This window comes from Bufo gargarizans, chromosome 1 (assembly GCF_014858855.1).
Source record: "Bufo gargarizans isolate SCDJY-AF-19 chromosome 1, ASM1485885v1, whole genome shotgun sequence".
Taxonomy (NCBI): Eukaryota; Metazoa; Chordata; class Amphibia; order Anura; family Bufonidae; genus Bufo; species Bufo gargarizans.
In genome coordinates, this window is record NC_058080.1 from 286,436,381 (window position 1) to 286,580,559 (window position 144,179).

General features: G+C 44.0%; 1 protein-coding gene across 1 annotated transcript; it reads left to right on the forward strand.

The window, feature by feature from the left end:
- Window positions 1-29,018: 29,018 nt before the first annotated feature.
- On the forward strand, window positions 29,019-94,817 carry MRPL1 (mitochondrial ribosomal protein L1). Its single transcript, XM_044304444.1, has 9 exons — window positions 29,019-29,103; window positions 33,358-33,481; window positions 53,065-53,344; window positions 55,059-55,142; window positions 67,204-67,275; window positions 70,987-71,098; window positions 75,344-75,444; window positions 92,256-92,337; window positions 94,485-94,817. The coding sequence occupies exons 1-9, from the start codon at window positions 29,073-29,075 to the stop codon at window positions 94,589-94,591; spliced, it is 993 nt and encodes a 330-aa protein (XP_044160379.1). The 5' UTR covers window positions 29,019-29,072; the 3' UTR covers window positions 94,592-94,817.
- Window positions 94,818-144,179: the final 49,362 nt, after the last annotated feature.

The window sequence follows — 144,179 nt, forward strand, 5'->3', positions numbered from 1 at the left end:
TGACCCCAACTGGCAATAATGCCGATTATGGTCATTAAAGTCTTTAGATGCTGTGATCAAGTGTGATCACGGCATCTAAAGGGTGAAAGTAAAAAAAACGGCATCCTCTGTGGCCAAAGAAGATGCCGGTAATTCAATTCAAAGTCAATTCGCTCATCCCTAGTTGTAATCGTACTGACTCAGAGAATAAAAGCATGGGTCAGTTTTGCCACAAACAGGACGCCCTAGGGACAAAACCCATAAAACGGTGGAGAAATTGAATATTTTTTCCAATTCCACCTAATTTGGAAAAAAAAAATCCTGCTTCCCACTACATTGTATGCCATATAAAATGGTGGCATTAGAAATTGCAACATGTCCCGCTAAAAATAAGCCCTCATCTGGTTTTGTGGACTGAAAAATAAAAAAGTTATGGCTCAAAAAAATAAAAACGCAAAAATGAAAAAAGGGGTTGTCTGGGTTCAGAGATGGATCTGGAAATATCCCCTTCACTCATTCAGCATGAATGAGTGGAGCATCAGAGCATTTATTACCCTGATGCTCCCGTTGCCCTGTACTGCATCGCCCAGGTCAAGGGCTTTTTCTTTACCTCCAGTGACATACCGGGTCTCAGCATGGGTAAGCTATCAGTGAGCCCAGTGACATCAGGTTAGGGCAGTGCTATAGAACGCCCATTAATGCCTGTGACGTCACTGGGATCACTACTAGGCAGAAGTCTCCACCTAGCAGTGTGACAATGTAAATAAGACAGCCCTTGCCCTGCGCGATAAATGCTCTAATACTGATTGAGCGAAGAAGGGGTTATGTGCGGGTTGAACTCTGAACCCAGATAACCTTCTTAACAGTCAATGAATTTATTCATAGATTTCCTGACAGACTTACAGAGGAACAAACACAACAGAGTTCTAAGAAAGAGTGTTCAAGAATTGTTATTTTATGGGGAATATACATATTTAACTAATAAAGAAAGGCTCCAGATGGCGACCAAAATAGTCGCCAATGCGACTTAGAATTTTTTTAGTCTTGTCGCCATTTGCGACTAGACCCGCCGCCGCAGCTCTGCAGTTGAATACAGCGACGGGGCACAGGAGCTGATAGTTCTCTTCCCCGCCGACGATGTTATTCTCAGCAGCGCAGTGGAGGAGTCTCTCCCTCCCCACTGTGCTGCTGTCACCGCCAATAAGAGGAGATACGGGAGGAGGAGGGGAGGGGCTGTGGTCACTGCGCCACCAATGAAGATAACTGACTTGTTAATACAAATACAGGAGGCGGGTGCCGGAATCAAATAGCCGGCACCCGACCTCTATGACAGGGAGCTGCGATCAGCGGCATTTAATCCCTCAGGTACCGCATCTGAAGGGTTAACTGCAGCGGATCGCAGCTCCCTGTCATATAGGTAGGGTGCCAGCTATTTGATTCCAGCACCCGCCTTCTGTATTTGTATTAACAGGTCAGTTATCATCTTTGGTGGCGCAGTGCGCCGCCCCCCCAACATCCCAGTATAATAAACATTGGTGACGCAGTGTGCCCCCCCAACACCCCAGTATAATAAACATTGGTGGCGCAGTGCCAATGAGGGTTAAAAATAAAATAAAAAATTAACTCACCTCCTCCAATTGATCGCATAGCTGCCGGTCTCCTGTTCTTTCTTCAGGACCTGTCAAAGGACCTGTGGGGACGTCACTGAGCTCATCACATGGTCCATTACCATGGTGATGGATCATGTGATGTACCATGTGATGAGCACAGTGATGTCACCACAGGTCCTTTGACAGGTCCTGAAGAAAGAACAGGAGACCGGCGGCTACGCGATCAATTGGAGGAGGTGAGTTCATATTTTTTTTTACCCTCAATTGACCTTCTACTAAGCATTCTGTATTAAAGAATGCTATTATTTTCCCTTATAACCATGTTATAAGGAAAAATAACAGTGAATAGACTTTCATCCTAGCAACCATGCGTAAAAATCGCACCGCATCCGCACTTACTTGCGGATGCTTGCGATTTTCACGCAGCCCCATTAATTTCCGTGACAGAAATAAATAAATAAATAAAAACCATGCGATTCGCCATTTTTTAGTCACCTTGTCACCCCAAAAAATAGGATAGGACTGTTCTATTATGGGCCGAACATTTCATAAAACGCGAAATGCATGCAGCTTTTTTTGGTGTTTTTTTTGGGGGGTTTTTGCGTGGGATTGAGTATTGCAATACTTCTTTATGGTGACGAAAGCGAATCAAAATTTTGGCTCCTAAATTTTTCAGTTCAGGAGCCAATGGCTACTAGGTATTTTTTTAGTCTGAAGCACTGTAAAGGCAAAGAGACTAGTAATTAGTGTAAAAGACACTAAGTTAAAATGTCATTTTTCTCTTTATATTCACTTGCATTCCCTCACTATGTGCCTCGTGAAAGAGTCCTCTCCTTTATATTACAGACGCTTAGGGGACCCCTCTATACATTAGCATGCAGTGGACAGCCTGGAGTGTAGGATAAAAATGACAGATTTGGACTGAGTTTTTATGCTATTTACTGATTTCTGTAGCTTAGGGGAGTTTCTTTGCAGATGCAGAGGCTGTCGGATTAGGAAAAATTTGGGCACAGGCAGGGGTTGGCCAGGCAGGGGTTGGCATAAGATAACCAAAAAATCTATAATCACCGGCTGCTCCACTGCTGCCATTCCAGTCCTCCCTGACAGTCTTTGTAGACAGGGCTGCAGTGCTGACATAACGAAAATATGTGACCTCCGCAGCCAATCACTGGCCTCACACATCACTGCCTGGGACCTGCAGGAAGATTTCTCTTCCAAAGGGTATTGGTGAATCCATCTACTGAGAATTGTCACCTGCACAAAAATGATGTTTTCAAGAATCATCAGAATAAATGCCACAAGACATATAGATTAATCAAAAACCCCTTTAAAGGGGACCTGTCATCAACTTTATGCAGCCCATACTAACGGCAGAATAAAGTAGACAGGTGAGTTGATTTCAGTGGTCTGTCAGTTAAAAGTTAAAGGGCTTCTGTCACCCCCCAAAAGTCATATTTGTTTTTTAGGCTAATTAAAATCCTTAATTATATAGTGCTCTTACCCTTTTCCGTTGGCGAGTTTCTTTAAAAACTGCACTTTTATAATATGTAAATTACCTCTCTACCAGCAAGTAGGGCGGTTACTTGCTGGTAGCCGCCGCATCCTCCTTTAAAAAAAAACACCCCCTCCTCCTGCTGATTGACAGGGCCAGCGAGTGCTCTCCTCCTCCGGCTGGCCCTGTCTGCAATTCAAATCCCACGCCTGCACCTCATTCGGCGCAGGCACTCTGAGAGAAGGACGCTTGCTTCCTCAGCACTCCCTCAGTGCGCCTGCGCCGATGACGTCACCTCTAAACCCGAAAGAGAAGACGTTCGGGTTTAGGTTAGGTGTTGTGTAATTTTTATTATTTTCCCTTATACATGGTTATAAGGGAAAATAATAGCATTCTTAATACAGAATTCTAAGTAAATTAGGCTACTTTCACACTTGCGCTAGGTGCGGATCCGTCTGGTATCTGCAAAGACAGATCCGCACCTATAAATGCAAACGATATCCGTTCAGTGCGGATCCGTCTGCATAACATCTTTTTCAGATCTGAGTTTTCACGATCGTGAAAACTCAGATCCGACAGTATATTCTAACACGAGGCGTTCCCATGGTGATGGGTACGCTTCAAGTTAGAATATACTAAGAACTGTGTACATAACTGCCCCCTGCTGCCTGGCACCACCCGATCTCTTACAGGGGGCTGTGATCCGCACAATTAACCCCTCAGGTGCCGCACCTGAGGGGTTAATTGTGCGGATCTCAGCCCCCTGATCGGGTGCTCCCCCCCCCCTCCTTCCCTAGTATTAAAAGCATTGGTGGCCAGTACGGCCCCCCTCCCTCCCCAGTATTAAAAGCATTGGTGGCCAGTGCAGGCCCCCTCCCTCCCCAGTATTAAAGCATTGGTGGCCGGCCGGCGCTCCTCCTACTGGTAAGTGACAGGTCTGTGCGATGCGCCGCACAGACCTGTCACTTACCAGTAGGAGGAGCGCTGGCCGCCAACCAGACAGCGCAGGTAAGTATAAGCTAATTAACCATGGCAGCCAGGACTGCAGTAGCGTCCTGGCTGCCATGGTAACCGATTGGAGCAGCAGCGATTAAACTTGGACTCCGATCGTAAATGCCGCTCCGCTGCCACCAATGATGGGGGGAGGGGGGTTGTTAGCCTGTGGCCACTGCCACCAATGTTTTTAATACTGGGGAGGGAGGGGCCGCACTGGCCACCAATGCTTTTAATACTGGGGAGGGAGGGGGGGAGGCTGCACTGGCCACCAATGCTTTTAGTACTGGGGAGGGAGGGGGGGACACACTGGCCACCAATGCTTTTAATACAGGGGGCCCCTGCTGCGGCACCGGAGGGGTTAATTGTGCAGATCACAGCCCCCTGTAAGGGATCGGGTGGTGCCAGGCAGCAGGGGGCAGTTATGTACACAGTTCTTAGTATATTCTAACTTGAAGCGTCCCCATCACTATGGGAACGCCTCTGTGTTAGAATATACTGTCGGATCTGAGTTTTCACGATATAACTCAAATCTGATGGTATATTCTAACATAGAGGTGTTCCCATGGTGATGGGGATGCTTCAAGTTAAAATATACCATCGGATTGGAGAAAACTCCGATCCGATGGTATATTAATAGGGACTCCTGACTTTACATTGAAAGTCAATGGGGGACGGATCCGTTTGCAATTGCACCATATTGTGTCAACGTCAAACGGATCCGTCCCCATTGACTTGCATTGTAAGTCAGGACGGATCTGTTTGGCTCCGCACAGCAGCGTTTTGGTGTCCGCCTCCAGAGTGCAATGGAGGCGGAACGGAGTCAAACTGATGCATTCTGAACCCTCAAACGGATCTCACAAGCGGAACCCCAAACCCAAGTGTGAAAGTAGCCTTAGGGATGGAGGGGTTAAAAATAATAATAATAATAATAATGAAACTCACCTCATCCACTTGTTCGCAAAGCCCGGCTCGTCTTCATTCTTCTCCTTTGAGGACCTGGGAGGAAAAGGACCTTTGGTGATGTCACTGCGCTCATCATATGGTCCATCACCATGGTGATGGACCATGTGATGAGCGCAGAGCCATACATGGCTATCACATGGCCATCACCATGGTGACAGACCATGTAATGAGTGCAGTGACGTAACCAAAGGTCCTTTTCCTCCCAGGTCCTCAAAGAGGAAGACGAGCCGGGCTTCGCGAACAAGTGGATGAGGTGAGTTAAAAAAAAAAATTTAACCCCTCCATCCCTAATTTACTTAGCATTCTGTATTAAGAATGCTATTATTTTCCCCGATAACCATGTTATAAGGGAAAATAATAAATATCAGGTCCCCATCCCGATCGTCACCTAGCAACCATGTGTGAAAATCGGCCTGCATTCCTTGAAAAACGCACAATATAGAGCATGCTGAGATTTTCACGCAACGCCCAAGTGATGCGTGAAAATCACCGCTCATGTGCACAGCCCCATAGAAATGAATGGGTCCGGATTCAGTGAGGGTTCACCTCACGCATTGCACCCGCACTAAAAACTCACCCGTGTGAAAGGGGCCTAATGAAGAGGGCAGACTCACTGCTACCAATTATTTACATAACCTGGAAACTGACTTCACAGTCGGTGAAGAAACTGAAGCGAGGTTGGATATCACAAGACAATGATGCAAAGCAACCCTTCAGCTACTTCAAGAAAGAACAGATAAAATTTTTGGAATGACCTTTGCATATATTATATGTGAATATTATTCTAAATCTGTGAAGATTTCAAACAAAGCCAGAAGTTGTCTGGAGTAAAGAAAAAAAGGAGGATTTGAGTGATGCCAGGGGGGTGTTACAGTAAATTCACAAGAGACGTGAACAGTATTCTGTATCTGTGAGTATGTTTCAATCAAAGACAGCAGATTACATTTTCTGAAGTAAAAAAAAAATTAGGAGGTTTTAAGTTATGGCAATGTGGTGTGTGGAGAATTGACAAGAGGTGGCTTTTCTGAGATTTTACCTTTATATATGCACAGGTAAAATATGCAGTAGATTACATCCACATGATGGGATTTTCTGAGCAGAAAAATGACCAAATCGGCAGCATATGCATTTTGTTGCAGAAATGTTGTCACGATCGTTGTTTGCTTCCGTGTCCGTTCCGCCGATTTTAGCGTTTCAGGTACGGACCCATTAATTTTTATGGGGAGCCGTTGAAAATGCAGCTAGTGCACCATTTGCCATCCGCGTCCGTGGTTCCAGTCCGTCAAAAAAAAATAACCTGTCCTATTATTTCCGCGGAAAACGGTTCGCGGACCCATTCAAGTCAATGGGACTGCTAAAAAACGCGGAGGAACACAGATTGTCATCAACGTCCGCGCGTCCATTTTATTTCTATCATTTGCATAACAAACCTGTCTTAGATTTTTTTTTTTTACATCCCTTTATGTCTGGTGGTCCTTCAAAATTAAAGGAAACAAAAACGGATCACGAAACAACGGAACCCCATTTTGCGGAACGGAACACAACAGCCGTCGTGTGCATGAGGCCTAAATAAAATCTGTATAGTGGATTTGCAGAGTTAGGGTTCGTTCACACGAACGTGTGCTGGCCGTTGCCGTATTGCGGATCCGCAATACACGGGCACAGTTCCGTGTGCATTCCGCATCATGGATGCGGACCCATTCACTTCAATGGGGCCTGCGCTGCGTGAAAAACGCACAATATAGAACATGCTGAGATTTTCACGCAATGCACAAGTAATGCGTGAAAATCACCGCTCATGTGCACAGCCCCATGCAAATCCGGAGATGCGGAACGGAAGCACGGAACGGAACACTACGGCTCCGTTCCGTGCCTCCGCACCGCAAAAAGATAGAACATGATCTATGTTTTTGTGGAACGGAGGGATCGCGGACCCATTCAAGTAAATGGGTCCACAATCCCCATGCGGCTGCCCCACGGACGGTGCCCGTGTATTGCAATTTGCGTTCCACAGCAGGGGAACGGGCTTCACACATTCGTGTGAACGAGCCCTTACTCTATGTATTGATTGGCAGGATGTTCAAACTTAAATAAGTATTTGATACACTGGTGATTTTTCAAGTTTTCCCACAAAGAATGGAGAGGTCTGTAATTTTTATGGTAGGTACATTTCAACTGTGATCCAAAATTCCAAAAAATCACATTGTATGATTTTTATATAATGAATTAGCATTTTATTGCATGAAATAAGTATTTGATCACCTACCAACCAGCAAGAATTCTAGCTCTCACAGACCTGTTAGGTTTTCCCTCCTACTCTGCACTCATTACCTGTATTAATTGCCCCTATTTGAACTCGTTACCTGTATAAAGGACACCTGTCCACACACTCAATCAATCACACTCCAGCCTCTCCACCATGGCCAAGACCAAAGAGCTGTCTAATTGTAGACCTGCACAAGGCTGGGATGGGCTACGGGCCGATAGGCAAGCAGCCTGGTGAGAAGGCAACAACTGTTGGCCCGATTATTAGAAAATGGAAGAAACACAAGATGACTGTGAATCTTCCTCAGTCTGGGGCTCCATGAAAGATCTCGCCTTGTGGGGTAAGGATGATTCTGAGAGAGGTCAGGAATCAGCCCACAACTACATGGGAGGACCTGGTCAATGACCTGCAGAGAGCTGGGACCACAGTCTCAAAGATTACCATTAGTAACACACTACGCCATCATGGATTAAAATCCTGCAGGGCACGCAAGGTCCCCCTGCTTAGTGACCAGCCTGTTTTAGCCTTATTGATCGTGCACGATTTCTCATTGTCACATTTCAAGAGCTATAACTTTTTCATTTTTCCGTCTGGCGTATAAGGGCTTGTTTTTTAGAGGGCAAGTTGTAGTTTTTAATGGCACCATTTTGGAGTACACATAACATTACTGATTAACTTTTATTAACACTTTCTGGGGGGGTGGTAAAAAAAAACTGCAATACTTTTTTTGCCAGGTACTGAGTTTTTATGTTATAGACTTTGCGACGTTTATATTTTAGTATAAATAACATCATTTCATTAGGCCCCTGGCTGCCATACTCAGACATGGGCACCCTGCAATCCCGTTTGTGGCGGTGCTTATGCCTGAGAGAGGGAGCCCCCTCCCCCTAAACCACTTAGATGCCGCAGTTGCTTATGGCATTGGCATCTAAGTGGTTAAATAGCCCGTGCAGCACTTCGACTAGGCTACCACAAAGACGGCAGCCGAGCCTAAGGCCCGTTAGTAACTAATTAAGATGTGGATCATAGTGCTTATTATGTAAGACACCAAGAATTTTGTAGCCAGCTGTCAACGTCACTCATCCACACCAAAATGCATCCTCTGGTCCCTCCCTCAACCATTATAGGGCTTTTCCAGATCTAACACACTAATGGCCTATACTTTAAAGGGGTTTTGCCATGATGAATGTAAAAAAAATTAAATCAGACATTGTATAGTACATGACAATCTCTTTCTAACAAGGCTAGTGTAGCGGAGTAATAGTATAATCCACGGTGTCTCCGCTGGTTGTCCTATCCAGCATACAAGAACTGTCCGACACACAGTCTGGGAGTCAACAACCTTTTATTGAAATGTAAACGTTTATATACAAGTCCCCATGCAAGGGGTTTCCATAATTGCTTTCCAGGGTTTTCTCCATGCACAGGGTTTCCATAATGGTATTCCAGGAGTTTCCCCATGCAAGGGGTTTCCATAATTGCCTTCCAGGGTTTTCACCATGCATGGAGTTTCCATAATGGCATTCCAGGGTTTTTCACCTGGTGGACTCTGTGGAAAATTTAACCTGCCATGCCATTCCCTCATTGTTCATTACTTGTAAGACAAAAGTAATCAGGGTCCCGTCGAGCCCTCGTCTGGCTATTCAGCAGAAACACAATGGCTACAATGTTAGGCTACTTTCACACTTGCGTTCGGGGCTCCGCTTGTGAGTTCCATTTAAAGGCTCTCACAAGCGGCCCCGAACGGATCCGTACAGCCCCAATGCATTCTGAGTGGATAAGGATCCGCTCAGAATGCATCAGTATGGCACCGTTTGGCCTCCGTTCCGCTCAGCAGGCGGACACCCGAATGCAGCTTGCAGCGTTTTGGTGTCCGCCTGGCCGTGCAGAGCCAAACGGATCCGTCCAGACTTACAATGTAAGTCAATGGGGACGGATGCGTCTGTCCTGGCGCCGCTTTGACACGGATCCGTTAGAAACCGTTCACGTCTCTGCGCATGCCCAGTAACTTCCTGTCCCTCCCCCTCATCGTCGGCCATTTTGGATTATCGACTTGGTGAGACTGGTAAGTATATGAAGTTTTGTCTGTTTGTCTATCTTTCTTTTTTTACTATCTATCTCTCTATTTCTAGGGTGGGGGGGGGGCTGCTGGCACTTGGGAAGGGGTGTGTGTGTCTGGAACAGTGGGGGCCGCTGGCACTGGTGGTGGGGGCTGCTGGCATTGGGGGGGCTGCTGGCACTGCGGGGGGGGGGGGGGTGGCTGGAACTGGGGGGGGTCTGCTGGCACTGCGATGATGTTTGTGGCTGGAACTGTGCGGTGCTTCTGGCACTGCGGGGGGGGGGGGTGTGGCTGAAACTGTGGTTGTTGCTGGCACTGCGGTGGTGTTTGTGGCTGGAACTGTGCGGTGCTTCTGGCACTGCAGGGGTGTTTGTGGCTGGAACTGTGCGGTGCTTCTGGCACTGCAGGGGGTTTTGTGGCTGGAACTGTGGGGTCTGCTGGCACTGCGGGTGTTTGTGGCTGGAACTGTGGGGTCTGCTGGCACTGCGGGGGTGTGTGTGGCTAAAACTGTGGTTGCTGCTGGCACTGCGGGGGTGTTTGAGGCTGGAACTTTGCGGTGCTTCTGGCACTGCAGGGGTTTTTGTGGCTGGAACTGTGGGGTCTGCTTCATTGGGGGGGCTGAGGGCACTGTGGGAAGGTTGTTTGGAACTGGGGGCCTGATGTCATTGTGGGGGGCTGCTGGCACTATGCGGGCTGTTGTCTCTGGGGGTGTTTATGGCACTTGGGCGGGGATTACGGCTTCTGTCGGATTAATTTTTTTATTCATTTTATTATTAGGGTCGTTCCCAAAAATTTTAAAAAAAATATCAAATTTAACCGCCTCCGGACCACCTAACGCAGATCCGCGGTCCGGAGGCGGCAGCGCTGCGCACAATCACGCATTGGTGCGTCATCTCGCGAGACGTGAGATGACGCGCTTAGCCGGCCCGCGCATGCGCAATGCGGGCCGGCATTTCGTCAAGGGGGGTCGCGTCATCAGCTTGCCAGCCAATGATCGCGGCTGGCAAGCTGATGATTTTTAAAAAAAACAATCAGAAGCCATATAGCAGATCATATTAGTAAATATGATCTGTTATATGGCTGCCCTGCTCGGCTTCACAGTGAGTACACCAAACACCACACACTAGCCCCAGATCACCCCCTGCACCCCAATTAACTCTTTGATCACCCCTGTCAATCACTAGTGAAAGGAAAAAAGTGATCAGTGTAAACTGTCACTTTTTTTTTTCACTGGTATTGACCGTTAGGTTTTAGGATAGTTTAGGCCCCTTGGTTAGGTAGTTTAGGGATCAGTTAGCGCCCAGCCAACCGCAGTCCCTTATTCGCTGATTAGCGTATCGCTAATCAGCATTTGTACTTTTATAGTATCTGGAAGTGATCAAAACTGATCACAGTCAGATCTATAATAGTATTAGTGTCACTTTAGTTCGCCCTCCACCCAAAACGCAGTGTTTGCCCGATCAGGCCTGATCGGTCGCCCACACGTGCGTTCACCCACGCCCGCCCCACCGCAGTGACAAAAAAATTTATTTTATTTTTATCACTGCACATTCACTTTACACGCGCTGCGGCGATAAAAAAAAATCAGTTTTGATATTTTTTTATCAACCGCAGCAGCCTCCGGTACTTCGCTAGCCTCCCATTTGTAAGACAGGCTTGCTTTTTTTCTTGGGTAGTCTCAGGGAATACCCCTAAATTTAGTTGCCCAAATGTCAAACAGAGGGTATTCTTCTGAAGAGGCCTACAGGCTTCTGACCCAGTCGGATGAGGAATGGGAACCCTCATCTGACGAATCTAGCGGGTCAGAATATGAACCTGTAGAAAGCAGTGGCACTCTGACCCAAAGTTCGGACGAGGAGGCTGAGGTCCCTGATAGCACCAGGCGTACCCGGCCCCGTGTCGCTAGACCACAGGTTGCACAGGATCCGCTTCAAGGGCAGCAGAGTGGGGCTGGCGCTGTCAGATTACGTGGTGAGGCATACACCAGCAGCGCAGCCCTCCCTGGACCTAGTACCAGCACTGCCGTAGAACATGGTGAAGTGGCGAGCACCAGAAGGGCAGTTGAAGCTGGTACGGTGGCACGAGCAGTAGTTACCCCGTCGCAGCCACCGCAAAGACGGGCCCGTAGACCCCCTAGAATCCCTGAGGTGCTGGCAAACCCTGATTGGCAGTCCCCAACTTCAGCCGCACCTGTAGTTCCCCCTTTCACCGCCCAGTCTGGAGTTCGGGTTGAGACAGCTCAGATCGGTTCGGCCCTGGGATTTTTTGAGCTGTTCTTGACTGCGGAGCTCTTGGACTTAGTCGTGGCCGAAACAAATCGGTATGCCACACAATTTATAACTGCCAACCCGGGAAGCTTTTATGCCCAGCCTTTCCGGTGGAAACCAGTCCAAGTTTCCGAAATTAAAACTTTTCTGGGCCTTCTGCTCAACATGGGTCTAACCAAAAAGCATGAATTGCGGTCATATTGGTCCACGAACCCAATTCATCACATGCCCATGTTCTCTGCTGCTATGTTCAGGGCACGTTTTGAGGCCATCCTGCGTTTCCTGCACTTTAGTGACAATAGCACCTCCCGTCCCAGAGGCCACCCAGCTTTTGACCGGCTCCACAAAATTCAGCCCCTCATAGACCATTTCAACCAGAAATTTGCAGATTTGTATACCCCAGAGCAAAACATCTGCGTAGACGAGTCCCTAATACATTTTACCGGGCGCCTTGGCTTCAAACAATACATCCCAAGCAAGCGCGCCCGGTATGGGGTCAAATTGTATAAGCTCTGTGAAAGGGCCACAGGCTATACCCACGAATCTTGTGTCTATGAGGGAGAAGATCAGACCCTGGAGCCGGTCAGGTTGCCCTGACTACCTGGGGAGCAGTGGGAAGACAGTCTGGGACTTGGTGTCACCCTTATTCGGCAAGGGGTACCATCTTTATGTGGACAATTTCTACACAAGTGTGGCCCTCTTTAGGCATTTGTTTCTAGAACAGATTGGCGTCTGTGGCACCGCGCGAACTAGTCGCGCGGGCTTCCCCCAACGGCTCGTTACCACCAGTCTTGCAAGGGGGGGGGAGAGGGCTGCATTGTGTAACGAAGAACTGCTCGCGGTGAAATGGAGAGACAAGCGTGGCGTTTACATGCTCTCCTCCATTCACGCAGACACGACAATACAAATTGAGCGAGCAACCCGTGTCATTGAAAAGCCCCTCTCAGTCCACGACTATAACCTTCACATGGGAGGGGTGGACTTCAATGACCAGATGTTGTCTCCGTATTTAGTTTCCCAACGCACCAGACGCTGGTATAAGAAGGTGTCTGTATATTTGATTCAATTGGCTCTGTATAATAGTTTTGTTCTCTACAGTAAGGCTGGGAGAACAAGATCCTTCCTCAAATTTCAGGAAGAGCTCATCGAGAACCTCCTGTACCCAGGAGGTTCCGTGGCCCCATCCACCAGTGTAGTTAGCCGTCTACACGAGCGACATTTCCCCAATGTCGTTCCTGGTACCTCAACCCAACCGTCACCCCGAAAAAGATGTTGTGTCTGTAGCAGGAGTGGAATAAGGCGTGACACACGCTATTTCTGTCCTGACTGTCCTGACCACCCTGTCCTATGCTTAGGGGAGTGTTTCCGGAAGTACCACACACAGTTACACCTAGCATAGGTATCACATCTCACCAGGACAGGCACACAGGGCTATTAGGGCCCATTCACACAGAGCTGCTGCAAACGTCTCCTTTCACCTGGGACAAAGTGCATAATGCACTTAGCCACATCTTTGGGTGATTTGCGCTTTGCACATTGACCCATGGGGAAGGAGAGGTTTGTTCTATAAAGGTAAAAAAAAAAACACCAGTAAGCAAAAAGGGATTAATGTTCAGTTCAAAAAGTTAAAGTTTATATGTTCTGTTCCAAAGTTAATAAAATGATTGCGTTGCGGCCTGTTTTTTTTTTTTTTTTTGGACCAACCGATCGACTAGCTGCAGCACTGATGTGCATTCTGACAGAAGCATTGCGCTGCTGTCAGATTACACGCAAGTCGGTGTATGCAGCGCTGCAAGACGAGATTTCTCCTCTGCAGTAAAAGATACGTTTGCCAAGGCATATTAGCTGAGGAGGAGGCGGTGTTCCTATGCTTTGGCAAACACTTTGTATATAAAAAAAAAATCCCGGCAATGATTTATTCATCCACATCGATTGATGTGAATGCAGAAATCTGGTTTGCCAGGGCATACGAGCTAAGTGGGTATGGATGTTGGGCGGAGCTCCTATGTCCTGGCAGACACCTTTCCCCTCCTTTTTTTTTTTTGGCAGATTTTTTCATCCACATTGATCGATGCGAATGAAGAAATCTGTGCCGTTCATTTTTTTTTTTTCTTTCAGCCCAGAGGCTGAACGGAAAAAAAAATCTCATTACCTGTATGCTCAATATAAGGAGACTAGCAGAAACTCCTAATGCTGGCCATACATGTAATGATTGCAGAGACCCTCAAATGCCAGGGCAGTACAAACACCCCACAACTGACCCCATTTTAGAAAGAAGACACCCCAAGGTATTCGCTGAGGGGCATATTTAGTCCATGAAAGATTTAAATTTTTGTCCCAAGTTAGCGGAAAGTGAGACTTTGTGAGAAAAAATAAATAAATATCAATTTCCGCTAACTTATGCCCTCAATTTTTTTTCGATGAACTCGCCAGGCCCCTCATTGAATACCTTGGGGTGTCTTCTTTCCAAAGTGGGGTCACATGTGGGGTATTTATACTGCCCTGGCTTTTTAGGGGCCCTAAAGCGTGAGAAGAAGTCTGGGATCCAAATGTCTAAAAATGCCCTCCTAAAAGGAATTTGGGCACCTTTGCGCATCTAGGCTGCAAAAAAGTGTCACACATGTGGTATCGCCGTACGCAGGAGAAGTTGGGGAATGTGTTTTGGGGTGTCATTTTACATATACCCATGCTGGGTGAGATAAATATCTTGGTCAAATGCCAACTTTGTATAAAAAAATGGGAAAAGTTGTCTTTTGCCAAGATATTTCTCTCACCCAGCATGGGTATATGTAAAATGACACCCCAAAACACATTCCCCAACTTCTCCTGAGTACGGCGATACCAGATGTGTGACACTTTATTGCAGCCTAGGTGGGCAAAGGGGCACACATTCCAAAGAGCACCTTTCGGATTTCGCAGGCCATTTTTTACACATTTTGATTGCAAACTACTTCTCACACATATGGGCCCCTAAATTGCCAGGGCAGTATAACTACCCCACAAGTGACCCCATTTTGGAAAGAAGACACCCCAAGGTATTCCGTGAGGGGCATGGCGAGTTCCTAGAATTTTTTGTCGCAAGTTAGTGGAATATGAGACTTTGTAAGGAAAAAAAAATAAAAATTAAAAAATCATCATTTTCCGCTAACTTGTGACAAAAAAGGTTCTATGAACTCACTATGCCCATCAGTGAATACCTTAGGGTGTCTACTTTCCGAAATGGGGTCATTTGTGGGGGTTTTCTACTGTCTGGGCATTGTAGAACCTCAGGAAACATGACAGGTGCTCAGAAAGTCAGAGCTGCTTCAAAAAGCGGAAATTCACATTTTTGTACCATAGTTTGTAAATGCTATAACTTTTACCCAAACCATTTTTTTTTGTTGCCCAAACATTTTTTTTTATCAGACATGTAGAACAATAAATTTAGCGAAAAATTTATATATGGATGTCGTTTTTTTTGCAAAATTTTACAGCTGAAAGTGAAAAATGTCATTTTTTTGCAAAAAAATCGTTAAATTTTGATTAATAACAAAAAAGTATAAATGTCAGCAGCAATGAAATACCACCAAATGAAAGCTCTATTAGTGGGAAGAAAAGGAGGTAAAATTCATTTGGGTGGTAAGTTGCATGACCGAGCAATAAACTGTGAAAGTAGTGTAGTGCAGAAGTGTAAAAAGTGGCCTGGTCATTAAGGGGGTTTCAGCTAGCGGGGTTGAAGTGGTTAAAGAAACATCTGCGGTGGGCAATCACAGATCTATATTTTAGAAAGCAAGTATTAAAAAAAAAAAAAAGTGCTCTACAAGTTCCTTTAACGTAATCTGCATTTTGTCTGGTATTCTGTTGCATACAGATGTCATCAAAGAAGACATCCGCCATAGACTGGAAAAACCCAACCAGAAGGCGACGTCGTATCCAGTGGTCGGTAAGTATAAAATCAACACTTGGAGTTTGTACTGTTTGATTCGTTGCATTAATCAGTATGTGCTCTTATTATAGATTTCTTCTTCATCAGCGGAGAGCTCTCCGGAAGTGGCCGGCGCTGCCGGGGCCAGCTCACCAGCATCGCCATCGTCCAGGGGAGGTGGACCAAGCCCGGACCGGGGCTGTCAAGAAGTAAGTATATATATATATATATATATATATTATATAATCTCTTTATTTTTTTATTTAAGTACAGTCTTCAAAAAAATTTTTTTGTTGTTTTAGCAATCTGCACCTAGAGCCGCCAGCGAGGATCCCCCAGTCGCCTACAGAGTCCGTGGGAATGAGCGTGGCGGTCGTAGACGTGTAAGTCTTGAATTAAGTAGTTTTAATTTGCATTTTGTATTAGGATTTACATTAAATTTTGTATTTCCTTTTTTTCAGGGTTCCGTAGGCTCCACAAGGGAAGATGAGGAGTTCGGGGTTCCGACCATCGATAACCTGCTCCTCATCCAACTGGTAGAGGCGCGTCCAGCATTATGGGACCACTCCGACCGCCACCACGCTGATCATAGTCGTACTCAGCGGCTCTGGAGGGACATCTGTGCTGAAATTTTCGAGACCTGGGGGGATCTAAATGCGGCAGCTCAGGAGAAATATGGTAAGTAAAACAATATGTATCTTAATACATTAAAATATTGTTATTTTCCTTTCATCATGCTGATTTTAGTTTTTATAGTTTTTTTCTATAGTCAAACTGGTTACAACGCGTTGGCGATCTATCCGGGACCGCTTCAGGAGGTATTATAACAAGGAGGGTCAGGCCCCGAGTGGCTCCGGAGGAACCTCAGGGACCACCTACATCCATACGACGGTCCTGGGGTTCCTACGAAAGGCGATGGCACCAAGAAGGTAAATATTTTTAACAACTGTTAAAAAAATTAATTGTAAAGGGGCTGTCTGAGACAGGGTAGTGTTTGGCTCCGCTGTTTTGGCCAGCCCCCTACAGTCAGAGGGACAACTGTTCTCTCCATCTGAGTGTAAGGGGCTGTCTGAGACAGCGGAGCGTTTGGCTCCCCTGTTTTGGCCAGCCCCCCACAGTCAGATGGACAACTGTTCTCTCCGTCTGAGACAGGGTAGCGTTTGGCTCCGCTGTTTTGGCCAGCCCCCTACAGTCAGAGGGACAACTGTTCTCTCCATCTGAGTGTAAGGGGCTGTCTGAGACAGCGGAGCGGTTGGCTCTCCTGTTTTGGCCAGCCCCCTATGGTATATGGTAGACATAGCATAGAACATGGATGTTTTAATTAAAAAACTATTCCTAACTTTCCTTATTTTTTTCCTACAGAAGTGCCAGCAGCACTCGGGAGCCTGACCAACCTCCTGAGGTGGAACCGGAACAGATCGCCAGCGCCAGCCCTCCTGTCCCTCATGTATCGGCTCAGGATAATCCGGGTCCCCTACCGGGTCCCTCCGCTCAACAGAGGCTCTTAGGTTTTCGTCAAAATTTGAGAGCCCTAGTGAGTGGGCAGAGATCCGATAGGCCAAATTGAGCTGATTATGCGAACCTTGTAGAGGTAGTTTTTGCCCAACATCAGATGGAGTTTGGTGCTGACTTGATTCGCAGCTCGGAGGGGGCGGAGTCGGCGTTTCAACGCAGCCCAAACTACCATTATGGGCTAAGCCTAATCAGTTTGATGGACTCAATGACGCCCGAGCAGTTGCATGAGTTTAAGATCATGCTAGAGAACGGGTCATGGGAAATCATGCACCATCCCCAACCCCCCCCCCCCCCCCATCCCACACCAGTGGACAGTACCGCCAACCTTTCCCTTCCCAGCCCCCCGAGCATGTGTTTCCTTCTGCTTCTTTTTCTTCTCCTGCCCCGTATTTTCCTCCTACTTCTTTTCAAACTCCCTCCACCTCTACACATGCTCGGGTCTCCTCCTCCTCAGACCCTTCCTTTCTCCACACCCCGCAATTACGCCCTGCATCCTTTCCTGTGGCCCGTAGTTTCACCTCAGTGGATCGCCAGGACAGGGGGGCTACCATTGCCAGCCCTAGACCATCAACCCCACGACAGTCCACCTCCCCTCACCATTATGAACAATTGTAAATAAAATTTATGTTTATATTTATTTTCTGTATTAAAAAAAATAAAAAAAATAAAATAAAAAAAAATATATATATATATATATATATATATATACTTTACTGCACTGTGTCTGTGTTTTTATTATCCTGTACAGGGAACCTTGGCACTATAGCTGTGTTTAAATTAAAACTACCCTAGTCTCACTACTGTGCGTTTATTATAACACCTGTGGTAGTTTTTATATCAAAACAGCATTAGTGCCAATGTCGTAAGATCCATTAAAACATGACCATCAATAATGAGCTATCTTTTGGCTCTTTATTGATCGTAGACCCTGTGATTGGCACATGAACAGCAAATGCTTGTTCATTGTTCAATCTTGTGCCCTTTCATATGAGCCCTTGTGGGAGTCACAGTCCATCAGCATCATCAGGAATTCATTAATAAATTGTGATTTTAACGTTTAATGATTTCCCGATGACGCTAATATAACTAGTGTGATTACCACAAGGGACACGCAAGGGACATACAGTTTTTAAAGGGGTATTCACATAGACAATGGGGAGATTTCACTTGAATATGCCCCCATTGTCTGATAGGTGTGGGTAACATTGATAGGACCCGCACCTATATCGCGAACGGAGCGGGGAGCACTGTTGCTGGAGGACAAGAAATTTCCCATGGTATGTCCACCACCAAGTGCTAATCCCTGCCTCTCCCATAGATCTGGATGTAGTGGCATTGATCGTGCGCACGAGAGTACACAGCATCATAGTGTACAATGATTCTGTGCAAGTTGAGCTGCCCGCGGGGATATAGTCTTGCACTAAGAGATCATATGAGTGTGGGACAATAGCCCAGTTTGCGGCACAACATGGTCAGCATCATGATGCTCTGTACTCCCGTACGCACGATCAATGACAATTAGGGAAATATGGCCCGCTAACGAACACTATACATTAAGTGCATGTAGTCATGTACAAGAGTCCGAAAGGTGTGGTCCATTATCAAAGTCGGACCAGCTATGAATTTCAACAAGATAGCCCTGAAGAAATATAGGAGCATTACAACCCTATGGATCTGAATACATGAAGATGGAACCTAGAAATGCTTTTCATTCCAAAACGGATCCGCTAAACGGATGACAAAACGGAAACCAAACGTGACAAACGGATCCGTCTGAATGGCTTCCGTTTGGCTCCGTTTAGTCAGTTTATTGACGGATCCGTTTGAAAGGCAAGTGTGAAAGTAGCCTTAATGGGGTTATCCCCCAGCTGAGGGGGGATGTGTGGCATACACATCTGTTTGTGAAACTAGCACAGGAATGCCCTCAGTCTTGTACAGTGTAAAATTGACGCATGAACCCAGTCTTTGATATACTGAAGTGGCTAGGTTTGCCACAGCTAGAACCAGCCCTGTACCTCACATGGATCCAAAGATCTCATTCATTGCTTCAATTGTTCTGCTGGATTTATTTCAGGCTGGCAGCTCAGGGTGTGTCCTTTCTCAGATGGCATTTCCTTTCTGCTGCAGGTCTTTTCCTCTAACTGCCACAGCTTCTAACAGAAGATATGGCTGGTGTCAGTTAAAGATTTATAGAGTAACAAAACTTTTAATTACGTTTTTTTTAAAATGTCCCTAATAATAATTTTATGTATGATTTTGCATTTTTACTAGAGATAGTCCCCCTTTAAGCGCAGACACAGGCAGGAGACCGCTCAGCTCAGCTAATCCTGGCATATCACATGGTTACAGGGTACCCTGTGCTATGCCAGCATTTAGTAAACCTTGGGGGGCACAGGCAGGAGCTGCAATGTGTGCTCCTGCCCGTACTCCGTTCTCAGCAGCCCCATTCACAAAGTGTACAGTCGGTACTCCATACACCACTGAGCAGTCAGCGGAGTGGAGAATAGTGAATTTTAAGCGCACAGGGAAAACTGGGCTTTAGGGGGGATATCTCTAGTAAAAATGCAAAATCCATAAATAAAATACACTACAACAATTATTATTAGGGCATTTGGAACATTTAAAAAAAAAACTTCATTAAAAGTTTAGTTACTCTTTAAATTGAAGGCGAGCGACTACTTCAGTGAGGTGGACAAGAAATAAGAAAAAGAAGAAACATTACATGCAATTACAAAAGTATTCAGATCCAGGTGCTGGTTTCAAAAAATGTAGAGTGTTTTTTATGGCACAACTCTTTAAAAAGGGTTATCCTGGAAAACATAATGATGACTTATCTTCAGGATAGGTCATTTTAGGTTATCCTATCAGTGGGGATCCAAGTCCCGGCATCTCCGCCAATCAGCTGTTTCAGGGAGCTGCTGCGCTCCCCGGAGCTCTGGTTAAAGATGCAGGCTCCCGGCAGCTTTCCAAGGACAGCGCCGTACATCATATAGCCCATTAACTTAAATCGGACTGAGACGCTACTAGGCTATGTGACCTATATACAGTGATATCCTGAGGATAGGTCATCAATATTAAAAAACCCCTTTAATTAAAAAAACAACTTACAAACAGGTAGGAAACTGTGTAAAAAAAAGAAATAAAAACACCTTTTAAAAGTCCCACTGTTCCAGAGCTGTGGCTCCCTAAGCTGCAGGGTCAGACTGGCCATAGACCCTACAGGGAAATTTCCCCGTGGGCCAATGCCCAGGCGGCCTAGGCCTCCTTACAACCGCTAGCCAGGAATCTAATGATCTGTTTCTCTCAGCGTTAATTAATGTAGGAGCATCAGGTACATCAGCTGCAGATCCCCCCCTGAATTCAAGGGTATTGCCGTCCTCCAGATGGCAGTATTTTGTGCTGCACTACCGTATTTCAGGCCCCGCCTACTATCAATTTGGACTCTCCTACAACATGGGGCCACTTTTAGGTTCTTTACCAGGGCCACTTTAAGTTCCCAGATCACCCCAGCTAACCTGTCCATGGTCTCATTACTGCTACAGCCAATTACTGGTCTCATTGGTAATGTGTGCATGAATGGAACATGACTACATTGCTCCAGTGCACCTCTTATTAAATCTGGGATACGAAACACCAGTCTTAACCTCTTATGGACCGGGCTCATTTTCACCTTAAGGACCAGGCCATTTTTTGCAAATCTGACCAGTGTTACTTTATGTGTGAATAACGTTAAAAAGCTTTTACTTATCCAGGCCATTCTGAGATTGTTTTTTTGTCACATATTGTACTTCACGAGTGGTAAAATGGAGTCAACAAAATTAAAAATGAATTGGAAAAATTTGCTAATTTCCAAATATCTATTTCTCTACTTCTATAGTACATAGTAATACCTACAAAAATAGTTATTAATTTACATTTCCCATATGTCTACTTCATGTTTGGATCATTTTGTGAATGCCATTTTATTTTTTGGGGACGTTAGAAGGCTTAGAAGTTTAGAAGCAAATCTTGAAAATTTTCAGAAAATTTCTAAAACCCACTTTTTCAGGACCAGTTCAGGTCTGAAGTCACTTTGTGAGGCTTACATAATAGAAACCACCCAAAATTACCCCATTTTACAAACTACACCCCTCAAGGTATTCAATACTGATTTTACAAACTTTGTTAACCCTTTAGGTGTTCCACAAGAATTAATGGAAAATAGAGATAAAATGTAAAAATTTAACTTGTTTGCCAGATTTTCCATTTGAATCCATTTTTTCCAGTTACAAAGCAAGGGTTAACAGCCAAACCAAACTCAATATTTATGGCCCTGATTCTGTCGTTTACAGAAACACCCCATATGTGGTCGTAAAATTCTGTACGGGCACACGGCAGGGCGCAGAAGGAAAGGAATGCCATACGGTTTTTGGAAGGCAAATTTTGCTGGACTGGTTTTTTGACACCATGTCCCATTAGAAACTCCAAAAAAGTGACCCCATTTTGGAAACTACGGGATAGGGTGGCAGTTTTGTTGTTACTATTTTAGGGTACATATGATTTTTGGTTGCTCTATATTACACTTTTTGTGAGGCAAGGTAACAAGAAATAGCTGTTTTGGCACCATTTTAATTTTTTGTTATTTGCAACATTCATCTGACAGGTTAGATCATGTGGTATTTTTATAGAGCAGGTTGTCATGGACGTGACAATATCAAATATGACTTTTTTGTTGTTGTTTGTTTCAGTTTTACATAACAAAGCATTTAAAAAAAAAAGATTCTTTAGTGTCTCCACATTCTGAAAGCCATAGTTTTATTTTTTGGGCGACTGTCTTGTACAGGGGCTCATTTTTTTTCGGGATGAGATGACGGTTTGATTGCCACTATTTTGGGGTGCGTATGACTTTTTGATCGCTTGCTATTACACTTTTTGTGATGTAAGGTGAGAATTTTTTTTTTTTTTTTTTTTTTTTACGGTATTCACCTGAGGGGTTAGGTCATGTGATAGTTTTATAGAGCAGGCTATTACGGACGTGGCGATACCTAATATGTGTAGTGCATTTTATTTTTAATCAGTGATGAATGTGTTATTATTTTTTTTTACCCAGACCCACTTAGTTCTTGAAGATCCAGTGGGTCTGATGTCTGTATAATACAGTACAGTACCCTATATAGTGTACTGTACTGTATTTTCACTTTACACTTAGTTTGATCAGACTTCTGCCTTTAGCCTTACCATGGGAAGCCTGTGAAGGCGTCCGGTTGCCATGGTAACCATCACCCGCTGCCACACCCTCTGTGGTCCGTCAAGAATCAGGGGCTGAAACGGCACAGCAGCCCCCGATGGGAGAGATCTCCCTCCCTGTTAACTCCTTCCATACAGCGGTCCCTACGGACTGCGGCATGGAAGGGGTTAAACAGCTGACATCTGTGACCTTGGATGTCAGCCTTTTCAAGCAGAGTGTCAGCAATGTGCTGACATTCTGCAAACCGCTTGGCCATCCTGAGAGAGGGGGCGGGCGGATGATCGCACACCTGCCTGCCCCCCCAGCACCTCTCCCCCCGCACAGTCCGCCGGCAGATAACAATGAGGGATGCAGGGGAAGGGGGTTAAAAAATTAGAAGAGGTCATTTTGAAGTTTATGATCAGAAACTTCTGATAGCGAATTGAATCGCGGTTTGCTGCGATCGCCGATATGGGGGCGGGGTAACAGGACCTCCTCGGCATTGTCCCAGGGTGCCTGCTGATTGATTTCAGCAGGCACCCAGTTCCGATCACCGCCTCCCGCACGGCGGTGATCGGAAATACACATAACGTACCGGTACGTCATGTGTCCTTAAGTACCAGGACATCATAACGTACCGGTACATCATGTGTCCCCAAGAGGTTAATAAAGCCCCACCTTGAAATCCAGCCCAAGCCCTTTTTTTCTCTCTGGAGTTTTATATGTTCTGTAGTAAACTTTATTAATCTAATTTGCCCGTTTTCATAATAAACAATCATAAGGGCATCTTCACACGCGGCAGATTTTTATCACACGGCAGATTTTATGATTATGGGTTTGCTTTGATGGCAGGCACATGGATTTCTGCCAGGCACATTCAGGGGAATGAAACCGATTTTCAGTCATGGAAAATTTCTGTGAAAGAATCTGCCACATGCGAGTGCACCCAAAGGCTAATTTCACACGAGAGAGTTTTCTGTCCAGATGCACTCTGTTTTGAGAATGGACAGCATCCGGACTAAATCCAGACCTATTCATTACATTTGGTATATGCATATTAGGAATGGGTGATTTTGCCAAAAAACAACATAATAATCTTAATCATTTTCAATTTAAGGACAATTTCTCAATTATTTTAATTTAGTTTTTTTCTGTGACTGATAATAACAGACGGTAATCATGAGCTTAAAACTTGGGAACACCTTTGTGTGAAGGATTAGTCAATAAAGCTACAGTTCTACGACCAATGTGCCTATAGAGTCTAGTGCAAGAAATAGAACTACAGATGAGGTCTCCCCCAGATGAGGGAAAGGTCAGACCTCTCTAGGCCTCGCAGCTTCTACCACACATCTGGTCACTCTGCCCATAATGTGCAAACCTCAGAGAAGTGACGGGACCTCCCATACCTCAGCAGCGGGCAGACCTCATTTTTTGGGCCTTTCCGGGCACTGAAGGAGGCTTGGAGTACATGGAAGCTAATTACCTCTCCTCGTCGGTCTCCTGCTTCTTGCCCATGGTGACTCTGTCAGTGTAGCTCTATCCTGGCTCTAAGCACCTTACTGCATATGGTACCCACAAAATGCTAGGACCTTCTTCTGAGCATGTGCAAGACCTTACTCCCCAGCGGCCCCTCATTGGTAACTCTCTGCAGACGCCAATAGTGAAAGATGTTGGATCCCCGATAATGATATTAATTTTAAAGTAAACTGATTATTTTTAATTATTACAATATATTAGAAAAAAAATCAGTATGATTTAAAAAAAAACTGTATTGTTGACCACTAAAAGTGTGAATCCATTGCCCAGCATTGTCTTTCACCGATTATTTCAGGAAAACGAGCATTATGTTCTAAAGTGTCTGATTTTCACACAGCCCTCTCTCCATAGAAATAGTGATGTCGCAGAGAAGGAGGCGGACTGGGAGGCGCAAGTAGAGGTAGCGGGATCAAGTGAAGAGGCTGGCTTGGGCTCCTTGAACCATTGTTGGAACCCCAGTGAGCCTTAGCATACTGAAGAAAGACCATTTACTGGCATTAGGAAAGATGGATAACCCTGACAAAGGTATAGTTTTAATGACGGGAGACAAAGCTACATTACATTGCATTGGTTAAGTATAGTACTGTTCTATTAGCGGTTGGCTGTTCTGTTCTGCAAAATGCACACGGCTTGTATCCGTGTTTTGCAGACACGCAATTTGCGTGAGCCCTTAACCCCTTAAGGACTTATGACGTACTGGTACAGCATGTGTATTTCTGATCACCGGTGGACGGTGATCGGAACCCGGTGCCTGCTCAAATCATTGAGCAGGCACCTTGGCTAAATGCGCGGGGGGTCCCGTGACCCCCCCCCCCCCGTGTCGGCGATCGCCGCAAACCGCAGGTCAATTTAGACCTGCGGTTTGCGGATTTACCTGTGGTTTGCGGTGGCGTGTGGCAGTGCCATCGGGTCCCCATGCGGCTGTAGGGGGGACCCGATGAGATGGAAGGCAGCGCGATGCCTAAGGCGCTGACTTCCGGTGACAAGCCTGTAAGATCTAGCCCCCTGAATCTCACAGGCCGGAAGCTGTATGAGTAATTAGTCCCAAAGTGGGACAAAAAAATAAAGTGAAAAAAAGTTGAAAAAATAAAGTTTTCCCCCAAAAAATTTTAAGTTTCAAGTAAAAATAAACAAAAACGTAATTTTCCCAAATAAAGTTAAAAAAAATTGGTAAAAAATAGGGGGGGAAAAAAAGTATACATATCAGGTATCGCCGTGTCCGTATCGACCGGCTCTATAAACATATCACATGACCTAACCCCTCAGATGAACACCGTAAAAAATAAAAACTGTGCTAAATTTAAAGTTTCAAGTAAAAATAAACAAAAACGTAATTTTCCCAAATAAAGTTAAAAAAAAATTGGTAAAAAATAGGGGGGGAAAAAAAGTATACATATCAGGTATCGCCGTGTCCGTATCGACCGGCTCTATAAACATATCACATGACCTAACCCCTCAGATGAACACGGTAAAAAATAAAAACTGTGCTAAATAAAGCATTTTTTTGTCAACTTACATCACAAAAAGTACAACAGCAAGCGATCAAAAAGGCGTTTGCCCACCAAAATAGTACCAATCTAACCGTCACCTCATCCCACAAAAAATGAGCCCCTACCTGAGACAATCGCCCAAAAAATAAAAAAAAACATAGCTCAGAATATGGAGACACTAAAACATTTTTTTTTTTGTTTTAAAAAAGCTGTTATTGTGTAAAACTTACATAAATAAAAAAAAGTATACATATTTGGTATCGCCGCGTTCGTATCGACCAGGCTCTATAATAATATCACATGAGCTAACCCCTCAGATGAACACTGTAAAAAATAAAAACTGTGCTAAATAAACAATTTTTTGTCACCTTACATCACAAAAAGTGTATTAGCAAGCGATCAAAAAGTCACACGCACCCCAAAATAGTGCCAATAAAACCGTCATCTCATCCCGCAAAAATCATACCCTACCCAAGGTAATCGCCCAAAAACTGAAAAAATTATGGCTCTCAGACTATGGAAACACTTAAACATGATTTTTTTTTTGCTTCAAAAAAGAAATCATTGTGTAAAACTTACATAAATTAAAAAAAAGTATACATATTAGGTATCGCCGCTTCCGTGACAACCTAGTCTATAAAAATATCACATGATCTAACCTGTCAGATGAATGTTGTAAATAACAAAAAATAAAAACGGTGCCAAAACAGCTATTTCTTGTTATCTTGCCTCACAAAAAGTGTAATATAGAGCAACCAAAAATCATTTGTACCCTAAACTAGTACCAACAATACTGCCACCCTATCCCGTAGTTTATAAAATGGGGCCACTTTTTTTGGAGTTTCTACTCTAGGGGTGCATCAGGGGGGCTTCAAATGGGACATGGTGTCAAAAGACCAGTCCAGCAAAATCTGCCTTCCAAAAACCGTATGGCATTCCTTTCATTCTGCGCCCTGCCGTGTGCCCGTACAGCGGTTTACGACCACATATGGGGTGTTTCTGTAAACTACAGAATCAGGGCCATAAATATTGAGTTTGGTTTGGCTGTTAACCCTTGCTTTGTAACTGGAAAAAAATGATTAAAATGGAAAATCTGCCAAAAAAGTGAAATTTTGAAATTGTATCTCTATTTTCCATTAATTCTTGTGGAACACCTAAAGGGTTAACAAAGTTTGTAAAATCAGTTTTGAATACCTTGAGGGGTGAAGTTTATAGAATGGGGTAATTTTTGGGTGGTTTCTAATATGTAAGCCTCGCAAAGTTACTTCAGACCTGAACTGGTCCCTAAAAATTGGGTTTTTGAAAATTTCGGAAAAATGTCAAGATTTGCTTCTAAACTTCTAAGGGTACTTTCATACTAGCGGTTTTCTTTTCCGGCATAGAGTTCCATCACAGGGGCTCTATACCGGAAAAGAACTGATCAGGCATATCCCCATGCATTCTGAATGGAGAGTAATCTGTTCAGGATGTATCAGGATGTCTTCAGTTCAGTCATTTTGACTGATCAGGCAAAAGAGAAAACCGTAGCATGCTACGGTTTTATCTCCGGCGAAAAGAACCTGAAGACTTGCCTGAATGCTGTATCCGGCATTTTTCCCCATAAGAATGTATTAGTGCCGGATCCGGCATTCAAAATACCGGAATGGCGGATCCGTCCTCCGGATAAAAAAATAAATACCGGATCCGTTTTGCCCGATTACACCGGAAAAACAGATCCGGTATTGCAATGCATTTTTCTGACTGATCAGGTATTTTGCAGACTGATCAGGATCCTGATCAGTCTGAAAAATGCCTGATCAGTCAGAAAAATGACATGCGTTTGCATACAGGTTGCCTGATCAGGCAGGCAGTTCAGGCAATGGAACTGCCTGCCGGAATCCTCTGCCGCAAGTGTGAAAGTGCCCTAAGCCTTGTAAGGGTACTTTCACACTTGCGTTTTTCTTTTCCGGCATAGAGTTCCGTCACAGGGGCTCTATACCGGAAAATAACTGATCAGGCATATCCCCATGCATTCTGAATGGAGAGTAATCCGTTCAGTTTGCATCAGGATGTCTTCAGTTCAGTCGTTTTGACTGATCAGGCAAAAGAGAAAACCGTAGCATGCTACGGTTTTATCTCCGGCGAAAAAAACTGAAGACTTGCCTGAATGCCGGATCCGGCATTTTTTTCCATAGGAATGTATTAGTGCCGGATCCGGCATTCAAAATACCGGAATGCCGGATCCGTCCTTCCGGTCTGCGCATGCGCAGACCTTTAAAAATGAAAAAAAAAAAAAAAAACGGATCCGTTTTGCCTGATGACACCGGAAAAACGGATCCGGTATTGCAATGCATTTTTCTGACTGATCAGGCATTTTTCTGACTGATCAGGATCCTGATCAGTCAGAAAAATGCCTGATCAGTCAGAAAAAATGACATCCGTTTGCATACAGTTTGCCTGATCAGGCAGTCAGTTCAGGCAACGGAACTGCCTGCCGGAATCAAGCAACGCAAGTGTGAAAGTACCCTAACATCCACAAAAAATATCCTTGTAACATCCCCAAAAAATAAAATATCATTCCCAAAATGATCCAAACATGAAGTAGACATATGGGGAATGTAAAGTAATAACTATTTTTGGAGGTATTACTATGTATTATAGAAGTAGAGAAATTGAAACTTAGAAATTTGGTAATTTTTATACATTTTTGGTAAATTTGGTATTTTGTTTAGAAAATAAAAATTATTTTTTTTACTTCATTTTACCAGTGTCATGAAGTACAATATGTGACGAAAAAAGAATCTCAGAATGGCCTGGATAAGTCAAAGCGTTTTAAAGTTATCAGCACTTAAAGTGACACTGGTCAGATTTGTAAAAAATGGCCAAGTCCATAAGGTGAAATAATGCGGTGTCCCTAAGGGGTTAATGGGGACTCACATACTGACTGGTGGGAGTGCCAGGAGTCAGACCCTTATTGATGACCTATCCTCATTGGCATCCTGTGAGTGTGTCATGAGCAGGGGTGTAGCTAAAGGCTCATGGGCCCTGGTCCAAGGGTTCATCTTGGGCCCCTCCTTCCCTCAGTGTTTTGTGGCTAGGGAAGCACATAGCCTTCATGCTGCCTGCGTCAAAAAATTGAAACAGTAGACCACCCCCCCCCCCCCCAACCCAACCCAAATTCTTGACCTAACCCCCTCCCTCCAGAGCTATAACTTGACCAGCATTCACTTTCTGCTGGTGTCTTCTTATGTGGCACAAGCCCCCTCAGGCTCCTGGGCCCGGTAGCGACTGCTACCTCTGCACCCCCTATAGCTACGCCCATGGTCATGAGGGCTCTGATGGGTTGACAGGGGGAACCCACCCACACTTAGAGGTTAAAGGGCTGGGATCGGCGTCATCTCTAAAATATGCTGGATTACAGGGAGGTCGTAACCATGGAAACAGTGTATAATGTGATGGAAAAATGAATCCAGCCAGCAAAGGAAGCTAAATTGATGCTATTTGCTGAAGTGACACCGTCCATGATATATAGCAAGTGTAGTGTCCTTGTGCTGTGGTAAATGTAAAGTGTGAGCATAAGCCTGTCCCTGAGGAGCAGCTTTATATAATGAGGGAACCTGGCTCATGTGAATTCTATGGTAGTGGAAGTTTGCTGCAGCCACTGGTAGTAGCGCACGGCACCAGCGCCTCAGCCTCGTGTGCTGCACGCAGGGCCGAGCAGTGACAGACAGCCGACCGTGGCCCTCCTCTTCCCCTCCACTGGCAGGCACTCCTCCCTTTCCTCCAGCGCGCACGCCTCCTGTGTAGGTCATGGCGGCCCCCGTGTGCTGCCTGCGTACAGGTCAGTGTCTTTCATGTGCTGCAGGGCTGTATGACAGCATGGTGTAGATGATGTCCCTCCTGGCAGAGCTGTGGCCCCGTGCATTAGAGTGGTTGGCGCGAATGTGTCCTTGCTTCATGACAGGAGTCTGTCAGAAGGGTTGTCCAGGTTTTCTTTCAAATAAAGTTGATTGAAACGAACACTGCATGTAGCTGTTTCTATGAGCCCAGCACTGATCCTGTTCTCTGGGGGGCTGCAGTTAGTGGGTCCATTCTAAAGAGAACTGACAATTGAGCATATTAAAAGGGTGGTCTGAGGTTTTTTATAGTCTGTCTGATTCCTGCCCTTTTGTGGGGTACTGACCAAACTCCCTTCACACAACAGGGCACACAAGGCGGCTGGATTTTTAAAAATGTATTTTAAAGCCTGTCAGACCTAATAGGTATGTTCACAAGATGTCCTGTGAGAAGCTGGACTGGTACAAGCGGTAGAAGAAGAAAGGCAAAACAAGAACATATGATTTGACCTTAAAGGGGTTGTCCGCTTTTGCTATATTGATGACCTCTCCTCAGGATAGGTCATCAGTAGGGATGAGCGTACAAGGTTCAGGTTATCTAAGAATTCCGTTGTGGATTCTGCTATGGTCCGTGGTAGCAGACTCCATAACAGAATTCTTAGATAACCCGAACCTTGTACGCTGAACTGGAAACGCAAAGTTCATGGGTCCAAGCCTCGAAACCCCTACAGATCAGCAGTTTAAAAAAAAAAAAAAAGCAGCTCTTGTACAAGCGCTGTGCTCTCTTCACTGTTTACATGCTCGCGACATTGCAGCAGCGAACAGTGTAATTACATCTCAGCCGTCCCATTCACTTGGTACAGCGCCAGCCGAATCACTTGAATAGGAGAGAGCCGTCTCATTGAGGTGAATGGGGACGGCGGAGTGGTAATTACACTGCTCCCTGCAGCTCTGTCAACTGCGAGCAGGTAAACAGAGGAGAGGAGCGCTGCCTTGTCTTCAAACAGCTGATTGGGGGCCCCGCTGATATTGATGACCTTTCCTGAGGACAGGTCTTCGATATAAAAAAATCCTCTACCCGTTTTGCCTTTGAACCGTCAGAGCCCATTGTATCCTCCTGTGTACTCTCTATTGTAGTTCTGAAAAATGAAAGGTGAAATCGCATTGGTTGCTATGGGCAACTAAGCCAGTTTCCTTTTTTACCACTTTTGATAAATCTCCCCCATGCTACAGGCAGAGTAGCACTTTGTAGCATCTGTCCACTCTTGGTAAAGCCTCATGCAGACGTCTGAGATACCGGATCGGCATCCTGCTTAGTGCAGGAGCACACGGCGTCATTGGTTGCTGTGACGCTTTGCGCTTTGTGCCGCCGCTGCTGTACAGTAATACTCTTATAGATCATACGAGTGTATTACTGTACTGCGGTGGTGGCACAAAGCGCATGGTCTCAGAGCAACCAGTTGTGGAATTGTCTGCAAAAAAAACCCACGAAAAACCACCATAAAAGTGTGAAAAAAAAAAAAAAACTCCAGATAGCAAAAAAACACCAGAGCCAAATCCATCTGGGTAAGAACCCTTAGGCCCCTTTCACACGGGCGACTTTTCCGTGCGGGTGCGATCCGTGCGGCGAACGTATGGCACCCGCACTAAATCCTGACCCATTCATTTCTATGGGGCTGTGCACATGAGCGATGTTTTTAACGCATCACTTGTACGTTCAGTGCAAATCGCAGCATGCTCTATAATGTCCGATTTTGACGTGACGCAGGCCCCATAGAAGTGAATGGGGTGTGTGAAAATCGGATGGCATCCGCAAGCAAGTACGGATGCCATGCGATTTGCACGCACGGTTGCTAGGAGACCATCGGGATGGAGACCCGATCATTATTATTTTCCCTTATAACATGGTTATAAGGGAAAATAATAGCATTCTGAATACAGAATGCATAGTAAACCAGCGCTAGAGGGGTTAAAATAAAATAAAAAATAATTTAACTCACCTTAGTCCACTTGTTCGCGAAGCTGGCATCTCCTTGTGTCTCCGCTGCTGATGAACAGGACCTGGGATGAGCTGCTCCATTAAATAGAGCTTAAGGACCTTCGATGACGTCACTCCGGTCATCACATGATCTTTTACCATGGTGAATCACCATGGTAAAAGATCATGTGACGTACCATGTGATGACCGGAGTGACGTCATCGAAGGTCCTTAACCGGTATTTAATGGAGCAGCTCATCCCAGGTCCTGTTCATCAGCAGCGGAGACGCCAGCTTCGCGAGCAAGTGGACTAAGGTGAGTTAAATTATTTTTATTTTATTTTAACCCCTCTAGCGCTGGTTTACTATGCATTCTGTATTCAGAATGCTATTATTTTCCCTTATAACCATGTTATAAGGGAAAATAATACAATTTTCAGAACATCAATCCCAAGCCCGAACTTCTATGAAGAAGTTCGGGTTTGGGTACCAAACATGCGCGATTTTTCTCACGCGAGTGCAACGCATGACAATGTTTTGCACTTGCGCAGAAAAAATCGCGCATTTTCCCGCAACGCACCCGGCTCTTAGCCGGGCCAAAAAAATGACGCCCGTGTGAAAGAGGCCTTAGGGTACAGCCACATGGTCAGGTGTCCTGTGCTGTTTTGAAAGCTAAAATCAGGAGTGGATCATAAACTAAGAGAAAGTATAGAAAGGATAGATGACGTTTCCCTCCTTTTTTTTAATTTTTTTTATTCACTCCTGCTTTTGGCTTCCAAAACTGCATCAGGAAACCAGACCATGTGGCCGTACCCTTAGGCCTCATGCACACGGCCGTTGTTGTGGTCCACATCGGCTCGGGTGCGGACCCATTCACTTCACATGGGGTGCTGTCCGCATCCGTTGCTCTGTTCCGTGGCCCCGCAAAAAAAAATATAGCATGTCCTATTCTTGTCTGTTTTGCGGACAAGAATAGGCATTTCTACAGTGGGCCACCTGTTCCGTTCCGCAAATTGCAGAAGGCACACGGGCGGCTTCTTCAAAAAACGGAATGGTTGTGTGCATCCGTGTCCGTTGTTCCGTTTTCCGTGATTTTCTGCGGACCCATTGACTTTCAATGGGTCCGTTGAAAACTCTGAAAATGCACCGTTTGTCATCTGCGTCCGTGATCCGTGTTTCCTGTCCGTCAAAAAAAATATGACCTGTCCTATTTTTTTGACGGACAACGGTTCGCGGACCCATTCAAGTCAATGGGTCCGTGAAAAAACACGGAGGCACACAAGATTGTCATCCGCGTCCGTGATCCGTGTCTGTTTTTTTCCTATCATTTTCAAGGCAAACTTTATTTATTTTTATTTATTTTTTTCACTTTTCTGGTCTGGTGATCCTCCAAAAATCAAGGACGAGACACGGAAGAAAAAACGGACACGGATCACAGAACAACGGAACCCTGTTTTGCGGACCAGTGAAAAAATACTGTCGTGTGCATGAGGCCTTAGTCTGACTTTGAAAAGTGCTTCACCCACATTTGTAACATAACTAGTGTTGAGCGAACTTGTGTTTTAAGTTAGGCGTTTAAAGTTCGGGTTATCGAACTATCCCGTTATGGATTCCGCTACCACGGACCATAACAGAATTTAGAAACCATAACGGGATACTTTCATGCCCAAACCCGAACTTTAGACGCCCGAACTTAAAACATAAGTTCGCTCAACACTAAACATAACCGCATGGCTGCTTCACCTGTGCTCCTCTGCTTTTGTAGCTTGGGATAAGACCACTTTCACATGGTCAGCATGCCGCATTGGTATTTGTAAGTAAGCCAAACCCAGGAGTGGATCCTAAATCCGGAAGAACTGTGAATATAACGGTTAACCCACTGCACCTTGTTCCATTCCTGGTTTTGGCTTACAAATAGTGACCATAATCCTTCCTGGAGTAATGTCACTTGTCTATTAAATGAGCGATGTAAACAGCGACACTATAATGATGCAGGCGACCACACAGAAAAAACAAAATACAATTTGGTAGAAAACTTTGGTAAAAAAGTGTGCAGATTTGCAGTGGTTGTCGCAAGGTGAGATCCACATGTAACGTGCAGGTCTTGTGGAGCCTCCTCTGCAGTGAGTTTATGGGAACATGACCTTGGTGTTTCTAGAAATACACAAATCCATACTTTCTTCCCTTTGGGAATGAATCGTACAAAGACTGAAATGTCCGCGAATCTCTAACATGGATTTCGTGTCACGAATAATGTTTTTTCTCAAATTGTTGTGTTACAGTTTTTCATGGCTGTCATAGGCACGTGTTCAAGCAGGCGGGTTTTATTACTCCGTCCCTCACCATCGCAAACAGAAGCTGGTTTGCCGTAAGATCCTACGCTGCCCAATCCGCTGCAATTAAAAAGTACGTTTTTACTCTTCATGGTTATCATGTGTGATGATTCTGGGAAATGTAAAAGGTTGACGCTGGGTTCACACCTGAGCGTTTTACAGCGCGTTCCTACGCGCTGTAAAACGCTCAACAAAGAGAAACCAATGATTCCCTATGGGAATGGTTCACACCTGGGCGTTTTACAGCGCGTACGATCGCGCTGTAAAACGCCGATGCTCAAACAAGTACAGGAGCTTTTTTTGGCGCGTTTGACGCGCGTTTGGGCCATAGACTCTTTGGACAACACTGCTGTCAATCACCCAAACGCGCGTCAAACGCGCGTTCACTATTTAAAAAAACGCGCGACAAAAACGCGCATAGAAACGCGCGTTTGAGAAACGCCTAGGTGTGAACCCAGCATAAGGGTGCTTTCACACTTGCGGCAGGACGGATCCGACAGGCTGTTCACCCTGTCGGATCAGTCCTTCCGCTATTTCACCATGCCGCCGGACCGGTGCTCCGCTTGACTATAATGGGGGCGGAGCTCCGGCGCAGCACGGCAGTGCACGACGAAAGGCCGTTGGACTAAAAGTCGGCATGTCCGACTTTTTAGTCCGGTGGCCTCTCACTGCGAACTGCCGTACTGTGCCGGAGCTCCGTCCCCGTCCCCATTATAGTCAATGGGGACGGAGCGGCGGCACGGCGAAATAGCGGAATGTCGGATCCGTCCTGCCGCAAGTGTGAAAGTAGCCTACGGTTTTATTTCCGGCCAATAAAAGACTTGCCTGAATGCCGGAATTTTTCCATAGGAATGTATTAGTGCCGGATTAGAATGTATTAGATCCGGCATGCAAAATACCAGAATGCCGGATCTGTCCTTCCAGTCTGCGCGTGCGTAGACCGAAAAAAAGGTGAAAAAAATAAAGTTTTTCAGGATAACATCGGAAGGAGACGGATCCGGCATTTTCAGTGCATTTGTAAGACAGATCAGTCTTACAAATGCCATCAGTTGGCATAAGTTTTGACGGATCTGGCAGGCAGTTCCGGCGACGGAACTGCTTACCGGATCACTCTGCTGCAAGTGTGAAATTGCCTTCTTGCAGCTTACCCAGCACAGCACTGTACATTGTATACTGGCTGTGGTATCACACTCAGCCCTATTCACTTCTATGGGGCTGAGCTGTGCCTAGGCTGTGACCGATGAACGTGTCGTAACTGGCCTAGGAAAAGCTATGAGAAGGCCATGGCGCTACTGCCTTCTTACACAGCTGACCCCACCCGATCAGATACTGATGACCTATCCAGAGCATAGGTGAGGGTAAGGGGGTGTTGTACTTGTGGTCTAATTGCTGTATCGCTGTCTAACTTGAGACATCAATAAAAATGGTTTGATTAAAAGGAAGTCTTGAAAAACACATTTAAAGGGGTTGTCCAGCCTTGGAGCATAGAACCCATATTGTCCTAATGTTTGACCCATAAAAAAAAAACAAAAAAACACTCATCTATCTGCAATCATGCGTTGCCTGTATAACCAGGAAGCGACTTGGTACCGTGACCTCTGCAGCCAGTCACAGGTTTCAGTGGTCACATCTGCTTGAAAAGTACATCACTGCTGCGATGTATCATTCAAGTAGATGTGACCACTGAGGTCTGTAATTGGCCGCAGTGGTCACAGGATCAAGGCACTTCCTGGTCCTGCAGGGACTGGAAGTGCTCAGGAATAGGGCACAGTGAGACCGCGGACCGATGATAGTGTTTTGTTTTTAGGGGGCACATGTTAGGACCATAGTGGTTGTCAGCTGTAGGCCAGACAACCCCTTTAGGACAAATGTTCACCTCAGACATCTTCTGATCTCTTCTTATCATTTCACATGTATTTACTGTGAGAAAATCTAATATAGAAGTATACAGGTCCTTCTAAAAAAAATTTGCATATTGTGATAAAGTTCATTATTTTCTGTAATATACTGATAAACATTAGACTTTCATATATTTTAGATTCATTACACACAACTGAAGTAGTTCAAGCCTTTTATTGTTTTAATATTGATGATTTTGGCATACAGCTCATGAAAACACAAAATTCCTATCTAAAAAAAATTAGCATATCATGAAAAGGTTCTCTAAACGAGCTATTAACCTAATCATCTGAATCAACTAATTAACTCTAAACACCTGCAAAAGATTCCTGAGGCTTTTAAAAACTCCCAGCCTGGTTCATTACGCAAAACCGCAATCATGGGTAAGACTGCCGACCTGACTGCTGTCCAGAAGGCCATCATTGTCACCCTCAAGCAAGAGGGTAAGACACAGAAAGAAATTTCTGAAGGAATAGGCTGTTCCCAGAGTGCTGTATCAAGGCACCTCAGTGGGAAGTCTGTGGAAAGGAAAAAGTGTGGCAGAAAACGCTGCACAACGAGAAGAGGTGACCGGACCCTGAGGAAGATTGTGGAGAAGGACCGATTCCAGACCTTGGAGGACCTGCGGAAGCAGTGGACTGAGTCTGGAGTAGAAACATCCAGAGCCACGTGTACAGGCGTGTGCAGGAAATGGGCTACAGGTGCCGCATTCCCCAGGGCAAGCCACTTTTGAACCAGAAACAGCGGCAGAAGCGCCTGACCTGGGCTACAGAGAAGCAGCACTGGACTGTTGCTCAGTGGTCCAAAGTGCTTTTTTCGGATGAAAGCAAATTTTGCATGTCATTCGGAAATCAAGGTGCCAGAGTCTGGAGGAAGACTAGGCAGAGGGAAATGCCAAAATGCCTGAAGTCCAGTGTCAAGTACCCACAGTCAGTGATGGTCTGGGGTGCCATGTCAGCTGCTGGTGTTGGTCCTACTGTGTTTTATCAAGGGCAGGGTCAATGCAGCTAGCTATCAGGAGATTTTGGAGCACTTCATGCTTCCATCTGCTGAAAAGCTTTATGGAGATGAAGATTTCATTTTTCAGCACGACCTGGCACCTGCTCACAGTGCCAAAACCACTGGTAAATGGTTTACTGACCATGGTATTACTGTGCTCAATTGGCCTGCCAACTCTCCTGACCTGAACCCCATAGAGAATCTGTGGGATATTGGGAAGAGAAAGTTGAGAGACACAAGACCCAACACTCTGGATGAGCTTAAGGCCGCTATCGAAGCATCCTGGGCCTCCATAACACCTCAGCAGTGCCACAGGCTGATTGCCTCCATGCCACGCCGCATTGAAGCAGTCATTTCTGCAAAAGGATTCCTGACCAAGTATTGAGTGCATAACTGAACATAATTATTTGAAGGTTGACTTTTTTTGTATTAAAAACACTTTTCTTTTATTGGTCGGATGAAATATGCTAATTTTTTTTAGATAGGAATTTGGGGTTTTCATGAGCTGTATGCCAAAATCATCAATATTAAAACAATAAAAGGCTTGAACTACTTCAGTTGTGTGTAATGAATCTAAAATATATGAAAGTCTAATGTTTATCAGTACATTACAGAAAATAATGAACTTTATCACAATATGCTAATTTTTTTAGAAGGACCTGTATGTGCCAGTGTCAGCAGTAGTGAAGTGGACAGAGGGCATCCACATCCAGGTTATCTTGAAACTGCTATTGTCTAATTAGAAACAGAGGGCATTTAGTCATTCCTAATAGATGCTATTGGTCTTCATAGTGTTAATAGATGGCGTTGTCATTCTTAATAGATGCTATTGGTCTTGATAGTTACAGTGTAATCCAACTATAAAAACAATGTGTAATCTGCATACAGAGTGTTATTAACCACTTCAACCCCGCTAGCTAAAATCCCCTTAATGACCAGGCCACTTTTTACACTTCTGCACTACACTACTTTCACCGTTTATCGCTCGGTCATGCAACTTACCACCCACATGAATTTTACCTCCTTTTCTTCTCACTAATAGAGCTTTCATTTGGTGGTATTTCATTGCTGCTGACATTTTTACTTTTTTTGTTAGTAATCGAAATGTAACGATTTTTTTGCAAAAAAATGACTTTTCACTTACAGCTGTAAAATTTTGCAAAAAAACGACATCCATATATAAATTTTTCGCTAAATTTATTGTTCTGCATGTCTTTGATAAAAAAAAAAATGTTTGGGCAAAAAAAAAAAAATGGTTTGGGTAAAAGTTATAGCGTTTACAAACTATGGTACAAAAATGTGAATTTCCGCTTTCTGAAGCAGCTCTGACTTTCTGAGCACCTGTCATGTTTCCTGAGGTTCTACAATGCCCAGACAGTAGAAACCCCCCACAAATGACCCCATTTCGGAAAGTAGACACCCTAAGGTATTCGCTGATGGGCATAGTGAGTTCATAGAACTTTTTATTTTTTGTCACAAGTTAGCGGAAAATGATGATTTTTTTATTTATTTTTTTCCTTACAAAGTCTCATATTCCACTAACTTGCGACAAAAAAAATAAATTCTAGGAACTCGCCGTGCCCCTCACGGAATACCTTGGGGTGTCTTCTTTCCAAAATGGGGTCACTTGTGGCGTAGTTATACTGCCCTGGCAATTTAGGGGCCCAAATGTGTGAGAAGTACTTTGCAATCAAAATGTGTAAAAAATGGCCTGCGAAATTCGAAAGGTGCACTTTGGAATATGTGCCCTTTTGCCCACCTTGGCTGCAAAAAAGTGTCACACATCTGGTATCGCCGTACTCAGGAGAAGTTGGGGAATGTGTTTTGGGGTGTCATTTTACATATACCCATGCTGGGTGAGAGAAATATCTCTGCAAAAGACAACTTTTCCCATTTTTTTTTTTTTTTATACAAAGTTGGCATTTGACCAAGATATTTATCTCACCCAGCATGGGTATATGTAAAATGACACCCCAAAACACATTCCCCAGCTTCTCCTGAGTACGGCGATACCACATGTGTGACACTTTTTTGCAGCCTAGATGCGCAAAGGTGCCCAAATTCCTTTTAGGAGGGCATTTTTAGACATTTGGATCCCAGACTTCTTCTCACGCTTTAGGGCCCCTAAAAAGCCAGGGCAGTATAAATACCCCACATGTGACCCCACTTTGGAAAGAAGACACCCCAAGGTATTCAATGAGGGGCCTGGCAAGTTCATAGAAATTTATTTTTTTGGCATAAGTTAGCGGAAATTGATTTATTTTTTTTGTTTTTTCTCACAAAGTCTCACTTTCCGCTAACTTAGGACAAAAATTTAAATCTTTCATGGACTCAATATGCCCCTCAGCGAATACCTTGGGGTGTCTTCTTTCCAAAATGGGGTCAGTTGTGGGGTGTTTGTACTGCCCTGGCATTTGAGGGTCTCCGCAATCATTACATGTATGGCCAGCATTAGGAGTTTCTGCTATACTCCTTATATTGAGCATACAGGTAATGAGATTTTTTTCCGTTCAGCCTCTGGGCTGAAAAAAAAAAATGAACAGCACAAATTTCTTCATTCGCATCAATCAATGTGGATGGAAAAATCTCTGCCAAAAAAAAAAAAAAGGAGGGGAAAGGCGTCTGCCAGGACATAGGAGCTCTGCCCAACATCCATACCCACTTAGCTCGTATGCCCTGGCAAACCAGATTTCTCCATTCACATCAATCGATGTGGATGAATAAATCATTGGCAGGTTTTTTTTTTTTTTTTTTTTTTTTTTTAATATATACTAAGTGTTTGCCAAAGCATAGGAACGCCGCCTCCTCCTCAGCTTGTATGCCTTGGCAAACGTATCTTTTGCTGCAGAGTAGAAATCGCGTCTTGCAGTGCTGCATACACCGACTTGCGTGTAATCTGACAGCAGCGCAATGCTTCTGTCAGAATGCACATCAGTGCTGCAGCTAGTCGATCGGTTGGTCCACCTGGAAGGTAAAAAAAAAAAAAAAAAACAGGCCGAAACGCAATAATTATTAACTTTCGAACAGAATATAAACTTTAACTTTTTGAACTAAACATTAACCTTTTTTCTTACTGGTGTTTTTTTTTTTTTTTTTTACCTTTTTATAGAACAAACCTCTCCTTCCCCATGGGTCAATGTGCAAAGCGCAAATCGCCCAAAGATGTGGCGAAGTGCGTTATGCACTTTGTCCCAGGTGAAAGGAGACGTTTGCAGCAGCTGTGAGTGAATGGGCCCTAATAGCCCTGTGTGCCTGTCCTGGTGAGATGTGATCCCTATGCTAGGTGTACCTGTGTGTGTGGTACTTCCGGAAACACTCTCCAAAGCATAGGGCAGGGTGGTCAGGACAGAAATAGCGGGTGTCACGCCTTCTTCCACTCCTGCTACAGACACGACATCTTTTTCGGGGTGACGGTTGGGTTGAGGTACCAGGAACGACATTGGGGAAATGTCGCTCGTGTAGATGGCTAACTACACTGGTGGATGGGGCCACGGAACCTCCTGGGTACAGGAGGTTCTCGATGATCTCTTCCTGAAATTTGAGGAAGGATCCAGTTCTCCCAGCCTTACTGTAGAGAACAAAACTATTATACAGAGCCAATTGAATTAAATATACAGACACCTTCTTATACCAGTGTCTGGTTCTGCGGGAAACTAAATACGGAGACAACATCTGGTCATTGAAGTCCACCCCTCCCATGTGAAGGTTATAGTCGTGGACTGAGAGGGGCTTTTCAATGACACGGGTTGCTCGCTCAATTTCTATTGTCGTGTCTGCGTGAATGAAGGAGAGCATGTAAACGTCACGCTTGTCTCTCCATTTCACCGCGAGCAGTTCTTCGTTACACAATGCGGCCCTCTGCCCCCTTGCAAGACGGGTGGTAACGAGCCGTTGGGGGAAGCCCGCGCGACTAGTTCGTGCGGTGCCACAGGCGCCAATCCGTTCTAGAAACAAATGCCTAAAGAGGGCCACACTTGTGTAGAAATTGTCCACATAAAGATGGTACCCCTTGCCGAATAAGGGTGACACCAAGTCCCAGACTGTCTTCCCACTGCTCCCCAGGTAGTCAGGGCAACCGACCGGCTCCAGGGTCTGATCTTTTCCCTCATAGATCCGAAATTTGTGGGTATAGCCTGTGGCCCTTTCACAGAGCTTATACAATTTGACCCCATACCGGGTGCGCTTGCTTGGGATGTATTGTTTGAAGCCAAGGCGCCCGGTAAAATGTATCAGGGACTCGTCTACGCAGATGTTTTGCTCTGGGGTATACAAATCTGCAAATTTGAGCTTGAAATGGTCTAAGGGGCCGAATTTTGTGGAGCCGGTCAAAAGCAGGGTGGCCTCTGGGACGGGAGGCGGTGTTGTCGCTAAAGTGCAGGAAACGCAGGATGGCCTCAAATCGTGCCCTGGACATAGCAGCAGCGAACATGGGCATGTGATGAATTGGGTTCGTGGACCAATATGACCGCAATTCATGCTTTTTAGTTAGACCCATGTTGAGGAGAAGGCCCAGAAAAGTTTTAATTTCGGAAACTTGGACTGGTTTCCACCGGAAAGGCTGGGCATAATAGCTTCCCGGGTTGGCGGTTATAAATTGTGTGGCATACCTGTTTGTTTCGGCCACGACTATGTCTAAGAGCTCCGCAGTCAAGAACAGCTCAAAAAATCCCAGGGCCGAACCGATCTGAGCTGTCTCAACCCGAACTCCAGACTGGGCAGTGAAAGGGGGAACTACAGGTGCGGCTGAAGTTGGGGACTGCCAATCAGGGTTTGCCAGCACCTCTGGGATTCTAGGGGCTCTACGGGCCGGTCTTTGCGGTGGCTGCGACGGGGTCACTACTGCACGTGCCACCGTACCAGCTTCAACTGCCCTTCTGGTGCTCGCCACTTCACCAGGTTGTACGGCAGTGCTGGTACTAGGTCCAGGGAGGGCTGCGCTGCTGGTGTATGCCTCACCACGTAATCCGACAGCGCCAGCCCCACTCTGCTGCTCTTGAAGCGGATCCTGCGCAACCTGTGGTTTAGTGACACGGGCCCGGGTACGCCTGGTGCTATCAGGGACCTCAGCCTCCTCGTCCGAACTTTGGGTCAGAGAGCCACTGCTTTCTACACAGTGGCGTACATACAGGGGTCGCAGGGGCGTACATACAGGGGTCGCACTTGCGACCGGGCCCGGCACTCTAGGGGGCCCGACCGCCTGTGGACCCGCCCTGCAGTAGTACTGTGCCTGTATAACCCGGGCGGCCAGCCCGGGGCCCGCCCCCCAGTGTTGAGTTTCCTTGCTGCCAGCCCTACCCTCCCTTGAGTCTCCTCCCCCTGAGCAGTGGTTACCTACCATATAAGCAGACGGGGCCCGAAGTGGAGGAGAGCCCCCGCCCCCTAATTGCTCCTATTTATCTTTCTAAAGCTAAAGGACCTTTGATGATGTCATCAGAGGTCCTGTAAGGGAACTGCACAGTGTAAAGTGTAGTTCCCAGGTTAGAACAGTGCATCTGCCAGGACCTGTGATGACATCATATTCAACATCACAGGTCCTGCAGAATCTAGCAAAGGAACTGCACAAAAAATGATGTAGTTCCTAGGTTTCAAAGGTATATCTGCCAGGACCTTTGATGACATCATCCCAGGTCCTTCAACCCCTAACAGCAAGTATTAGAAGTTCACAATCAGCTCTGCGTTAATTCATACAGACTGGACTGGAGTGGTAAGAGGAGGTCCTCCACTTTTCATCATTTACCCCCCCCCCCCCCCCCCCTCCATGCCCTGTTTTTACTCATTGCTCACTCATATATAATACTTCAGACAGTTACAGTGACCACTACCTCATGTACCTCACACACACAGTGACCATAATGTATAACTGACCACATATATCTGTAAACACTGCATCTACAGTATTATACCTTATATGTCTCACATCAATACACTGCTCTGTGTGTGTATGTATGTATATATATATATATATATACACACACACTGCATATATTACATGCAATATGTACAGATATATAGTATATACCGCAGTGCACTGATATGTGAGGTACAAGGTATAATAGATGCTGTGTGTACAGATATATAGTAGTATATACAGCAGTGTACTGATATGTGAGGTACGAGGTGTCAATACACTGCTGTATTTACTATATACCTGTACACACTGCATCTATTATACCTCACATATTACACTACTGTATATACTGTATACACTGCATATATTATACCCCGTACCTCACATATCAGTACACTGCTGTATATACTATATACCTGTACACACTGCATATATTATACCCTGTACCTCACATATCAGAACACTAGGGAATATACAATATACCTGTACACACTGCATATATTATACTGCGTACCTCATATAACTGTACACTGCTGTATATAATATACATCTGTACACACTGCATCTATTATACCTCTTTTGTGTGCCAGGGCTGTTTTGTAATCCCAATCCGGCCCTGATGGCATCAATTATAAAACGCAGCAGCAAGAATAGTTCATGGAACAATGGGAGGGGCTATTAAAGGGGAATGGGGGCCCAATTTAGATTCCTGCTATGGGGCCCAGTGATTTTTATGTACGCTCCTGCCCCTGAGTCTCCTCCCTGGCCGGCAGTGCGGCGTGCCGGACATGACGTTGAGATGCAGGGACAGGGAGAAGGCGCCGGAAAAGAAAGGGAGAGGGAGAGCGCTGCGCAAAGAAGCCGGTCCGGCTTTCAGAGTGAGTGAGGTCTGATGGGGGCTGAGAGTTGGGCAATGTATGTAAAGTTATAACTGGTGACTTGTGCTATGAAGTAATGTTTTTTTTTCTGTTGTCTTGGGGTGCAGCTCTTTTGTGTAGGCACTTCTATTGAGCTTCTAGTATATGCTTGGATGTAGCAGAGCTGGTTTTGTCATGCATTTCTTTTGCCTTCATATGGTAAAATACTTCATTGGCCTATCAATGGCTTTATAACTAACTCTGCTATATTTCTGTAGCCTACAACCTCTGACTGCTCAGTTGGACTGAAACTACTACACCCAACATGTTCTGGCAGTAATAGTAAATGGATATTGGTGCAATTCTGAGCTACTAGTCTATATAATACATATGTAGCCTACATATTTATTATATAGACTAGTAGCTCATAATTGCACCAATATCCATTTACTATTACTGCCAGAACATGTTGGGTGTAGTAGTTTCAACTGGGCAGTCAGAGGTTGTAGGCTACAGAAATATAGCAGAGTTAGGCTACTTTCACACTAGCGTTCGATCGGATCCGTTCTGAACGGATCCGATCATAATAATGCAGACGGAGGCTCCGTTCAGAACGGATCCGTCTGCATTATTATTAGCATATAACAGCTAAGTGTGAAAATAGCCTCGTACGGATCCGTCCAGACTTTCAATGTAAAGTCAATGGGGGACGGATCCGCCTGAAGATTGAGCCATATTGTGGCATCTTCAAACGGATCCGTCCCCATTGACTTACATTGTAAGTCTGGACGGATCCGCACGGCCAGGCGGACACCCGAACGCTGCAAGCAGCGTTCAGCTGTCCGCCTGTCCGTGCGGAGGCGAGCGGAGCGGAGGCTGAACGCCGCCAGACTAATGCAGTCTGAGCGGATCCGCATCCATTCAGACTGCATCAGGGCTGGACGGCTGCGTTCGGGTCCGCTCGTGAGCTCCTTTAAACGGAGCTCACGAGCGGACCGACGAACACTAGTGTGAAAGTAGCCTTAGGTATAAAGCCATTGATAGGCCAATTAAGTATTTTACTATATGAAGGCAAAAGAAATGCATGACAAAGCCAGCACTGCTACATAATGTAGCAGAGCTGGTTTTACATGGGAATACCGTGGGTTATACCGAATATCATCCTCTTGTATATAGCAATATAAAATATATATACATACATACATACATACATACATACATACATACATACACACACACACACACACACACACACACACACACGCGGCAGCGGGTTGGGGGGGGGGGTGTAGACGGGAAGGGGGGCCCCATGGATCAGTTTCGCACCGGGGCCCCGTGGATTGTGTGTACACCACTGTTTCTACAGGTTCGTATTTTGACCCGCTAGATTCATCAGATGAGGGTTCCCATTCCTCATCCGACTGGGTCAGAAGCCTGTAGGCCTCTTCAGAAGAATACCCCCTGTTTGACATTTGGGCAACTAAATTTAGGGGTATTCCCTGAGACTACCCAAGAAAAAAAAGCAAGCCTGTCTTACAAAGGGGAGGCTAGCGAAGTACCAGAGGCCGCTGCGGTTGATAAAAAAATATCAAAACTGATTTGTCACTGCGGTGGGGCGGGTGTGGGCGAACGCACGTGTGGGCCACCGATCAGGCCTGATCGGGCAAACACTGCGTTTTGGGTGGAGGGCGAACTAAAGTGACACTAATACAATTATAGATCTGACCGTGATCAGTTTTGATCACTTCCAGATACTATAAAAGTACAAATGCTGATTAGCGATACGCTAATCAGCGAATCAGTGACTGCGGTGCGGTGGGCTGGGCGCTAACCGATCCCTAAACTACCTAACCAAGGGGCCTAAACTATACTAAAACCTAACGGTCAATACCAGTGAAAAAAAAATGGGACAGTTTGCACTGATCACTTTTTTCCTTTCACTAGTGATTGACAAGGGTGATCAAAGGGTTAATTGGAGTTCAGGGGGGTGATCTGGGGCTAGTATGTACTGTTGGTGCTACTCACTGTGAAGACTGCTCCTCTGCTGGATCCAACCGACGAAAAGAACCAGCAGAGGAGCAGGCAGCCATATAACAGATCATATTTACTAATATGATCTGTTATCTGGCTTCTCATTGGATTTTTTTAAAATCATCAGCTTGCCAGCCGCGATCATTGGCTGGCAAGCTGATGACGCGACCCCCCCTTGACGAAATGCCGGCCCGAACTGCGCATGCGCAGCGCTGCCGCCTCCGGACCGCACATCTGCGTTAGGCGGTCCGGAGGCGGTTAAAGGGGTTCTCCAGGAATTAAGAAAATGAAAATACTAAAATATTATTTTATTATAAATATATTCTCAAATGCCTTTCATTATTTATAATGACTCGTTTTGTCTGGGGAGAAATCATTAGGAGAAACAAAATGGCCGCTGTCTTACCAGTTCACACAAAACCTGTCCTAATCACACAGGAGGACAAGTTACTTTACAACACTGAGGTAAAGAGCTGCCTCATCCTCCTCTCCTACTTATCGGGGATTATGATCCGTCCTGAATACAGATGATAAGATCTTTAGCTGAAACTCTGGGGAATTTAGTTAATGAGGAGACATGAAGTACAGAGAGGACGGACAGGACAGGCTGTGGTAATGGAGACTACATACAAGTGCTGCTGCTCATTAGCCACACCTCACCCTCCTCTCACGTCTCCTCATCATCTCCATTCCCACAGAGATTCACCTGTATTCAGGATCATGATTCCTGACCAGCAGAGCAGAGAGGAGGATGAAGCAGCACTATGGCTCATGGTGGTGAAGTAACTTGTCCTAACTTGTCCTCCTGTGTGATTAGGACAGGTTTTGTGTGTACTGATAAGACGGCGCCATTTTATTTCTCCTAATAACTGCTTCCTAGACAAAACAAGCCATTCTACGTAATGAAAGGTATTTGTGAATATATTTATTATAAAATAAAAGGTAAGTATTTTCATTATTTTTATTTATTTATTCCTGGAGAACCCCTTTTAAGGATTTTTACAGCAACTAAAATTGTGCTTCAGCATGTTCCAAATGTGAAATGACTTTAGTAATGTCCCCACACCGCTGGTATTGTACTCCTTTATTATGTTCTAGTACCGTTGCATTGTTAAGACATCCAGAGGTCGCACTACGTTTTTCCCGGAAGAGTAAAAATACTCCTCTTACCATTTTTGAGGAGTATTTTTAGCCGAGGAAGAGTACGAAAGTTGAAGTCATTTTAAATGCATAATACGTAGCCTGCACTTGTTCACATCTGCATTGGAGGCTGTGTTTGGAGCCTCTGTCACAGATTCTGTCAAAAAGACCAGACAAAGAAATCCTTGCATGCAGGACTTTTTTTTTTTTTTCTGGTAAAAAGACAGGATACTGAACGGATCCCAGCATAGTCAGTGGAGTCTGTTCAGCTCTGTTCTTATCAGTTAGGCTCGGTTCACATCAGGTTTTTGTCATACGTTTAAGGGCTCTTTCACACTTGCGTTGTCCGGATCCGGCGTGTACTCTATTTGCCAGAATTACACGCCGGATCCAGAAAAACGCAAGTGTACTGAAAGCATTTGAAGACGGATCCGTCTTCAAAATGCGTTCAGTGTTACTATGGCAGCCAGGACGCTATTAAAGTCCTGGTTGCCATAGTAGTAGTGGGGAGCGGGGGAGCGGTATACTTACAGTCCGTGCGGCTCCCGGGGCGCTCCAGAATGACGTCAGAGCGCCCCATGCGCATGGATGACGTGCCATGCAATCACGTCATCCATGCGCGTGGGGCGCCCTGACGTCACTCTGGAGCGCCCGGGGAGCCGCACGGACGGTAAGTATACTGCTCCCCCGCTCCCCACTACACTTTACCATGGCTGCCAGGACTTTAGCGTCTTGGCAGCCATGGTAACCATTCAGAAAAAGCTAAACGTCGGATCCGGCAATGCGCCGAAACGACGTTTAGCTTAAGGCCGGATCCGGATTAATGCCTTTCAATGGGCATTAATTCCGGATCCGGCCTTGCGGCAAGTGTTCAGGATTTTTGGCAGGAGCAAAAAGCGCAGCATGCTGCGGTATTTTCTCCGGCGAAAAAACGTTCCGGTCCGGAACTGAAGACATCCTGATGCATCCTGAATGGATTTCTCTCCATTCAGAATGCATTAGGATAAAACTGATCAGGATTCTTCCGGCATAGAGCCCCGACGACGGAACTCTATGCCGGAAGAAAAGAACGCAGGTGTGAAAGAGCCCTGACATACACGAAAAAACGTATACTATAACGGACGCCTCATACTTTGGCATCCATCACTATAGAGTTACATTGTACAAAAATGTATATATTTTTTTGCAGGATGCAAAGACTGTTTTCTGTCCTGCAAAAAAAGTACTGTATACATTAACTTTTTTTTTTTTTTTTTACAATGGAACTCTACGGTGATGGATGCCACAGTATGGCATCTGTCTGAGGCCTCTGTTAGCATATATATATTTTTTTATATACTTTAGGGTACTTTCACACTAGCGTTAGTCTTTTCCAGTATTGAAATCTAGTAAAGGGTCTCAATACCGGAAAAAAAAACGCTTCCGTTTTGTCCCAGTGCATTCTGAATGGAAAGCAATCTGTTCAGTATGCATCAGGATGTCTTCTGTTCCGTCCCCTGTATGGTATTTTACCGGACAAAATACCGGCACTTGCCAGAATTCATTTCCATAAATGGGTATTAATTCTGGATCCGGTACCAAATGTTCCGGAAATTGCCAGATCCGGTTTTCCGGTCTGCGCATGCGCAGTTCTTTCTAGCTTTAAAAAAATTAAATGCCAGATCCGTTATTCCGGATGATACAGAAAGATGGATCCAGTATTTCAATGAATAAGTCTAACGGATCTGCATCCGGAAAAAAAAGATATCCGTTTGCATCTATCTAACAACGCTAGTGTGAAAGTACCCTTAAACCTATTTCAAAAAATGTGATGTGAACCCAGCCTTATGTGACCAATCATTGTTCTGCTCATCTAACGGAGCAGAACAACAGAAATAAATAGTGGTGGTGTGAATCTGGCCTAATTGGTGGATATGCAGGGAACCGTTATTAGTCTATATATCAGCAGGCAATTATAGCCAAGTGATAAAGTCCAATCCAATACAGTGGATCTTCCCTGTACTTTGTCATTTGTCTATAATAGCCTGCTGTGCAGTCGCTATACACTGCAGTACAGACATCACACACGCCACACCAAACTTCCCGGCAGGCATCCCACACTGCCCGGCAGGCATCCCACACTGCCCCCTGTGCTGCCGCTGCCACCAATGAATGGAGAGAGGGGCGGAGCAGGGGTGGACGCACTGCACCATCAATGTTAGGACTTTTCCTACACAGAGCGGCGCCCAGAGATGTCCCAGCACTTACTATTATTCCTGGGCGCCGCTCCGTTCGCCTGCTGTGCGCCTGTGCCCCATTACAGTCTCCTGCAGTCCTGCTCCATATGCTAATTACTATCGGAGCAATGGGGAGGAGACAGCAGCTTCTCTAGTGGGCGTTCCGTCTCCCTGCGCTGCAATGCGATTGGACAGCGCTACAGCCAGGGAGAAGGAATGCCCCCTAGAGAAGCTGGCGCATGCGCAATGCGATGCCCGGTCCTGGCAGGGCATCGCAATACCTACTGCGCATGCGCCGGCTACGAATTTGTCCGCGCAGCCGCAATGGAAAAGGCGAGGGGAGGGGAGTAAACGGGCGGTCACAGGCACAAGGAGGGCAGGGTTATGAGCCGTTAGGGAGGTCCGGTCTTGGGCTCGAAAGATTGAGACACCGCCCTGGGCACTTGAGAGGGCTCGTTTACACAATCTTCAAAGTTCATTTTTGGCAGAAAGAAGACTCGGTTATATGCAACAAAGGTACCGTTTTTAACTGCTGGGTGGCACATATAACGCTATAGGATCTGTCTAATATGGTCAAATGTGGTGACAGACTCCCTTTAAGCGCTAATTATCATTGGTGGCGCAGTGTGCCCCCCTCTCAACCCCCCACCCCTTTAAAATCATTGGTGGCGCAGTGTGCCCCACCCCATTAAAATCATTGGTGGCACAGTACCCCCACCCCCCAGTATTAAAATTATTGGTAGCAGTGGACAGGGTCCTTTCGCCTCCCCCTCATTGGTGGTGCAGTGGCAGCTTCTGATCGGAGCCCCAGCAGTGTAAGCCTGAGGCTCTGATCGGTTACCATGGCAGCCAGGATGCTACTGAAGCCCTGGTTGCCATGATAACATCCTTGATGCTGTGTTCACAGAGCAGCAGGGACAGTGTGGAGTCAACAGGACAAGGGATGAAAGGGGGGGGGGGGGAATAGTTATTAAATAAAAAGTGTAAAAAAGAAAAAAGTAAAAAAAAAAAACACCAAAATGTTAAGGATGAATCGCCTCCTTTCCCAATTTCACATATAAAGTGTATAAACAATAAATAAACATATCACCAGTTCAGAATAGTCCAAACTATTAAAATATTTTAAAAAATCTATGCGGTGAATGCTGGAACAGAAAAAAATAAATTAAAACTGCGCGATTCGCCATTTTTTAAAATGCGGAATGCACGTGGCTTTTTTGGTTTATTATTATTTTTGAATGGTATCGAGTATCACAATACTTTTTCATGGGATCGAAACCGAATAAAAAATTAGTTATGTGGTGATGTTTTCTGCAGTGTGTGATAGAGTTGTTGCGATACCAAATACACTGCACCTCACACACATCACACACTGCCCCACAGGCATCACACACACTGAGCCGCATACATCAGTGTGAGATGTATGTGGTCCAGTAAAGCACTATAATTAATGAAAACACTAATAATTGTGCCATGTAATTTGAAATCTAATAAAGCACAAGTCATCATTTACAGTGGTGGCAAACTGAACGTACTGCTGTGGATCTGCAGCGTAAGATCGATCAATAGTATAAGCAATTATTTATATAATTTTGACTGTTTCATTGCCCCGTGCTCAAAACGATATTGTCTATTAGAGGAAAAAAGGTCACAAACAAAAATGTCCGTCTGGGCTGTGTGTGGGCCATGTGTATTCTACCGGACCCTACAGGCACATACAACATGTATGCCAAAGATATTACAAACCGCTGACTCACACGGCATTCTACTTAAACATGACTGTTCTCTGTGGGTATAGGCTAGTCATAGCTATAGAAAAAGTCCCCTACTCACTTTATACAGCAACGCCCGGGACTCGGGGGCTCCCGCCTGCTACAGTACACTATCGCTCCGGTGCCCGCCCAAACTAACCAATAACAAAGCTCCTTGCTGTGAGGAGATTTGTTATTGGTTATTTCAGGAACAGGCAGTATCTCTGTGCTGCCCGTGCTGTTCACAGCGCGCCCTGAGCTGATTAAAAGCAGGGAAAAATCTGACACGCATTGGTATGCACAAGCGTCTATGACGCTTGTACAGGCGTTATTGCATTCTCTGATGATGTCTAATCCATGTTCCATGACTGTGGCGGTGGATTGTCGACTATGGCAACGATATGTCTGGCAGCTGCAATGACAAAATACAGTGGGGGACCTCAATATGGGCAGCACAGAAAATATTTAAAATGTGAATGTATAGCATTTATTTTTTAGTCTAGTCATTTAAATCTTTTAAAAATAGGGGTCTCACTTCCACCTAATTTGCAGTCCACTACCTGTTGTCAGGCAAGATCCGTCCCTAGTAACACAGATTCAGAAGACGGCTCACAGGAAAACGGGGCGTGTCAGAGCTAGCTGAGATTCTGACCCTGATAAAAGAACTGCTTCTAGAAGGCCCCTTTCACACGGGCGAGTATTCCGCGCGGATGCGATGCGTGAGTTGAACGCATTGCACCCGCACTGAAACCCGACCCATTAATTTCTATGGGGCTGTTGACATGAGCGGTGATTTTCACGCATCACTTGTGCGTTGCGTGAAAATCACAGCATGCTCTATTTTGTGCGTTTTTCACGCAACGCAGGCCCCATAGAAATGAATGGGGATGCGTGAAAATCGCAAGCAAGTGCGGATGTGGTGCGATTTTCACACACGGTTGCTAGGAGACTATCGGGATGGAGACCCGATCATTATTATTTTCCCTTATAACATGGTTACAGAATGCATAGTACAATAGCGCTGGAGGGGTTAAAAAAATTATAAAAAATAATTTAACTCACCTTAAACCACTTGATCGCGCAGCCGGCATCTCTTCTGTCTTCTTCTTTGCTGTGTGCAGGGAAAGGACCTGTGGTGATGTCACTCCGGTCATCACATGATCCATCACCATGGTAAAAGATCATGTGATGACCGGAGTGACGTCACCACAGGTCCTGTTCCTGCACACAGCAAAGAAATAAGACAGAAGAGATGCCGGCTGCGCAATCAAGTGGATTAAGGTGAGTAAAAAAAAATATTTTATTTTTTTAAACCCCTCCAGCGCTATTGTACTATGCATTCTGTATTCAGAATGCTATTATTTTCCCTTATAACCATGTTATAAGGGAAAATAATACAATCTACAGAACACCGATCCCAAGCGGGTTTGGGTACCAAACATGCCGATTTTTTTTTTTTCACGCGCGTGCAAAACGCATTACAATGTTTTGCACTTGCGCGGAAAAATTGCATGTTCCTGCAACGCACCCGCACCTTTTCCCGCAACGCCCGTGTGAAAGAGGCCGAAAATTATAGGAGCCTCCAGTGTGTCTAAGTGTGATTTTTTTCCCCCTCCTTATCTGTTCTGTGAAAACAAACATAGTGGGAAGTAAAGGAAAGTATGTCCAAGCAGTACAGTGCTGGCAGATTTGACAGAAGGGATAACCCCTGCTTCTGAGTGAAATGCATCTAGCTGGGTTGCTGAAACTGGGAGTAATATGGTTGAGGAAGACATTAGGGGAACCCAAAAAAGACCTATTCCTTCACAGTTATGATTGTACAAAGAAACACAGCCATTATGCAAATCAGGTATGCCTTAATGTTCAAGAGTTAGATATGAGACAATTTGAGATGAGTAAAGGGACTTTGAATGCTACATCCAAAGTCGCTTCACAAACACTTACGTTCGGGGTTCCGCTTGTGAGTTCCGTTTAAAGGCTCTTACAAGCGGCCCCGAACGCATCTGCCCCAATGCATTCTGAGTGGATAAGGATCCGCTCAGAATGCATCAGTCTGGCGGCGTTTGTCCTCCGCTCCCCTCAGCAGGCGGACACCCGAACGCTGCTTGCAGCATTCGGATGTCCGCCTGGCCGTGCGGAGGCAAGCGGATCCGTCCAGACTTACAATGTAAGTCAATAGAGACGGATCCGTTTAAAGTTGACACAATATGGTGCAATTTCAAACTGATCCGTCCCCCATTGACTTTCAATGTAAAGTCTGGACAGATCCGTCTGAGTAACTTTCAGACTTAGAAATTTTTCTGAAATATAATGCAGACGGATCCATTCTGAACGGATCCCATCATCTGCATTATAGGAGCGGATCAGTCTGTGCAGACACCAGACGGATCCGCTCCAAACGCAAGTGTGAAAGTAGCCTAATGCTGTACGGAGATTCGTCTGTGTACAGTATTAGAATGTATGGGCTTCGATGAACCGAAGTTAGTTATTCACAAAGTCGTGCAGTGAAAAGCCTTGGATCCGAACTTAGCTTCTGTTCCAAGGTACCACTCTGAACCGAAGCCAAGTTTGGTTCTAAGTTTTGAAGTGGTTTTCACTGTAATGATCAATTACCAAAATTATTCTACAAAGTCTTGCGCGACGTCGTGAACAACTTACTTTAGTTCATCGGAGCCCAGACAAATCTCCGTACAGTATTATGACTAATTTTTTAGCGAAGAGACTTTGGATGTAGCATCCGAAGCTCGCTTCGCTTATCTCTAGAGACAATGCAAGGGAACCTTTTTCAATATTTGTGTGTTCTTGCTCCTGTGTTCTGCCTAAATACTGTACTTTGACATTTTATTTTTTTAATGTATAAATGTTTCCAGCCAAGTAGGATTCTAAGGGACATTGCCTCTTCCCACTGTTTTTAGATTCAGCAAAGAAAAGAAAACCAGCAAAGTGCCATTTACTAAAAGATTATCCAAGGGGCAGCTTGCAGAGAAAGAAACCGAGTCAGCCCGTCCTAAACGTTTTGGCTTTACAGCACAGAAGCCCACTGATGATGTGTATGTGGCCCGCTACTACCCCAAACCATTACTGGAACCAGAAACTGCAATAGAGATGCTTAAAACATTCCAGAGGTTGGATTTTTGCAACCCAACGCAGTCTCTGTTCGTGGGACTCAAACTGGATATGAAGCTGGAGAAAAAGGTAAAGCGCTTGTGGTGTGGACATGTTTGTATAGATATGCCTGTCCTTACAGTTTCCGTTCTGATTTCAAAGTATGCAAAACATTTCTGCCCGTAGAAGTGACCTAGATCTTCAATGTTATGATGACAGATATTTCATAATGGCTTGTTTCTCCATAAACACGTGATATATCCACTCAAAAGATAATGTTTTGTTTCTGCACTTTAGAAACTCCAGATCTAAGAAAAATAATAATAATGTTATAAATAAGCAGCACGTAAAATGGTCTTGACAGTATTGAAATGCAAGCTGTAATGAGGATGAGCTGCAAGGGCAGACACAGCACACAGAAGAGGGTGTTGCTAGGTCTAGTAAGAGACTAAGGCCTATTGCACACGACCGTATGGCTTTTTCAGTGTTTTGCGGTCCGTTGTTCCGTTTTTTGTTTCCGTTGTGTTTCTGTTCCGTTTTTCCGTTCCGTTTTTCCGTATGGCATATACAGTATACAGTAATTACATAGATAAAATTGGGATGGGCATAACATTTTCAATAGATGATTCAGGAAAAAACGGAACGGAAACGGAAGACATACGGATGCATTTCCGTATGTGTTCAGTTTTTTTTGCGGATCCATTGACTTGAATGGAGCCACGGACCGTGATTTGCGGGCAATAATAGGACATGTTCTATGTTAAAACGGAACGGAAATACGGAATGCATACGGAGTACATTCCGTTTTTTTTGCGGAACCATTGAAATGAATTGTTCCGTATACGGACCGCAAAAAACGGCCAGTAAACGGGGGGAAAAAAACAGCCGTGTGCAGGAGGCCTAAGGGAGTCATCTAGTGCATGTGATTGCTGGAAACCTACAAAATCCTAGCGATATGCTATCCATCATCCAGTATAAAATCCCAACCCCTTTAATATATTCTATCATTAAAGGGGTTGTCTGAGTTAAATAAAAACTTGCAAATGGTTTGAAATGACAAAAGTAGTCTTACTTACCCTTTTTTTCGCCCCTGCTCCTTCTTGTGCTTTTCTCTGGCTGTCTGCAGTGGTGATATTCCATGTACATAGGACACCACTGCAGCCAATAACTGGTCTCAGCAGTGGTGTCCCATGTACTACTGAGGCCAGTGACCTGTGTGCACGGACGGAATGTCACTGCTGCAGCCGTGACAAAGTGCAGCACCGGAAAAAGCAGGGGAAAAAAGGGTATACATTTTTTTGTTATTTAAGACCGTTTACAGGTCCTGCCCAAGTTTTTATTAAATTCTGATAACCCCTTTAAAGGGAATCTGTCACCACGATTGTGGGCGATTATCTGCAGTAGAACATGAGTAGTACTACAGATAAGGAGTCCAGAGCCCTTTTTTTTTTTTAAGTTTCCTGCTGTCCCCCAGTCCCTCACTGTCAGCACGCTAATATTGTGGTGAAGGATTCCCTTTAAAGGGGTTTTCCAAGACCATTATATTGATGACTTATCCTCTGCTGTTCTTGGTGAGCGGAGGGAAGGCCACGGCACTACCTTGAGCATTGTTGCCTTCTGAAACAGCTGATTGGCGGTGGTCCCGGGTGTCGGACCCTTACCGATCAGATACTGATGACCTATCCATAGGATTGGTCATCAGTTTAAAAAAAAAATCTCAGAAAACGCCTATAAGGCTTATTTGAAAATTTAACAAGAACTTACTTAACACTTACTGTTGCTTTTTTGTATAATAAAATTTCAGAAAAAAGTGGATCCATTTGTTGGCTACATTCATTTGCCATTCCCTTTTGTGAAGGAACCAAATAAGGTGTTAGTATTTACAGAGGTGAGTTCAAATCATTTTGGACTTGGTTTTTGTGCAGTTTCTTTTCTTAATTACAGAATTTTCTACGTATGACTCGATGTATATCTTGCTAGGTCTAAAAATGCACTTTTTCTGTATTGATATTTTCCCTTATTATATTTCTTTGATTGCATATAACATAATAAAAATACAAGAACAAATTATGGGTTTCATAGCTGGTGTGTGACCCCAGTCACTAACCACACAATAATTTAACCCCTTGTACCCCGGGCCAGTTTTAGCCCTCCTGCCCAGGCCATTTTTTGCAAATCTGACATGTCATTTTATGTGGTACTAACTTTGGAACGCTTGTACTTATCCAAGCCATTCTGAGATTTTCTCGTGACACATTGTACTTCATGACAGTCATAAATTTTAGTCAATATACTTTTTGTCAATTTTTTTCACCTTTTATTTTTGAAAAAATCCCAAATTTACCAAAAATGTAGAAAAATTCGCAATTTTCTAAATGTTAATTTCTCTGCTTTTTAAAACAGAAAATAATACCTCGTAAAATATTTATTACTTAACATTCCCCATATGTTTACTTTATGTTGGCATCATTTTGTAAATGTCATTTTATTTTTTTAGGATGTTAGAAGGCTTAGAATTTTAGAAGCAATTTCCAAAACCAACTTTTCTTGCTCGTATCATTGGGGGACACAGGACCGTGGGTATAGCTGCTGTTGCCACTAGGAGGCGACACTAGGCTAAAAAGTGATAACTTCTCCCCTGCCGGCTATACCCCCTCCAGCCTGGAGAGAGCATATCACTTTTTAGCTTAGTGTCGTAGGAGGCAGACCTCCTTGCTTGCAGGGCAGCTTCCTTTTTTTTTTTTTTTCTTTTTTTTTTTTTTATCTTTTTCCCTTTTTAGGTAGGGGAAACAGAGGCGCCTAGCCCCTCTGTCTACCCCTGGAACTAGGCCGCTGTCAGATTCCCTCACCGCTCGACCTCCCACAAGAAGCAAAGGTGGACCAGGGCAGCCCAGCTCCCCTGCTCCCCGCCAACCAAGGGTCACCTGGATCCGGCGAGACCCCCGCCATTCCAGTCTCCTGCCACTTAGGGTGCCAGCTGCTGAATAGGTGACCCTGCTGGTACTCTGAGGTGGGGTGAAGAGAAGAGGCTGAAGATGGGGTGAGTATTATCCTGCACCCCCCATCCCCATCTCCCTCTCTCAGTCCCCGCATAGGGTAGGTGATTTAGATTCATTAATTCTTGAGGGTGTCAGCGAGGTAGTTAGGAACGCTGGGATGCATGTCTGGAGGGGGGCCCATGCTGTTTCGTCTTCCCCTGGTACCTCGCGGCCACGTTTCACTTCACTTTAGGCCCATGCTTCATGTTGGGCCTTCCTGGATTTCGGGCTCCAGCCCACACTTGCTTCTCCCCGCGGCCAGTATGCGCCAGCAGACACCTTCCACTATCCGCTCCGGGTCCCTTGGTTCTCCGGCCAACCGGAAGTGCCTCCTGGTTGGCCGCGTGCAGAAATTTTAGACCCTGGCTTCTGTGGAGTGTAGGCTGTAATCGTCGCCTCCCACAGTGACGTGAGGGGGTGGGGCTAGGCTTCCCGCCATGGTTTGGAGCACTCAGCAGGTCCGCAGCCATCCGCGTGGATCCAGCTAAAGCCGGCAGCATGATTCTTCAGGGACCACAGGCCTGGGTCCTCTTCATGCTGGTAGGATGGTTCCTTCCCTCTACAGCAGTGTTTCCCAACCAGTGTGCCTCCAGCTGTTGCTAAACTACAACTCCCAGCATGCCTTGACAGCCTTTGGCTGTGCGGGCATGCTGGGAGTTGTAGTTTTGCAACAGCTGGAGGCACACTGGTTGGGAAACACTGCTCTACAGCCTTGAGAACCGTAATGGGCAGCCATGTCTAAACCCACTAGTGACCCCCGCATGCCAACAGCCACCACTTATTATGCATGTGTGAAATGCAAAATGAAGTTTCCTCACGGCCAGCCGGACTCTATATGCTCCACATGCTGTGCGCCCACACAGGTTCTTTCCCCCCAGTCTACGCAGACCCATGACCACCCTGACCGTGTAGGACCCGGACTGGGCCCGTGCCTTATCTCGGGCAGTGGAGGACCTCTCTAAAATATCCCAATCCACCCTCTCTTTCATGGGTCGTTTGGTTGATAAATCTCCACCTGCGCAATCCGCGCCCTCCTCAGGAGAGCGCCTTAAAAGGGGCAGACCTTTGCACAAACCGCCCAGAGCAGGACGTCCTGCCTGCTCTGATGCCTCAGCATCCCCTCCCCCCATGGGTCACGATCGGACGGATCCTCCCTCCCAGGGGAAGTTCTGTCCGATGGGGAGATGGGTTACTCAGACTCAGATATGGATCCAGAACAATCTTCCAAGGTTGCTTCCATGGTGGACAGCTTAGTTTCTGCTGTCCGTGGCACCTTCTAGGTGCCTAAAGACTCCCCCTCCATGAGTCACCAGGGAGTGTCTTTTCTCCATTCCAGGAAAAACTCCTAAAGCCTTTCCCTTGCATGACGACTTTTTGGTTGTCACTGCCAAGGCGTGGGACCTTCCAGATCGTCGCTTTACCATATCCAAGCGGCTTGATCTGCTTTGTCTATTTCCGGCAGATTGGGTGGCTAAATGGTCCTCTCCTCCCAAGGTGGACCCTCCAGTAGCGCGCCTCGCCAAACACACTGCCATTCCGTTGGCCGATGGCTCAGCCCTTCAGGATCCTGTGGAACACCGTATAGAGTCTTGGGCGAAGTCCATTTTCGCAGCAAGTGGCTTAGCGCTTTAGCCCATTTTCGCCTCCGCTTGGGTGGCTAAGGCGGTCTCTGAGTGGGCACTCTGGTTAAACCAAGACTTGGTGGCAGACCTCCCACTAACTTGGCTCCAGTCCTTGGCTCTGCAGATCTCACAGGTGGGGAAGTACCTCTGTGAGGCTTCCTTGGATGCGGGTGCACTTCATCGACTCTCGGACACGGTCCTGTGTCCCCCAATGATACGAGCGAGAAAACAAGATTTTTGTGGACTCACCTGTAAAATCTCTTTCTCGCTTAGTTCATTGGGGGACACAGCTCCCACCCATTGATTTCTATGTTACCGCAAGTAATGGCGGTTGGTTTGCCAGTATGGCCCTTAGTTCTGGTTTGGTCCGACTGTCAATTGTTGGGTTATTGGTGGTTCCCGTATGTATTTTTTTTTTCTCCTTCTCCTACAGCTCCACAAACTGGTATGCTTTCTCCAGGGGTATTAGTGTCTCCTCCTAGTGGCAGCAGCTATACCCACGGTCCTGTGTCCCCCAATGAACTAAGCGAGAAAGAGATTTTACAGGTGAGTTCACAAAAATCAAATTTTTAAGGACCAGTTCAGGTCTCAAGTCACTTTGTGGGGCTTACATAGTGGAAACCACCCATAAATGACCCCATTGTAGAAACTACACCCCTCAAGTTACTCAAAACTAATTTTAGAAACTTTGTTAACCCTTTAGGTGTTCCACAAGAATTATAGGAAAATATTAGATTTCTTAATTTCACTTTTATGGCAGATTTTCCATTTTAATAATTTTTTTCTTTAACACATTGAGGTTTAATAGCCAAACAAAGCTCAATATGTATTACCCTTAGGGTCCATTCACACGTCCGTTGTTTCTTTCCTGATCTGTTCTGTTTTTTGTGGAACAGATCTGGACCAGTTCTGTACCCATTCATTTTCAATGGGTCCTGAAAAAAAAAAAAAAGAATGGGTACAGAACTGGTCCAGATCTGTTCCGCAAAAAACGGAACAGATCAGGAAAGAAACAACGGACGTGTGAATGGACCCTTATTCTGCTGTTTACAGAAACACCCCACATGTGGTTGTAAACTGATGTAAGGGCACACACCAGGGCGCAGAAGAATAGGAGAGCCGTATGGTTTTTGGAAGGCAGATTTTGCTGGACTGGTTTTTAGATGCCATGTCCCATTTGAAGCCCCCCTGATGCACCCCTCCAAAAAGTGACTTTATTTTGGAAACTACGGGATAAGGTGACAGTTTTTATTAGTACTATTTTGGGGTACATATGATTTTTAATTGCTCTATATTACATTTTTTGTGAGGCAAGGTAACAACAAAATGTCTGTATTTTTTACAACGTTCATGACAGGTTAGATCATGTGCTATTTTTTTATAGAGCAGGTTGTTACAGACGCAATGATATTAAATAGGTCTACTTTCTTTGTTTCAAAATATGTTTTTGTGTCTCCATTTTTTAAACGCCATACTTTTTAGAAATTTTCTGCAGATCGTCTTGTGCAGGGGCTCATTTTTTGCAGGAAGAGTTGAAGTTTTTATTGGTACCTTTTTTGGGTACATATGATTTTATCCTTCATTATTACTCTTTATGGGGCAAGCTGACCCAAAAAATTGTGGTTTTGGCACAGTTTTTATTAATTTTTACAGCGTTCACCTGAGGGGTTAGGTCATGTGACGTTTTTATAGAGCAGGTCGTTACAGACGTGGCAATACCTAATGTGTATACTTTTTCTTACTAATTTAAGTTTTACTCAATAATAGCATTTTTGAAACCCAAAAAATTATGTTTTAGTGTCTCCATTGTCTGAGAGCAATAGCTTTTTTATTTTTTGACAGATTGTCTTAGGTAAGGTCTCATTTTTTGTGGGATTAGGTGACGGGGGTTTTTTTGGTACCATTTTGGGGAACATACGCCTTTTTGATCACTTGGTGTTGCACCTTTTGTGATGTAAGGTGACAAAAATGGCTTTTTTGTGCCAGTTTTTTTTGTTTATGGTGTTTATCGGACGGGATTCATAATGTGATATATAGCGCCGGACGTTACGGACGCGGTGATCTCTAATATGTGTGTGTTTTTTTTCCCTATGTTTTTTATTATAAAATCATGGGAATAGGGAGTTTTTTTTTTCCTTTTATTTTTAATTAAAGACACTTTTTTTTTTTGTAAACTTTATTTTTGTCCCACTCTGTGACCCTTTTGGGGGTCTGATTCCCTCTGCAATGCATTACAATCTGTATTGTAGTGCATTGCCTGTTAGTGTATTACACCGTAGAAGGCAGGTCCCGATGCCGTGCAAGGCATTGGGCAGCCTGTGCATGGAATCGGGCTGCCTTGTCACCCATCGGGTCCCCGCCACAGCAGTGCGGTAACCCGATGAGCTCCCTCACCCGCCGCTGACCATTTTTGTAATATACTTTAATTACTGAAGTCGTACATTTCCATTGGAAAAATAGCTCTAAAGTCAACCATTTTGAGCCTTAGCAACGCTCCTCTGCTCAACATTGACTGTGTTATATAAACAGAAGACAGAGGAGCGTTGCTAAGGCTCAAAACGGGCCACTTTACAGCTATTTATCTAACAGAAGTGTATGATTTCAGTAGTTAACCACCTCCCGTCCGCCCATAGACTATAAACGTCCGGGAGGTGGATCTCTATCTCCTAATGGACGTTTTAAAACGTCCTTTCAGAGATTGCAGCTGCACGCTAATCGTGCAGCTGCTGATCGGGTTGCCCGCTGTCAGTGACAGCAGGGCAACCCAGAGAGAAAGCAGGGGCAGTTCCCAGGTGTCCCTGCCTTCTGGATCGCTGCATACACAGCGCTTACCGAGCGATGTGTATGTAGAGCAGGAAGCGCTATGCGCTTCCTGTTCCGGCCCGGCTGTCATGTGACCGTCGGGACCGGAGAGTGCAGGAGCTGTGTGAGGTCTTTCAGAGACCTCGATCAGCCCTGCACTGAGGCTGTACAGCGCAGTATTGCGCTGTACAGCCTCTCTGGGGGGTGTATTTCCACTGTAACTGGGGCTACTATGTCAGCCCCAGTTACAGGAGAAATCAACAGTGAAAAAAAAAAAGAAAAAGTGACGTAAATGTCCCCCAGAGGTCTTGTATGACCTTATGGGGGACGAAAAGTGTAAAATAAAAAATAAATAAATAAAATAAAATAAAGTTTCACATGTAAAAAAAAAAAAAGTCCCCAAGTAAGGAATAAAAAAAAAATTTAAAAATAGAAAAAATAAAATAGACATATTTGGTATTGCCGCGTCCGTAAAAACCAGCTCTATAAAAATATCACATGACCTAACCCCTCGGGTGAACACCGTAAAAAACAAACAAAAAAAAAACCAGTGTCAAAACAAGCAATTTTTGTCACATTACATCACAAAAGGTGCAACACCAAGTGATCAAAAACGCGTATGTCCCACAAAATGGTACCACTAAAACCGTCGCCTCATCCCACAAAAAATGAGCCCCTACATAAGAAAATCTCTCAAAAAATAAAATAAAATATAGCTCTTAGAACATGGAGACACTAAAACATCCTTTTTTTGGTTTCAAAAATGCTATTATTGTGTAAAACTTTAATAAATCAGAAAAAGTATACATATCAGGTATCGCCACGTCCGTAACAATCTGCTCTATAAAAATGTCACTTGACTGAACCCCTCAGGTGAACGCTGTAAAAATAAAAATAAAGAAACTGTGCTAAAACAACCCATTTTTTGGTCACCTTGCCCTATAAAGTGTCATAATGAATGATCAAAAAATCATATGTACCCAAAAATAGTACTAATAAAACTGGCACCTTATCCCCTAGTTTCCAAAATGGGGTCACTTCTTGGGAGTTTCTACTGTAAGGGTGCATCAGGGGGCTTCAAATGGGACATGGCATCTAAAAACCATGTGGAGTTCTTTTTCTTCTGCGCCCTGCCGTGTGCCCATACAGCAGTTTATGACCACATGTGGGGTGTTTCTGTAAACCGCAGAATCTGGGTAATAAATATTGAGTTTTGTTTGGCTGTTAACCATCGATGTGTTAAATAAAAAATTTGATTAAAATGGAAAATCTGCCAAAAAAGTGAAATTTAAAAATTTGATCTCCATATTTCTTTAATTCTTGTGGAACACCTAAAGGGTTAACAAAGTTTGTAAAATCGGTTTTGAATACCTTGAGGGGTGTAGTTTCTACAATGGGGTCATTTATGGGGGTATTCACAATGTAAGCCCCACAAAGTGACTTCAGACCTGAACTGGTCCTTAAAAAGTGGGTTTGGGCAATTTTCTTAAAAATTTGAATTGCTTCTAAACTTCTAAGCCTTCTAACGTCCTAAAAAAATAAAATGACATTTCCAAAATGATGCCAACATAAAGCAGACATATGGGGAATGTTAAGTAATAAATATTTTATGAGGCATCACTTTCTGTTTTAAAAGCAGAGAAATTAAAATTTAGAAAATTGCGAATTCTTCAAATTTTTGGGTAAATTTGGGATTTTTTCATAAATAAAGGTGAAATATTTTGACTAAAATTTATGACTGTCATGAAGTACAATCTCTGAATGACTTGGATAAATAAAGGCGTTCCAAAGTTATTACCACATAAAGTGAGATATGTCAGTTTTGCAAAATTAAGCCTGGTCAGGAAGGGGGCAAATGGCCCAGATGGCAAGTGGTTAAATTAAAGTATATTACAAAAATGGTCAGTATCACTGCCACTACACATTGCAAAAATACACCTTAAGAGCAGTGACTAGCATCCTGTACTATATGTTCTGTTAGGCTGGGTTTACATATTAAACCAGCTGAAATATCTGCATCAAAGCCTGCAGTGAAATGTTTTTCATGTGGACTTTGCTGTGGATTAAGCTGCCGGCAATCTCACTATTTGCTTTGCAATTAATGAAATATGCCGTTAAAATCTGTTATTCTTCCACAACAGATAAGGGCTCTTTAACACTTGCGTTGTCCGGATCCGGCGTGTACTCCACTTGCCGGAATTACACGCCGGATCCGGAAAAACGCAAGTGTACTGAAAGCATTTGAAGACGGATCTGTCTTCAAAATGCTTTGTGTTACTATGGCAGCCAGGACGCTATTAAAGTCCTGGTTGGCATAGTAGGAGCGGGGGAGCTGTATACTTACAGTCCGCACAGTTCCCGGGGCGCTCCAGAATGACGTCAGAGCGCCCCATGCGCATGGATGACGTGCCATGCGTGATCCATGCGCTTGGGGCACCCTGACGTCACTCTGGAGCACCCCGGGAGCCGCACGGACGGTAAGTATACTGCTCCCCCGCTCCCCAATACACTTTACCATGGCTGCCAGGACTTTAGCGTCCCGGCAGCCATGGTAACCATTCAGAAAAAGCTAAACGTCGGATCCGGCAATGCGCCGAAACGACGTTTTAGCTTAAGTCCGGATCAATGCCTTTCAATGGGCATTAATTCCGGATCCGGCCTCGCGGCAAGTCTTCAGGATTTTTGGCCGGAGCAAAAAGCGCAGTACGGAACTGAAGACATCCTGATGCATCCTGAACGGATTTCACTCTATTCAGAATGCATTAGGATAAAACTGATCAGGATTCTTCCGGCATAGAGCCCCGACGACGGAACTCTATGCCGGAAGAAAAGAACGCAGGTGTGAAAGAGCCCTAAGGCATGCCTAGAAACTGCCCCAGGTTTTTATCCTGTGTGTGAATCGGGGTTGTTAATTTTCAATTCAGTAACACTGTACTTTGTTGCTACAGTCAGGTCCATAAATATTAGGACATGGACACAATTCTAACATTTTTGGCTCTATACACCACCACAATGGATTTGAAATGAAACGAACAAGATGTGCTTTAACTGCAGACTGTCAGCTTTAATTTGATGGTATTTACATCCAAATCAGGTGAACGGTGTAGGAATTACAACAGTTTGCATATGTGCCTCCCACTTGTTAAGGGACTAAAAGTAATGGGACAATTGGCTTCTCAGCTGTTCCATGGCCAGGTGTGTGTTATTCCCTCATTATCCCAATTACAATGAGCAGATAAAAGGTCCAGAGTTTATTTCTAGTGTGCTATTTGGAATCTGTTGCTGTCAGCTCTCAAGATGAGATCCAAAGAGCTGTCACTATCAGTAAAGCAAGCCATCATTAGGCTGAAAAAACTAAACAAACCCATCAAACAACTGTTTGGAACATTCTTAAAAAGAAGGAACGCGTCGGTGAGCTCAGCAACACCAAAAGACCTGGAAGACCACGGAAAACAACTGTGGTGGATGACCGAAGAATTCTTTCCCTAGTGAAGAAAACACCCTTCACAACAGTTGGCCAGATCAAGAACACTCTCCAGGAGGTAGGTGTATGTGTGTCAAAGTCAACAATCAAGATAAGACTTCACCACAGTAAATAGAGAGGGTTCACCACAAGATGTAAACCATTGGTGAGCCTCAAAAACAGGAAGACCAGATTAGAGTTTAGAGTACCACCTCATCAGTGAAGCATGGTGGTGGTAGTGTCATGTCATGGCATGTATGGCTGCCAATGGAACTGGTTCTCTTGTATTTATTGATGATGTGACTGCTGACAAAAGCAGCAGGATGAATTCTGAAGTGTTTCAGGCAATATTATCTGCTCATATTCAGCCAAATGCTTCAGAACTCATTAGACGGCGCTTCACAGTGCAGATGGACAATGACCCAAAGCATACTGCAAAAGCAACCAAAGCGTTTTTTAAGGGAAAGAAGAGGAATGTTATGCAATGGCCAAGTCAATCACCTGACCTGAATCCGATTGAGCATGCATTTCACTTGCTGAAGACAAAACTGAAGGGAAAATGCCCCAAGAACAAGCAGGAACTGAAGACAGTTGCAGTAGAGGCCTGGCAGAGCATCACCAGGCATGAAACCCAGCGTCTGGTGATGTCTATGCGTTCCAGACTTCAGGCTGTAATTGACTGCAAAGGATTTGCAACCAAGTATTAAAAAGTGAAAGTTTGTTTTATGATTATTATTCTGTCCCATTACTTTTGGTTCCTTAACAAGAGGGAGGCACATATGCAAACTGTTGTAATTCCTACACCGTTCACCTGATTTGGATGTAAATACCCTCAAATTAAAGCTGACATTCTGTAGTTAAAGCACATCTTGTTTGTTTCATTTCAAATCCATTGTGGTGGTGTATAGAACCAGAAATGTTAGAATTGTGTCGATGTCCCAATATTTATGGACCTGACTGTATATATCAGTTCGGATTGTGCGACAAGTAAATTCACCGTTAAAGGTTGTTCACACGATGGATTTAGAAAATCCACCTACAAAATTTGTGCAGTTTGTCACACATTTTTTTAACCAAATGGGTGTTTACTTCAATACAAAACTGCATTTTCAGTTTATGGTTTTTGACATGGATTCACGCCCAAAAAAATGCAAAAACTGCATGGACACGTACGGAGCTGTTTTTTGGACACTACACAATTAATTTCAATGAGAGATTCAGTACGGATCCCGCCCTAAGATGGGACATGCTGATTCTTTTTTCCACATGGAAAAAAATCAAGTGCTGCTTCCCATTCAAATGAATGGGAAGCTGTTTTGCACAATTTTTGGGATCTGAAGCTCTCCAAACTCAGGCCAAAAAAGCCAGTGTAAACGGGCCCTTACAGTTCAGTCCTAATGGTTCTCCATGATTTGCCTTTCAGAAGCACTGTATGTATTGCATATACCATTGACTAGCTATACTCTACAGCATTGGTCCCCAACCAGTGGCCTGGAAGATGCAACTTGGTCACAACAGCCACCTGTGTGACGTCTAATAGGAGCACTAGTTATGAGAAGACTTCCATATTGACAAAACTGCAGATCCTAACTCCTGATATTGCTAACCTTGGGTGGTAAAATGCCTATTTTCTTGTTTCCTTGTCTGTACCATGTCTCTCCTCTTTATTTCTGAGTGTAATGTGGCTCTCCAGGTATGAAAGATCATTCAATGCATCTGACATATCTTGAGGTGCCTAAGCTGGCGAGTCTTATAAATCTACTGGAAAACTTAGTGACGAGAATATTATTTTGGTTGGTGGACAAACTAGATCAGGGATCAGCAACCTTCGTCAAATCCCAGCATGCAAACATGCTCAGCTGTTCCCACAACTACTATAGAAGTGAATGGAGCATTCTGGGAGCTGTAGTTTCAGAACATCTGGATTGCCGGAGGTTGCTGATCCCTGATCTAGACGGAAAAAACTGGGTTGCACATGAATAGAACATTAAATTAGATAAATTCTTTAAGTGCCGCTCGTTGTGAGGAGATGGGTGTGATATAGACTGGTATTGAAAGCCCAGCACAGTTGCCACTGGGAATGTTAGCTGCCACTTTTTTGGCTGACATTCTTTTGTGGAACACTGATTGTTGGTATGAGGAATGTGTAATATAAAGGATGTGTCCCGCCGATGGTGCATATAATGTTTCAACTGACTGAACTACGGAAGAAAATGTGTAATGCCTCTTTCACACTTGCGTTGTCCGGATCCGGTGTGTACTCCACTTGCCGGAATCCAGAAAAACGCAAGTGTACTGAAAGCATTTGAAGACTGATCCGTCTTCAAAATGCTTTCAGTGTTACTATGGCAGCCAGGACGCTATTAAAGTCCTGGTTGCCATAGTAGGAGCGGGGGAGCGGTATACTTACAGTCCGCGCGGCTCCCGGGGCTCTCCAGAATGACGTCAGAGCGCCCCATGCGCATGGATGACATGCCATGCGATCACGTGATCCATGCGCTTGGGGCGCCCTGACGTCACTCTGGAGCGCCCCGGGAGCCGCACGGATGGTAAATATACTGCTCCCCACTACACTTTACCATGGCTGGTCCCGGCAGCCATGGTAACCATTCAGAAAAAGCTAAACGTCGTATCCGTCAATACGCCGAAACGACGTTTAGCTTAAGGCCGGATCCGGATTAATGCCTTTCAATGGGCATTAATTCCGGATCCGGCCTTGCGGCAAGTCTTCAGGATTTTTGGCCGGAGCAAAAAGCGCAGCATGCTGCGGTATTTTCTCCGGCCAAAAAACGTTCCGTTCTGGAACTGAAGACATCCTGATGCATCCTGAATGGATTTCTCTCCATTCAGAATGCATTAGGATAAAACTGATCAGGATTCTTCCAGCATAGAGCCCCGACGACGGAACTCTATGCCGGAAGAAAAGAATGCAGGTGTGAAAGAGCCCTAACCTGCTTCATTCCATATATGATTCACTAACACTGACCATATATATTATTATTTTTTTGTTTCATCCCCCTGCAGAAAGCAGAAGAAGCTGAGATTGCAAAAAACAACGGAGCTTCATTTGTTGGAGGGATTGAGCTTATCCCCCAGGTATTCTATTTCATGCCTCTAAATTCATCGCTGCCATGTATCACATTCTGCATAGTTGCTTCCATGCTATAACAGTGAAATCACAGTAAATGAAATCTGTTGGATTGCTGGCTGTTGTGCTTTTTCGTCCCTGCAGACTAGATGTGCTGCTTTGTCACTATCTGAGAATGTTAGTTTCATTTAGTACCCAAAAATGTGCCTCTTATGTGAAAAGCAGTCTTGCAGTAGTTTAAAAAAGAGAATTGCTGCACGACCCGTGCTGTGATTTGGCTCAGTGTGTTACCAAAGCCTTGGTGCAGTCAGTGCACTCAGAATTAAAGGGGTTGTGCCGTAGCCTAATATTGATGACCTATCCTCAGAATAGATCAGAGAGGGTCCAACACCCAGCACCCCTGCCCATCAGCCATTTGAAGGTGTTGCAGCTCTGGTTCGAATGCTTCTTCCTCTTCAAAATAGCTTGCAGGTCATCTCCTTTGTAGTTGCACACACATATAAGCAGTAAAGCTGAGAAACGGGGAACATTCTAAATTCAAGTGGTGCTATACCTACTATAAATGGATCAGTGGAAGCTCTTAGCGCACATTTTGATCAAACTTGTGTCGGGCCCATCTACCAAGCGCCAAGGTGGCTTCCGCAGACGGATCCCTATCACTAATATACCGCCTCTCTTGGACTTAACCAAGTCCACATTTTCAGGGCAGTGTAGGAACCAGCTACATTTGTACTGTGCTCAGAAGCCCCAGGCAGATGGGCGTTTGCTCAGTCTAAAAGAGGCGCTACCCTCAATATATATACTACAAGAAAATTTAGACTGGCACATTCTTATTCATAGGCAGGGTGGATAAAAATCAATGATTTTTTTTAAAAATATAAAATGCTTTTTGAGGAAAATATAGTACCATCCAAAGGTTATTTCATTATGAAATAAAGATAACTTTTTAAATTATGTAGAATAAGGCTGTATATGTTTAATTTTTTGTTAAATTCCATTAATCCATTCACAATGTCATGCTCTTCCAGAGGTTTTTGTAAGATTACTGGGTAGTTTCTCTGCCTACCAGATATTATCACAGATGAATAGAATATAAACAATATTTTTCTGATTGTTTGGAGTGGAATAGATCTGCACAAGAAGAAAGTGAAACTAAGTGTAATGCCCCTTTCACACGAGCGAGTTTTCCTCGCGGGTGCAATGCGTGACGTGAATGCATAGCACCCGCACTGAATCCTGACCCATTCATTTCAATGGGGCTGTGTACATGAGCGTTGTTTTTCACGCATCAGTTCTGCGTTGTGTGAAAATCGCAGCATGTTCTATATTCTGCGTTTTTCATGCAGCCCTGGCCCCATAGAAGTGAATGGGGCTGCGTGAAAAACGCATTGCATCCGCAAGCAAGTGCGGGTGCGATGCGTTTTTCACTGATGGTTGCTAGGAGATGTTGTTTGTAAACCTTCAGTTTTTATCACGCGCGTGAAAAACGCATCAAAGCGCATTGCACCCGCGCGGAAAAAAACTGAACAACTGAACGCAATTGCAGACAAAACTGACTGAACTTGCTTGCAAAATAGTGCGAGTTTCACTGACTGCACCCTGAATGCATCCGGACCTAATCCGTCACGCTCGTGTGAAAGGGGCCTAAGGAGGAAAAGGCAAGCAGACAAGGAGTACTACAAAATGAAAGTGAAACTTTCTGAGCACAGTACTGCACAGCCACAGACAGACAAATCTTTGGATCTTTTTGTGTGTATGACCTGAGGTTTATCACATTCTTTCCTTGGAGGAAAAAAACTATAATGGCAGCAGGCCGTAAAAGAGACCCAGTTTGGCAATATTTTAATGAAGTTCCTTTACCTATCGGTAAGGCAGGCATGCGTGCAAAATGCAAACACTGCAACAAACATGGATGTTTAAGCAAATAACATGCTGTAATGTTATTGTTTCAGTTGAATAAATCCTATTTAAATTGTTAAGGTAATGATTATTTTTCTCCTTCCTAAGTACAACAGAAAAATTGTCCAAATATGAATCTTTATGTAAAAAACTATGATTTAAATCAAGCCTTACTGACTAGTGATTTAAATCGGTTTGATTTAAATCAAATCCACCCTGGTCATAGGTGCATATCCATAAAGCAAACATGGTTGATAAAAAAAATAATGGCTGCACACACATATAAGCAGTAAAGCTGAGAAATGGGGCTCATTCTAAATTCAAGTGGTGTTATACCTACTATAAATGAATCGGTGGAAGCTCTTAGCGCACATTTTGATCAAACTTGTGTCGGGCCCATCTACCATGCGCCAAGATGGCTTCCGCAGACAGGTCCCTATCGCTAATATATCAACTCTCTTGGACTTATCCAAGTCCACATTTTCAGGGCAGTGTAGGAACCAGCTACATTTGTACTTTGCTCAGTAGCCCCAGGCAGATGGGCGTTTGCTCAGTCTAAAAGAGGTGCTACCCTCAATAAATGGATACACAAATTAGGCCCTAGTAAAGACCCTCGGGAGGTAAACCTCAGATACACCACTGGTCAATAAGACCAAAAGAATCCCTGTAGGGGTATACTAATTTTTAAAATTAAAACATACACTTTATTAAGTCGATTTAAAAGGGGGGGTTTAGATGCCCCAAAATACCACACATTTAAAACTATCAGACGATGGTACAAATTTGTGTAAAGATTACTTTTTCTCTCTCTCTGATCTGATATTGATGACCTATCCTGAGGATAGACTATCAATATTAAACCACTACACAAACCTTTTAAAGGGCTTGTCTCACCTTAGATATTGGTACAGTATCTCTATGATATACCACCAATAGCTTTTTCTGGGTGTCCTAATGCTTAGCCATTTACTTTCCTAGTGCCGCTGCCACTTTATTCTAGCAGTTGGGAAGGGTCACAGCGGTCGATCAGACATTGATAACATCTTAGCAATATGCCACAGAATATAATACTACGTGATTCATTCCTAATCCTGTGATAATACTTCCTTGTTTAAATCCTGTTTGCCCCAAATAACTATTCACCTCAAGGTTCACATACCAATCTCTTCCATATGATCTTTTCTGATTAAAAATATACCAAGGAACCTGGAGGAACAAGTGAACCAAAGTAATGGGAAAACTTGAGGTCTTAAACATCATCACATTCCAGTATCTGAAGTAAAATCACCTTGCCTTTTAGCTTCACCACCTGGCAAGCTCATTCACGGTTCATAATGTACTTATGAGCATCCAGTATAACAGACTCTTAAAGGTGTTTTCCAGGATTTTTATGCTGATGACCTATCCTCTGCATAGGTCATCAGTATCTGACCAGTGAGGTCTGACACCCAGGACCCCTGCCGATCAGCTGTTTAAGAAGGCACTGGTGCTCCTGTGAGCGCCACTACCTTCTCACAACTTACCAAGCACAGTGTCGTATACTGTATAGCGGATGTTCTTGGTATCACACTCGGCCCCATAGAAGTGAATTGAGCTGAGTGCGATAACAAGCACAGCCGCAATACAAATGATTGACTCCGATACTGGTCCTTAGCGTTGATGCTATATATTCATGATATATGTCTCTATGTATTTGCTCCTATAATCATACGTGTAGAAATGGGTTTGACTCCTAGTTCCCTTGCTTGTGGGTATTAGCATTAGCAGATTTTAAATTGTAGACGTGTCCTAACTGCTGTCAAAAAATGTTGACCTTGCAGATTCTGAATGATGAAATACAAGCAGATTTCTACATCGCAACACCCGACATTATTGCCAAACTGAACATCCTAAAAAATAAGCTGAGGAAAAAATTTCCAAAAACTAAAAGAGGTAATTTACAGTTTGTTTCCTGAATTTATTACATTAAATGGTGTCTACACTTTGGTTGAAACCCGTCCACTTGTCAGTAATTTGAGGGTACCTTTCACTTGAGCTGCCAGTCAGGTGAATAGTGTAGATTCGCCAAATAGGTTTTGGAACTATAAGTCAAGAAAATTCTTCTTCAGATGTTGTGTGTGGATGGGGCACTAATATGTCTATATTGTTAATACTAACTAATTGATGGTCCGATTGGACCCAAATAAGTATTTGAATCATGTACTGTTTTTTCCAAAATTAAAACGTTGCATTTATTTATTTTTAAAACACAGCTTTCATAACTTAACACTATCTATACATAGTTTTAATCAGTCTATCTAATACTATGTTTGCATTTTTGCTATATTATCTTATCACCTATATTGCTGTATAGCTGTACATTTACTCCTGTTTAGGAAGGTCCTCACTACGACTGCTTAAGATTTAACACTCATACACCCTGCATCCCGACATGTTTCGCTGGCTAACCAGCGTCTTCAAGGGACCTGTTAAACAGGAGTAAATGTACAGCGATATAGGTGATAAGAGAATATAGCAAAAATGCAAACATAGAATTAGATAGTTTTAATCAGTCTATGTATAGATATTGTTAAGTTATGAAAGCTGTGTTTTAAAAATAAATAAAAGCAACGTTTTAATTTTGGAAAAAATAGTACATGATCCAAAGACGCATTTGGGTCCAATCGGACCATCAATTAGTTCGCTAAAATAGTAAACGTTGACATGTACTGTGAGGTCATTTGAGATGTAGTTGCTATCTTGTTAAGTCCCTCTTATTACGAATTGTGTTATAAACTGGCCAATCGCATATTACGGTAGTTTATGGCACAACCTTGGTTATCTTATCCTGGCAGTTAGGGGGGAGTGTTGGCTATATTATACAGCTAGCACCCACAAGTGATGGTGCAGCTGCTGTGCCCACATCATCACTGCATTGTAATACAGTAGTGTGGTGGTCCATGTAAATAACTAGGATCATGCAGATTGAAAGTACACTAGATGAATGGGAATCATCAAGCATGTGCTGCAGCCTTTAACTTGTTCTTTCTTGGCGGTCCTATTTTTAATTAAATGAAAAAATATAATTTACATAGAAATGCATGATGCACTACCAGGCACATTTCTCCCAGGCCTTTTTATAGTCAACAATTTGGTGCTCCATATCTATGGTGCATTTGCTTTCTGCCAAAAATTATCTGCAGCAATTTCTATAAATGCACTTTTTTTTTGTTTGTTTATTGCATTCTAAATGATTAGTTGAGGCTCAGTTTCGACTTCTGTTGCTGAAAACCCAAATATCTGTTAAAGGAGTAACCCAGATTAGTTATTTTTTTATGTACTTGTGTATATAATGGGAAACCTTACCATTTTGTAATATGCCTTATTTTTTGCCCTATGAGATGCACCGGCCCATAAGAAGCCCCTAGGTTGTAGAGGAGGACAATAAGAAAACAATATTCTTCATTAGACCTCAGGTCAGACCACCAATCAGACCCCCCATGTTAATCAGAACTCAGCTGACAGCTCCAATTAGACACCCAATGTTAATAAGACACCAATAAGACCTCAGAATAGACCCCTAATCAGAGCCCCCATTGCCTCATATCAGCCCCCATGCCTCTCATCAGCCCCCAGCCTTTGAATTAGCCCCCATGCCTCAGATTATCAGCCCCAATGCCACAGACCACATAAAATAAAAACCCCACTTGCCTCTCCTCTGCACACCGCCGCTCCTCTCCTCCAGTGACCTTCCTGCCACTGGCTGTGCTGTGATCCGACGTGCACAGCATGGGGTCACAGAGCACCCTCACGCTATGCGCAGCCACTGCACAGCCGAGGACCAGGAAGCGGTGAGTTCAGAGTCTTCACCATTTCCCGGTCCTCCAGTAGTACTCACCCCATAAGACGCAGGGACATTTTTCCCCATTTCTGGGGGGAAAAATACATCTTATAGGGCGAAACATACGATACATGTATTTCAAATTCTGCTTTCATGTTTCTTTCATCAGGCAGTTGACCCCTATATGCACAGTAAAATGGTATTTCTCATAGATCAGCCCTGTGTAATGTATCCAGGGTCTAACTGAAACCCTGCATGCCATGTGACCCCTGACATCAGTAAGCAGCAGAGTTACATGATATATAAGTGCTGGCTGAACACACGTGACACTTCCATGTAATAACGATAATAAATAATGTTGTTGTTATTACGATAATTGCATTACTGTGTATATTTACATGGCTGCCTGCCTCTAGGCGATGTTGTAAAATGTGGATAAATTGATGTATGAAGGCACACTCACATTTGGTGCTGCGCAGAATAAAAGTTGATGTACACCAATTGTAAATAAATATATGTAGGGCACAGAGATGGACAATGTATTGTAAAAGGATAAACTTGTATTTAACGATGGTACTACTAAAATACCTTTTGGTCAAAATATGATAAAATAAAATTTACAATTAAAAACTTTGGAGTATCCAGCGTGCATCAAACCACAGCGATCACATATTTTTGTGTACTCGGTGTGTATTCAGCTAGTATCCAGCTTGCACTCAGCACTTTTATGTATATAGCAAGCACCTGGCACTTTATGTACTCAGCTCATATCTAGCAATTGATGTATTGATATATGCAATATTGAATCATTAACTCCTGTGTACCCAGCGTGCAATATACCTTGCAAGCACCTGGCACTTTATGCACTCAGCTCATACCCAGCATTTAATGTATTGATATATGCAATATTGAATTATTACCTCCTGCGTACTCAGCGTGCATCCAGCACTTTCTTGCCATCAGCCGGCACCAGGCACTGTGTGCATTTAGCTTGTACATAGCATCTAAGGTTCAGCATCTGGTGCATGTACACATGCTGCATACAATCAAAGGAGGGCCCTCCATATCCTAATTGCATATTTTTAATTGTATATTTTATTTTATCGTATTTTGACCGAAAGGTATTTTAGTAGTACTATCGTTAAATACAAGTTTATCCTTTTACAATACGTTGTCCATCTCTTTGCCCTACATATATTTATTTACAATTGGTGTACATCTACTTTTATTCCGCGGAACACCAAATGTGAGTGTGCCTTCATACATCAATTTATCCACTACGCGGCCTCTGGGTGTGCCGATGATAGAGCACCTCTATCCATATTACAAAACTAGTGAGCCACTGTACAGTATTTTTCTGATGTTGTAAAATGGCTGCCTGTCTCCAGGTGATAAAGTGTAAAAAAAAAAAAACGCAGGACATAGAGGAGTCAAAGCAAGAACAGTATTAGATCTGCCTCTACACAGACACTGGCAGACATGATACTGCTGAAGGTAGTATTACTGTATGTACTGTATATGTTCTGCTCCCCAATACACTACAGGTACTGTTAGATACCTGGGCAGTTAGCTGAATCCCAGAAGTCACATGACATGTGAAGGTCACATGACTGACACCATGTTTAGTTATGTTCTGTAGTCCTGTGGATGCATCACACAGGACTAAAATGGCCCATTCCACCGCGCTGATGTAACGTTTCCATGCTAAATTTGAAATACATGTATATTAGAAAAATTATATGACTTGCAGGACCTTTTTTTTTTTTTTTTTTTTTTTTTTTTTCCAAAATAAGGGATCTCAGACGGAAAAGATGCTCAGGAACCGTTTTTTGTTTGTTTTTTTTTTTTACAGGATCCGTTTTCTATTTTTATTATTTTTCTGACGGATCAGAAGAACGGAAAGATGAACAGTGATGTGGACTCTACATTCACACGAACGTAGCGTTTTGTGGATCCACAAAACACTGATACCGGCCTGTGTGCTTTCCCCTATTTGCTGACGGCACATGCCGCGGCTATCATAGCAAATTCCTATTCTTGTCTGGAATTGTGGACAAGAATAGGACATGCTCTATTTCTTTTTGGGTGGGGGTGGGGGGGCCGTCGAACGGAACTACGGATGCGGACAGTACATGGTGTGCTGTCCGCATCTTTTTAAATAAATGGGTCCGCAAGATTGCGGAATGGATGCGGACTTGTTCATATGGTCATGTGAATGTAGCCTGATTTTGTTATTTTACACCATTTCCTGTCTGTGCCCGAGTTTTTGCTAATTATGGATAATCCCTTTAAAACATTTTTTTTTAAATCCGAAATCCTCCATTTTGTCACATCTCCCTGCTATTCCATTTTTCTAGGTTCTGTCGGGAATGATGTTGCCAACATGATGAAACTATTTGAAACCAGCTATGAGTATACAGTAGAAAGAGAATGTTTAGTGCAGACTAAAATAGCTACGGTAAGTAGAATAGGACCCTCTTCTCCACTGCCATATGCCCTTCTTGAAAGAAAGTATTTCCACACGGGATAATGGCAGCTGTTTCCTGCCCACATTTTTATGATCCCAGTTGCCTTGCCAAGTACTTGTGATGATGAGATATGCATGGTATTACTTGACAGACCACACTGGTAACATCTTTGTTTTGCAATAGATATATTCATGTTGGTTTTTTTTTGCATCTGAATTAATAGAATATTTTTCTTAAATTCATATGTGTTGCAGCAGACGTTTCATGTTCTTTTGTTTAAAAGGCGATCCTTATTCAGTTCTAGTCCAGTATGCTCATGAATGCTTAGTCCTGCCACATAGGAACTGTTAAAATAAGTGAAGTCCAAAAAAATCAGTAACACAGATTAACTCCTCATGAACAGATTCTCAGCTGATCATTGGATTTTGCCATTCAGTCATGCTATAATCTGCTCGTAAATATGTAGCCTTAAAGGGGTTGTCCTGCCATATATATTGATGACCTATCCTCAGATCACCACCCTACTATGTCTGGTATCTCAGCTGTTTCTGTATTCATGGCTACGTGGCCAGTGGTCGACATGTCCTTATAGACCCTGCTATTTCTTTTACAGCTAGACAGTCTTCATCTGAGACTGCAACTCCTAACATGGCCTCACTGAAAGGCATATTGCCTTTGGAAACTGGCTAATGATTTCAGCTAGTTTGTCATGCCTGCCTGCCCCTTCCAGTGACTACCAGTACAGGGAGTGGTGTTTAGAAGCTGAGCACTGGTATCTTTGTGAGGGATTTATAGGGTTGATGATCTATGTGGCCCTTTATGTGATCTGTGTTTCAATGACATACAAAAAGCAGGTTTTAATGTTCTGTTCCTACAGCTCAAAGTAGAAGCACTGGATAAGCAGGACTAGATGAGGGCTGCACAAGTTCCAATTAAACAGAACTTGCCGTCTCTTCCATCCCATAGCAAACACTGTCTGGCCAGAGCTTATGTCCTCCTCATGTCTGAAGCCGGACCTCAGATGTCTGTTGGGGAGCAGGATGGCAGGTAAGGGTCCATTCACACGTCCGCAAAATGGGACCGCATCCATTCCGCAATTTTGTGGAACAGGTGCGGACCCATTCATTTTGAATGGGGCATGAATGTGCTGTCTGCATCCGCATTTGCAGATCCACACTTCTGGATCCGCAAAAAAATAGAACATGTCCTGTTCTTGTCCGAAAAAGGCATTTTGTATGAGAGTGCCGGCGATGTGCGGTCCGCAAAATGCGGAACGCACATTGCCGGTGTCCGTGTTTTGCGGATCCGCAAAACACATACGGACGTGTGAAAGGACGCTAAATGTTTAGCTCAGTGAGTGGTTGTTACCTTGTAGGTTATGGTGGTAAGCAGGTAACCTGTGTCCCCTATTGTAGGATATGGAGGAGACCAGGCTACTAGAGTGGAGGAGCAGCAAGCCTCAGCACTGCCTGCTTCTACTATGGTAGTAAACTGGTGCAGGGATGTGGCCTCTGCACCCTCCCGTGTACTTGATTGTGGTGGCTATGTGGCTTTTCCACATATTTTCATGTTACACCCACAAGCTTAAACATGTTTTATTGGGATTTTATGTGATCGACTAATACAATGTAGGTAGTATGTGTGAAGTGAAAAGAAAATGGTACAGGGTTTTCAACATTTTTAATAAATAAAAATCTGGAAATTGTGGCATGCATTTGTTTTCAGCCCTCACTGAGTCAATACTTTGTAGGACGACCTTTCACTGCAGTTACAGCTGTAAGGCCTCTTTCACACGGGCGTCATGTTTTTTGCCCGGATAAGAGGCGGGTGCGTTGCGGGAAAATGCGCGATTTTTCCGCGCGAGTGCAAAACATTGTCATGCGTTTTGCACTCGCGTGAGAAAAATCACGCATGTTTGGTACCCAGACCCGAACTTCTTCACAGAAGTTCGGGCTTGGGATTGATGTTCTGAAGATTGTATTATTTTCCCTTATAACATGGTTATAAGGGAAAATAATAGCATTCTGAATACAGAATGCTTAGTATAATAGTGCTGGAAGGGTTAAAAATAATAAAAAAGTTAACTCACCTTCTCCTCTTGTTAGCGTAGATCCCGGTCTGTTCTTTAGCTGTGGACTGAATGACCTGAGGTGATGTCAGATCACATGCTCCAATCACATGGTCCATCACCATGGTGATGGAGCATGTGATCTGACGTCATCAAAGGTCCTTCAGCCACAGCTAAAGAACAGACCGGCCTCTACGCGAACAAGAGGAGAAGGTGAGTTAACTTTTTTATTATTTTTAACCCTTCCAGCACTATTATACTAAGCATTCTGTATTCAGAATGCTATTATTTTCCCTTATAACCATGTTATAAGGGAAAATAATACAGTGAATAGACTGTCACCTAGAACCCATGCGTGAAAATCGCACCGCATCCGCACTTGCTTGCGGATGCATGCGATTTTCACGCAACCCCATTCATTTCTATAGGGCCTGCGTTACGTGAAAAACGCACAAAGAGGAGCATGCTGCGATTTTCACGCAACGCATAAGTGATGCTTGAAAATCACCGCTCGTGTGCACAGCCCCATAGAAATGAATGGGTCAGGATTCAGTGCGGGTGCAATGCGTTCACCGCACGCATCGCACCCGCACGGAAAACTCGCCCGTGTGAAAGGGGCCTAAGTCTTTTGGGGTATATTTTTGCCCATTCTCCTTTTCAAAATATCTCAAGCTCAGTCAGATTGAATGGAGAACGTCTGTGAACAGCAATTTTCTAATCTTGACATAGATTCTTAATGGGATTTATTTCTGGGCTTTGACTGGGCCATTGTTAACACATGAATATGCCTTGATCTAAAACATTCCATTGTAGCTATGGCTGTATGTTTAGGGTCATTGTCATCCTGGAAGGTGAACCTCTGCCTCTGTTTCAAGTCTTTTGCAGCCTCTACCAGGTTTTCCTCCAGGATTGCACTTTATTTAGTTCCAGTCATCTTCCCATCAACCCTGACCAGCTTCCCTGACCCTGTTGAAGAAAACCATCCCCACAGTATGATGCTGCCACCACCATGTTTCATGGTGAGGATGGTGTGTTCCGGGTGATATACAGTGTTTTGCATTTAGGCCAAAAAGTTCAACTTTGGTCTCATCTGACCAGAGCACCTTCTTCTACATGGTTGCTGTGTCACCTACATGGCTTGTGGAAAACTGCAAACAGGACTTCTTATGGCTTGCTTTCAAAAAAGATTTTCTTCTTGCCACTTTTCTTCCATAAAGGGCAGATATGTGGAGTACACAACTGATAATTGTCCTGTGGAAAGATTCTCCTACCTGAGCTGTGGATCTCTGCAGCTTTTCCAGAGTGACCACAGCTTCTTGGCTGCTTCTCTAATTAGTGCTTTTTTTTTTAACCTAACCCTGATTTACACTTCTCCACAACTTTATCCCTGACCTGTCTGGTGTGTTTCTTGGTTTTTATGATGCAGTTTGATCAATAATATTGTCTAACAAGCCTTTACAGAGCAGCTGTAGTTGTATTGGCAATAAATTACACACAGATGGACAGTATAAACTAAAACAGCTGGACTCTATTTACTAATTGGGTGACTTCTGAAGGCAATTGGTCACACTGGTTTTTATTTATCGCTATCAGAGTACAGAAGGCTGAATACAAAATATGCATGTCACACTTGTCAGATTTTTACCCAATCCTATAAAAGCCCCCCAATATGCCGGGCCCCCCACACTGGATATACTTACCTGGGTCCCAGTTCCCTGCGCTGCTCCTGGTTCCCTGCACCACCGCCGCTGTTTCTCCCAGTGTCGGGGGGGGGGGGGGGGAGCAGCCAATGACAGGCCGGGGAGAGGGAGCCTCCCTAGCGTCACCTGATACTAGGGAGACTCGTCCCCGTCTGCCATTGGCTGCTCCCCCCGACACCGGATTCAGTGTGGGGGGCCCGGCATATTGGGGGGCTTTTTATAGGAATGGATAACCCCTTTAAACACTTTGAAAACCATGTATCATTTTCATTTTATACATACTTGCTACTTTGTGTTGGTCTATCACATAAAAATCCCAACAAAATACATTTTAAGTTTCTGGGTGTAACGTGGAAAAATGTGCAAAAGTTCAAGCGGTATGAATACGTTTTCAAGACACTGTATGTCATAGATTCCCCCTCTAAAAGTCATAATAGAGAGCTACTGTGTAAGGGTGGCTTCCACTGAGGTGGTCTTGGCCATCGTTAGCCATTCATTGGAATGGTCTGCCAGGTAATGCAATATTTCCCCTGCAGTGTCATCGTGAAATAACCTCTTTGGGTGGCCTTACAAATCTGAGTCTGTCCTCCATCCAGCCACATGTTTCAAAGGTTGAGTGACGTAATTCTCTGCTCGGTCTTTCTTTGATCAGTGATTCGCCTTTTGGCTCTCTGGCCAATAGTGCGATTGTATTATGCTATCTAACCTACATTACTGAACATTATAAGCCAACACTGGTGAAACAATAGCATCATGTGAGTGCTATATGCAGAAGTAGGGTAGCTGATAAGGAAATCTACATATCACAGATGTCGCTAGTATTCTCTTTCTCTAGATGGAACGGAGTTTAACCCCTTCGCACTCTGTTACATACTATTACATTACAGACTGGTAGGAGTTAATGGTCTGTGCTGTAATAATATGACACAGCGATGGCTCAGGAGTTGGACCCGCGCCATCATTCACAGGTCCTGTCTGTATTATACAGCAGGCACCAGGCTCTAAATGCCAGGATCAGAGATAGCGACCATGGCATCTGAGAGCTTAGACAGAGGAAGGGAGCTCCTTCAGTCCTCTGACCGGAACCCTGAGAACTCTGGTACTGGACGGAGCTGACTACTGCAGTGCTGCTTCCATTTTCTTTAGTGGGATCAGCGATGCAGTTACCAGCTTTATCCACTACACAATGGACACAAATGGACACAGCTGTGTAGTTCTAGAACTACTCTGAAAAAGCTGATCTATGAGGGCGGAGTGTTGGACTGAGGATAGGCCATCAATATTTAAATCCTGGAATACCCCCTTAAGTATCAAACTAGGCTGCATCCTTATTGGGTTAAATACAGGAATACAGAGTAGTTGATTAGCCCCGGCAGGAACAGTAACACTGGCCATACACATTAGATAAAGGTCTGATGTACCCATATACAGTGCTGCCCATAATTATGCATACCCCTGGCAAATTTTGACTTAAAGTTACTTTTATTTAACCAGCAAGTAATTTTTTGACGGGAAAGGACATAGGTGTCTCCCAAAAGATAATAAGACTATGTATAAAAGGCATTATTGTGGAAAAAAAATAAAAATGCTCAGCTTTTTACATTTGAGCAAAAAGTGTCCAGTCCAAAATTATTCATACCTTTCTCAATAATCAATAGAAAAAAGCCTTTATTGGCTATTACAGCAATCAAACGCTTCCTATAATTGCAGACCAGCTTTTTGCATGTCTCCACAGGTATTTTTGCCAATATATATCTTTAGCAATGAGCTCCAAATCTTTCAGGTTGGAGGGCCTTCTTGCCCTCACCCTGATCTTTAGCTCCCTCCACAGATTCTCAATTGGATTCAAGTCTGGACTCTGTCTGGGCCACTCCAAAACGTTAATGTTGTTGTCTGCTAACCATTTCTTCACCACTTTTTCTGTGTTTTGGGTTATTGTCATGCTGAAATGTCCACTGGTGCCCATGGCCAAGTTTCTCTGCAGACTGCCTGATGTTGTCGTTGAGAATCCTCATGTATTGCTCTTTTTTCATTGTGCCGTTTACTGTGATTAGGTTCCCTGTTCCATTGGCTGAAAAACACCCCCAAAGCATTAGGTTCCCACCACCATGTTTGACAGTGGGGATGGTGTTCTCTGGGTTGAAGGCTTCTCCTTTTTTACGCCAAATGAAGGAAACATCATTGTGACCAAACAATTCAATTTTTGTTTCATCTGACCATAACACAGAAGACCAGAAGTCTTCTTCTTTGTCCAGATGAGCTTTTGCAAAGGCCAAGCGAGCTTTTGTGTGCCTTATCTTGAGAAGTGACGTCCTCCTTGGTCTGCATTGTGCAGTGTCCGTTGATTGTCTGCCTTGAGACATTGCCACCAGCAGAGCCCAGATTCACCAGGATGGCCTTGGTGGTGGATCCTTGGATTCTTTTTCACCTCTCTAACTATCTTCCTGGCCAGCACAGGTGTCACTTTTGGCTTCCGACCATGTCCTCTGAGATTTTCCACAGTGCGGAACATCTTGTATTTTTTGCTCAAATGTAAATAAAAACTGAGAAATGTTTTTTTTTTTCCACAATAATGCCTCTTTTACATTGTCTTATTATGTTTTGGGAGACACCTATGTCATTTCCCATAAAAAAAAATACTTGCTGGTTGAATAAAATTAACTTTAAGTCAAAATTTGCCTGGGGTATGAATAATTATGGGAAGCACTGTGTGTGTGTGTGTGTGTGTGTGTATATGTGTGTGTGTGTATGTGTATATATATATATATATATATATATATATATATATATATATATATATATATATGCACCTAACAGTTATTCTAGAACAGTTTCAGGTGTGGAGAAAAAGGAACAGACCATGTTCGATTTTTGCATAGGATCTCGGGGGGCATTACTGTAGAACGGATAGAGGTGCATATTCATAAGTGAAAGTATGCCGTACTGAGGGAAGCATGGCCAACTAGAATATGTAAAAATCCTTCTTTTTTTTTCTTTTTTTTTTGGCCGGGGGGGGAATTGGTGAAAGGTCCTCATAAAATTTGTTGCCTTGCCTTTTTTTTTTGCCCTTATTGCCATGTGAAAGAGTTTGTTCAGTTTGATTGTTTCATGCATGTAATGTGCCTTTATGATAGTTCATATAACAGCCTCCCCTGACCCCCTATCGGTGCTCTCTTCTGATCTCTTCTGATGAGAGATTGTGGCGGATTTCTTTTTTATATTGATAAGTCGCTAATATCAACAGTAAAACAGCAACGTAGTGCAAGTATTATGGCATTGCGTGGACGTGTGTATTATCACGATCTGAAAGCTATAATATACCTGTATTGTATTGGTAAATTTTACAGCTGTATATTAGGAAACAGTCTAATAAAAGCATGATGCTTTATATTAAAAGAAGACGTCACGAAGTCACGCTTTTACAGTACAAGTAATTATAATGTTTGTTACCTTTTAAACTAAGCATCGAAGACCTAGATACCTATCTAATTCATATGGGAGTTGAAGACATTGCAGTGTGCATCAGACAATTAACCTATTTATATAGGGTTTTCTTTCTTGATTGTTGTCATATGTAAATGTTAATTATTGTTTATACACATGATGTTTTTGTGATTGGATACCATCCTAAAGTCATGTATAAAGCATAGACTAATAATAAAAAGATCAAATGCAAACATTTTGGACCTGTAGTAGTTGAAGCCGGAAACATCCTGAGGAAGCAGTCACGTGAACAGATCAAGTTGCAGCTGCTATCTTGCATCCCATGGACATGGAGTATTCCATCCAGGTTGCTGTGTTTACATTGCTGATACCAGGGCAGCCGGAGGGCCTTTTAAATCTCGGAGCTGGGGTTACAGTACGCAATGATTTTTGCTTAACATTACCATTTATGGGCTTTATACAAGTTTATGTATAGATTGGCCAGACCCTTTAATCGTTTTCCCCTGTTCGGTATACCTTACTCTTTCTGTTTGCAGTTTAGGGCTGACTAAGCATGTTTTTGCATGGCAATTGTAGAGGCTCAGTGGGGTAAGCATATGGGGAGGAGAGGACAGGAGTTGTAGCAGCAGTAGGAGGATGGTGGGGTTACTCACAGTGGTGGCTGTTCTGCTCCCTTGGCACTCTAGTGAATAGGGGATACACTTATACCCCTGGGGCACACCCTGGTTGTGGTCTCTTGCTCGGTGGAACGTGGGGTGACCATGCTGTTAAGATGACAGGGTGCAAAGGCAGGAGACCAGATGATTTGAGGTAGACAGTGCAGTTTAAGATATATCAGAAGTCATTACTGAAGAGAAAGTTTTAAGCAAATATCCACATAAAATGGATGCAAAATTTTCCTAAACAGTTCCACTATATTCTGCGCTTAATCAAGGGAATTACCTCCACTTTCTTGTGTGAGACTTTTCTACATTCCAATCCAGCCTGGGGGTGCAGTTCTCACAAACCTGTCTACAGTTTCCACTACGTGGTGTAGACCCAATAACAGAAACACAATTTGTCACACTGGTATGACTAGTGCGCCAAGGGTTGTATAGTTCCGGAGTCATAAACGTGCATTACCTTCACAGTTTACTTCCACGCACCCTCCTTTCAGCTGCTCAACCTTTTCAATAATTCTTTTCTACTTTGTCTCATGGCTTCTCTGGAGCCTTCCTTGTCTCAAGTTTTCCTAAAGTTGCTTACTTGGAGTAGTGGAGTTAGCTGCTTGTAGCTCACTCTCCAGCTCCAGACTCCTACACTAACTGACTAACCTCACAGGAACAAGTCTAAGCCCAGAGGTCAGGGACCACCACTTTCCTGGAGACAGTAGTTGAGGGACTGAGATTAACCCTGTGATTCAGCCAGAAGTTACCTACAATTCACATAACATAGTGTAACATCTAATAATACATAGTCGTTAGCAGTGGCCTAATGGGTTCACTGCACAATATGTTTATATATTTTTTTGTTAAGATTTTTAGTGTTTCATTCTCCTTTTTAATATTTTCATCTCTGATGTCGGAAGTTTTTAATTATACTTTAGTCTGCAGTATATGTTTGCTAACATGGCTTCTTTGCTTTGGCTACCTCACATCTTACGAAGTCTTCTCTCCCTTCTGCTGTTTTGTTTCCATTACCTGTCATCCTTTGAGTGGAACCAGCATCTGCATGAAAGAGGGATCGATCTGTATCGCTGTTTTAGGAACTTTAGTGTGATTTATTGTAGGATTTTACTTTATTATTTGCCTGGCTCTTCTCTGCTCTCTTTGCTGTAAAGCAAGAAGTTACAAAACCAAGGTTCTACACTCTTCACAGTCTGATAGTATCTTCAATGAAACAGAGCTGGACTGAACATCGTCCAACAAGGAATCTAAATTATTTCAAATAGACTTCTCATTGCTAAAAACTAAGCATGCAACTATGTAAGTATTTATGCCCAAGATAATGGAACAATTTAAAAGTTGCCTTCTTACAAGCGTTTCTTGTTGTGGTATAGTCATTTATAAATATTGTTATATATTGAGCATGTGCGGCCTTCTCAGTGAGCAGGACAAAGAAATAAGAAAAGGAACAAAAAGCAGGAGACACTATACAGATACATTTATTGAATAGCTCTGTGCCTATACAACATTTTTAATTGCATGCAATTCCAAAAATATTCAGATCCAGGTGCTGGTTTGAAAACTGTAGTATATTTTTCATGGGACAACCCCTTTAAGAGTAACAGAGAATCAGAAAAACTTACTATCTGGTATCAAGACTGAATGGATCCATGTAAAGTGCTGTAGTGCTATAATAGCATAATGAAAAATACAGACCAGTACGGCAGCTGCCACCCCAATGGACATTTTGCTGCCTAGCTTCTTCTGGGGGAATAAGATGTGTTGCAGACGTATGCTGTGTGGCAAAACTACATGAATTTGCTGCAGGTTTTGGTCTTGCAGTTTTTACAGATGATAATTTTTATATATATATATATATATATATATATATATATATATATATATATATATATATATATATATATAATTTTTTTTTTATCTGTTTCACTTGTAAAAACCATCTGGCTAAGAAACTGTAACTGCCACAAAGTACAGTACAGTGGTCCCTCAAGATACAGTGGCCTCCGGATACAATTTTTTCAACATACAATGGTCTTTTCTGACCCATCATAAGTTGAAACTAGACTCAACGTACAAAGACTCAGATCCAACCAATCTCTGGTAAAATAGTTATTACCGTATTTTTCGCCCTGTAAGGCTACTTTCACACTCTCCACTGCCACTGCCTTGATTTGCGTGCGGGAGCGCTGCCACTGCACTAGGCGCCCCAACGCTTTTGTCTTCTTGTCCCTGAAGAACCACTGCTCCTAATGGTGAAACGCGTCGGACAGATTAGAGGGAAGTTAGCTGCCAGGGTGATTTAGTGATGGATCCAAGGTTCCAGCGGTTGTGGGTCGCCCTTTTAAGGGCGAGTGCCCGGAATACAGCCAAATAGGGTTTTCCCCACTCACCACGACTAGTAACTATAGGGATAAAGTCCAGGCAGAATAGCCTATTTGAAAACTTGTTCCAAGAGCGACCCTGTATACGAAAAAAAGCTGCTTAAAGAAAGAAAAAATCGGTATCTTCCTTTCACGCCTGACATTCTCCTCAAAAAGCAGTGTAACACAAATATTGTTTCACTACAAGTGTCATTATATTCTAAATATCGACAAAATAAAAGTTATGTTTTAAATTAACGATAATACAGTTACACTCAGCACAATAATTATATTTATAGACACTTCTGAGTTATAATACACTGGGCCACGACTACAGACCTCCTGACCCTGAGTATTCTTTATTTAATTACTTTCACACTCTCGTTTTGTGTGGATCCGTCTTGTATCTGCACAGACGGATCCGCACGAATAATGCAAACGCTTGTATCCGTTAATAACTGATCCATTAGCATTATTCATAAAAAAAAAAAAGTCTAAGTCAAAACGGATCCGTCTTGACTTACATTGAAAGTCAATGGGCTACGGATCCGTTTTCAATTGCACCATATTGTGTCAGTGAAAAACGGATCCGTCACCATTGACTTACATTGTAAGTCTTGACGAATCCGTCAGGCTCTGCATAGTCAGACGGTCACCAAAACGCTGCAAGCTGCGTTTTAGTGACCGTCTAAAAAATTAAAGGAGACCGAACGCAGCCAAAGTGATGCGTTCTGAACGGATCCTTAACCAGTCAGAATGCATTGGGGCTTAACTGATCCGTTTTGGGATGCTTGTGAGAGCCCTGAAACGGATCTCACAAGCGGACCCAGAAACGTCAGTGTGAAAGTAGCTTAAGACGCAATTTTTTCCCCCCCAAAAGTGGGGGGAAAATAGCAGTGCGTCTTATAGGGCGAATGCTTCAATTTACAATGATACACGGATGCCGCACAGCGTTGTCGGTGGGTGTATCAACTGAGAGGGAGGAGGAGCTGGGGGACAGCATCTGGATTAGGAATGACAGCGGGGACCAGTGCACTCCCTGTATTCTAATGCATTGGCCCCACTCACTGTTGTATAATCTTATCTAACCTGTAGGCATTGTTAAGATATAAGAATCTTGTGTAATCCAGCTGTATTACTTACAACAAGTTCCGTAGCAGAGAGGATGGAGGAGGCAGGCCGGGCGGGGTATCACTCACTACGTCATACGCCTGTGCCGCCCACTTTATGAATGAAGCAGGCTGCACGGGCGCGTGACTTAGTGAGTGACTCGTCGCCCTCCTGGCCTGCCTCCTCTCTGCTACGGAACTTAGTTGTAAGTAATACAGCTGGATTACACATGAATATTATCTTAACAATGCAGGTTAGATAAGATTATACAACGGTGAGCGGGGCCGGTGCATTAGAATACAGGGACTGCACTGGTCCCCACTGTCATTTCTAATCCAGATCCCAGCCCCTGTATTGGTGGTCATTTACACTGCAGAGACACTGTTATTGGGAAAGGGGGGGGGGGGAATCTGTGAATGGAACACAGCAAGATGCTATATATGTGTCATCCAAAGATTCCCCCCCCCCCCCCATAGCGGGGTCATCCACAGATTTCCTCCCAAACCCCCCCCCCCAATGCAGGGTCATCCACAGATTCCCCCCCCCCCCATAGCAGGGTCATCCACAGATGTCCCCATAAGTGTCTCCCACAGATGTCCCCATAAGTGTCTCCCACAGATGTCCCCATAAGTGTCTCCCACAGATGTCCCCATAAGTGTCTCCCACAGATGTCCCCATAAGTGTCTCCCACAGATGTCCCCATAAGTGTCTCCCACAGATGTCCCCATAAGTGTCTCCCACAGATGTCCCCATAAGTGTCTCCCACAGATGTCCCCATAAGTGTCTCCCACAGATGTCCCCATAAGTGTCTCCCACAGATGTCCCCATAAGTGTCTCCCACAGATGTCCCCATAAGTGTCTCCCACAGATGTCCCCATAAGTGTCTCCCACAGATGTCCCCATAAGTGTCTCCCACAGATGTCCCCATAAGTGTCTCCCACAGATGTCCCCATAAGTGTCTCCCACAGATGTCCCCATAAGTGTCTCCCACAGATGTCCCCATAAGTGTCTCCCACAGATGTCCCCATAAGTGTCTCCCACAGATGTCCCCATAAGTTAAAAAGCACACCTTTTGGTTCAATTTTTTATTTTATTATTTTCCTCCTCAAAAACCTAGGTGCGTCTTATGGGCGAAAAATACGGTAATTGCTTGTTAGCAGCTATTCCTGACTGTTATATGTAAGGACTTGTTGTAACTATCTTAGTTATCTGCTTATTTTTCTTCAGTCTTCATTTTCTCTCATCATGGATGACAATTACAATGGTTTCAATATACAATGGTCGTCCTGGAACTAATTATTTTGTAACTTGAGGGACCTATGTTTCTATGTTATGTATATCAGATCCGTGTGTAAGTAGTAATATGGTGTGCAAAGTTAAATCTACTTTTGGTGGCAAAAGTGGGCAGGCTATGATGGGAATTTGCTGAGACAGAAGATATAAAGCCTGCAGTTCAGGTGTCAGCATTAGCTGTAATGCTATTATGTTGTATTCTGTATAATTAACTCATAATTCATGCACTCATTTTAATTATGGTGCTACGTGCTGGGCTTTGAAGGACAAGGCTTCACAAAAGTATTTGTAGTCTTTGGAGGTACGCTTTAATAATACACTTCTGGATAAACTTAAAGGGAACCTGTCACCGGGATTTTGTGTATAGAGCTGAGGACATGGGTTGCTAGATGGCCGCTAGCACATCCGCAATATCCAGTCCCCATAGCTCTGTGTGCTTTTATTGTGTATAAAAAACAATTTGATACATATGCAAATTAACCTGAGATGAGTCAGAGCTCGAAAATTTGACTTCTCTGGTCACACAAGTAAGATATGACTCTTTAATGTTAGTTAATTTGCATATGTATCAAATCGTTTTTTTTACACAATAAAAGCACATAGAGCTATGGGGACTGGGTATTGCGGATGTGCTTTAAAGAGAACCTGTCACCATGAAAATGCAATGTAAGCTACAGGCAGCTTGTTATAGAGCAGGAGAAGATGAGCAGATTGCTATATAGTTTTGTGGGAAAAGATTCAGTATAATTTTATTAATTTACATTCCTGCTCATTCTGAGCTTTGAAGTCAAGGAGGCGGTCCTATTAGTGATTGACAGCTATCTCTGTATACACAGTAATAGAGGGCATGCTGTCAATCACTGATATGACCGCCTCCTTGTCTTCAAAGCTCAGAATGAGCAGGAATGTAAACAAAAGTTTTACGGACTTATCCCATAAAACTATCAAGCTGCTCAGCTCCTCCTGCTGTATAACATGGTGCTTGCAGATTACGTTTAATTTAAATTCTGGCATGAGCGCCCATACTTATGTGCCTGATGAAGCTGATGGCCTGCCAGCAATACACCTTGCACAGTGGCTGCGCCTCCTCCTGTTTTTTATTCTTTATATGTTTTTAATATAAACAATGTGTGGTAATCTTGGTGCCTCTTGAATTGCGTTCATTTATCTGGACCTACTGATGTACATTCTGGACCTGACTTGGACATCCTGCTGCAGGAGGCAGTTTCTTCTCGTCCACATACTTTTACACACAGGGTCTTTCTAGTGTTGTCATAAAAACCATCTATGGATCCATCTATTAAAACCAAGCAAATCTTTATTTCTTCAACTAATAAAATATACAATTCAATATCCCTCCCGTGAAGATCTGACGCATTTCAACCTGTACAGGTCTTAATCATAGATCAAGATAGTATATTTATACTATCATGATCTGTAATTAAGACCTGTACAGGTTGAAACGCGTCAGGTCTTCATGGGAGGGTTATTGAATTTTAATAGTTGAAGAAATAAAGATTTGCTTGGTTTTAATCGATGGATCCACTTGGTTTTCATGGTGTTTTTGGAGGGTGTAAAATGAATACAGCCCGGATACGTGCTGACTAGGTCGATCGACCTCCACCTGAGAGCTGGACAACTTCCTTTTTATGGTATTCTTCTAGTTTTGTGCCTGTATTGGCACAACTCTTACAGTCCCCTGGCCTTGGAACATCACCTTTCCAGCAGAATTCACACAGGGGGCATGGTCCTCTTTATTGTTATCTTTAAAAGTTCTTAAAGACGTTTTCTAGTTACAAATGTCCATTGAAGAACCAGGCAGGCATGAGTGATGTCTAGGAGATAGGGCAGCCACATGATAAATATTGCAATAGGGGGCACTGAGGACAACAAAACTTTACTACACGTGTCCCTGTAGACCTCTTTTTATGCTTGTAAATTGCTACAAAGAATCCGTTATGCTCCTTTTGAATCCATTTTTGGCAATTTCGTCAGAGATCCGTTATTTTAGATAATAGAAAAAGTCCGTTTTTTTTTCCCCCGTTCTTCAGATGGAAAACTAAACAGTGATGTGAACCTGGTCTTACAGTGCCAAAATTATCCTGATATGTGTTCCACCTGCAATTTGTGCCTTTTTTGCTGACTTGTGAATCTATGCAATTACTTTCTATTAAACTATACATGAGCCTCTCCCATTTCAAATTAGTGAAAGGGCAAATGAGAAAACAGTAATTATTAATACTTCTGCTGATTTTTATTTGCTGGGTGCTGACGTGACAACACTAGTAATTTATTCCTAATTAATCCTTTGTTCTTTATCTGCCTGTTGTAATTATAGCTGCTGTTAATCTAGGCTATTGATTAGCATGTGCTCGTCGTTTCGTCACATTGATGAATTTGATGTGTTGGCAATATCCCTGCAATCAGTTGGAAATATGAATGCATGCTTTTTTATCCAAAGATCCCTGGTCAATCAAACTATTCTTTAGATTATCAATTGTTCTCTTCCCACTGTACAACTCTGTCCGATCTGGATTAGCTTTGCTGTAGACAGATTTATTGTATTTACACTTTTAATGTCTCTAAGGTCTTTTACGTTTTGAAGACACTTTGATAGAAGTATACAATACAGTACAAATAAATGGAGTTCGCATGGATATTTAAACTCGCAACATACGATACAACTTTGCAGATTGTTGAAATCTGTGCAAAATCCACAGCATCATTTCTATGTATTTACCACACAATTTCTGCTACGACTGAACAAAGACTACATAAAAACCAAAAATATTCCCTTAAAAATCCCAACTAACAATCTGTTTTAGGGTTGCTTTTCATGATAAAAAAATAATGCATAAGAACGTGGAAAAGAGTAGTTCTTTAATTAATATTCATTGTTTTTTTCTTAACCAGGTTAACATTTGAATGGAAATAACATTTGATATAATAGCACATACCGGTACATATGTGCTGTCTGTGTGCCTTATAGTTGTTTAACTAGCTCCGAATCACTAAACGTTTTTGGAAATTAACTCCAGTAATATCTATCTGTAATTTTTTTTTTAAATAGAGGTAAACTTTATGTTTGCAGGATTAAATAAATCTGTCAACTAAGAAAGTACATTTTATGGTAGAATGTGTTTCGTGTACTATTAATACAATTTGTAGTTGTTGTTAGTAACAGACTGTATAGTAGTCTAGAGCTGCCTTCACAAATCTGCCGACTACTATTGGAAACAGTTGACCATTTTTGATAATGCATTGTGTGTGAACTGCAGCCTACAAGAGTAAAGGCCCTTTTACACAGGCTGACCTTGCAGGCAATTATTGGGAAGGAACCATTCAATTCCGTTAGTTGCCCTCTCTTGTCATAGTAGGGGAAAGCTGCATTCACATGTAGCAGTCATTTCCTCGCCACTGGGATCGCTCTTCTCCTTACAGATTTATTGTTTCTGGGTAGCAGATCTGTTTACACAGGATGATCTGCTGCCCAGAAATTATGATTTTTGGTGTCCACATCAACAATGCTTTCACCCGATTTTCGGAGGCTCCTTCACACAGGGCAATTTTCAAGAACAAGCATTTGTACGAATGTTTGTTCCCAATAATCAGCCTCTACAAAGGGTTCTTTAGTTTCTCCTGCATAAGATTATTGAAGTTGTATGATTCCACAGCACATCCACGGAGTACTCAGGTGATTTGGGCTCTGAAGCCAAAAGATTTGTTAATGCAGCTATGGAAAAATGAGCTGGAATACATACAATGCATGCTCAGTGTTGCTCAACCTTATGTACATTATATGTGTGACATTTCTTGTAAAGACACGATTTTATATCACGGATGTTAACAGACAGGGAGGAGTAGTTTAGTCACAGCTGGTGAGCCCCAGGTTGAGTACAGGTCCGTACCTACTGCATTCTTTAGTGACCTGCCAAACTTCATGTGACTATGCCAAAAAAATGTATTCATGTACTTTCTAAGCCACTGACCTATTCAGCCTCCTTTCATCATCATGACCTAGATGCCAGCTGGCAAATTTCTGAGCTCTGAATCTTACAGTAAAAAAAATAATATTTTGAGTAGTTTACACGTTACCTTTGTTGAAACGTGTTCTTGCTTATACATATTGCCGTAAGCATATTGATATTTTTTACTTTCCAGCTGGACATGCCTGTTGAACACATAGTTGCCAATCTCGATGCCCTTGTAAAAGATGTTTGCAAACACAAGCCGTTAAGCTTTGGTGAGTATTAGACTTTGTTTTCTGTTATAGCATTTATTTTAGGAAAATTACTTTAATCCAATACCCATTGGTCAAGAAAACCCAAAAGAACCCCTAGTAGTAATAATCCCCCATAGTCCCCCCAGTACTGAAAAAGCAACTCGAGGTTCCCCCAGTAATAATAAGGCTCCTCCTTAAGCCCCCCCTGTAGAGCCCCCAGTAGTTATAATGCCCCCTCTAGTACACCCAGTCCCTGCCGCTGTTTGCGATGCAGGCCACAGGCCTTTTCTGATCTAAGTTGCCAAGTTTCCTGACTCGGTTGGTCACAATGAAATCAAGACACAGCTACCACCTTTGCTGTTCTACTGTCTCATAGGCTTCTGGCCTATGAGTGAATGGCGGAGCAGGGAGACATTAGCTCCTGTGTCCCACCACTGTAATTAAAGTGTATCACCATCTTACAATACAGTTGTATAGTTGGTTGCCACTACATTCGGGACCTGACCTAGTGATGTCCAAGCTTAGTATAAAATCTGTTGGCACAAAATGCACCAAATTTATTAAAAGTGCATCTTCTGGCAGTCCATGCACCAGAAAATCAAATCGTTACCAGCTCTGAGATGGTGTATATTTAAACTATAATGTACAACAATTTTTGGGGTAAATTGTAGTAAATGTGAACAGCCTTTGGAGACCACAACCACGCTAAGCCCACCTATTTTACACACGACTTTTGAAAAGTAGTGAGAGAAGTGAAAAGTAACAAATTATACGCAAATATGGTACGCCCCTTAAAGAGGTGGTCCCATCTCGCCTAAAAAGAACAGCGAGAAGCAACTAATCACCAACCACCGGGTACTGGGAAACAGCAGAGCAGACTGGTGCTCCACTGTTTCCCTGGCTCTCACTGCGGTGCATGGGAGCTACACAAACTGCTTAGCACAGCAAGCTATGCTCTTTTCAAGTTATGGAAACAACATAGCTTGCTGTGCTATGCAGTTTGCGTAGCTCCCATGCACCACAGTGGAGCACCAGCCTGCTCTACCGTTTACCAGCCACCAGATGGTTTGCACTTAGTCCCATCTTGCCTTAGAACGTTAAGATGGGCGAACCTCTTTAATTAGTGATTTATTTATTTTTTAAAGAGAATCTGTCACCAGCAACCTCCCTATCCAACTTTTTACATAGACATGTAGCTGGGGTTCACCTGATTAAAACACCTAATTTTTTTTAAGCCACTTTTGCCATCATTTTGGAACTAAAAACAAGATAATGTTCAAGTTTCATGTACACTATAAGGTCTCATGTACATGATCGTATGTATTTTGCAGTCTGCAAATTGCGGATACCATCCATGTTGCATCCGCATTTTTTGCGGACCTATTAGATTTAGTAGGTCCATGCTCAGCATTTTGCGGCCAAGTGTAGATGTTCTGTCTTTTTGCAGGACATACATACAGATGCGGAAAGCACGCGGATGATCTGTGTTCTTCCTGCATCTGTATGTCCTTTCCACAAATAGATATATGTACGCAAAATGTGGACCACGGACTGCATCCGTAATTTGTGGATCTGTGATTTGTAGTCCAAAACAATGGCAAAAATGGCTTAACAAAAGTACATTTTGTGCCATTTTTATGGCATATAGTATAGGCATGTGTCAGACAAAAGATATTTTTTTTATAAAGTGTATATTCTTACATGGCCATACACACTAGTCCGAAGTTGATTAAAACTGTCTATTTCAACCAAAACAAATGTACTTCGGATGTAATTTAACAACGAACAAATGTTGTAGCTAACCAAAGTCCAGCCATGTTCAATATTTTCATCCGATAGTTGGACAAAAGGTCTTTTGTTCAAGAAAGACTGTAATTGAACGACAAATCTTTCTTTCTTTAAAATAATGTTCTCAGAAAAATCTTTCGTCCGTTGCCCAGTTTTTTTTAACTTGCATGACGAGCTTGAACTACTGTAATGGCCAATGTGTACTAAAATGTGTATGGCCATGTCTGCAAAACAAAAGGTTCACCAGATGTTTGTTCAACGGCTGTTCAACCATTAATCAACTTCTAAGGTGTACAGCCACGGATCTTTTTGTGAGTGTCACCAGTGATTCTTCCACGAACTTTGTTACATGGTCACTAAAACATATTTTGTCTTCAAAGGTCCCTTTGTAGAAAAGGCTCTCCTCACTAGTGCTACAAGTGAAGCCCTTTTTATCAACTGCCAGAAATTCTTCCCACAAGAAGTTGAAAATATTGATGAGGAATGAAGATACAAGAAAAGGGTGAAATCTTCTGCACTGACCCAGGCTGTGGAGTCACATGGCAGGTGCTTAAGCCATCTCCGTGAGACCTGGAACGCAGTGACAACTATTGGACTAGAATTACTTCTCATTAGCAAAGGCTCTCAGCAAAGAGGAACAAGAAGAGCAATGTTTGTTTGGAGATGGGAGTGGAACTCCTTTTTGTTTTGTAATAAAAACATTTCCTAATGTACTTTTTTTTAAGAATGTTCTTCATGTATATAATGCCATTTATCAGACACATATTATTGTGAGCATAATTGAAAACAACCTAATTACAGACTGTAATTTATTCCATTAGCAAAACCTGTTTGGTTTGGCTAATGACCTAAATTTTCACGTTGCATTAAATGACTGATAGGTATTAATTATTTTGATTGCATTTTCTAGTTTCCTAGAACAAGTGTCCCGGCTCATGAAACCTACACTTCCGACTATGATCACTCAGATGGTTACTATTGTATACCGTATGGATATTTGAGGAGCTCAAATATCTGATCAACTGCTCTGATCAAGAAATGTACTCAGCGTAATTGCAATGTCAGTTTCCACAAGTGGCGGCATAAGGTGGATTTTGGATGTGGACCCATTAATTTCAATTGGACCACAAAAAATGTGGAAAGCTCACAGCGTGCTGTCTGCATCTGTATATCCGCTCTGCAGACCCACAAAAAAAATACATGTCCTTTTCTTGTCTGTTTTGTGGACAAGAATAGGCATTGTTACAACAGGTCATCAAAAAAACGTATGCAACACGGATGTCACATGGAATTCATCCATATTTTGTGTGGATCTGTGTTTTGCGGACCGCAAAATACATAGGGTCGTCTGAAGGCACTCTTGACTTGCAGGAGCCCATGGCATTATCATGATTTATAATGCTATGTGTCTCTGCTTGACCTTTTTTCCACAGAATCATATTTACATAAAGCTGTCAGTATGATTCTGTAGAAATAAGGTCAAGCAGAGACACATAGCATTATAAATCATGATAATGCCGTGCGCTCCTGCAAGTCTAGAGCAGAGGATCACACTCACACACGGAGCGTGATTCCCGCAATGGACTCGTTTGTGTGAAACATCCCTTAGGGTGGCGCATTTCCAGCAGGGCTTCAAGCAGGCTTGGATCTTTGATGTTTGAGCTGGGAAAAGAAGGTGAGGCAGAGACCTAATGCTGCAGACACTCCCTGTTAGTTATGCAGGATATAAACACAAGGTCACAGATTATGCTGGAGAAGTCAAAATGTGCTCAGAACTTAGTCATGCGACATATAATGCAGTAAGATTGAACGCTGGTGTTATATACAAAAAGTATAACCGGGTTACAGCAAAAACAAAATTGTGTTAACTAGTGTTGAGCAAAGCGAGCTTCCGATGCATCATCTGAAGTAGCTTCGTTCAAAACTTTGGAATAATACTGTACAGAGATCCGTCTCTGTACAGTATTAGAATGTATGGGCTCCGATGAGCCGAAGTAAGTTATTCGTGAAGTCGCGCATGACTTTGTTGAATAACTTTAGTAGTTCATTTTTAAAACTTGAAACCGAACTCTGCTTCGGTTCCAACTAGTACCTCGGAACCAGAGTTTGGTTTCAAGTTTTAAAGTGGTTTTCTACTTTAAAAATCAAGTACCAAAGTTATTCAACGAAGCCACTCGCGACTTCACAAATAACTTACTTCGGCTCATCGGAGCCCATACATTCTAATATTGTACGGAGACGCATCTCCATACAGTATTATTCCGAAGTTTTGAACAAAGCGACTTCAAATGAAGCATCCGAAGCTCACTTTGCTCAACACTAGTGAACACCATTTTGATTTTTAGTTTTTTGTAACCCTTTAGGCAATGTTCCCATCACATTTGTGATGTCCATTTAGTATGTATGCAGAAAAAGCTCTTGACCGCATGCGCTAAATGTGTCCTTAACAGTGGAACCCTATTGGTGAGAGATGCCACTGTATGTCAGAATCATATGTTTAATGTGCACATCATGGCAGCAAATGAATACCAGAAGTGGAATGTGAGCATAGCTTTAACACAACATGCTGTAATAATACGTCATGGGAAGTAATTCCTGTGAGCCGACGTCCTATTACTGCCCATTGATGGTGTGTGCTCGGAAGCAAAACCTAGGTCAGGCGGACGCATGAGGAAAGAACAATTTGTTTTATGCCTTTGTAATTGACTATTCTGTGAGTATAATAAAAATCCTTTGGGACAGTGATCCTTGTGGAACTTCACTATCTTGCGCCAATTTACATTACAGTGATTTGGATGTCCCTATGGTGCACCTACCCCTGAATTTCAATTGTGTGGCTGCATTGTGAAGAGCTTGGTAACCCGAGATACCATTACTTGACATTCCTCCATTACGCTGGGCAGCGTGACCACCATTATCTAATTTCCTGAACTTTATGTGAACTTGGGCCACGTCACATGGTGGATCTGCAGCGCCAATAAGTACCCTACAACGTTTGAGAGACTGTTTCTTATTGTTTTTTTGTGCTCTGGAGCAGTGCCATCAATTGAGGGTGCTGGCTATATTATACAGCTCGCACCCAGCTCTCATTGCTGGGTTCTCAGGTCCCAGCAATTAAACTACTTAGATGCCACAATAAATAGTGACCACAGCATCTAAGGGGTTTACAGAGTCACTGGTTGCAGGATGCCAATTGGTTGACATGGCAGCCAGAAGTCTAACAATTGCCTCCTGCTACTTCTGGCAGAAGCTTTGTCAAATAGGCTGTCTCTGTGCTTTTCAATTACTGACATAACACACCGCAATACAGAATTATGGCAGTGTATTATATAAATGATTAGCTGCTCTCATGGTCAAGTACCCTACTGGGGCTCTATACAATTATAGCCGTATCCATAACGACTGAAAAAAACAAAATGATAATATTTTCCCTTACGGTGAATTTTGTTAAAACATTATTTTTTTTTATTTTTTTAAAGCCAAAATTGCTGTTCTGTGTTAATTTCATTTGCAAAAAATAACATCAATGAAAACTGCAGGTGCCCTACACAGCTCAGTAGATAGAAAAGTAAAACTGTCATGAGTCTTTGAATGCTGAGACACAAAATAGTATTTCCAAAATAAAGTTATATGGTGCAATAGTAGAACAACATTAAACATAATTTTGGTATTAACATAATCATACCGACCCAGAGAAGAAGGTTAACCCCTTCAGGACCCTGGGATTTTCCTTTTTTGCATTTTTGATTTTCACTCCCTGCCTTCCCATAGTCCTAACTTTTTTATTTTTCTATTCACATAGCTTTATGAGGGCTTATTTTTTTTGTGGGACAAGTTGTACTTTCTATTGGCACAATTTACGGTTGCATACCATGTACTAGGCAGCGGATTTTTTTTTTCCCAAATGCAGTAGAATTGGGGGAAAAACGCAATTCTGAAAAAGGTTTTCATTTATATTTTTTTACACTGTAAACTATGCGGTAAAATTGACCTGTTACCTTCATTCTCCAGGTCAGTACGGTTACAATGATACCACATTGCGTTTTAATACTGGGGAAAACAAAAATTAATTTTTATAACCATATTCTGACCCCTATAACTTTTTTGTAGTTATGTGTACAGGGCTGTGAGTGCTCATTTTTTGAGGGACAATCTTTTCTTTTCAGTGATACCTATTTTAAGGTGTGTGCGAATTATTTAGTAGTTGAAGTGTCAAAAAATTGCGAATTGGCTGTTTTTATATATTTTTCCCGTTACACCACTTGCCATATGTCATTAATATTGTTATATTTTAATAGTATGGGCATTTTCGCACGCAGCGATGCCCATGATATATATTTTGTAATATATATATATATATATATAATATATATAATTTTTTTTTTCTTAAGGAAAGGGGGGTGATTTAATTTTTTTATATTTGTAAAAACTTTTTTTTTTTTTTACTTTTTTTAAGTCACCTTGGGTGACAATAACTGGCAATCATTAGATTGCCCAAAGTGTTCATTGATGCCTAAATAGCCATCATTGAAGACTTCATTTGCACTATACCAATACAAGGATGCCACCTAGTGACCTTTTATTGGTATATTCATCTAATTGACTCTGAAGCTTGCTTGAGGCTTCGGTCAATTAGCGCAATGTAAGAGCTTCCCCGATCTCAGCCAGGTAACACTGTTACCAGACGCGCGCGACTTCTGGTACCGGGCTGATCAGATGCCGTGGTCACATTTGACCACGGCATCTGAAGAGTAAGATGTATGCGTTCAGCCTTGTGGCTGATTGCATACATGTGCCACGGTATCTGCAGGTGCCGTGTTTGGGGACTTTAAGGGGTTAAAGTAGTTTCTTTAGCACACTGTGAGCACCATAAAATCAAAACCCAAAAAACTGTGGAATTACAGTGGTTTCTTTTTTTCCACACTATCCTGCCAATACATTAATAAATTAATAAAAGAAGCTGATAGATAAAAGATTATTAAGATAACTTAAAAGAAAATACGACCTTTGAGATATATAGAATCACAAACGTCATGTAGTCAACTCACTCTACAGGGGGATGTCTGTCGGATAAAGCTCAAGACACCTTCACACAGAGCCCCCCTTGCCGGGTCCACTTATCATATGGTTGAAATTGATGGCAGCCTTTTATTTGGACAATACACGGCACTCAACATGTTTCGGGGGTCGTACGTCCCCTTCTTCAGGAGTCATACAACAATCAATAAAAAATTTGAGTGGTTCCTTTTTATCTGAGAAGCAAGCTGGAAAAACGGAATTGATGTCTCACTTCCGGTTTCCATGTGTTCCAGCTTGGAACGCATATGCTGATGGCTCTTTTTACTATATGCAAGGTATTGGCAATCTTATTTATACATATACAGTCGTGGCCGAAAGTTTTGAGAATAACATAAATATTGGAAATTGGAAAAATTGCTGCTTAAGTTTTTATAATAGCAATTTGCATATACTCCAGAATGTTATGAAGAGTGATCATATGAATTACATAGTCCTTTGCCATGAAAATTTACTTAATCCCCCCAAAAACTTTCCACTGCATTTCATTGCTGTCATTAAAGGACCTGCTGAGATCATTTCAGTAATCGTCTTGTTAACTCAGGTGAGAATGTTGACGAGCACAAGGCTGGAGATCATTATGTCAGGCTGATTGGGTTAAAATGGCAGACTTGACCTGTTAAAAGGAGGGTGATGCTTGAAGTCATTGTTCTTCCATTGTTAACCATGGTGACCTGCAAAGAAACGCGTGCAGCCATCATTGCGTTGCATAAAAATGGCTTCACAGGCAAGGATATTGTGGCTACTAAGATTGTACCTCAATCAACAATTTATAGGATCATCAAGAACTTCAAGGAAAGCGGTTAAATTCTTGTTAAGAAGACTTCAGGGCGTCCAAGAAAGTCAAGCAAGCGCCAGGATCGTCTCCTAAAGAGGATTCAGCTGTGGGATCGGAGTGCCACCAGTGCAGAGCTTGCTCAGGAATGGCAGCAGGCAGGTGTGAGCGCATCTGCACACACAGTGAGGCGAAGACTTTTGGAAGATGGCCTGGTGTCAAGAAGGGCAGCAAAGAAGCCACTTCTCTCCCAAAAAAAACATCAGGGACAGATTGATCTTCTGCAGAAAATATGGTGAATGGACTGCTGAGGACTGGGGCAAAGTCATATTCTCCGATGAAGCCTCTTTCCGATTGTTTGGGGCATCAGGAAAAAGGCTTGTCCGGAGAAGAAAAGGTGAGCGCTACCATCAGTCCTGTGTCATGCCAACAGTAAAGCATCCTGAGACCATTCATGTGTGGGGTTGCTTCTCATCCAAGGGAGTGGGCTCACTCACAATTTTGCCCAAAAACACAGCCATGAATAAAGAATGGTACCAAAACACAGCAACTTCTTCCAACAATCCAACAACAGTTTGGTGAAGAACAATGCATTTTCCAGCACGATGGAGCACCGTGCCATAAGGCAAAAGTGATAACTAAGTGGCTCGAGGACCAAAACGTTGACATTTTGGGTCCATGGCCCGGAAACTCCCAGATCTTAATCCCATTGAGAACTTGTGGTCAATCCTCAAGAGGCGGGTGATCAAACAAAAACCCACTAATTCTGACAAACTCCAAGAAGTGATTATGAAAGAATGGGTTGCTATCAGTCAGGAATTGGCCCAGAAGTTGATTGAGAGCATGCCCAGTCGAATTGCAGAGGTCCTGAAAAAGAAGGGGCAACACTGTAAATACTGACTCTTTGCATAAATGTCATGTAATTGTCGATAAAAGCATTTGAAACGTATGAAGTGCGTGTAATTATATTTCACTACATCACAGAAACAACTGAAACAAAGATCTAAAAGCAGTTTAGCAGCAAACTTTGTGAAAACAAATATTTGTGTCATTCTCAAAACTTTTGGCCACGACTGTACAATGTTGCCGAGATCATTATAAAACATACCTGGGGGCTCCAAACCCTTTTAGGCACCCCAGAGGCCGTTCTCGTGCTGTGCGTTCCACTGTGGAACGCACAGCCATGAGTTTCCAGTCTTCTCAGTACAAAGGCTCTGCCCTCCAGGGGAGTGTTTCCCTGGCGTGTGTTACACTATGGAGCACAAAGCCGGAGATTCGCAGCCACTCCTCATGGTAGTCGCGCTCATATGGGGCATGGCTGAACGATGGTTGGTGCTGGATAGGGTTTCGGGCAATGGATAAATTCTTATTTAGTATTGCCGGATTCTGTAGTTACAATGACGGTAAAAACGGTCTTTATATGATCATTGTGGAGAAAAATCTATATAAAAGAACTATAAAAACTATAAGATCAGACAACATATATACAGCGAGGTTCCATAAGAGCATAAATATATAAATAAATATAATACCGGTAGTAAGCAATATAATAATAAACAATACATGTATATAGGAGTACACCAAACTACAATAATGCACAGAAAGAAAACACGTCCTTTTCTGGTCCGCAAAAATGTAGACCGCACCCAGACTACATACATATTTTACATATCCGTGATGTGCAGTCCACAAAATGGATACGGTCATGTGCATGAGACCTTAAAGAAGTATTTCAGTTTAAAAAGTTATTCCCTATCCACATAATAGGGAATAACTATTAGATCAGTTGGGGTCCTACCAGTGATCACGAAAACGGTGGCCCGATACCACATGGAGCCACCCCGAAATGGACAGAGGGGCTGGTCGGAATGCATGCCGCGACTCCATTCATTTCTATGGGAGTGTCGGAGATAGATGAGCTTTGTACTCAGCTATAGGGTCCTCGTGATCGGTGGGAGTCCCTGCGTTAGGATCCTATCCTGTGGATACTCCTTTAAGCAGCATGCCCATCTATGTATAGGAAATGTATATATTTTTCATGAATTATGTAAAAGCTTATATCCCCAACACTTAATAGCAGGAATAAATAGATGCATTAAAAGAGACCTTTATGCCATCATAATACATCATTATGACATCACAATAGCTTATGACATTAATTGATATCATTATGATAGGTCATCAATCAGATCATCGGGGAGTGAGCGCCGTGTCCGCCTCGCAGCTTACCAAGCACAGTGCTGTCCATTGAATAGTGGCTGTCTCTGCAACTGCTGTGCCCCCTCCACTTTGATTGACAGGTCCATCATCACACCTAGACCTGTCAATCAAAGTGGAGAGGGAGCGGCAGCAGCAGAGAAAGTGGAGCTGCAAGGTGTAACTGCAACGCCCCTGTTGCTTCTAGAGGCTTATTTGCATATATTAAAACTTCATTTTTCTCAGCAATTTGAGCACATATGAACATAGGACCAACACAGCTACCAAGCACACATCTAACAGGTCAGCTAGTTTCATAGGTACAGATATGCTGACAGATGCCCTTTAAGTGATTTTTCACGCCTATGTAGTACGGCTCTATGTATTTAAAAACTAGATGTGGTCCAACCAAAGTTTTTTTGCAAATACTTTCCTGTTTTCACACTGTCTGAAAACTCAGGGAAAAGGGACTCACACAGGTGCTGCTTGTTGAAGATGTTCCAAGTTACAGTTGTCACACAAGTTCATGTAGAACCACTGGGTTTTCGGAAATGGACCAGTCCCTTCATCTTGTCAATACACAATAATTGGTCCAGTCCTGAAACTCTTTATTTCTACACATTCAGTAAATGATCTTGGTACGACAACCATTCCTTGGAACATCTGTTTTACAAGCAAAGCCTTTGTGATCTAGGCACTTTTTACACTTTTGTGCGTCGGGTTGTTTTGTCCCCAGCACAACTCCCAAGGTGAGTGGTACCAACATACCACCATCTCTGATTTACCTAAATGTACTGCTCTTTGTGCACTGTTTGCATATTTTTGCTAGACACTGTTTGAAGATTCCTGCTTTCACATGGCAGGCTCAGCTAGGGCAGCACTAACAATAGGGTATACAGTTATATATAGCTTGTGGTATGGTTACAGGTGACTTTGTGTTCTGTTTTATTGCAGGAAGATCATTCTACTCTGTATGCTAATTCACATTTCCACTATTAAAATGTTCCATCCGCCTGTTTTCTCAAGAGTCTTATTATTCTCTTTGTTATTGTCAATACCTTTGATTTATTTCTTACACAAATTGCAACCAAAGATATGTACAGTTCCATACGACTTTTCATTTGAAGCATAGGCTCAAGTGTTTGCAGCCTATTTTGCAGAAAACCTTTTAGCTTGCTGTAAAACATAGAAAATGGGTTTTAATAGTTTCCTTTTTATTATTCTTAGTCCTTTGCTTTGCTAATTGCATGGGGGCTTGCAACATAGACCTTTAGCTTTGTACATGGTCGTTGAATATAAATGAAACTATCCATATATTGTCCCATTAGCTGTACGATGTTAGAATCTAATTGGGATAAACAATAAAAACGGGGGGATGGGGGGAATAAAAAGAAAGATCAAGGGTCAGAATGGCTTACCAGAGTACCAGAGCATTTGGAGCTGACTTTGGAGCCAATCACTTACGACTAGAGTCTTTGATTCAGAACTTATTCGATTTTATAGATGAGGTGGGCCCCAAGAACCCCATTCGAAAACTGGAAAGATGAATATATTATTGTAAATTGTTATATTCCTATATATGTTTAGTGTATATTGCTTATGACATTTGACACAAAATCATGACATGTATGTTAGACCCATAAAAAACGGTGGCATATACACATACAGGATACATATCTCAGATACCAACATTTTAGCTGGAATAAAACAAAATAAACACATTTATTGAAAATATGCACAATAAATCCATAAACACACCCCTTGCAACAGTTCAAATACCTATCTAATAGCCACGCAGGAAATGTATGATCTATGCCATCAAAGGAGTTGCAAAAAATAGTTCTGAATATTGATTCATGAATATTCCACAACACACCTCATTATTATAGCTGATTCATATAAACATAAATGTTGGAGAATAGTATAAAGTATAAAAATATAAAACAGTGTTAAAGAGGATCTTTCACCGATTATTGCAATGTGAACTAATATTGAGTTGATTCAAAAGTGACTGCAACCTCTTTTATAAAAAAAAAAGCCTGATTATACAGGACATTACAAAGGATGTATGATATACTAAGTTGCAAAGACGATATAATTTCATTGCTGATATAACTTTATTGCCATTTTGCCATAAATATATCAAAGAACTGCATCGTTGCCATACTTCAAAGTATTAGCAATTTCTGCATATTAGCGGCGAATATACATTACACATGTGATATTCTGAGCAGTGAAAATTTATATTTCAACCAGTGCTATCAGTGACTAATCCATTGTTTGTTATGCAAGAACACAATTTACATTTATTATTGGGTTCAGCCGACTAATTTTTTATGTATATATGAAACTGAATCGATGCTGTTATATTATTTGATTTTAATTTTATATTTTTATACTTTATACTATTCTCCAACATTTATGTTTATATGAATTATCTATAATAATGAGGTGTGTCTTGGAATATTCATGAATTAATATTTAGAACTATTTTTTGCAACTCATTTAATGGGATTGACCGCAATCAAGAGCTGAATATTTGTTCCTGAATCTAGGATAGCGCATACATTTTCTGCGTGGATATTAGATATATTAGTATTTGAACTATTGAAAGGGTTGTGGTTATGGATTCTTTATGCATTTTTTCAATAAATGTTGTGGGGTTTCGCTCTGGTAGATAAGGGTAAGCGGGCGCAGTACAAAGGCAAAATACAAGTGCTTAACTCAAATGTTAGTGTTTATTCACACTTGAGGCAATTACACAAAACAGCACGTAACTTTGCAGTCTTGGTGTTAATTCACACACAATGGAAAGTTAATATACCACGTTACCTTGCTGGGAGTTCTGCCTCCAGTAGTCCACAGCAGGCTTAAGGGGGCCTGTTTCCCCAGCATGCGGCTCTCAGCCCTCCAGCATCGCACAAAGCCTCAGATTCCAAAAACAGAGGCATCTCTGCAGAGCCCAGCTGCCTATTTAAGGACAGCCAGGTGCTGCCAAAACCCAGACCGGCACTTAAACTCTGTGTGCAAATAAAAAACATCTTGTAAATATGTTTACAATATGTATATATACAGTGGATATAAAAAGTCAGGTTTCTGTGCTGTAAAAGAATGAGACAAAGATAAATCATTTCAGAACTTTTTCCACCTTTAATGTAACCTATAAACTGTACCACTCAATTGAAAAAAAAATAATAATCTTTTAGGTGGAGGGAAGAAAACAAAATAATAATAATGTGGTTGCATAAGTGTGCACACCCTCTTATAACTGGGGAAGTAGCTGTGTTCAGAATTAAGCAATCACATTCAAAATCATGTTAAATAGGAGTTAGCATACACCTGCCATCATAAAGTTCCTCTGATTAACCCCAAATAAAGTTCAGCTGCTCTAGTTGGTCTTTCCTGAAATTTTCTTAGTCCAGTGATAGGCAAACTGCGGCTCTCCAACTGTTGCAGAACTCCCAGTATGCAAAGACTGCCTACAGATTTCAGCCTACAGCAGGGCATGGTGGGAGTTGTAGTTAGGCAAACTGCGGCTCTCCAGCAGTTGCCAATCACTGTCTTAGTCGCATCCCACAGCAAAAGCCATGGTCCACAGAGAGCTTCCAAAGCATCAGAGGGATCTCATTGTTAAAAGGTATCAGTCAGGAGAAGGGTACAAAAGAATTTCCAAGGCATTAGATATACCATGGAACCAGGGCCGGCCTTTGGGGTGTGCGGGCTGTGCGGCCGCACAGGGCGCCATAGCAACAGGGGGGCCGGGCGGGCCGACAGCTCGCAATGTAATATGCGGCAGGCGAGGCGGCACATGTGTTCTCCCTCGGGGCAGGCCCCCGCCCCCTCCATATCCCCCTCCCCTGTATCCAGCAGGGGGCGCCCGTTGCGGTTTTAAAAAAAAAGTTGCTTATATAAGTTCGGGCGGCCGGCGGCGCCCCTCATGCTGCGCCACCTGAGCGGCTGAGGCTGAGCGCTTGCCGCTCTAAAGAATCCTGCCTGCTGTTAATGTAGCATGGCCGAGCTCTGTTCGATCTGCGGTACAGGAGCTTAGTGTGCACTTCCTGTCAGTCCGGCCGGGTACAGGAAACAAATGCTCCTGTACCGCGGATCGAACAGAGCTCGGCCACGCTACACTAGAGGTGGAGGTGGGAGAGGAATGAGAGTGAAAAGGGGGGAGGGAGGGGGGAAAAAATGAGAGTGACAAGGGGGGAGGGAGGGGGGGGAATAATGAGAGTGACAAGGGAGGGGGGGTGGAATAATGAGAGTGACAAGGGAGGGGGGTGGAATAATGAGAGTGACAAGGGAGGGGGGTGGAATAATGAGAGTGACAAGGGAGGGGGGTGGAATAATGAGAGTGACAAGGGAGGGGGGGGAATAATGAGAGTGACAAGGGAGGGGGGTGGAATAATGAGAGTGACAAGGGAGAGGGGTGGGGGAATAATGAGAGTGACAAGGGAGGGGGGGGTGGAATAATGAGAGTGACAAGGGAGGGGGGGGTGGAATAATGAGAGTGACAAGGGAGAGGGGGGGAATAATGAGAGTGACAAGGGAAGAGGGTGGAGAGAGTGACAAGGGAGGGAGGGGGGGGGGGAAGAGAGTGACAATGGAGTCCCCAGAGCCAGATTGCAGCCAGAGTCCAGATCATCTTATTGTCCTGGTGGTAAGTAGACAATGCAATATGTTTATTATTTAATTGTTTAGTTATTAATACTACATTGGAAACTAATTTTCTCAGCTGGACACCGGCCGACACTGCGCATGCGCTGGGAGCCTCACCAGTGGTTAGGGTAGGGAAAAAGCACTGGCCCGTACGTAATTTTTCCCTTCCCTAACCGCTGGTGAGGCTCCCGGTGCATGCGCAGTGTCGGCCGGTGTTCAGCTGAGAACATCCATCCGATCACTGCGCCTGCGCATTGGTCCATAGTTTTTCCCTACCCTAACCGCCGACGAGGCTCCTGGCGCATGCGCACTCTGCTGTGAAATTTCCGTAACCTGTCGTTGTGCGCCTGCGCGGCACTGCACACCTCCTCACGTCATGTCCGGTGCGAACGGAAGTGACGAGGGTAGGGAAATCTCACGAAGTAGGGAAGTATAACATTACACCGGCCTTTGGGGTGTGTGGGCTGGTAACTACTTGGTTGGATAGTCAGCCAGCCTATGCCATGATGCCAGCAACAAGCAGTGTTTTTTTTTTTTTTGGGGGGGGCGCCACAAGGTTAGCTCGCACAGGGCGCCTGAACACCTAAGGCCGGCCCTGCATGGAACACAGTAAAGACAGTCATCATCAAGTGGAGAAAATATGGCACAACAGTGACATTACCCAGAACTGGACATCCCTCCAAAATAGATGAAAAGACGAGAAGAAAACTGGTCTGGGAGGCTACCAAGAGGCCTACAGCAACATTAAAGGAGCTGTAGGAATATCTGGCAAGTACTGGCTGTGTGGTACATGTGACAACAATCTCCCGTATTCTTCATATGTCTGGGCTATGGGGTAGAGTGGCAAGGCGAAAGCCTTTTTTTATGAAGAAAAACATCCAAGCCAGGCTACATTTTTCAAATACACATCTGAAGTCTCCCAAAAGCACGTGGGAAAAGGTGTTATGGTCTGATGAAACCAAGGTTGAACTTTTTTGGCCATAATTCCAAAAGATATGTTTGGCGCAAAAACAACACTGCACATCACCAAAAGAACACCATACCCACAGTGAAGCACAGTGGTGGCTTTGGGGCTGTTTTTCTTCAGCTTGACCTGGGGCCTTAGTTAAGCTAGAGGGAATTATGAACAGTTCCAAATACCAGTCAATATTGGCACAAAACCTTCAGGCTTCTGCTAGAAAGCTGAACATGAAGAGGAACTTCATCTTTCAGCATGACAACGACCCAAAGCATACATCCAAAATCAACAAAGGAATGGCTTCACCAGAAGAAGATTAAAGTTTTGGAATGTCCCAGCCAGAGCCCAGACCTGAATCCGATTGAAAATCTGTGGGGTGATCTGAAGAAGGCTGTGCACAGGAGATGCCCTCGCAATCTGACAGATTTGGAGTGTTTTTGCAAAGAAGAGTGGGCAAATCTTGCCAAGTCAAAATGTGCCATGCTGATAGACTCATACCCAAAAAGACTGAGTGCTGTAATAAAATCAAAAGGTGCTTCAACAAAGTATTAGTTTAAGGGTGTGCACACTTATGCAACCATATTATTTTATTTTTATATTTTTTCTTCCCTCCACCTAAAAGATTTCAGGTTTTTTTTTCAATTGAGTTGTACAGTTTATAGGTCACATTAAAGGTGGAAAAAGTTCAGAAATGATTTATCTTTGGCCTCATGCACATGACCGTGGTGTGATTTGCGGTCCACAAATCGCTGATCCGCAAAACACGGATGGCGTCCGTGCGCATTCCGCAATTTGCGGAACGGCACGGACAGCCTTTAATATAAAGGCCTATTCTTGTTCGCAAAGCACTGACAAGAATAGGACATGTTACATTTTTTTTGCGGTGCCACGGAACGGAGCAACAGATGCGGACAGCACATAGAGTGCTGTCTGCATCTTTTGTGGCCCCATTGAACGGCCGTGTGCATGAGGCCTTTGTCTCATTCTTTTACAGCACAGAAACCTGTCATTTTAACAGCGGTGTGTAGACTTTTTATATCCACTGTATATATTATTTTCATACTAGGCCACTCCTATAACTCTGCCCAAAGCATAACTATACACACCCAGTCCCCTTAATGGCTCCACATAGTAATTATTCCCCCTTTGTGCCAGTACATAGTAGATATGCCCTGATATGTGCCCCTTCACAGTAGTAATGGTCAGATATGTGCCCCCACACAGTAGTAATGGTCAGATATGTGCCCCCACACAGTAGTAATGGTCAGATATGTGCCCCCACACAGTAGTAATGGTCAGATATGTGCCCCCACACAGTAGTAATGGTCAGATATCTGCCCCGACACAGTAGTAATGGTCAGATATGTGCCCCCTTCACAGGAAGTAAAAAAAATGATCACAGTTCAGCCGCTGGCGCTCCACAGCAGTAGCAGGATGTAGTGTGACACATTGCTCTGCTGGTCTGTGTATGAGGAGGAGCACAGCAGATTTCCGGACGCACCGCTCCTCCTCATACACAGACCAGCAGTGTGATGTGTGACACTACATCCTGCTGCTGCTGCTGTAGAGCCAGGTCCATATTTAGATTTGATGCGGCCCTAGGCACTTTAGTGCCAGCTTTTTCCCCCCAATGGAGTCCATAGCTGATGGTAAAATGATCCCTAGGCCTTCAGCTATCCCTCAGGACTCCCTCATACACTTGGACAATTAAAGGACTGACTTGTTACGTGTGCGCTTGGCAGCTGAAGGCATCTGTGTTGGTAGCATGTTCCTATGTACCTGCATTACTGAGAAAAATTATGTTTTATTATATGCAAACGGGGGTGTTACTATTACACCTAGAGGCTCCGCACTCTCTGTATTTGCCGCGCCCTCTGCACTTTAACATGGCCCGGTGGGATGACATTTTCACTGCCAGGCCCTGTCAAAGTAGACAGGGAGCGGCAGTTGCAGAGACAGCAGAGCCTCTAGGTGTAATGGTAATGCCCCCGTTGCTCCTAGAGGATCATTTGCATATATTCAAATATTATTATTTTTTCTCAATAATGCAGGCATGGGCCCAACACAGACCAGCACTGATGGGTGGCTTTAGCACTGCCCTAGCCATTTTACAGGCTAAGGCAGCGCTAAAGCATGTCCATTAATGCCAGTGACATCACCGCTTACTGCCAGGCGGAAGCCACCCCCAAATAGTATCCCTAGTGGTAATAAGGCTCCCTACAGTGCCCTCAGTACTAATAAGGCCTCCCTATAGGGCACCTCTTATAACCTATAAGGCACTTCTATAGAGCCCTCAGTAGTAGTAATGCCCTTCACCAGTGCCCACAGTATTTATAATGTTCCCTGCAGTGCCCCCTGTAATTATAATACCTCCTGCCATACCCCCAGAGTTATAATCATCTCTCTAGTGCCCCCATAAATTATAATGCCCGTCCTCTCCCTCCAGTCTTCTATACCATGCAGTACCATGTAAATAACTTCACTCCTCTCCCTTCAGTCTTCTATATCATGCAATCCCATGTAAATAACACCAGTCCTCTCCCTCCAGTCCCATGTAAATAACCTCTTCCTTACAGTTCTCTATAACATATAGTCCCATGTAAAAACATAAACCCCCTCCTTCACCCCCCTCCAACACACAATCCCATATAAATAACATCACTTCTTACCCTCCAGTCTTCTAAAATATCCAGTCCCATATAAATAACACCAGTCATCTCCCTCCAATCTTCTATAACATACAGTCCTATGTAACTGACACCCCTCCCTTCAGCCCCTCTAACATACAGTCCCAGTTAAATAACATATTTTCCTCCCACTAAGCAGGGGGAGGTATAATGGGGAGAACCACATCTCCCAGCATTTCTCTGGCACTTACATTCAGTCCATGGCATCACAGGTCTCCACTGCTGAGCGCTGCCTCTTTCTGCACTGGTCACATGACGGTGACCTCATCACAGGTCCTACCACCACTTCCAGTGTTGAAAAGATCACATGACTATGATGTCATCGAAGGTCCTTCAGCTATAGAGTGTAGACACAAAGCGGCAGCAGATTCGCAGTAAGTGCTAATCAGCCCCCCACCAACTCCGCCCCCTCCCAACCTCCACCTCAAGGTTCCCAGGTTTCCCTGTTGGCAGGGAGGGAATGAAAAATATGATAAGATAAAAAAATAAACGCCTCTGCTGGCACTGGGATGGGCCCCCTCCCTTGCTGGGCCCCTGTGCAGCTGGCATGTCCGCCCCTATCAACAGATCAATGAGTGCCCTCCATCCTTCTTCATTCAATTATCACATCGACGTTGGGTGCGTCGAGGAGTGTGCACCTAAACTACAAGTTGCAACAGGTGGAGACAGTTTTTTTTTTTTTTTTTTTGCTGGAATAGCAACACAATCTAACATGTTTAAAAACACACAACCTTTACAATGAAAGTTTAGTAAGATAATAAAATAAAGACACCATAACATTTAATAGAGTATTCTCATCTTAAACATCTCGGGGCAGTGGCCTACATAGAGAAGTAAGGGCCCCATAGCAAGGATCAAACCAGCTCCCCACATAGGACAGAAGGGTTTCCACCTAAACCCCTTTCAATGACCCTTGGGCCATTTTTTCCACTGCCTCATTTGCTAAAAGTTGTTTCTTTGGAGGATAGAGTCCTGACCAAGTTTTCACTCCCAGTAGAAGAGGAGATAATCCCAACTAAGACTGGGAACCCTCTTGCCCTGGGCCCCATAGCAGTCGCATGGTCTGCCGCTATGGTAGGGGTGTCCTGCATCTTACCACTCACCACTCACTGCACGCCAGAACTCTGGCTTCAAAAAGTCGCAAAATGTTGAGGTTACTTGCGGAAACAGTTGCAATTCTTTGCATGTTTATATTCTTTCCCTCCAGTTTTGAAAAGTAGGTGGGAAGGATAGGGGTTAGTTAGTTATGTTAATTAGTTTCACTGCTGATAAATCAATGCGTCCTTTTTCACCTATCTAAGGCCTCAGGCACACGACCGTTCATTTTTTTGCGGTCAGCAAATTGAGGATCCGCAAAAAAGGAAGCCACCCGTGTGCCTTCTGCAATTTGCGGAACGGACGGCCTATTGTAGAAATGCCTATCCTTGTCTGCAAAACGGACAAGAATAGGACATGTTATATTTTTTGGGCGGGGCCACGGAATGGAGCAACGGATGCGGACAGCACACAAAGTGCTGTCCGCATCATGTGCGGCCCCATTGAAGTGAATGGGTCCGCATCCGAGCCGCAAAAACTGCGGCACGGATGCAGGCCAAAACAATGGTCGTGTGCATGAGGCCTCAGACTTTTACCCCCCATCCTGACCAGATGGAGGTTTTTTTTTAGTACACATCTTCTTTGAAAGCCATAACTATTTCTTTTTAAAAGACATGCAGTGTAGCTAAAAAAAAAAAAATGCCAGACCAAATTGGTTTGTGTAGGGGCCCTAATGGTGACAAGATTATTAACACTCTTTGTCACACAGTTACACATAAGAAAGAGTGTATCTGGGACTTCATAAATGTGGAATTCTGGGATTGATATGGTTCTATGAGCTTCAAATTAATTTATTCCCTTCACATAGTAAATAACACGGATAGGGGGAGCTCAGTGCATATGGATTTATACAGCTACCATAAAACCCCATAGGAGCTGTAAAACTCTATATGCAGTGAGCTCCCCCTAGTGGAGGCTGCAGGAAAACCCTTTTACTCTGTTGAGAAAAGCAGATCAGTACATGTCCTGTTCTACTAGGGTTACATAGCAGTCACGTGCGCTGCCTCCTTGGACAGTATGCCACTGCACAAGAATAAGATGATAGTGGGAGATATTTATGAAAACTAGTGCAAGGGAAGTAGGTATAGAAAATAATAATCAACCAAACTTTAGAATGTCTTTGGAAAATAAGATACTATTAGCAGCTCTCTTCCACTTTTCCTTGCTGCTTTGTATCTTCTGAGTTGCATGGGAATTTTTAGATTGCAGGAAATACTATATTTTACCTTTGTGGCTGGGAATCTTTATTTGTATGTCCTTTCTAGTTATAGTGATGATCCTGCCCTTTTATAGAGCTACAGCAATAAAAGTAATCTAGGATGGGCAATCTGCCCAAAAACCTGGCTCTTTCAGTAATCTCCAACATGAACTTGGAATGTTTTGTTTAATAATCTAGAAACCATCTCAAGACGTCTGAAAAAACATCAAAGTTTAAAGCGACATAAAAGTCATTCATGCTGAAACATCGCAGGGTATACTTTTAGGGGAATTCTAAATAATTATTTTTCTTAGAATCTTAATTTTAACTAACCATACGTGTACATATGTATGTATATTCTTCACAGTTGGCAGCATGTTTCAATACCTTTAATTTTACTGTAGAGGCAAAAAAAATAAAAAAAATTGTTTGAAAACTAAGCACATTATTATAGACATAGAACACATTATAGTTGTTTGTCACAGTTTTGCAGCAGTTTATGTATTTGGGGTTTGGGATTAAAATATATTCTAGGAAACCGTTCTAGCATATGTTTGACAATTGTGATTTCAGATTTTTTTTTCTGTATAGATGGTGGCAGTTCAAAGCTGAAAAATTTCTATTTAGTTTTGTTGGTGACTATTCAGGTTTGTTCGTGACAGCATAGTTGTGGACTTTTAAAGGGGTTATTCAAACCCTATGATGACCCCCCCAATGCCCAGGCACCTCAAATAGATTATGCTTACCCCGCTCCCCGACACCCATGTCGCCTCTGATCCCCACAGGCCATTATTGCATCTCCCCGCGATGCTAGGGAGGTTTGTCCCCATGCGGCCGGCTATTGGCTACAACACCATCCCCCCACGTCGCTGGATTTTTTATCTGTGCGACGGTGAGATGTAGCAGTGACCGTGCGGGGATCAGGAGCGACACGGGTGCCGGGTAGCAGGGTAAGTATTATTTATATGAGGTGCCCGGGCATTGGGAGGGGTCATCATAGGGGTTGGATAACCCCTTTAAACCATTACTACAAGATGATGTGATGATCTTGGGTTCTTAGCTTTCTCTTTATCTAATTCAGACGGAAGTACAAATTTAATTAATGACTCCAAGGCATGTTTTCCATTAAATTAATGTGAGATTTAGTATGCAGAGCAGAAAATGTATATTTGACAGGTTCATCTACTTAATAATTAAAAATTAAATTATTAATTACAAGATGGGCTTTGGACCTGTTGTATGGCCTTCTGATAAAAGAGATGCACGATTGAAGCCATCAGAATGAAATGACACCGGATATATTCTTACACTCTGCTTTTTTAAAATTGTCAATTCACTATCTAATATATTACATCTTAAATAGCACTGCTGGTATGGTGCTACAAAGTCACCTGTTAGCACCCTGTCTCTTTCTTAATTGATACCATGCTTTTAAAGACTAAGGGTGGGATTTATCATTGTAGGTGTATTTGAGGTTAGTTTTTTTGATTGCAGTTGCTGTGCACACTTGCACCAGTTTTATGAAAATGATGTACAGTAATAATACATGTGGCACAAGTGCAATGTAGTTGAGCCTTTTTCAGTACTCCAAGGAGATGCCTGGCATGGAGGTGTAACTTGTTAGCAAGTCACATTTCATAAAGGTGACTCAAAAGTAATCAACTTTGAAATCCTGACCAAATTTTAACTCCACATTTGTAAGTGGCGCTGGAAGGTGTAATCTCAAAAAGTCAAAAAATATTTTCACAATTGTCCCCAAAAAGTCGCAAACCCCTGCTTGCGACGTTTTGAAGCCAGAATTCAGTTCAGGCCTTGATAAATTCCCCCCTAAGATAAATGTGCCGCTGATCACACAACAGACAAAGAATTGTTCATTTGTTGGCTGAACACAGATTTCATGTGGCATCAAAATAAATTTTTTGCCAGCCTGTATAAACAGGGAATTGCTGCCGACCTTATACAAACTGAATAGAGGACGAACGATTGTAGTGAGGATTGTTCATCCCCATACAGATTTAATGACTGCTGAATGTAAATGCAGCTATCGAATGGGCAATGGTTGGAAATAAACGTTTTTCATTCTTGATCAGTGCCTGCTATAAGGGCCTCTGTAAAAGGACCCGAAATCCACAAACCACCCTATGGTCTTCTTTAAAATAAAATAAAACAGGCTTTAAACCATTAAGTCCGGTTATGCTGCTTTCATCCAAATCAGTCAGAGTTATGTTGCTTTCCGTACCCCATTTTGCTGGCACGGCCAACATTACCAGTGCTCCTGCTGCCTTATGTGTTCTACAGTTTTTCACAAAGTTAAGTCAATCTTCTTGTATTATCAAAGATAGTAAAGAATTAAAGGGGTTGTCCAGGATACAGATATTGATAACCTGTCCTCAGGATAGGTCATCAATATCAGATCGTGGGAGTTCAACACCTGGTGACCACATTAAGTGGGCAGCCGTGGCGCTTAAAACTACACTGTGTATGGAGCACAGCTCTGTACATGGAGTGGTGGCCATGCCTGTGTATTCCAGCTCAAAATGAATGGAAGTTGAACTGCAGTATGCCAGTGCCAGGAACTACACAGTGTATGGAGCCTTCTGTTTCCACTCCATACACTGTACAGTTTTTGGCACTGTAGCTGCTGGAAATAGCTGATTGATACTGGTTCCAGGTGTGCGACTCCCACCGATCTCATACTGATCAATAGCTGTAGCTCAGACAAATCTCATCTACATTACTAATTGTGTAGTACACTGCTAATTTATTCAAGCACATTATTTACTCTTACATTTCTATCTGCAACCTTCAGGCTACTTCCTAGTAGACTTTTTGATACACTTTTTGACACCCATCAAATGGGCGTTAAAAATGAGTACACTGAAAAAAAAATGGCCTTTCAGAGCAAATGTCCACACGCGTTTAAGGTATTATTTTTTTATTTTAATCGCCGGCACTAATAAGGGTGGGAGACATTATATATATATGGGGTATGTATACATTGTAAGGGATCGCTCTCTCTCAGAGGGTCGCAATTACAGACTTCTCCTCTGACAACAGGGTTCAAGTCCAAAAGGTGCTTTATTTAGGCACTTCAGCACCATCACACACAAACATCGAAAATAAACACCTGCCCATCTGGGCTCTACCTAATACACGTGTTGTCTCTACCTCACCTATAGAGCGCCGTTCACACACAGGATTAGATCCGGCTTCCTCAGCCATATACGGTCCAGCAGCCCCAGGCTGTGACCACACCAGCACCCTTGAAGGGGAGATGGTCCAGAAGTCCTCCCGACTCTGACCGTGCGACCCTCTTTCTGTAGGCGTCGTTGGGCCCCCCAAACTTCAGGCTTTACAGAGCCTCTTGGTCCCTCAGCCCTCCTGGCTGAGACCACACATAGCCTCTCAGGCTCCCCTCTCTCTCAGGTTTCCTCAGATTTTCTCCCTCTCTCTCATACACAGAGGGTTGTTTTATCCATCCTTGATTACAGTAGCAGGCCTCACTTGCGATCACCTCCAGTAAAAGACTCCATGTAGTGGAAGGGTGTGGACTGGCAGATCCCACTACCAAACCTATCCCCCAGTCCACATGAAATCCAGCCCAGAACAACATCTAGACAAAACTGTCTCAGCAAACTACACTTTGCTGAAACCACTGCAGATTTTTGGATTTCAGTTATCTCACCCAGCTGAGGTATCTGGGTGGGATATACACGCCTCCCAGCACTTGTACTGTACACATCACCACTATATATACAGGGAGTGCAGAATTATTAGGCAAATGAGTATTTTGACCACATCATCCTCTTTATGCATGTTGTCTTACTCCAAGCTGTATAGGCTCGAAAGCCTACTACCAATTAAGCATATTAGGTGATGTGCATCTCTGTAATGAGAAGGGGTGTGGTCTAATGACATCAACACCCTATATCAGGTGTGCATAATTATTAGGCAACTTCCTTTCCTTTGGCAAAATGGGTCAAAAGAAGGACTTGACAGGCTCAGAAAAGTCAAAAATAGTGAGATATCTTGCAGAGGGATGCAGCACTCTTAAAATTGCAAAGCTTCTGAAGCGTGATCATCGAACAATCAAGCGTTTCATTCAAAATAGTCAACAGGGTCGCAAGAAGCGTGTGGAAAAACCAAGGCGCAAAATAACTGCCCATGAACTGAGAAAAGTCAAGCGTGCAGCTGCCAAGATGCCACTTGCCACCAGTTTGGCCATATTTCAGAGCTGCAACATCACTGGAGTGCCCAAAAGCACAAGGTGTGCAATACTCAGAGATGTGGCCAAGGTAAGAAAGGCTGAAAGACGACCACCACTGAACAAGACACACAAGCTGAAACGTCAAGACTGGGCCAAGAAATATCTCAAGACTGATTTTTCTAAGGTTTTATGGACTGATGAAATGAGAGTGAGTCTTGATGGGCCAGATGGATGGGCCCGTGGCTGGATTGGTAAAGGGCAGAGAGCTCCAGTCCGACTCAGACGCCAGCAAGGTGGAGGTGGAGTACTGGTTTGGGCTGGTATCATCAAAGATGAGCTTGTGGGGCCTTTTCGGGTTGAGGATGGAGTCAAGCTCAACTCCCAGTCCTACTGCCAGTTTCTGGAAGACACCTTCTTCAAGCAGTGGTACAGGAAGAAGTCTGCATCCTTCAAGAAAAACATGATTTTCATGCAGGACAATGCTCCATCACATGCGTCCAAGTACTCCACAGCGTGACTGGCAAGAAAGGGTATAAAAGAAGAAAATCTAATGACATGGCCTCCTTGTTCACCTGATCTGAACCTCATTGAGAACCTGTGGTCCATCATCAAATGTGAGATTTACAAGGAGGGAAAACAGTACACCTCTCTGAACAGTGTCTGGGAGGCTGTGGTTGCTGCTGCACGCAATGTTGATGGTGAACAGATCAAAACACTGACAGAATCCATGGATGGCAGGCTTTTGAGTGTCCTTGCAAAGAAAGGTGGCTATATTGGTCACTGATTTGTTTTTGTTTTGTTTTTGAATGTCAGAAATGTATATTTGTGAATGTTGAGATGTTATATTGGTTTCACTGGTAAAAATAAATAATTGAAATGGGTATATATTTGTTTTTTGTTAAGTTACCTAATAATTATGCACAGTAATAGTCACCTGCACACACAGATATCCCCCTAAAATAGCTAAAACTAAAAACAAACTAAAAACTACTTCCAAAAATATTCAGCTTTGATATTAATGAGTTTTTTGGGTTCATTGAGAACATGGTTGTTGTTCAATAATAAAATTAATCCTCAAAAATACAACTTGCCTAATATTTCTGCACTCCCTGTATATATATATAAAAACAAAAAAGTGTAGTGGCAGCACCGTCAATGATATAAAAGCGGGTGCAACTAGCCCAGTATGGATATAAGCCAATCCAGATAGATAAAAATTGCAAAAAAGGGCAGCACTCCAAAAAGTTAAAATGCAAAAATGCTTTATTTACCCATATGGGACATGCAACGTTTCGGCTATATGCAGGAGCCTTTCTCAAGCAGTGAGAAAGGCTCCTGCATAGAGCCGAAACGTCGCATGTCCCATATGGGTAAATAAAGCATTTTAACTTTTTGGAGTGCTGCCCTTTTTTGCAATTTTTATATATATATATATATATATATATATTTATGGTCAGGGCTAGGAAACCGTCGGCGTACGCAGAGAAACCTGCCCTGAACATAGTGGCTGAATTGTGCCGGGAGCCACGGGCGCGGGTACACCAAGAAAAAGGGGGCAAAAAACAATAGTTAGGTACAACTCTTTATTTTAAGAATTACAAAGCCAGGGAACGAAAGGCACGAGATATCTCTACTTGAGGATTGGGTATATATCTGGTAAAACAGGAGGACCGCCACCGCCCCATGGACCGAATGACATGGGCTGGCACCTGATGCCGTGAGGCAGCGGAGGCCGCCCCTATGCGAAATGAATGCCCCGAAATTACTTTTGGGTCATAACCTAGACCTTGGGCAAGGGCACGGATGTAGGATATGAACTGAGAGGCGTTGAGAGGCCTGCCTGCATGCGGCAGGAGCGGGCTGTCTGGCAGTGAATCTTGGATATGTGTTAGCAATTGATGCAGCACTTGAACCGGACACCAATTGTTCGAGGTCGGGTAGAATTTGACCTCCGCGGGGGGACCCGTCTGATTGGTTTTGGTGGAAGGTAGCAGGAGAGTGTAATGGCCCAGGCCCCATGACAAATGTTGCTTCAAAGGATGGCTTTGACGATTTGGGCCGGCCAGAACCTCCCCGGGCCTAAGGAACCCATAAAAGGTAAGATACATGGCCGCTTTCAGAATCAGGCTAGTGGAGGGCCCAAAAGGATTACCATCCAATGACGAAGATAGATCTCTAAACAACTTGCTAGACACTGGTTGCCTGTGGCTCACGGACCCCTTACCCTCCTTTTGAATACCCCGAAGGGTGGCTTTAATAGCCTGAATGGAAAAAAAGGACCTGCGATGAGGAGTGGCCAGCATAGCGTGATGTTGTAGTCCGGCTAAATAAAGTCTGATGGTACTATACGACAGAGATAGATGTGAGTGACAATAGGCCAAGAAGAACATGATGTAGGAGGTTTCGGAGTGTTGACCCCTCGGATGACTCTTGGAAAATTTATCAAAAGCCCTTAAGCCGGCCTGATAATTCCTTGCGTGACAATGATTTTGTAACCAGACCCTTGGCCTCGTCTATGAGCGAATCTAATCCAGAATGAGAGTGCTGAATTGGGGCACGGGCGTGCCTGACTGATCCGCGTCGGGCATTTCCTGAAAAAAATTCAGAAAATTAAAACGGGAAAGAGCGTCCGCAGCCCTATTCTGTTCGCCTGAAATGTGGACACAACGCATATGGAAATTGTGGTGGAGGGATAACCAAACTAGCTTGCGAAACAAGGCCATGATCCTGGAGGACTGGGCCCTGCCTTTGTTGACAATGTCCACCAAGGTCTGACTATCCGTAACAAAAGTCACAGAAGTGTTAGACCAATGGTGACCCCAAACCTGGGCTGCTGCCACGACGGTATACAGTTCCAGAAGGGGGGAGGATTTGAGAGCTGCTGAGTCTGAGGCTAATTCTGGCGGCCATCCGGCAGCCAGCCAATGAGACCTGAAAATGGCCGCGAACCGGAAGGAACCAGCGGCGTCGGAAAAAACATGGGTGAAGAAGAATCCCACTGCGGAATGAACAAAGAAATGCCATTCCAGTCGGAGAGAAAACTGTTCCACATGACAAGGTCTGCAATGGCCTGGCTGTCCAGATGGACGACGGAATCCTGCTCTGGGGCAGAGGGCAGGAGACATAACAACCTGGAAAGGAAGGCCCTACCTTGAGGCATAATTCTAGTGGCGAAGTTAAGCATCCCCAGCAAGGATTGCAGCTCCGCCTTGGTCAGAGAGTGAGACTGAACCGCCTGGGAAATAGCTGAGCGGATCCTCAGAAACTTCTCGCTGGGGAGGCTAGCCTCCATTTTGACGGTATCTAATATGATGCCCAGGAAGGTGACCTTGGTGGCCGGACCCTCAGTCTTGGCCGTAGCCACAGGGACCTGAGGACGGGAAAAAATGTCCAGGAGTGTATGGGGAATGGAAGGTACCTGACTGGGCCTTTCGATGAGAAGAAAGTCGTCCAAGTAGTGGACGACCATGGATAACCCGCCATGATGGATGAGAATCCAATGCAGGGCTTTGGCAAGTTGTTCAAAAAGCCAAGGGCTGCTCTTAAACCCAAAAGTGAGCCGGTTGGCAAAGTAGAATTTATCTGCCCACTTGATGCCATAGTACTTCCAAAGCTGCGGATGGATTGGAAGCAACTTGAAGGCATCGGCGATATCTACCTTGGCCAGCCTAGGCCCCGACACCTGCTTGTAGAATATACTGAATGGCCTTATCAACTGAAGAATATTGCATAGAATATTCCTCAGAGGGGATGAGCGAGTTGAGGCTGGGGATGGAGGACATATGAGGCGCGGAGAGGTCATAGATGAGTCGCTTTTTATTGGAAGATTGTTTTGTAACAAGGCCAATAGGATTGATACGCCATGACTGGAATGGAATCTCTAGAAAGGGACCAATGATGAACCCCTTGTCGACTTCCGCTTGAATGAGGGTGGTCACCGCCTCAGGGTCACTGGAAGCGGATAGCACCAGCAGCCCTGGGGGAGCGTGACAAGACCAGTGTGGAACCCCTCTCTGCACCCATCCAACAAGAAGGCGACGAAGGGACGGTCGGGGTGGCCCCGCAGAAGTGCAGCCAGTAACTCCAAATTGAGGTTGGCTAGTCAGGAGTCCCTGGCTGTCTTCCTGGGACAGGAAGGACGGGGGTGGGCCCGAAAACAAAGAGAGCAAATGTGAAGTGCTCGGCACGCATTGAAGGCACAGCCCTTGGCATTGAAATTATTACACACCTGGCTACTACCGAGGTACACAATTGGCCTGCCCAGCTTATCTAGAGAAGATGAAGACCTAGAGGACCCGGAAGGACCTGGCGTGGGCGCTGACTGCGGATCTTGCACCGGATTAGGGCACCATTCAGTGGAATGGAAAATGGACTGGCAGATGGCACACAGAGGAGCCTTCAGACCCGCAAAGTGTCGGCAGAACAACTCCATGTCCAAGTCTGCCCAGTTTGATACGAACTAAAATTGGTTCAGGGCAGCGGCGGCTTTGGCAGAAAACGAACGATGGTAGTCGTAAAATGCCAAGCCGCCGTACTTGTGCCCCAAATCCGTAATCCGGTACAAATAGGTGTCCAACTCTTCCCTGCGATTAGGCTGAGTGGAGCACACCACGTCCCTGTAGAGGCTGAAGGCCAGAACGAACTCGGAAACAGACAACTTCCTATTTAGCCGAGCATCCTTGGCCTTCAAAACCACAGAAACCTCTCCGCAGTTAATGACTCGGTTCTCAGAAATATCCTGGGAGGCAATAAGAATGGACGCCAAATTTACGTCCTTGCCTGCCAGGATATCCTTCTTGATATGCTCCGGAACAAAATGTGAAGGAGCAATTTGAGGGGAGGCAGAAAGCCTACCTGCAACGTCCTGAGGAATGGCAGGAATGACTGCCGAACCTGGATATTGCAGCGAGGCAGCTGGCCTGGTTTCCAAGACCGCTACCCTAGACTGAATGTCCGTGACCGAGCTAGCGAGTCCGACGATGGAAGACTGGATCTGAGATAGCGCCAGCTGGATGGAGTCGATATTGGACTGCTCAGCTGTCGGACCTGGAGTGGTCATTAGGAGACGATATAACTCGGCCTTGCGGGCAGACACGGGATGCCGAATCCCCCTGCGATTGAGCTCGGCAATCAACTTTGGCACTGTCCAAGGATGAGCTGCTGTTGAGCCCCGAGATGGAAGTTCCTGGCATGGAGATGTTATCATCCATATCGGACATGTGAGACTTGTTTGACCTGAGAAAAAAAAAGGTGAATTATGGCTACCTATAATAACGGAAAAAGAGGCACAGACGAATGCGGAGAGAGCGGCCGGGGGAATGTGAGAGACTGAAGGCGTGTGAAAGTGACCAACGGATGAACCTACCTGACGGGATAGGAACGGATTTGGAAGCACGGCTCCAAAACCTCAATCGTTTATGTTGGAACTAATGAGAAAGAACGGACCTGAGTATCGGAACTGACGGTTGACCCCGCCTCAGTAACCATCTCTAAACCGACTTACCTGGGAGCGCCTCGGAATTCCTAGACGAAACGAAGGAGAAGAAGAAAAAATAACTACTGCCCAATCTAAAGGAAGGAACAAAACGACATCAGGATAAACAAAGACAGACACCCATGGCGATCCAGGAACACTGACAACCTGGGCGATCCAGGAAACATTGACAACCTGGGCGATCCAGGAAACATTGACAACCTGGGCGATCCAGGAAACATTGACAACCTGGGCGATCCAGGGAACATTGACAACCTGGGCGATCCAGGACATCTGACAACCTGGGCGATCCAGGAACATTGACAACCTGGGCGATCCAGGAACATTGACAACCTGTGGCGATCAGGAACATTAACAACATGGGCGATCCAGGAACATTGACAACCTGAGCGATCCGGAAACATTGACAACCTGGAGCGATCCAGGAACATTTGACAACCTGGGCGATTCCAGAACATTGACAACCTGGGCGATCCAGGAAACATTGACAACCTGGTGCGATAAAGGAAACATTGCAACCTGGAGATACAGGGAAACATTGACAACCTGGGCGATCCCAGGAAACATTGACAACCTGGGCGCCCCAGGAACATTGACAACTGGCTATACAGGAACATTTGACATACCTGTGCGATCCAGGAACATTGACAAACATGGGCGATCCAGGAAACATTGGCAAACCTGGGCGATCCGGACATTAACAACCTGGGCGATCCAGGAACATTGACAACTGAAGCGATCCTCAGGAACATTGACAACCTGGCGATCAAGGAACATTGACAACCTGGGCGATCCAGGAAACATTGACAACCTGGCGCGATCCAGGAACATTTGACAACATCGGGGCAGATCCAGGAACATTGACAACCTGGCGATCCGAGGACATTGACACCCTGGGCGATCCAGGAACATTGACAACCTGGGTGATCCAGGAACATTGACAACCTGGGCGATCCAGGAACACTGAGAACCTGGGCGATCCAGGAGGCACGAGACCTCGGGTGATCCAGAGGACCTTGAAAATGCGAGAAGACCCGGTGACAGAAGCAGAGTGAGACAGAACAGAGAAACCGCTGGTTAAGCAGTAAAGTGAAATCACCAACTACACATAAACCTCAAATTCTGGTATTATGATGCAATGGCAAAGGAATAGGCAGGCTAACAGTTGATGAGCATACGGAAAAAGTCCCTTATACTAAGAGATGCCCTTTTCGTCCCGTCCCCCCTCCTTTTTTTTGACCTGTGTATTATCGCACTGTGTTAAAATGAGCACAAGCGTTAAGGACGGGTGCTGTGGCCCATAGATAATCTGGTGAGAACCTGCAGAGGAAACCCTGGCAGATAACTTAAATCAACGCGCAGAGCCCCAAAGCAAGCTGGCAAAGGGCACAAAAGAAACTGCGCCCCCCTGAAAACAGGAGCACTACCTGCATCACAGAACCAGAATTTGCCAATACCCCCTGTGCTACAAACCTTGGAGTGAAAACTAAGATACGGTGAGTTCTTAAATGGCGCAAATGAATGAACATACTGCCTACCTATGATAAATCTTATTTATGATCCTCCAATTTGTGCCGGCATGTGACCGGCAGAACAGTTACCCAGGATGCCGCTTCCCAATTCATGCGAGCGGATCATGCTGGGGGAGAGCGGCCTCTAACTTGAACCACCAGGGGGCTAGAGACCAGGCGCGAGGCACAGCTAGAGCGGAGCCAGCTGCGCCCCGATTACCTGGAAGACTGGCGAGCGGCAGTCCGGACATCGGCAGCACGTGTGCACGGGATACCGGAAGCAAGGACTCGGGTCGGAGAGGAAGGAGCGCGATACCGCAGGTAAGCGTGAGGCTCGGGCGCCTGGCTGAGCGATAGCTGGGGGAGCCAGACGCCCCTCCCATAATTGCAGGCTATATATAGACATAGATATACACACATATACACACACACAATGGGGAAAAATGGCAGCACCGACTATCCAAATCACAAATGGGTGCTATGTCCCAGGGTACAGGCCAAATGATCCAAAACATAAGATGGAAAAATGGACAGCACTTCCTAAAATATAAAAACGTGAAAAATGTATTTACCCATGTGGTACAATACAGTGACGTTTCGGCTCATCCATAGAGACTTTCTCAAGCAAAAAGCACAAGTGACTTGTAGCATATATATAACCAAACAAATTAATCAATCAAATAAATACATAAGTGATAATAGTGAGAATTCATAGATAAAACCATGTTAAAAAGTGACATTATGACATAAAAACTAGTGAATATACACCTTTACATAATATTATAGACATAACATAAGTGACAGTGTACAAATATATTACATTGAAGAATATTCATACTCTATTATCAGTGTACAGATCTGTGTGTGTTCATTATTCATAAGTGATCATTATTCACAAGTGATCCAAATCAGGGTGACAACATGATGATCAGGGACAAATCAAGGGAATGATACATGTTCCTACTGACCAGGTGTGACGGGAACCTCATGTACTCCAAAGCCGAAAACTCGGCGTACTAAACAATTCAGTGCGCTTGCGCCAGGTTGCGTCAAACATCCACCCAGGAACTAGTCACTCCAGCCGTCGCAGGAGTGTGCGCACTTCCATACCACAATTCCGGTGGCCATCTTTGAAATGGTACTAGTAGTTTGACTCAGTGGCGCATGCGCACCTATCAGATGCTGTATAAAGCGCCATCTTGAAATAGGTAAATCGCCCAATGCTTCTCTGTTATAGAGGCAAAGGTGTATATTATGGTGCATCCTGGAATAGGGTAGGTTACCTCTTGTCAAAGAAGACAAACCTCATCCCTGGGGGACCGACAGTGTATACGCGCACAATACATTAATATCAAGCGCATATCATTTCAGGTCTACAAGCCAGTACCTGCACTCATGAGCAAGAGGGTTCTCCTCATATTGTTAGGACTATGCAAACTACAAATATGACATTGACGCAACCATGGTGTCATTAAAAAATTCATAATGTCAATAACACGTAAGTACACGTAAGTCACAGTATACATCCGGTGGATACATGTCCAGACATCCTCCCAATTATTGTCCAGGATCATCACGTTTCCTGCAAAGAAAAAGAAAAATATATATTAAATAAAATATATTCAATAAAAAAAAAATGTATGCTTCAAAGTGTGTTCTTTACAAATCACTTTATACTCATGAGGCTATGTAAACACATCATTCATAGCTAAGAAGGCAAACCAACCCTTCATCTATATACCCCCGGGTTATATTCCACATTCAAACCAAAAGGTCTGAGACAGTTAAAGGGTTTCTACCACTTAGGTGTCACATATTTGGCTGTCAGACACTAGCGATCTGCTAGTGTCTGCTCTGGCCAACCATCCTAATATAATTGCTTTTGGGACGGTGGTTTGGCTAAAAAAACTACTTTTATTAATATGCTAATGAGCCTCTAGGTGCTATGGGGGCGTCATTAGCACCTAGAGGCTCCGTCTACCTTTAGAAACTGCCGCCCCCGGCGCGTCCCTCCAGCCCGCCCATCTCCTCCTGAATGCGATCCTCCTTGTGAGCGCCTGTATTCGGCGCATGCGCAGTAAATGTCTGACAGCTTCCCTGCTCAGACATCTCTACTGCGCCTGTTCCTCGGAGCACTATGGCGTCATCGCGCAGGCGCAGTGGAGATGTCTGAGCAAGGAAGCGGTCAGACATTCACTGCGCATGCGCAGAATACATACGAGGATCGCATTCAGGAGGAGATGGGCGGGCTGGAGGGACGCGCTCGGCGGCGGCAGTTTCTGAAGGTAGACGGAGCCTCTAGGTGCTAATGACGCCCCCATAGCACCTAGAGGCTCATTAGCATATTAATAAAAGTAGTTTTTTTAGCCAAACCACCGCCCCAAAAGCAATTATATTAGGATGGTTGGCCAGAGCAGACACTAGCGGATCGCTAGTGTCTGACAGCCAAATATGTGACACCTAAGTGGTAGAAACCCTTTAAGTGTATATATCCAGTGCATCTCCTTTTTCTTTAATAACAGCGTTCTATTGCCACTCCTCCTAGGTAACGGTATGTGATCAATTATCCAACATTTCAAGTCTTTTTCTGAATGATTCAGGTCTGTGAAGTGTTTAGGGACAGGTAAGTTACGTTGTTTTTTGCGTATGGACAGTCAGTGATTGTTAAGCCGTTTTTTCAAGTCTGTGAAGGTCTCGCCCACATATAGTAGCTTGCAGGAACATGTTAGTATATAAATAACAAAATTCGAAGAATCACATGTGAGATGGAAGCGAATCGGGTATATTATTCCCGTATCTGGATGTACTGCCCTTGCAATTGTTCGTACCTTTTCCATTTTCCATGTGATCTATTGAGAACACAAATGGAAAAGGTACGAACAATTGAAAGGAATGACACATTGACCAATAAACAATCTAGACAAATGCAGACTAGAATTCCGTTTATTTCTACGTATACGGAATGTAGTATGGATATTAATCGGATCATCAGACGCTATTGGGGGATATTGCGAGGGTGTCTGGGCAATATTGCAGTATTTAACCCCCCCCTCCCCCCCATTGTTCTCATTTCGTCATTCGAGAAATCTGCGTGACCAGCTGACAAGGGCCGAAATTGGCCCCAAGAAGGAAATTACACAAACCACATTGACACGGCCGGGCTTAGGAAGTTTTCCATGCCTGTGCTGTGTCAATTGTCGTTATATTTGCAAGGGCAGTAGGTTTATACATCCAGATACAGGACTAATATACCAGTTTCACTTCCATCTCACATGCGATTCGAATTTTGTTATTTACCGGTATATACTAACATGTCCCTCCAAACTACTATAGACATGGCTTAACAATCACAGACTGTCCATACGCAAAAAACAACGTAACTTACCTGTCCCTAAACACTTCACAGACCTGAATCATTCAAAAAAAGACTTGAAATGTTGGATAATTGATCACATACCGTTACCTAGGAGGGGTGGCAATAGAACGCTGTTATTAAAGAAAAAGGAGATGCACTGGATATATACACTTAACTGTCTCAGACCTTTTGGTTTGAATGTGGAATATAACCCGGGGGTATATAGATGAAGGGTTGGTTTGCCTTCTTAGCTATGAATGATGTGTTTACATAGCCTCATGAGTATAAAGTGATTTGTAAAGAACACACTTTGAAGCATACATTTTTTTTTATTGAATATTTTATTTAATTTATTATTTAATATATTTTATTTAATTTATTATTTAATATATTTTTCTCTTTCTTTTTCTTTGCAGACATTGTGATGATCCTGGACAATAATTGGGAGGATGTCTGGACATGTATCCACCGGATGTATACTGTGACTTACGTGTACACTGTTATTGACATTATGAATTTTTTCATGACACCATGGTTGCATCAATGTCATATTTGTAGTTTGCATAGCCCTAACAATATGAGGAGAACCCTCTTGCTCATGAGTGCAGGTACTGGCTTGTGGACCTGAAATGATATGCGCTTGATATTAATGTATTGTGCGCGTATACACTGTCGGGAAGCACCTTCACCTTAGCAGTTGCTGTATTCCTTAGATCATAAGGGTCTGAAATCTCTATAAATTCTATGATAAAAAAATAAAATAAAAATCACATAAAAATGAATCATAAGATTGCTTTAAATATCATAGAATTATGTTTGCGTGTCATTTTCTGAGTGATCTGCAGATGGCGCTGTGCACACACAATTTGTGCTATCAAGACCAAGTAAGATACTGCGAAACCGTTTTTTTTCTAAGCTCCAAAATCTTATCAACATTTTATGCAAAACAACATACATTTACAAACACAGTGGTGCAGGGGTCTTATGACCTTAAAAATAATATTAAAAATGCAAAATTTCTTAGCACCTCCTAAAACATCTTGTTAGATACATATTTATACAGGCCAATTATCCCTAGAAATGACTACAATAAGTATGACACAGAACCCACATACAGCAAGTCTGTTTTTTTTTTTTTTTTAAAAGGTTGTCCAGTCTGGACATTAACAAGGTTCTCCCATCTAGACATTCATGGCATATCAATAGTACGTGCCATAAATGTCTGATAGGTGAGGGTTTCACCTCTGGAGGGTGAACAGCCTGCCGGATCCTTGCTGCCGCTAGGAACAGCCTGCCGGAGAAGGCTGCCGCTAATGTGAAAGTAGCCTTATCTATTTTCAGGAGTCCCATAGCAGTGAATGGAGATATTTAGGTTGAATTGTATTATCTATTTATATAAAAGTGAAATTTGTTTGTTTGTTCTTCATAGGCTCCTGCATGCCTTGATGGATCTCAACCAAACTTGGTACATATACTCTTCATGATCCAACTTAAAATACTAGGGGGTTGTCAAGTCCATCCGACAGGGTTCTGGAAGGTTCTAATAAAGTTTTTTTTATTTAACGTACATTAAAATGTATACACTACTAAAATAACTGCAACTGCTTCTCACTGCCTCTTATCTCCCCTGCATTTCAATGTACCTGTCATCTCCCTACATGTGCTGTCTAAAAGACAAACTGTTTTGTTACCTTTAGCAACCACGTACAGCACAACTTTCATTTTGCCCATAGCAACCAATCATAGCACAGCTTTTATTTTACTACGGAGCTTCTTGCAATACAGTAGACTTATGTATACCAACTTGTGGCTCTCCAGCTGTGGCTAACTTACAACTCCCATCATGTCCTGATGGCTGCAGACTGTCAGGACATGATGGTTGCTGTGGAACAACTGGAAAGCCACAGGTTGGTAAACATAGGTCTACAGCATTGCAAGAAGCGCTGTAGTAAAATAAAAGCTGTGCCGTAATTGGTGAATATGGTCAAAAATAAAAGCTGTGCTGTGATTGGTTGCTATAGGCAACAAACAGTTTTGTCTTTTAGACACCACATGCAGGGAGATGAGAGGCAGACTGACATGGAGGGGAGATATAACTTCCAAAAAAGGAGCAAAGCTGTTACCTTCATGAATGGACACATGGGGCAGTAGTGGCTTTTGCAAACTTTGCAGGCATGACCAACGTATTAGGGCAACCATAGACATTTAATATCTTTTGGATGAACGATCAGAGTCAGGAGCTCCCCATGCACGTTAAACTGTTGGCTGAATCCTCCAAGGAAAAAACATAAATTATAAAAACATTTGGTTGATGTTTTCTTTACCTCTCTAATTTGCCAAATACAACAATGAGTATACCGTTGTGGCCAAAAGTTTTGAGAATTACATAAATATTGGAAATTGGAAAAGTTTCTGCTTAAGTTTTTATAATAGCAATTTGCATATACTCCAGAATGTTATGAAGAGTGATCAGATGAATTGCATAGTCCTTCTTTGCCATGAAAATTAACTTAATCCCCAAAAAAACTTTCCACTGCATTTCATTGCTGTCATTAAAGGACCTGCTGAGTTCATTTCAGTAATCGTCTTGTTAACTCAGGTGAGAATGTTGACGAGCACAAGGCTGGAGATCATTATATCAGGCTGATTGGTTTAAAATGGCCGACTTGACCTGTTAAAAGAAGGGTGATGCTTGAAATCATTGTTCTTCCATTATTAACCATGGTGACCTGCAAAGAAACGCGTGCAGCCATCATTGCGTTGCATAAAAATGGCTTCACAGGCAAGGATATTGTGGTTACTAAGATTCTACCTCAATCAACAATTTATAGGATCATCAAGAACTTCGAAGAAAGAGGTTCAATTCTTGTTAAGAAGGTTTAAGGGCGTCCAAGCAAGTCCAGCAAGCACCAGGATCGTCTCCTAAAGAGGATTCAGCTGCGGGATCGGAGTGCCACCAGTGGAGAGCTTGCTCAGGAATGGCAGCAGGCAGGTGTGAGCGCATCTGCACGCACAGTGAGGCGAAGACTTTTGGAAGATGGCCTGGTGTCAAGAAGGGCAGCAAAGAAGCCACTTCTCTAAAAAAAAAAAACATCAGGGACAGATTGATCTTCTGCAGAAAATATGGTGAATGGACTGCTGAGGACTGGGGCAAAGTCATAGTCTCCAATGAAGCCTCTTTCTGATTGTTTGGGGCATCAGGAAAAAGGCTTGTCCGGAGAAGAAAAGGTGAGCGCTACCATCAGTCCTGTGTCATGCCAACAGTAAAGCATCCTGAGACCATTCATGTGTGGGGTTGCTTCTCATCCAAGGGAGTGGGCTCACTCACAATTTTGCCCAAAAACACAGCCATGAATAAAGAATGGTACCAAAACACCCTCCAACAGCAACTTCTTCCAACAATCCAACAACAGTTTGGTGAAGAACAATGCATTTTCCAGCAAGATGGAGCATCGTGCCTGTCACCACCAGACATCTGAGAAGCTCTGACAGACGCCTAGAACCTCCTCCTTGAGGTTCCTTTGTTTTGCTTTCATTTTCTCATCTCGTTAGCCTCTCTCAGCTGTCATGTAGTTGCACTGATTGCATCCCTTTAAATCCTTTTCCCATAGTGCATCACTTTGCGGTTTATACAACTTCCTGGAGTGTGTGCATGCGGTTCCTACTTCTGAGTCTTCTACAAGATAAGTTTTGTTCATTTATTTGTGTCTTTCTGTTTGCTGGATCCCAGGTGACCCTGACTCCCTCCGTATCTAGAGTAGGGAGCCGGCGGTCGTGTCCCCTCACTATTATAGGGTGTTCAGGTGTTATACAGTCGAGGTACGAGGATATGCGATCATCTACCATTGGGATTTTCGCATAGGCTGAGCAGTCAGGGAGAGAGCCAGGTCTGATGCAGGGCTCTCCCTTTTTGTTCCTTAGTTTTGGATCCAGTCAGTCGTATATTCATTTTGTGTTTTCTAGTTTCCTGCACACCTTCCGTGACATTATAAACCGCCAAAACCGTCTCAAGCATGGATCCGGTTTCACTTTAGACTGAACGCATGCAGGGTCTTTCATTGGAGGTAGCAGATCTCCGTAAGACTCTTTCTCAGTTTCAAGTGACCGGTTCAGCTTACGTTCATGGAGCTTGTACTGAGCCTAAGATCTCGCTCCCGGATACGTTCTCCGGGGGTAGTGAGAATTTTGTGCGTTTTAGAGAGGCTTGCAAACTCCATTTTTGCCTACTTCCCCATTCCTCTGGTGATGAGGAACGGAGGGTGGGGATCATCATATCGCTGCTCAGGGATAACGCTCAGTCCTGGGCCTTTTCACTGCCGGTGGGGGCACGGCCCCTCCGTTCAGTGGATGAATTCTTTTTAGCCCTGGGTCAGTTGCTCTGGCTGAGTCTAGACTACGTCTTTTATGTCAGGGTAAACAATCCGCAGAGATATACTGTTCAGAATTTCGGAGATGGGCAGCTGATACTGGTTGGAATGATGCTGCACTCCGAAGTCAATTTTGCCATGGTATTTCAGAGGGATTGAAAGATGCATTTGCCTTTCATGAGAGGCCTACCTCCTTGGACTCTGCCATGTCTCAGGCCGTTCGTATTGACAGGCGTCTTAGAGAAAGAGGAGAGATCACTCCTTCCTGTCATACTCAATCCCAGGACAGTGCGGCGGTCTCATTCTGTGCATTCTTTGCAGAGAGAATTGCCTCACGACATCTGTTTCTGAGGTTTCTACTAAGACTGTACCATCTTTTCTCTCAGATTTTTCGGATGTCTTCTCTGAGAGTGGTGTTCAGGACTTGCCCCCGCACAGGGAGTACGATTGCCCTATTAATCTCATCCCAGGCGCCAAGCTGCCTAAATCTCATTTATACAATCTCTCCCAACCTGAATGGGTCGCTATGCATGCTTATATCTCTGAGAGTCTGAGAAAGGGACACATACGACCCTCGAAGTCACCTGTTGCCGCTGGTTTTTTCTTTGTTAAGAAAAAAGATGGTTCTTTAAGACCATGTCTGGATTTCAGGGAGCTGAACAGTATCACAATTCGTGACCCTTATCCGCTTCCTTTGATCCCGGACCTGTTTAACCAGATTGTTGGGGCTAAAGTTTTTTCCAAGTTGGATCTAAGAGGGGCATACAACCTGGTCAGGGTCAGAGAAGGAGACGAATGGAAGACGGCCTTCAATACCCCTGAGGGCCATTTTGAGAATTTGGTTATGCCTTTTGGTTTGATGAATGCTCCAGCCGTCTTTCAGCATTTTTTGAACAGCATTTTTTATCATTTAATGGGGAAATTTGTATTAGTGTATCTGGATGACATTTTGATTTTTTTCTTCTGATTTCAAAACTCATAGGGAACACTTACGTCAGGTCTTGCTCATCCTGCGGGAGAATAAATTGTACGCTAAACTGGAGAAATGTGTGTTTGCAGTTCCAGAAATTCAATTTCTGGGGTTTCTTCTCTCCGCTTCTGGTTTTCGCATGGACCCCGAGAAGGTCCGCGCTGTGCTTCAGTGGGAGCTTCCTGAGAATCAGAAGGCGCTGATGCGTTTTTTGGGCTTTGCCAATTATTACAGGAAGTTTATTTTGAATTATTCCTCTGTTGTTAAACCACTCACTGATATGACTAGAAAGGGGGTAGATTTTTCCTCCTGGTCGGTAGAGGCGCGTAAGGCCTTTTCTAATATCAAGGAGAGTTTTGCTTTTGCTCCCATCTTGGTACAACCTGATATTCTCTACCCTTCATAGTTGAGGTTGATGCTTCTGAGGTGGGTGTGGGTGCGGTCTTGTCTCAGGGTCCCTCTCCTGCTAAATGGCGACCGTGTGCCTTTTTCTCGAAGAAACTCTCCTCCGCAGAGAGAAATTACGATGTGGGAGATAGGGAGTTGTTGGCCATCAAATTGGCTTTTGAGGAATGGCGCCATTGGCTAGAGGGAGCCAGACACCCTATTACCGTGTTTACTGACCATAAGAATCTGGCCTACTTGGAGTCAGCCAAGCGTCTGAACCCGAGACAGGCCAGATGGTCTTTGTTCTTTTCCAGGTTTAATTTTGTTGTCACTTTCCGCCCTGGGGTTAAGAATGTGAAGGCGGATGCCCTGTCACGTTGTTTTCCGGGAGGTGGGAATTTTGAAGACCCGGGTCCCATTTTGGCTGAAGGTGTGGTGCTCTCTGCTCTTTATCCTGAATTAGAGGAAGAGGTTCAGGTAGCCCAGTCAGAGGCTCCAGGGCCGTCTTTAATATTTATTGGACCCTTGGCAAAAATTGACTTGGGCCCCCTGGATCCCGCCTTCCCACACCTTAGCATGCAATCACGCCCTCCACCACAACACACACACAAAAAATCCACACATCTGGTAGAGTCCAGTGAATGACTGTAAATACTTCCAGTTCTGAAGACTCCAGCGGCTCAGGATCAGTGCTCTGGGCTGGAAGTGGGCACCGCTCTGCAGGAAGGAGACCAGGGCTCGGCTCACCCTAGTGTTACAGTGCACCCCAGCACCCCACAGTATGCAGTATAGCACCCTATAGTATACAGCACCACACAGTATGCAGTTTAGCACCCCACACTATACAGTACCCCACAGTATATAGTAGAGCAGTATAGCAGCCCACAGTATACAGCACCTCACGATATACAACACCTCACTGTATACAGCACCCCAAACTATACACGATACAGCCCCCCACACTATACAGTACAGCAGTATAGCACTCCCCCCCCACTATACAGGCCCCCTCACACTATACAGGCCCCCCACAGTATACAGCCCACCACACAGTATACAGGCCCCCACACAGTATACAGGCCAACCCCCCCCCCCACAGTATACAGCCCACCACACAATATACAGCCCATTACACAATATATAGCCCACCACACAATATACAGCCCACCACACAGTATACAGCCCGCCACACAGTATACAGCACCCCACTATACAGTAGTTTACAGTATATTAACATAACAGCCCCCGTCACCTTTTTCTGATGTAATCTTTACACAAAAAAGCTCCACAGTTAACTTCTGCAACACTCAGTAGGACCTGTGATGACCTCATAGCCATGTGACCAGTAATTGCTAGGTTAATGGTCACATGGTAATGATGTCATTAAGGTCCTAGAGCAAAACTCATTAAGGTCCTAGAATTAAGATCATTAACACAGTACGATCATGATGCCTGTGTAGCACAGCCTGACACCCGGGGCAGTAGCTAGCAGGGCTCAAGAGGCAGCTGCCTTGGGCCCCCCAGGAGCAACTGGGCCCAGGGCAGCTGCCCCTTTTGCCCCTTGGTAAAGACGGCCCTGAGAGGCTCCTGATCTTTGTCCTCCTGGGAGGTTGTTTGTGCCTCTCGCTTTAAGACACAAGATTTTTAAGGAACACCACGATACTGTCCTTGCTGGGCACGCGGGGGCAAGAGCCACAGTGGATCTCATTGCTCGTAGATTCTGGTGGCCGGCGCTTCGTAAGTCGGTTGAGGGTTTTGTGGCAGCCTGCGAGACCTGCGCTCGTGCCAAAGTCCCTCATTCACGGCCATCAGGTCCTCTCCTTCCCTTACCCATTCCTTCCCGTCCTTGGACACATCTGTCCATGAACTTCATTACAGACCTGCCTCGTTCCTCGGGGAAGACTGTGATTTTGGTGGTGGTGGACCGTTTTAGCAAAATGGTGCATTTCATCCCTTTTCCTGGCTTGCCCAATGCTAAGACGCTGACGCAGGCATTTATTGATCACATTGTCAAATTGCATGGTATTCCTTCAGACATAGTCTCTGATAGGGGCACGCAGTTTGTTTCCAGATTCTGGAAGGCTTTCTGTTCTCGCTTGGGGGTTCGGTTGTCATTCTCTTCTGCTTTCCACCCGCAGTCGAATGGCTAGACAGACCGCGTCAATCAGAATCTGGAGACATATCTGCGCTGTTTTGTGGCGGAGAATCAGGAGGATTGGTGTTCTTTTTTGTCTCTTGCTGAGTTTGCTTTAAATAACCGTCGCCAGGAGTCCTCTGATAAGTCACCATTTTTTGGTGCATATGGGTTTCATCCGCAGTTTGGGACATTCTCGGGAGAGGGGTCTTCTGGTTTACCTGATGAGGACAGATTCTCCTCGTCGTTGTCATCTATTTGGCAAAAGATTCAGGATAATCTAAAGAGCATGAGTGAGAGATATAAGCGTGTGGCGGATAAGAGACGTGTGCCTGGTCCGGACCTGAATGTTGGTGATCTGGTGTGGTTGTCTACTAAGAATATCAAATTGAAGGTTCCCTCCTGGAAGTTGGGTCCTAAGTTTATTGGGCCTTACAAAATCTTGTCCGTCATCAATCCTGTTGCCTACCGTCTTGATCTTCCTCAGACTTGGAAGATCCATAATGTTTTTCATAAGTCCTTATTAAAACCTTATGTCCAACCCATTGTACCCTCGTCTTTGCCTCCTCCTCCGATTGTGGTTGATGGTAATCTTGAATTTCAAGTCTCTAGGATTATGGATTCTCGTGTTGTCCGCGGTTCTCTCCAGTACCTCGTTCATTGGGAGGGTTATGGTCCTGAGGAGAGGATGTGGGTCCCAGTGACGGACATTAAGGCCACTCGTCTCATCAGGGCTTTCCATAGGTCCCATCCTGAGAAGGTGGGCTCTGAGTGTCCGGAGTCCACTCATAGAAGGAGGGGTACTGTCACCACCAGACATCTGAGAAGCTCTGACAGACGTCTAGAACCTCCTCCTTGAGGTTCCTTTGTTTTGCTTTCATTTTTTACTCTCGTTAGCCTCTCTCAGCTGTCATGTAGTTGAACTGATTGCATCCCTTTAAATCCTTTTCCCATAGTGCATCACTTTGCGGTTTATACAACTTCCTGGAGTGTGTGCATGCGGTTCCTACTTCTGAGTCTTCTATAAGATAAGTTTTGTTCATTTATTTGTGTCTTTCTGTTTGCTGGATCCCAGGTGACCCTGACTCCCTCCGTATCTAGAGTAGGGAGCCGGCGGTCGTGTCCCCTCACTATTATAGGGTGTTCAGGTGTTATACAGTCGAGGTACGAGGATATGCGATCATCTACCATTGGGATTTTCGCATAGGCTGAGCAGTCAGGGAGAGAGCCAGGTCTGATGCAGGGCTCTCCCTTTTTGTTCCTTAGTTTTGGATCCAGTCAGTCGTATATTCATTTTGTGTTTTCTAGTTTCCTGCACACCTTCCGTGACAGTGCCATAAGGCAAAGGTGATAACTAAGTGGCTCGGGGACCAAAACGTTGACATTTTGGGTCCATGGCCTGGAAACTCCCCAGATCTTAATCTCATTGAGAACTTGTGGTCAATCCTCAAGAGGCGGGTGGACAAACAAAAACCCATTAATTCTGACAAGCTCCAAGAAGTGATTATGAAAGAATGGGTTGCTATCAGTCAGGAATTGGCCCAGAAGTTGATTGAGAGCATGCCCAGTCGAATTGCAGAGGTCCTGAAAAAGAAGGGCCAATACTGCAAATACTGACTCTTTGCATAAATGTCATGAAATTGTCGATAAAAGCCTTTGAAACCTATGAAGTGCGTGTAATTAAATTTCACTATATCACAGAAACAACTGAAACAAAGATCTAAAAGCAGTTTAGCAGCAAACTTTGTGAAAACTAATATTTGTGTCATTCTCAAAACTTTTGGCCACGACTGTAGACAGCTAAGATATAGCATTAAAAAATATTTATATAGACTAGCAGAAGGACCCGACTTCGCATGGGTTTATTTCATCTATTTCATTTAATGTTTGTGTGTGTCATTAAAAGATAGATAGTATCCCCCATAACAGTGACCGCTACATCGCCCCACCCCTTTAACAGTAAACTCTACAGTCCCCCACCCCTTAACACTGACTGCCCCACAGTGCCCCGCCACTTTAAAATGGGACCTCCACAGCAGCCCATCCCTTTAACTGTGAGTTTCACAGCTCCCCACTCCCTTGACAGTGACCTCCACAGCAGTTGCCCCTTTAATAGTGGCCCCTGCCCCCTAACAGTGACCTACACAGTGTCCGCCTCTTTAACAGTGACCTCCACAACGCCCACCCATTTAATAGTGACCTCAACAGGGCCCGCCCATTTAATAGTGACCTCCACAGCGCCCTGCCCCTTTAATGCTATGGCTACACAACATGTGTCGCTGAACATTTTATCTTAACAATTTTTATAATGATAATGTAATGCTGCAGAACCCCAAGCAACCAGGCAAAGATCTGAACAAATATGGATTTATTGAAAACACAGCAGTAAAGTCCAATCCAGAAATCATACAGAAATAACGTAGTCCAAATAATAACCTAGGGGTAGGCAACCTCCGGCACTCCAGCTGTTGTGAAACTACAACTCCCAGCATGCATACTTACTCTGCTCTTCTAACAACTCACATAGAAATGAATGGGGCATGCTGGGAATTGTAGTTTCACAACAGCTGGAGTGCCGAAGGTTGCTGATCCCTGTAATAACCTCTGTGGGAAAACGTCAGAGAAAAGCCAGACCAGGCTAAAGTTCATACAGAATAGTCAGTGAAACCAAATACCTAAGGATGAGACGGTGAAGTATCCAAGGTCCGATCCGAGGCCACACACGGTGCAACTGTAGAGCAGAGACAAGGTTTCCAGAGGCATTCACTAAATGGAGACACACAGAGTTCATGTATGGAACAAACTTAGTGAATCTGAACCAGCATACTCCCAGGTTGTAGAGACAACAGTGAGCACTGATCAGCCAGGGAGATCACCTTTTAAACACCTGCTGGCCAATCACAGAGTGCTGCATGTCAGAACCTCATAGGTCATGCGATGATCCTACTCATTAGCACCTGTGCAGAAAATCCCTAATCAACTTTGAATTGGTGCACAGATGCTTTACCTGCCAGTGGCCGATGTAGCGCATAAAATGCACGCACACTCTGCCTCGCATTCCTTTGTGAATAACCCCTCAGGCGTGCACGCGGACGCCAAACAGACACAGGATTGTGCCAGCATGGACGCCGGAACGGAACCCTCAGGACACACCGGAGGCAGGACCGGCCACAACGTATTGCCATCAGCCCGGCAATTCTGCCTCAGAGATCCCTCTCCTCCGGCGCCCATGCAGACACCCCACCGTATCTGCCCGCAAGGGAACCAAAACTGCAGAGTCCCTTACATTACCCCCCCCCCCCTCGAGGAGGCAGCTCAGAAGACTCCAAACGGGGCTTACCCGGATTCTCACAGTGGAAAGTAGCTACCAATTCCTCCGCGTGAACCTGGTGGGCAGGTACCCAACATCTCTCTTCTGGACCAAATCCCTTCCAGTCCACTAAATACTGGAGAGATCTCTGGACAAAGCGGGAATCCAAAATCTTATTGACCTCAAATTCCGACTTCCCCTGAACCTCCACTGGAGATGGAGTTCGAATGAAGGGAGCTGACTAAGCCGCCGATTTGAGCAGTGAAGCATGAAAGGCAGTTCACTTCTCGAATCGACGGAGGAAGAGCAACCTTGTAAGTCACCCGGTAAATTTTTTGTATAACCGGGTAAGGACCAATGAATCTAGGCTCCTGTTTGGCAGACTGTTGACGCAACGGGATGTTTCGGGTGGAGACCCACACTGGATCTCCTACCTTAAACTCTTGCTCCGTAGTGCAATGGTGGTCAGCGAATTCTTTCTGTTGTGCCACCGCCTTACGAAGATTCCGCTGCGTCAACAACCAAATGGGCTGTCTATCCTGGAACCATTGATTCACCACTGGACAGTCAGTGGAGGCATGTGCCAGAGAGGAGAGTCTTGTATCCTTGCCCCCCACGCACCTGAACGGAGACATCTTGGTAGAGGCATGTTCGGAGTTGTTATAAGCCACCTCTGCAAAGGGGAGGTGAGCTGCCCATACCTCCTGGCAGTCTGACACAAAACACCGGAGATACTGTTCAAGGGTCTGGTTCGTTCTTTCTGTCTGCCCGTTAGTCTCTGGGTGAAAACCAGATGAAAATGACAGCCTAATCCCTAGACGGCAGCAGAAGGAAGGCCAGAAACGGGAAATAAACTGAACTCCTCTATCTGAAACAATATGCTCCGGTGCCCCGTGTAATCAGAAGACATGTTTGACAAAAAGATCTGCCAGCTCTCCAGCCAAAGGCAATCCAGGAAGTGGAATAAAATGAGCCATTTTACTAAAACGATCCACCACTACCCAAATAACCGTACAGCCGGAAGACCTAGGCAGATCCGTTATGAAATCCATAGACACGTGGTCCACGGGGCCAAAGGAATGGACAAAGGAAGCAAAGTACCAGAAGGGGCGGACCGAGATGATTTACAGCGAGCACAGACACTACATGCTTGGACATAGGCTTTGACATCAGAAAGCATCTTGGGCCACCAGACATGACGTTTACAAAGGGATATGGTTTTCTTAATCCCCGGGTGCCCGGCCGACTTAGAATTATGCAATTGTTGCAAAACCCTGAGTCTGAAATTTAAAGGCACAAACAGCCGACCTTTCGGTTTGTTAGGAGGGCTCTCCGCCTGTAAAGGTAAGAGCAGTGAAGACAGATCCTCCATTATCCCTGAGGTGTCCAAGGCGGCTACGAAACACTTCGCAGAGATAATGGGTTCTGGCTCAGTGTCATGTCTAGAAGGGGCTTCAGGGAAACAACAGGGAAAGAGCATCCGCTTTGACATTCTTGGTTCCTGGTTTATAGGTTAAGCGGAAATTAAAGCAGGTAAAAAACAATGCCTAGTGGGCTTGGCGAGAATTTAATCTCTTAGCCCCTTCGATATACTCAAGGTTCTTGTGGTCAGTGTAAACCGTAATGGGATGTTCTGCACCCTCTAGCCAATGTCTCCACTCTTGAAAGGCCAACTTAACCCCCCAAAAGCTCTCTATTACTGATATCATAGTTACGCTCGGCTGGAGAGAGCTTCCGAGAGAAAAAGGCACAAGGATGAAGCCTCTCAGGATCTCCAGAGTACTGAGAGAGAACCACCCCCACTCTGACCTCAGAGGCGTCAACCTCGAGGAAAAGAGGTCAAGAAGTGTCTGGATGAGTGAGGATTGGAGCTGAGCAAAAGACTTGCTTTAGCGTCTCAAAGGCTTCGCCAGCCTCTTTGATCCACTCAGAAGGGTTCATCCCCTTCTTAGTGAGGTTATTGAGAGGCAGCACTACCGCAGAAAAGTTCTTAATAAATTTGCGATAGAAATTGGCGAAACCTAGGAAACGCTGTAATCCCTTCAGATCTCTAGGCTGAGGCCAGTCCAGGACAGCTGAGAGTTTGGAGGGGTCCATCGCCAATTCTCGTTCAGAGACTATATACCCTAGAAAAGGCAATTCTTTCACTTCAAACAAGCATTTCTCGAGCTTGGCATACAAGTGATTCTTTCTCAGCCTCTGGAAAACCTGACAAACATGATCCCGGTGAGTCTGCAAGTCTGATGAGTAGATTAGTATGTCATCTAAATAGACAACCACGAATCTACCCAAGAAATTCCGGAGGACATCATTGATGAACTCCTGGAAGACTGCGGGAGCATTACAGAGACCGAACGGCATCACACGATACTCATAATACCCGTCTCTAGTATTAAATGCGGTCTTCCATTCGTCACCCTTACGAATACGTACTAAGTTGTACGCACCTCTCAAATCGAGTTTGGTAAAAATCCAGGCCCCATGAGCAAACAAATCTTCAATAAGTGGAAGGGGGTACCGATTCTTCACCATAATTCGATTGAGGGCATGAAAATCAATGCAGGGTCTCAATCCGCCGTCTTTCTTCTCCACGAAAAAGAATCCTGCCCCTGCGGGAGAAGTGGATGGTCGGATGAAACCCTTATCAAGATTCTCCTTTATTTATTCTCGCTGGGCCTGAATTTGTGAGATTATACAGATGCCCTCTGGGTGGCATGGTACCTGGCAACAAATCAATAGGACAATCATATGGCCTATGAGGAGGTAACACATCAGCCCCTTGTGGGCTAAACACATCTTGGAAGTGATGATAGCGTTTGGGTAACGCACTCAGCACTTCCGTGGATGCAAGTGGCAACACCGGGCAAATGCACCTGGTGAAGCATTCAGAACTCCACTTGCAAATTTGGCCGGAACGCCAGTCCACAACTGGATTATGAAGTCTCAACCAGGGAAGGCCCCAAATCACAGGAGTGGATGGCATGTCCAGGGTTAAAAGGTTTAAGACTTCCCGGTGACCAGCCCCTACCTTTACCTGCAACCCAGGTGTCATCAACCCACGACCGGCCTTCTTGAAGGGGAGACCCATCCACAGCGGTGACAGAAATGTCTTCTCCCGGTTTGAAGACTGGGATCTGTAGTCGTTGGACCAGGGAAGAGTCAATGAAGTTACCGGCAGCTCCCGAGTCAAGTTAGGCGAAGATAGGATGGTTATTCCCTTGCCACTCAATAGTAATAGGTATGAGAAGACAACTTCTTTTAAGAGGAGGCAGCAGAGTACCTAGTGGATTTTCCTTAATCTCCACTAGGCTTTGTCGTTTCCTGACAATAGTAAAGGACATTTCTTTAGTCGGTGCCCAACTCCTCCACAATATAAGCAAAGACCCTCATTCTGGTGACGAGCCCTCTCCGTAGGGGTAGGACGCAAATACCCCAGTTCCATGGGTTCCTCAGCCAGTTTACTGGGTCGTGGAGATGGGGTGGAAGAAACTGAATGAGAAGCCCGCTCCAGACGACGTTCTCGAATGCGATGATCAGCGTCAATTGCTTGTTGAATTGCCACACCTAGAGATCTAGAGTATATTTCTGACAGGGTCGGAGAGTCCCAACCGGAACCGGTGGCGAAGAGCAGCATCCCCCCAGTTGGTAAAGGTGGCCCAGCGATGGAACTCTGCAGCAAATTCTTCCGCTGTGCGTCGTCCTTGTTGGAGGTGTTCCAGTTGAGTCTCAGCAGTTCGAGTGCGATCTGGGTTGTCATACAAAACCCCTATAGAAGGCCTCTACTGAGTCAAATGCGGGATCCCCTGTCTGGAGGTTAAAGGCCCAGCGTTGCGGGTCCTTCCTCAATAGAGACATCACTATGCCGATCCTTTGTTTGGTATTATCCGATGATACAGGACACAGTTCAAAGTATAAGGGGCAGGAGTCACGGAAGTTGAGAAACTCCTGCCTATTACCTGAAAAAGCCTCAGGTAGGGGTATCTTGGGTTCCACTGGGCGTTCAGCTGAAGTTGGGTTGGGCAAACCCTGGAGGAGGTTTTTAAGCTCGTCCCCGACTTTTGCCATTTGTGCATGGATCTTATTAATATTCACAGCAGAGATGTTTATCCTGTGTTGGACCAAGAGGTTCGCTGCTCCGGTCAATTCCACTAGCTGCTGTTGGATACGATCCATAATAACTGGAAGTTGGGGCTCACTGTTCTGTAATGCTGCAGAACCCCAAGCAACCAGGCAAAGATCTGAACAAGCGTGGATTTATTGGAAACATAGCAGTAAAGTCCAAGCCAGAAATCATACAGAAATAACGTAGTCCAAATAATAACCTCTGTGGGAAAACGTCAGAGAAAAGCCAGACCAGGCTAAAGTTCATACAGAATAGTCAGTGAAACCAAATACCTAAGGATGAGACGGTGAAGTATCCAAGGTCCAATCCGAGGCCACACACGATGCAACTGTAGAGCAGAGACGAGGTTTCCAGAGGCATTCACTAAATGGAGACACACAGAGTTCATGCATGGAACAAACTTAGTGAATATGAACCAGCATACTCCCAGGTTATAGAGACAACAGTGAGCACTGATCAGCCAGGGAGATCACCTTTTAAACACCTGCTGGCTAATCACAGAGTGCTGCATGTCAGAACCTCATAGGTCATGCGATGATCCTACTCATTAGCACCTGTGCAGCAAATCCCTAATCAACTTTGAATTGGTGCACAGATGCTTTACTTGCCAGTGGCTGACGTAGCGCATAAGATGCATGCACACTCGGCCGCGCATTCCTTTGTGAATAACCCCTCGGGCGTGCACGCGGACGCCCAACAGACTCGGCACGGGATTGTGCCAGCGTGGACGCCGGAACGGAACCCGCAGGAGACACCGGAGGCAGGACCGGCCGCGACGTATTGCCATCAGCCCGGCAATTCTGCCTCAGAGATCCCTGCGGCCTTCCCCTCCGGCGCCCATGCGGATGCCCCACCGTATCTGCCCGCAAGGGAACCAAAACTGCAGAGTCCCTTACAGATAGGCTATGGTGTCGCACTGCGACATGTGACATGCTGAGACTGCGACATGACAGTTGCAAAAAATCCATCCAGTGCAACACCAGACTATCATTATAAAAATTGTCGCGCGACACATGTAGCAGTGTAGTTGTGCCCTATGTGTCGTGCGACTTATTGTCGTCGTATAGCCCTAGCCTAAAGCTGACCTACAGTGAAGAAAAATGGCTTGGTTGTTATAGAAACCTGGAGTAAAACTGTGTATATGTGGAGACTAAGGGCCTGCGAGCTTCTATTGGCTGATAAGGGACATGTGATCGTGTGTATGGCAGTTGGGATATGAAGAGAAAGACTTGCAGGCTTGTATTGGCTAATGCATATTATTTTTTGGGAATATCTCAGGAACGGTACGTCCTAGAGAGCTTAGACCCCCACAAGATTTCTTTCCAGGTAGCAAGGGATGTGTATACCAAGTTTCGTTGAAATCGATGGTTGCGTTTTTTAGTGATCACAGAACATACACATATATACAGTGGGATGCAAAAGTTTGGGCAACCTTGTTAATCGTCATGATTTTCCTGTATAAATCGTTGGTGGTTACGATAAAAAATGTCAGTTAAATATATCATATAGGAGACACACACAGTGATATTTGAGAAGTGAAATGAGGTTTATTGGATTTATGCAAAGTGTGCTATAA

Coding starts and splice junctions, on each gene's coding strand:
- MRPL1 (XM_044304444.1), top strand. CDS start 29,073: ATGGCGGCCCCCGTGTGCTGCCTGCGTACAG. Junction 33,482..53,064: donor CAATCCGCTGCAATTAAAAA/GTACGTTTTTAC, acceptor CACTGTTTTTAG/ATTCAGCAAAGAAAAGAAAA. Junction 55,143..67,203: donor AGGTGTTAGTATTTACAGAG/GTGAGTTCAAAT, acceptor ATCCCCCTGCAG/AAAGCAGAAGAAGCTGAGAT.